General features: G+C 38.0%; 1 protein-coding gene across 1 annotated transcript; it reads right to left on the reverse strand.

Moving 5' to 3' along the window:
* Positions 1-23,501: 23,501 nt before the first annotated feature.
* On the reverse strand, positions 23,502-118,365 carry LOC127643304 (reticulon-4 receptor-like). The gene is made up of 2 exons (XM_052125986.1): positions 117,975-118,365; positions 23,502-25,590 (listed from the first exon to the last, which is right to left on the reverse strand). The coding sequence occupies exons 1-2, from the start codon at positions 117,994-117,996 to the stop codon at positions 24,173-24,175; spliced, it is 1,440 nt and encodes a 479-aa protein (XP_051981946.1). The 5' UTR covers positions 117,997-118,365; the 3' UTR covers positions 23,502-24,172.
* Positions 118,366-144,179: the final 25,814 nt, after the last annotated feature.

The raw sequence follows: 144,179 nt of genomic DNA on the forward strand, positions 1-144,179 counted from the left end.
CACTATAAAGCCACAGAGCATAACCATATAACTTAAATCACAATATGCAAAATGCATAGTGCTATGGGTTTGTGAGTATGACTTGAAGAACGAACGACTTCGAACCGAAGAGACGAACTAATCATTTCTCTTTCGGTACTGACAGCATAGTCTCTATGGGACTGACAGGAAGAACGAAAGACTCGGACCCGGCCGAAACCGAACCAGACGAACTAATCATTTCTCTTTCCGGTACTGACAGCAGCATAGTCTCTATGGGACTGACAGGAAGAACGAAGACTTCGGACCCGGCCGAACCGAAGACTTCAGCGAAAGATGAACTAATCATTTATGACTTCATGTACCTTATGCGATGTTGCGCGCATGCGCGGTCAACACAAAATGAACGAATCACTCTCTGAGACAACTCGGTAGTCCCGAGTCATATTAAAGATTCGTTCAAAATGAACGAATCGTTCATGAACGACACATCACTAGCTAACAGCTAGCGGTCATGTTATTGTTTATGGTCAGTAATGTTTGTGTCACGTTTAAGCTGATGTCACGGCAGTAGAGGTGGTGCAACTATGACGATCAGCCTATAATCCCACCGACGTTGAGGCGGCACTAAACTGCAGTGGAAAAGCAAGCTCTGAAAAGTAAAGCGAGCATAGTCGAGTCGAACCATAACGTGTAGTGGAAAAGTGCCATTAGAGATGTTTCTGTTTAGCATCTGCAAAGTCAACTAATGCAACAAAGGGTCTTTTAGTGACCATTATCTTGTAGGTTGTTGGAGCCGGGCTAGTGATTTAGTGTGAAGAAGGGGAAAAGGGGAGATTTTATAACCAGATGAGCAGATCGAGCGTCTTGATAATGTCCAAACGTTACAAGTTTTTTATTATTCTTAATAGTAATTCTCATTAGATTCTCATTACTGTAATACAGTATTTTTTACAGTAGTATATTATTAATATAATATAATTTTTTTCATAACTGGTAAAATTTTACAATAAGGTTCCATTTGTTAACATTATTTTATGCATTAGGTATCGTTAACAAAAAAATTATTTGATTAATCTTTGTCAATTTAATAAAAATACAATTGTTCATTCATCAAGGTCTCAACTGACTGGATTAAACTGAGTGAGTTGTCCGTTTTTGCTGATTCAGAACAAGTTTCCAATGGAAAGTTCATTGTTACTCATTTGAGATATGCACAATCAGGTATTATCTGGTAATATACATATATATTAGTTAGAAGTTAATTTCTAAAAAGGTAAAATTATGATCTTGCAGTATGCATTCAAAACAATGTGTACATAATCTTCTGCATGCGTTTCCAGTCTAGCAAATGCAAAACATAATGGCTTGAATGTTGCTTTTTGTGTTTCAAATATTTAAGCCATTACTAAGAATGTCTTATTATATTTACAAGAATATCTGCTGCTGTACTATTCCCTTTCATACAGAGAAAATCATCAACCTACTCTGTATATTTCTGAGAGATTCCAGTACATATGTTGCACCCCCTGCTGAACTAAAATACTATAGCTCCTTTGAACAGAGTCTCTTCCTTTCAAGTAAATATGTACCAGATTAATTTTGTACTTGACATAATTTTGAAACTCTCTGTACATGCTTTGATCACACTGTCACGTTTTCATTCCACATTCAGCATTACCCCGAGGACCAGAGGAGAAAGACAACGGTACTAATGTAGGTCTAAAGACATTATAAGTGGGAGAGATTGTAAAAATGTGCTGCTTTTTAACACATTTTTTTGTTGTCAAATGTACAAAAGACTAGAGAAATGCATGTTTCAAGGTAGGTTCAAAGATAAAAAAAAAAATGCACAATAAAATACGTTCATAGAAATAAATAATAAGTTAGTTATTATTTACTAGTAGTTACTAAATAGAAAAATAAACAGAAAATGTAATGCAAAAATGAATTAGAAGAATGTAGCTCCATCTACAGTGTTTGGACATTCCCGCTTCAATGAATGAATTGAACTGCAATGCTTAGATTTCATTGCAATTGCAGCATTGAATTTATACCATAATTAATGGCATTGCATATCTGATTACTTAAATGTGTGATTTTTATGTTTGGAAACATCTTATGATGACAACAACATTTGATAACAATTGGATAATAATAACTGTTGGTTCTTATGATGTTAAAATGAGGCAATGTAATTATAACTAATTAATTATTCTATAACAAACTCAGTGATGACTAATCAGTTTCTTTGTGACATGTTTGATTACACTTGAATGCAGATGATTACATAATTTGACACTGGTTACAGCCCAATCAGTCAAAACACATGACAGCAATAACTATATTCTCCAGATTTATTAACTGAAGTATATTAGCGCATTAAAGCAATTTATTATTGCTTTGGTACTTTGTAAAGGTTATATACAACTTTTACCACACTTTCATCACACTTAAGGGGAGTTGTTTTGCACAATGCAAAGTGGAGTAAAACAACATGATCACATGGGAAGCTGGTATGTTGTTTCCTGTAGTTCGTAGGATCAGCTACATTATGCCGACTCACTGACAAGCGGCATCTCCGATCAGACATGTTTGCATCGGCTCCAATGTTGCCCAATGTGGTGACCGACAGCATGCTCTGTCAGCAGTGTGGGAGATCTGGGTTTGGATTCTGAGGTTGCATTTTACACTTTAATATTACGTTTTTACTCCACTGATGGTTAGGTTTGGGGGTTTGGGAGTACAAGTTTATAAAACATGCAGTCACTATATTTTAGTAGCTCTACATTTTTGTAAATGTAGAGCTGAAAACAACACGATACATAACTCACTTTTGGCGCCCCTCAGTGGACATTTCGTCCTGAAAATGGAGCTCACAAGCACCCATACGCCCTACGACATTTACTGCTTTGGCCACTGTTGGCAGTGTTTTCAATTACAGTGTTAAACTCGGACAAATTATATAGTTCAGTAGTCCAATGGTCGGCTATTTGGTTTTATGAATTATTATAGGATTGATATGGTCACAAGTGTGCATATATATTAATGTGGCTTCAAACATGGCTCATTCTAAAAAAGATGTAAGCCGGAACAATCCATTTTATTAATGCACATTGATAACAAAAACAAGTAACTTCCATTGGGAAGCTTATCGATTTGATGTTTGCTCAACGGCTTGAGCTACTATAAAGGAATCCAGCTGGAATTTCAAGAGTTTTGTATGCATATAAATACATGTTTTTTGTTGAATATGAAACTAAATATGGTATATATATATATATATATATATATATATATATATATATATATATAAAAATGAAAAAGTAGCCGCACTATGCATATATTGTTTATTTTGCACAGACGCGTTTCGGCGTGTGCCTTCTTCAGTGTGTCACATATATATATATATATATAAAATTGGGCAGCATTAAAGGAATATTCTGTTATCAATACAAGCTAAGCTCAATCTGCAGCATTTATGGCATAATATTGATTAAAACAAAAATGATTTTGACTCATCTGTCCTTTTCTTTTAAAAAAAGTAAAAATCAAGGTTACAGTGCGGCACTTACAATGGAAGTGAATGGGGCCAATTTCTGTAGGGTTTAAAGGCCGAAATGTGAAGCTTTTAATTTTATAAAAGCACTTCTTACATTGATTCTTCTGTTAAAACTCTTGTATTTTTTTAGCTGTAAAATTGTTTAAATTCTCCTTTTTGCAGTTGTTTTAGGGTTTGTTGACGTAACATAGTCATGGCAATACAGTTGTCAATAACTTTGCAAATTAAAGGTTAGTAAGCAATTTTATCACACTAAAATCATGTTAACACACACATTGTTTATGTCTTATGGCTATAGTTTTGATACAGTGATTATTTTAAAGTTTACGGATTGGCCCCATTCACTTCCATTGTAAGAGCCTCACTGCAACCCAGATTTTTGCTTTTTTTAATGTTGCCATTTTGGCTAACTCTGATATCTGGATGTATCTGTCACGTTGCAGCTTGTCACACCTTACCGTTTTGGCCACTGTGGACAGTGTTTCCAATTTCAGTACACACAGATTGATTTTAGCTGATGAAAAGTCAACCTACTGTTTCTGATTTCACTATGATGTCAGTCTGTTGTGTAACATGTTATTTTGCGTTTCATTGAAGAGAAGGTCATATGGATTTGGAATAGCATGAAAGTGAGAATATGATAACAGAATTTTCATTTTGGGTGAACTATTAATTTAAAAACCCCATGCCAAAGTAATTTAATGGTAAAAATAATTTTTGTTTTTATCCTCTTGTTGTGACTTTTCAGTCAGAGGACATGTCATATAACACTTTGAATTAAATGTCACATGGCATTTGTTTTGCTGATAGCAAATTCTGCTCTGTTTGTTTGTGTCTGAGGTGGTGTATATACCTTCTCTTCTGTGTTTTGCTGAGGAAAAAGTGTGTGTACTATTTTTGTAGTGGCAAGGAGAGGACATGTCCCCACAGCAAGTGTCCCAAAATAAAAGATTTATCTTATTTAATCATGTAAGCTAGCTTATTACTTGTACCCTTTCATAATGTACAATCTAGTTAAGTGAAATCCCTCAATCCATATTGGATTCTAGCCTGGCCTAACCTACAAACCCAAAATCCTGACAACCTTAATTTCTAAGCCATAGACAAGAGCAGATATGATTTATATTATATCCTCATCTGCCCTTATTCTGTTAATTGTTGCACATTTAAACCAACCACAAATTAAACACAAAAAATGTATTCTATCATTATTTACTCATCCTCATATTTTCCAAAGTCCAGATTACTTTCTTCTGCCTGTCACGTTTCCCCCTACCTCTGTCACTGGGGAAAAACTTTGTTTTATTTAAAATGGTGCAATTGCGTATTCAAGAGTGGTTTCGCCCCTAGCATAGCCTGTTTCAGCTGACCTAATATGATATCCTAATTAAAACCACATTATCATACACACAGCTATAATACAGTACATTGCAACTGCAGATATATGTTGTTATGAATGATACCTGAAATAGTCTAAGAAATTTGCCTGGCTGATAATACAACGGGTGGAAAAAACACAACACATTGAAGGAGGGACTCAAGCCATATATGGGAAACACAAGGCAGGTTATCATAAAGAATTAGGCCAGAAATGTAATCTATGCAATTAGGCTAAAGCAGATGCGAATGTTTGGCCAACACGTTGCAAGTGTGCTGTTCCAATGTATTGTACATACTTAATTGAGCTCTTGCATTAATGTGGTAGTAACAAACCACATAAATAGAGTGGGTGATACATGTCTGCACCATTAAACTGATAATGAATTATTAGTTTATTAATTATATATTCTTAAATACAAATGATCATTTTAATTAAAATCATAAAAACAGTAATTATTTAGATAGATAGAAATAAACATTTTAATAAGATCTTTTTTCCAGTTAGAAAATTGACCGTGCAAGAACTTTCCGCAAACATGCACTATAGAGCCCTTTGTGACAACACTGAGAATTGAAATTAATTTCACCGTGAAATTAAGCTTGTTTAGATCCAATAATTTGTGTTTATGAACTTGTGTAGAGATGTTTAAGTCTTTATATTGGTGGGTTCTTTAGACTAAGCAAGCACACCCTGGCAAACAAATTAAAAATGCTTTAAAAACAACTTAGCAAACACCCAGAACACCCTCGAAACCACCAAGCAACTGCATGGCAACACATTAAAAACAACACAAGAACATATTCACAGTTGCATAGTAACACCTTAGCAAACAACCAGAACACTCTAGAAACCACCTAGCAACCGCATAGCATCACATTGAAAACCTCATGAAAACATCTGCATAGTTGAATAGTAACGCCTTAGCAAACACCCTAGAAACCACCAAGCAACACAGCATCACACTAAAACGGACTCAGAACACCTTCAATGTTTAGCAACACCTTAGCAAACACCCAGAACCTTCTAGAAACCACCTTGCAACCACATAGCAATACAATATAAAACACATTAGAACATCTTAACAGTTGCATTCCAATGCCTGAGCAAACACCCAGAACACCCAAGAAACCATGTGGCAAACACATAGCAACATACTAAAAACACTCAGAGTACTATAACAGTTGCATAGCAATTATTTAGCAAATACCCAGAACACCCTAGAAACCACCTATCACCTTAACAGTTACAACACTTTAGCAAACACCCATAACCACTAAGAAACCACCTAGTAACTTCAAAGCAGCACAAAAAAAACACTCATAACACCTTAACAGTTGCATAGCAACGCTTTAGCAAACATTCAGAACACCATAGAAACCAGGTAGCAACAACATAGCAACACTATCTATCATGTCTTTGTTTCAAAAATCTATCTATCACCTGTTCTTTGAGTTACTGACATAGCTGTCTTAAAAAAAAAAAAAAAAACAAGGAAGTAGCCTAAATCATGTTTTTTTTTTTTTTTTAGTTTACAGATGGTTTCCCTGGCTTTCTCTCTCTCTCTCTCTCTCTCTCTCTCTCTCTCTCTCTCTCTCTCAGTGAAGGTTAATGGCATTTCTTAGCATTTCTTGGCATTCATGATCCCCGAATATACATTCCTACACTAGCCGTGAGTATCTCTCTTGGTGCTTACCGCTGCCTCCCTCTCGCTCGGTTCCAGTTATGAGGTGACATTGATGAACCATCTGTTCAGGGCACATCACCCTCGGCAGTGCCTATGATGGGTGTCGGAGCGAGAAGCTTTCTGACACTCTGGAGATGCTGCACTACCGGCTCAGCTACTTTAAACCCCAAAATAATCGCCCACCAACCAGCAGCAAGCCATCAGTCTGCCCTCTGTGACTCACAGGAGGATTCGAGCTGAAGTGAAAGAGGGCATACACATGAGTCTGACATGAGTGAAGCAAAGGGGTGAATATCATGAAACCTGACAAGAACATGTTCAGGTCATATTTCACCCTAAATTCAAAAGAAAGTAACAAATAAATGTATTATTTTAAGAATTATTAAGATATTTTTATTTATTTATTTGCCTTCGGATATTAGGTTGTATTTTTGAACATTGGTTAACAACATCACTTCACATGAACTAACTATGAACAATACATTTACACCACTTTTTAATCTTGATTCATGTAATTTCAACATATACTTGTGTTACATGAAACTGTACCTGTTAACATTAGTTAATTTATTGTGTGAACTGATATGATCTAACAATGAACAATTGCATTATCATAAATTCACATTAGCAAAAAATGAATAATTGTTAGTTCACAATGAATAATAATTTACTAATGTTATAAAACCTTATTGTGTTACCTATTTATTGTACTGCTGATTTAAATATTTAAAAAATACTATTGTTGTTGTATAGATTATTATTTAACTTTTATATTATAAATATATATAAAAGATATTAGAACATAATGGGGGATTGTCTCGGGTGACATAACTGTAACCCCTGTTCCCTGAAAAAGCGGAACGAGATGCTACGCTGATTTAGGGCTTTGGGAACCTATTTGGGAGTGACCAGCTGTGAATATGAATGAAATTTATTAGAATTTATAGCCTCTGCCGGTGACATCATCAGGATGCGCCGGTACAGGGGCTATAAATAGATACGCCACAGGTGCATCGTCAGATATTTTGTCTGAAGAGCAGTCCAGGGGCAACCTCAGTGCGGCAATGAATAGCAGCATCTCATTCCGCTTTTTCAGGGAACAGGGGTTACAGTTAAGTAACCCGAGACTTTCCCTATCAAAAGCTACACTTTTGAATTTTGCGCTGATTTAGCACTTTGGGAACGAGAATACCCACGACGGCGCACTGCGGATGTCTGGACACTTTACGGTTACGTATTTGTGCTCACAAGAGCACAAGAGGTCTCCGACATGAGCTTGTGATGTTGACTCAAGGACATAAGAGCCCGGAGTGGCATGAACATCCAAACTATAAAATCTTATGAATGTGAGCGGGGAGGACCAGCCTGCCGCATTACAAACATGCTGCAGAGGGACTGCGATTCGCCACGCTCTGTTTTTGAGCCTCCCTTCTAAAAGGACAGGTGCGGGGCTGGGTGGCTGGCAGCCCCTCCCCCTGAGTGCAGCTAGGAAGGAATTGCCTGAAGGCTTCTTTGCCTCCTGGAACCTGGTGATGACCGTGTTCATAGAGTCACCGAACAAGCCAGAAGGTGAAATCGGGGCATCAAGAAGGAACACTGTCCTTGTCTCTGATGCCCGAAAGGTTCAGCCATAACTGTCTCTCCATGCTGACAAAAGCAGACATAGACCGGCCAATGGCATGAGCCATCTGTTTGGTTGCCCGGACAGACAGATCCGTGGCTGGACGAAGCTCTGAGGAAGCCTCTTCATCGACCATACTGACCACACTCAGGTCCTTCAACAGGTCAGCCTGGTACGCCTGCAACACTGCAATAGTGTGCAGCGCAGCACCAGCCTGACCTGCTGCCTGATAAGCTTTCCCCACAAGCGTAGAGGTGGTCCTGCAAGGCTTTGTGGGGAGAGTAGGTCTCTTTAGAGAAGATGCCGAGCCAGGCGAGAGATAACCCGCAAGTGTCTCTTCTTCCTGCGGCATCATGGAATACCCCGTGCCTCAGCACCCATGATAGTTGAATATGTTGACGTCGAAGGCACGAAGACACGGGAAGTATAAGGTTTCCGCCATGAACAAGAAAGCTCATTTTGGAGGTCATCAAAGAAAGGAAGGGACTGATTTAGCGTTCTCTTCCCTTGTCCACCAGACAGAAATCTGTCCTCCAGCTTGGAGCATTTGGGGGTCTCTTGTTCGTGTGGCCAGTCTAACTGTTGTCTGACCACCGCCCAAGTAACCACCTTGAGCAATTTCTCAGCTGCTTTATTATCATCCGAGGAATGCTCAGAGGTGGGTAGCTCGAAGTCCGCAGACTCAAGAGATTCAGCATCCTTCTCATGATCCGAAGAGGTGCCGGAGCACGCTTCAAGATCACGAGAAGGACCGGCTGGATCTGGGGAGAGAGCGAGCGATAGGGATGGACCCGTCTCTTGCTCCTTGGCCAGATCCATACAAGAGCCCCACGATGGAAGGGTGAACACTGTCTCTCGGAAGCGAGACAAGTGCGATGCATTTTGACTGAAAACAGATCGCAATGCTCCCACCCACCCCTCCCCAGCGCAAGAGCAGTATGCTCTTCCCCCAAACACACAAAACAAAACTGGTGTGCGTCCATTTCAGCCATAGAGTGTAAACACGGGAACACACACTGCTTGATTTGTTTTTGATCCATTTTATAACTGCCTAAAAATTCTAACTCCTAACAGAGGAAAGTAGAAAGTTTTGTCAGGGTTTAGAAGCAAAACACACACAGAATGGTCTGAAGACAAAAGACCTGACGATGCATCTGTGGCGCATCTATTTATAGCCCCTGTACCAGCGCATCCTGATGATGTCACTGACAGAGGCTATAAATTCTAGTCAATTTCATTAACGTGTTGCACACACATTCACATCTGGTCACTCCTAAAGACGTTCCCAAAGCATTAAATCAGCGCAGCATCAAAATGTAGCTTTTGATAGGGAACTTTATGACCTTTTTGGTATTCTAATGATTTTTAGCTGAAATATGGTCTTGGACATATTTTTGTGAGATTAAAAATTATTAGTGTTAGAATGATGGTTATAGCATTGATTATTATTTTTCTAATAAAGGAAGTGGGCTTAAAATGAATGTGTGAACACACATTATACAACTAAAAAGATAAATTTGAACCCTTTCAGTTTGAGAGTGGGCATGCTGTGTTTTTTTAAACACTGCTGAAGTTCAAATGCACAGCTCTCTCATCTGGCCTACACACTCCATGCTGGATGTGCTGCTATATGAATCGTTTGGCTGGTAAATAGTTCTGTAGGCGTTGTGCCATTTTTGGTTTTATTTTTGGATCAAAAGCGGAGAGAGGAAGAATCGCTTCAACCTCCACACATGAGCAAACAAAGCCATCTGAGGGTCAGAACTTGAAAAATTTAGTCAGGTGTGTTTTTTTTTTACAAACGACACTTCCACATCTTGATTTTGCACTTTGTTGCAGATAAAGCTACTTATTTAGTGGATTCCAAATTTAAAGATGTTTATTTAAGCTGCTTATGATGAACACCTTGTGTCAAATAATAGTGCAGTCGAATCAACAGGTACAGTAAGCTTAAAGCTTCATTAAATACAAGGTGTATAAACAGGCTTTCAATTGCACAGCATTTCATTTTGGAAGCAATCAAGCTAAAAGTAAAGACGTAGTGGGCATTATTTACTCATCCTCATATTTTTCAAAATCATTATTACTTTCTTCTGTCTGGCACTTTCCCCCACCTTGGAACAAAATGAATCTCTCTTGAATGGGGCTATTAGTAGGAGATTATTCTGTGATGGCTTTCCTCTTTTGTTCTTGGCTCCAGTGTTGATTAACATCTTGCTGAAAACACTTGATCAGTGGTTCCCAACCCTGTTCCTATCCCCCCAACTGCACATTTTGTATATTTACCTTATCTTACACACCCAATTCAGGTTGTGGAGTCTCTACTAACGAGCTAATGAGTTGAATCAGGTGTGTTTGATTAGGGAGATAACCAAAAGTGTTTAAGGCCTCCAGGAACAGGGTTGGGAACCACTTTGATAGACAGATTGATACAGTAAATCCAAATTGTTTGGATTTTAAATCAGGCCAATTCCACTTTTTGCCAAAGATGTTTTGCTCAATTGATTTTAATTGTAGAAACACAGAAACATAGTAATTGTCTATGTTCAGAATTGCATACTACATTCTACTTTGACTGTTTCTGCAGTAAGTAGCATGTATAATGTGCACAGAATCCGTTAATGACATGTTTTGCCAAAATGTCAACCTGGTCTTGTAGAATCTCGTAGAATTACTATATCTACATTTTGGAAAATGATTTTTACGTGACTTGCTGAAGGTTATGTGGAAGTTTCCTGGTGAAATGGCTTTGTGATACATTTAAACATTTGCTTTACATATTCAACTACATTTATCCTACAAGCTTACTTGATCAAAATTGATCATGTAGCTCGGCTCATAATATTGGTTTCCATATTGAGAAATCCTGTATGGAAATGAATGATAAAGTCTCACAATTTGCTTAATGTTGATGTGCTATGATGAGGTGGATTTTCTGGAGTTCTGCATAATGAAAAATGCACATTAAGGTGATGGAAACCGTTAATTCCATCATTGCCATCTTGATAAATCATATTGATAAATCCATTCATTAAAGAAGACATTGATGAAGAGTGAAACATCTTCAAATTTACTGTATAACAAGTACAGTTTGAAAATTATTATTATTAATTTTCAAGAGCCATTTTTGCAGAACAGCAACTTTGGACACTGTTCTTTAGTGTGTAATGAAATCTTTACAAGTTTTATACTAGGGTGCAAACTGCTTTAAAAATTGCCTTAAAGGAGATTGTTTAGTCAGATTCTGTAACTGACATGTCAACAACACCAGTTTTATTAATCGTAAACAAATTAGAGTAGAGATGGTGGGAAGTGGTAAAAACATGATCAAACGGGAAGTCTGCATGTTGCTTAAGAGAGTTCCAGACCCCTAGGATCAGACAATTTGGCATCGTTTCCAGAAAGTTTACCTTCACCTTTGGCACAACTGGAAGTGCATGTTCACACCTGAGGTCAGATCCTACATTGAAATCAGGAAGTAATTGTGTTTGCATAATCAGTGATGAGCATAATTCGAAGGTTGCATTTTTTCCTCCAACAATACATTTCACTTTTCTGATGGTTAGGTTTAGGTCTGGGTTGGGAATTAGAGTTTATAAAATATGCATTCCTCTTCACTGTATTGCAGCCACTGTATTGAAAAGCTGGGAATCCCTAGCACAGGACCGATCTGTCTGGAGAAAAAAAATCCAGGACGGTGCAATCCTCTGTGAGAGCAGGAGAAGCTCCTGTGCTATCTTGAAGAGGCAGCAGCGCAAATCTACCAAGGAAGGACATGTCGCTGTACCTCAGAGTTCTACATCCCTCCTGACCTGTCCAGTGTGTCACAGGGAATTCCGGGCTCGGATTGGTCTCTTCAGCCATCTGCGCACTCATCAAAACCCAACAAAATGACAAACGCGCCATGGTCATCATCAACTTTGATGGACGAACAAGATTGCAGCCAGTACAGCTAAAAACAACTTGTTTCGCAATTGCTTTTGACGCCCTTCCGTGGACATTTCACCTGGAAATTGGAGCTTACACATGTCCATTCGCCCATGAACACTTACCTCTTTGGCCACTGGGGGCAGTGTTTCACAATTCGGTAAGCAAAGACCGATTTCAGCAATCGTTAGTTAACCAACGGTTTCTGATTTCTAAGTGATATCAGTCTGGTGGTGAGGAAGTGTTGATTTACTAAAACGTAGGGAAGGGCATTTAACACATAAAAACAAGTAATCAATTTCTTGAAATTTTGAATTTACTTTCAACATTTGAACACATTTTTCTTATGACAAAATGAGCACTATGCATAAACCATAACATCTAGATTGAACACATTTTCAGTCGCACACAGAAGCATACACCCTAAGTCTTCTGAAGCTTTAAATAATAAACATTTTCTTTTTGGGTGAACTGTTCCTTTATAAACGTAATGCATTCACAACGCTAACAAATGCATAGAGTTGTAATGGCAAGATTTAGGTGAGAGAAGCAGCTTCACTGTTGCCCGCTGCAGGCAAAGGCACAAAATTGAATTAAATTACAACATTCAAATAGTGATTTTACTGGTTGAATATTTAAAGCTGAACAACTAATTGATTAATCGATTACTCATGCACACCCCTCCTAAAAAGAACCGGCTCATAAGAGTTATTGCTTCAGGAATTGAACTACACTGGTCGTGCTGTGTATTTTGAGAAGAAACGGATTATAAGAGTAATTTGATCTGGAATTTGACAACACTTTTTGTGCTGTAGATTCAGTAGCGTTGCTGCAGTGCCACTGAATAGCAGGTAACACTGTCCGAGCTTTTCAGTTCTGTGCTCTGTCTTGAATAAAAAATGGCTCCCCAGAGAATCAGATTATGAGTGAATAACTTAATTAGGGTCTGTTCCATACACATAAAGGATATACTGATATATGTATAGCCTAGCATGTACTAGATATGGTATAAGATATATCTCAAAAGATCAAGGAAAATTTTAATCCTTAATCAAGATTTTCAGTTATTTTTAGAATAAACCTCACTAAATTATTTATATATTTATTTTGTAATTTTCTAACAATAATTGTTTTTGTTTTTTTTAAACTCCTCAAACCCCATGACTACTGCCATATGGGTCCCCATGTTTAGAGAGATGTTCTCTGTGTTCCAGAGGGAACTGTTCACTTATTTCCTGTTTCTTGACCCCAGCTACAGTTCAGTGTCTTTCAAGTGTTCGTCTAATCCATACTTTTCCTGAAGGTTAATCGAAAACAATGGCAAGCTGCTGGGATTTGCAGCACTGCCGCATTTAATCTCCTTGTTCACTGAGAGATTACTCCGGATTTTCCACAAGATCTTCCCTTAATTTGTTCAGATTATCTACAGCGGATGATTCTCAACACCAAATTTGCAGACACAAATTGTCATCAGCAGCTTGGGCAGGAAGTAGTGGCATGACCACATTGAATATTTGAGTTGTTTTGTTTTCCATTTGAACCTAGAAATAAACATTACTGTAAAGGGATTTAGATGGGCAAGGAGGAGGCGAGAACCGGCTTTACAATATAAATAATAGTTTAAAGAAAAACTTAAAGAAAAGACACAAACACACATGATGGTCAGCTGACCGTAAACGATCTCTCTCTCTTCGCACCACCTTCTGCAGTCGGCCTTTATCCCTCTCGGAGGCTGAATTAGCCTGATTAGGGACTGGGTGTGTATAATCGTGACCCAGCCTTGCCCTCCGCCGGGTCACATTCCTCCCTCGTTCTCTCAGGCTGGGGATCCCCTGGCATAATGTACACCCCCCCCCCACTTTCCCTGGGGAGGGACGTGCCTTCTGCCCCGTCTGCCGGCAGGTCATCCCCGTCTACCTGGATGAGGGAGGGGACAAGGGGAGGGAAACAGACATTATTAAAATAGTGGGGGGTACTTCCTGTAACAGTGTAGTACCCCCCCAAAAAAACACTCTACAATTTAAAAGAGAGCGAATATGCCAACACGGTGCGGCAGTTGGAGAGAGAGAGGAGAGAGAGGAAAAAAAAAAACCACTTACTCGCCAGTTCTCCAATACGCCGTAGCTTGGTCCTCGGCCAGTCCTCCACCCTCTAATGGACGACAGCCACGCCTCCCCGGGAGGATTGGAGGCAGTCCTCCAGCCCCTGGCGGACGGAACGCCCACCGCGTTCTCAGGGAACAGAAGGGGTCTCTCCTCCGCCGCTGGCAGCTGTTATCCCGCTCCAGGTGGTCAACAGCGAGCCCCTCCCCACTCGCGGTTTGCGTCTCAGACCCCACCGCGTTTCAGTGGCTTGTAAGGGATTCTTCCGCCCCTGGCAACGGCCCTGACAGCTCCAGGCGGTCGGTTAGGAGCCCCCTCTCCCCTCGTGGTCGACGGCCATTCCTCCACTTCCAGGCGGCCGGGCTCCTCCGTCCCCCGGCAGACGGCTGCGGCTGCTCCGTTGGAGTGGATGATAGTGGCAAGAACTCTACTACGGCGTATCCCTCCTCTTTCACGGGTTTTGGCACCAGTGTAAAGGGATTTAGACGGGCAAGGAGGAGGCGAAAACCGGCATGACAATATAAATAATAGTTTAATGAAAAACTTAAACAAAAGACACAATTACACATGACCGTAAATGATCTCTCTCTCGTCGCACCACCTTCCGCAGTCGGCCTTTATCCCTCTCGGAAGCTTAATTAGCATGATAAGGGACTGGGTGTGTATAATCAGACACCGGCCCCGCCCTCCGCCCTGTCACAAGGTGTTTACGTTTTAGGATTTTGAAAAATTTTAAACAAAGAAAGGTTATGGTGCAAAATAAAATAAAAACAAATATTCCACAGCACACAAGATAATATTCTTAAAGGAATAGTTCCCCAAAAATTAAAATGATCTCATCATATATGCCATGTCAGATGTAAAATACTTTCTTTCTTCTGCAGAATGCAAACAAAGATTATTAGAAGAATATCTCAGCTCTGCAGGTCCATACAATGCAAGTGAATGGTGACCAACACTTTAAAATTCCAAAAAAGCACATAAAGACAGCATAAAATGAATCCATGCTACTCCAGTGGTTCTTCTAAAGAAGTCCAATACGTTTTGAATGAGAACAGACCAAAATATATGGTAAATCCTCTTTCAGTATAAATCTTTACATCAGCAGTCTCCTTGGCGATCATGGTATCAAGCTCATTCATACATCCTAGTGCCATCTAGCGCTCTGTGCATTCATCAAGCACTAGGAACTATAATTGATACTGAAATCATGATCATTCCTAGAGAGTGCAATGGCAAGGTGTTTATGCTTTTATAATACCTTATGTGCTTTTTGGAGCTGCACCTTTTTGGTCACCAATCTCTTGCATCGTATGGACCTACAGAGCTGAGTGATCATTTAAAAATCTTCGTTTGTGTTCTGCAGACAAAAGAAAGTCATGCACATCTTGGATTGCATGGGGTTGGGTAAATGATAAGATACTTTTTGATTTTGGGTGAACTATTCCTTTAAATCATGCTGGGATTATTATGGATCATCTGGTTTGTTCATCAACTTGTGGAGTGGTAACATAAAAAAAATGCCAAACAGAATCATTTTTCACTAGTAGTCCAAGACTTTTCGATCCCCCACACTACTAGGGTAGTTGACATGAAATACTTTTTCAAAGAGCAACATTCTCCATCATAAACTATTTTAAATTAATTTAGCTAAATATTTTATAATTATTATGCATGCAGCTTTAATGACTTCATATAAACTTAAAAGATGACATGGAACATTTGTACTTTTTCTAATTAGTTTATCACACCACAGGGCCATGTAAAATGGTGGAAGAACAGAATTGGTGACCTGTTACAGGATAGGATACACTTTCCCATTATTTATATATATATATATATATATATATATATATATATATATATATATATATATATATGTGTGTGTGTGTATATTTTTCTTTTTTTCACATATATAAACATTTTAACCAAAAATCATGATGTTAACAAATGAAACCCATATACACATTACAACAATTACACTTTAATTGTAAATTAAAAGATGAAGTAAAACATTAAATACAAAAATACAAAGAAAAAAACAACAGTGAGGGTTTATTTAAAGATGTTGATTAAAATATTAAATTACCATAATATACATTTCAATCAAATCGAAAACACATCAAAAGAACCCCGATGATTATTGAGACTCTCAACAGTCTGTTGCGTGTGTGATTTTCCCGCCGTGAATCGTGATGTGTGATATTGTTTTTTATGAAAAGTGGGTGGCGTAAATAAACTCAATTTCATCCTCTCGCGCGGCTATGGCAGATGCCTGGGGCAGATGATGTAAATACGACAGCTGCTCGGCATGCTGAAGAGCTCAGCTCGGTGCCTGTAGAGAGAGAGACTGATAATTACCAGCTCACATTATGACACCGACACTTCCCCCTCCCCACTGTCATCATTTACCGATTTCCCTTATCACTGCATGTAGACAGGCTTCATAAGCCAATATTCTAGCAGGTTAAAGGAATAGTTTGTCCAAAAATACAAATTCTGGCTATTTTTTATCATCCTGGTTGTTCCAAGCGTAGGCTATATGCTGTTATTTCTATTCCTGTGGAACACAAAAGCAGAACTTTTTGATGAATATTTAAGCAGCTCTTTACATATGACATTTCCTAGAGGCCACTTTTATCAAATTCCAAAAAGGCCACACACACACACAAAAAAAAAAAACAGTAGTCCATAAAGTAGTCCATACATAGAGTTTGCTATTTCAAGCCTTCTAAAGACATATGCTAGCTTTGTGCAAGGAACAGACCCAAATGTATTTGTAATTGACAGAAAATCTTGCTCCTGTCAATCCAGCTCCTGTCAAGTGTTACATCATTATTAAAAAAATGGCACGTCATAATGGTTTTGTACACACTCTAAGACCAACGCCATTTGAGCTTCAATTATGTTGATGTGCCATTTTTGCATCTGGACATGATGAACGCTTGCTAAACTCAGGCTTTGGCAGTGGGACAGATATTCAGTTAATAACAATTGATATTTTAATTTATAGATTCATTTCCACGGTCATGGAAAACCTAGAAATATCCAACCAGGTCACATTAATATACCTAAATTTTTGCTAAATTACTTTTCTGTGGCTTGTTGTACGTATTGTGGCAGTTTTCTGGTGAAATGAAACTAGAGGTGCTACAACAACAATGACTTTTATTTACTTTCACACAAATCACATGTAAAAAGGAAGATTATCAGACAATAAACACTTTTTGCTCTGTTCCTCAAAAAATGCTAACTGATGACTTCAAAACACTTTTACTACAAATTGTAACGTTTGTGTTACATGGACATTTACATTTACAAACTTGTTGAAGCATGATCAAATTGTACGCTAGCTCAACTGAGCGTTAAGCAAGCTAGTCAAAGTTCTCCCTCTGTTTGGGAGAACATTTAACTCTCTTTTAGCGACATTTCACCTTGGACAGCCACAAGCCACTTAATCGCCACAGTCATGTTATGCTATGCTCAAAATTTCAATTGGCTAGAAATTGATCCGTGTAAGTGCGATCAATATATATGTATACACTGGCAGCTAAAAGTTTCTAATAATGTACAAATTTTGCTGTTCAGGAAGAAAATTGGTACTTTAATTCACCAAAGTGGCATTCAACTGATCACAATGTAGGCTATTGTCAGGATGTAAAAAAACTGCACCATCACTATTTGAAAAAAGTCATATTTGATCAAATCTGAGCTAAATTTGGAACTAGAAAATCACTTGCCATTATATCAAACACAGTTGAAAGCTATTTGTTTCATTAAATGTAGCTTAACATTGTGTTTGTTTTTGAGTTGCAACAGTATGCAATAGACTGGCATGTCTTAAGGTCAATATAGAAGCTTATCAGATGTGGTCATACTAGGCATGTTCGACTTGAAGATTTGCCGGTTGCAGTCGGGGGGGATTTAAAAAGAGGTCGGTCAAACCGGATACTGTTGTGCTTCACTTCCCTTGCTGAAACGTCAGCAGCAGCAGTGTTAGCAGATCTAGTCCGCCAAGACCAATATCCTATCAATATGTCATACCTACACTAACATGTTAAATCTTTCAGAGAGTTGTCACAACCAGGGGCAGACTGGCCATCGGGGGAACCGGGACTTTTCCCTGTGGGTCGGCCACGAAACGGGGCAGAATGGGCCACGATAAGCTGAAATGGGCTGCCGCGTTATGCAAAACAGGCCAGAAAATGGCACTGCGATTTGCTGAAGGGGGCAGCAATATGCTGAAAATGACAGCCCCCCAGCAACATTTGGGCAAGTACTTGCTCTGTATCAGTGCTAGGAGATCTAGTCTGCCAAGACCAATATCCTATCAATATGTCACAACCACATTAACAAGCAAAAGTTTTCAAAGAGTTGTCGTATATGCTGTGTAAAAATATTTCAAAATTTGCTAAGTAAATAATGACAGAATTTTCATTTTTGGATTAACTACTATATTCTTTGAAATGCAAGCTTTGCAATTTACAAAGACCCAGAAACATGATAGGAATTCATGAATGCTTTGTGTGGTAGTGATGGGACCTTTTTTGATACAGGACGATTGGTGTTGACTCTGAGGTTTCTTTCAAAGCCACAAGCTCTGGAACACTTTAAATGTCAGTCGGCCAAAATGGATGACTCCAAAAACAGTGACCTTTACAGTTAAAAAGAATAGAGGAAAAACATCAAATAGAGGAAAAACACCGTCTTACGACAGCTCCCCAGACAGCACTCTCTCAACATAAGTCGATATGTTTTAAAAACATCCCACACTGTATTTCCTGCTTTAAAGTGTGGAGTTGGATCTCATGGGGATTCTTATGTTGTATAAGTGGAGGAAAAATGCTTTAGTATCCCTTGAATATCATGTGGTGGTGGCGTAGTGGGCTAAACCACATAACTGTTAATCAGAAGGTCACTGGTTCAATCCCCACAGCCACCACCATTGTGTCCTTGAGCAAGGCACTTAACTCCAGGTTGCTCCGGGGGGGATTGTCCCAGTAATAAGTGCACTGTAAGTCGCTTTGGATAAAAGCTTCGGCCAAATGCATAAATGTAAATGTAAATATCAATGCTGTAGGAAATCATTGCAAATAATTCTGTGAATGAATATAATGTATGGCTTCCTACACATTTATGTTAACAGATTTCATACTTAATTTGCATAAGTGAACCTTAAACTTTTATCTGGCATTCAAACTACATTAAAATAATGCTAAATTTAGGATGACAATAATGTCAATAATTAATTGTCCTTTATCATCCACTGTCAATAATATGTAAAATAAGAATACTTCTATCAGGAAGGCTTGAGTGAAATTGAAAATGACATTTATTTGATGAATATAAAACAGAAAGGTAATGTCTCTCTTTGGCGTAGGCCCCGTCTGGTGGTCTGAATTTGTAGTGCTCGGAACCATCATATCCTGCCAGAGATAGGAGTGTCAGGGTAGAGACCAGGAGATCGGAGGTAAGTGATTCAAATGCTGTTTATTTCAGGTAATAATCGTGGAAGGTAAGTATATGGTGAATCTTCGGGTGCAGGTGAAGATCGTTGGATGTACAGAGAACAACAGGTAAGCCAGATAACTTCCAACGTAGTAATATCACTCAGTATCAGTTCGTTAACCCCTCTTCTCTTCTAGGGGTGATTGGGGCCATTTGATCAGATCTCGGACATGGGCTCAGGAATCGGGTGGGAGATCTGGAGATGGCAGAACAACAGTGCATAGGGTTAGCATGAATCAGGTAAGGAAAATAGGATACTCAGGAATTCAGAGTTGACGGAGATTTCAGGATGCGGGAAGAAACGGTCTGTTCCTGTTGGAGGCTTGACAAAGACTGGAATCGTGGTGAGTGTTCTTATGAGCTGATTGATGATGTGATAGATGATGACCAGGTGTGTGTGTGATTAGTATTCTGGGGAGAGTGATCTTTGAGTGGTGGATTGGAACGAGCTTGACTGATTCCTGACAAGGAGGCAGGGGTCCAGGAGCCTACTCCCGTGCAGGACGGGACACAACTGGTGGTGGTGGGGTGGTGGAGGTTGCTGCGTTAGCACACTGAAAAAGCAATGTGATAGATTGTGAGCAGACTTATAAAGCAATGGCTTACTTGTTTCATGTGAAATACTTCTTATTGTGGAAGTAAAATGGTTTGCAGATAACAATTCATGTTGACTTTAAACCTCAAGTGTTTGTCCTTATATTATATTGTCTACACTTTAAGCCTGCATTGTGACGCAACTAAACTATGCTCCCATTATAACCAACAAAGCTCTAAATTGAGTACTTGCAGCGTTCTAGTTTGTAACATAGATTGTTGTGTAGACGGGGTGCAAGCGAGCTGACAGGAGTGTGTTTAGTGTGACACATTATTGCTGGTTAAACCTGTCGCTTCTTTAGTCTCTATCTTGCCAGCTCCTGTCGTGCAGAAGTAGTTGAAAGCAGCGGACAGGGACTTGAGCACTGGCCAGATTTGACAAAGCAATGGGTCATCATCCGCAAACAATCCCAGCACGCCACGCCATCTGTTTATGGGAGAGGACACAGCGTAGATTTCTACAGTGTGATAGTCTATGACCCATACTTGGGTTTTTTTAAGTGTATACAACAGATTAGAGGCTGTTCATTCTGTACATGATTCTGTCTAAATTGGGGCAAAAAAAAATTCTATTTTAGTATTTATAATATAGAATGGGTAAATTACCCTAAACTTTTGAACGGTGGTGAAAATGAAGATTTTTTAGAAGATTATATCAGTTCTGTTGGTCCTCACAATTCAAGTGAATGGTGGCCAGAAATTTGAAGGTCCAAAAACTACATAAAGTAAGCATAAAAGTAATCCATAAGATTTTTCTTAAAGCATATGAAACAGATAAATATTTAAGTTTTTTTTTTGTTTGTTTTACTGAAAATCTACACTTTCACTTTCACTTCCACATTCTGGTGTGTAAGTGACTTTAACTTTCACATTTAGCCACCTACTGTTTGGGGCTGGTCAAAGTTGGAGATTTTTATTGACACAGTAGTTGAAGATTGATCTGTATCTAAACATATCATATGGCTTCTGAAGACATGGATTTAACCACTGGAGTCATATGGATTACTTTAATGCTAACTGTATGTCCTTTCTGGACCTTATGTTTTCTGGCCAACATTCAGTTTCATTGTGAGGACCAACAGAGAGGACCAACTAAAAATAATTTTGTGTTCTGCAGAAGAAAGAAAGTGATACACGTCTGGGATGGCATGAGGGTTAGTAAATTATGAGACTTTTCGGTTTTTGGGTGAACTATCCTTTTAAGAACAGATATCAGGATTGTTCAAATCCTGATACAAAGGTTAGAATGATATAGCCTCACAGATCTTAAGTGACATTATGCTATATTCTGTCACGTTCATTACGATCACAAAATTCTGACTTGTTAATAATTCCAAGAATATCAAAATCCACAAAAGGAGGTAGATCCTTTTCATATTTGGCTCCTAAACTATGGATTTGTCTCCCTAACACTCTTTGGGATGCAGACACACTCACTCAGTTTAAAGGTGCACTCAGCAATTCCTGAGAAACACTGTTGATATCTTTTGGAAGCTCAGCCCCCCAAATTCATGCACACAAATTAATTCCTTTTGCCTCTCTAAGGTCTCTCAGCCACTGAAAATCCTTGCCGATGTTGATGCGGCTCTCTCGATTTATCATAATACTTTTTCTCTTGGTCTGTTTCTCAGCCAGTTGTTCTCCTTGGAGTTTAGAAAGTTCGCAAGAGCCAGATTTGCCATCGTTCTTCTAATGAAATTCCCTCTTGCTCTGCTCCTACCCCCCATCCTGTGCACAAGCAAGAACCACCCCCTGTTGCTCATTGGCTGGAGTTGTGTTGTGTGGATCGGTCTGAAATGTCCCATTTATTCATTTATTTTTCAGCCCACCCACAGAAAGGACATCTAGCAGACTGTGAGAAGATATTTGCAGAATTTGACAAAAAGTATATTGGATTAGAATTACTGGGTGCACCTTTAAGTCCATACTAAAGACTCATCAATTTAGCCAGGCATACACCTCATTTATCCTTAAACTCACAATTAGGCTGCTTTAGTTAGGTCTATCGGACATCCATCATGGTCTATAACTCTGCATACAATTGAATGGCATCTACGCTAATAGATTTTTTTGTATCCCGAGGTTACCAGAGCCAGCCAGATCCAGCTCCGTTCCTGCTTGTTGTTGGACTGCTATGTGAAAGATGATGACAAACAACTGCCAGCCAGATATCACTTCAGTTTTTTCACTTCAGGATTTAGGATGGATATATATATAAATATAAACTAAATATTAAAAAAAACTAAAAACATAAAAACAATGGACTTAAACGCTTACTTAATAACTAATATTGGTATTATATTCATGTTGTTTAGCCAGAGGAACTGGCCCCCACAGTGAGCCTGGTTTCTCCCAGGGTTATTTTTCTCCATTAACCAACATCTTATGGAGTTGTGTGTTCCTTACCACAGTCTCCTTCAGTTGGCTCAATGGAGTTCTAAATACAATTATTATTTAATTATTTAAATTCTATATACAGTTTACAATCACATTTAATCAAACTACACAATGATCACTCTAAGACTTTTAGATATTACAGTTTCAGTTTTTGTTAATGCATGATTTCCTGTAAAGCTGCTTTGAAATGATGTATGTTGTTAAAAGCGCTATACAGTACCAATAAAAATGTCTTGACTTGATTGAATTAAATTCAATCAATTGAAATGCATTTCACCATATAATCATGTTAGGATAGCAAAATAAGTAGGCTTAAACATTAAATGTGGGTTTGATTGCAACAAGGAAATAAATTGTTTGTGGCAACCACATTGTCTTTTGTGCTGTGAATTATTGACATTCGAGAACATGAAAGCATTGAAATTTAAGAGACATTTAGAAAACCAGTAAATTAATTATTAGTAATATTAATACATTTCAATGTTTGATTTTCAGGACATTTTTGAGGGGCTGCCCCCTTAGATTTTCCTTGTGCCCATCTCAGTTGGATGGCGAAACGACCAAGGAGTATCCCCCGGTCAGACGAAGAGAGAACTTATTGCTACCCTAAAGGTCAAAAAGCAAACCAAGCGAACCACTGTTTTATATGCAGTATCCCTATCTGTTTCATGCGCTGCTGTACTGTTATACAGTGATATAGATCATCAGAAGCCATCTGTAAAAAATGAGATATTTTATTTGTCATACACTGTATTTATGCTCGTACACCAGCAAAATAAAATGCATTTTTATGATTCCATCGCAATTTCAGTTAACAAATAGACAGCATTCCTTTATCAAATGCCACCTGAGTCATGACAAAAACAGAACATAGGAGATATTTGGGGAGAGATAACCATATGTCTTTACTGAAATACTGAAAAACATAGAAAACAGCATAGATCACAGGTATCAACTTTTAAAGAAAAAAAATTATCGGGAACAAAATCATGTCACTCCCCTTGGTTTCCCATCTGCAACATTCCTGGGTGCTTTCGTCATCCTCATTTAGTCATGTTTTCAGGATTTTTTATTTTTTTTTGTGGTTAATCTACAATAGTCACTTTCTGAACGGTTGAAGCTTTTTTTGAGGTGATGTGAATAGGGAACTCTCCGCAGTGTTTCTTAAACACAGCACATTTAAAGTACATACAGTAGAACAAACATTTGGGCACCAAGTTGTATATACATTAGATCTCATTTATTTTGTAAAGGCATCCATTTCTTTTAATGCGTCTATAGCATTGTAACTTATTCATTCTCAACCATGCGGGGCAATGTCGTAACCCCCTTTTCATTGTCTTTGCCAGTCCACATAGGCTACTGCAGGTATTCTCAGTGTCATTGTCAAGAGCAAACTGATGGATGAGTGTATGAACTAGGACAAGGCAAGGGACAACCAGAACAGGGGGAAAAACAGAAGGCCCAGTGCTTGAATGGTGGATCCGTGACCCTTTAGACATGACTGGTCTGATTTGGGCTTTTTGGAGCACTTTGTTTTCTTTCTAGAGGGCGCTGTAGAAGGTTCCAGATTGTCCAGAAGCTCTGGGTTGATTTTGTCCAGGGATTGGTCAAGGTTGTTGGACAAGGTTCCCAAAGGACCATCATTGAGACTTTGTTTATTACGGGTGTCATTTTTTACTCTATCAACCTCCCGGTACTTAGTCTTGGAAATGTTCTCCTTCTCTTTCAGGGGGTTGTTGGTGATCTGACGACTATTGTAGGATGAGGGATCAGGGAGTGACTTACTAGAGATGATGAAAGATTTGTCATTATCTGAAAGACAGCACCTAGGAATGCTTTCAATAAGAGGGTCATCCAGTGAGAGGAACTTTCCAGAATGTGCCTTGGTGTTGAAGATGCTCGTTTGAGCCTCCGAGGAAGCGTCTACACATCCCTCCAAGTCATCACTTTTAAGTCGTTTCAGGTCCTTCCCATTCAGAGTAGTTGGAAGGTGGCATTCCAGCTCTGAGCTGGACCCTTTGAATTGTTTGAACCAGTCCCACAATGGCTTGGCTCGGCAGTCACAAATCCATTGGTTTCCGTTGAGCCTTAGGAACTGGAGGGAAACCAGAGGGTTCATGGTCTCCCCCGTCAACATTGTGAGGTTGTTGTAAAAGAGAAACAACGTGGTCAGCTTGCCAAGATCATTAAAAGCACGCTGTTGCACGTGTATGATGCGGTTCTGATGTAGGAGCAGACGGTCAAGGTTGATCAGACCACGCAACATGTGGTCGGTCACCACCTTGATCTTGTTGTTGTGTAAGAAAAGGTAGGTTAGGTTAGCCAGGTCCAGGAAAGTGTCTTCGTGCAAGGCTAGAAGGTTATTATCCTGCAGGTAGAGATACTGAAGCGAGAACAGTCCTCGGAAAACTCCAACTGGGAGCTCGGACAGCCCGCACCTGTGCAGGTGAAGGGTGTGCAGCTTGGTCAGACCCCGAAACGCGGTGGGACTTATGATACGAAGGTTGCTGTTGTCACCGATATCTAATTCCTCCAGTCTTTCCAAACCATAGAATGCTCCCGCCTCAATATGGCTGATATTATTTGAGTACATCCACAGGACAGTAAGATTATGCACAGAACTAAAGCTGGTCGATCGGAGCACTGTCAGTTTGTTGCTCTGGAGGAATATTCGCTGGCTACGGACGGGAATTTCGGTGGGAATGGAGAACAGACCTTGCTGTTGACAGGCCACCGTTAGCTTTGGCTCACTGTAGCACACACACTTCGCCGGGCAGCCGTTCATCACTGGCATCAGGTTAAGCCATAACACTAAGCAGAGGAGGTGACCACCTGTTGAGGAGAAACAAAATGGCGAGGTCAGTTTGAGGGCAAAACTGCAGCTACTTAATTTTGCATGAGATGTTATTTCATGTTCACTGTTGAAGAGCAAAATAACTGAATAAAATATGCTTAATAATTGCTGATATGTTATGTATGATAAGTTATGCATTGGGATCATTTGTTTTTGGTCATGTACAGTGACAAAAAGAATTTAGGGACATAAGGCACTTAAAATACCCACATCCAGACAGCTCTGCATGTGTGCATGCCACTGGAAAGGAAAGCTATAAGCTATGATAAACCCTGGATGACCGAAAAAAATCTAAATGGCCATAAAGAAACACATTTTTTCAAAAATTTGAAAAATTTAAAAAGGCTGGGAATACTATCAGTGGCATATTAAGCAAGCAAAGAGGACATATTATACAAATAAATCAAAAGCTTGAACAACAAGAATCCAAAACAGTGGTGGAATCACATCAACAACAAGCTTGGACGATCAATAACCAAAAGAGCTGGGATAAAACTTGATCATGTGGATGACGATCACATGGCAGAAGTTTTAAATAATTTCTTTGTGGAGGCCTTGACAAGTGACAACACATACAATATTTCCTTTGCCTAAATCAATAAAAATGGATGAATAAAGCAAACTGGACAGATTAAACAAGCCCTTTTAAGACTAGAGGCAAGTAAAGCAAGCGGCCCTGATGACTATGCAGAAGATTTAGCTCCAGTCATAACTCATCTAATCAATACTTCCTATCAAGTAGGCATCATACCAACATCATAGAAAGAGGCCAAAGTGTGCCCAGTTCGTAATGTTCCCCTTGTGAGTGAAAAATTATATTAGAGACTAATTTCTTTTACTTTCTGCATTGGAAAGATTCAGGAGAAATTTGTATTAAAGAAACCAATGCCAACAGCTTTGAAAGAATGCAAAAACCAGTATGCATATCTGCCAAAACATTGTACAACAAATGCTCTGGTTAAAAACACACACACCTGGCTAAGGGAGACAGATTCACATCAGCCAACTATGATCCGAGTGCTATTGGCAGACATCTCAAAAGCATTTGATCAAGTTGAACATCCAAAGCTATTTCAGCATTTAACAACAATTAACCTCTGTCCACAGCTGTTGACTTGGTTGCACAGTTACACAACAGGAAGATGACAGTGTGGTTGCAAATGACAAATGCAGTGCATGGAAATCTGTGACATCAGGGGTGCCCCAAGGTGGAGTTGTTTCACTATATCTTTTCCTACTTCACATGTCAACTCGTGAGGTAATTTTCAATGATACACTGGAGAAGTCTATGCTGATGATATTGGGATATCTCAAGCTATTACGTTATAAGACATTTTAAGTGATAACAAATGGAAATGGAGGCACAGGCTCTGGAGACTTAATCACAAGATAATAATATGCTTCTCAATGGCAAAAAATCCACTCAGATTGGGTGATCAGGAGATACCTGTGGTATTACAGTCAAAATACTTGACAACCAATTAAATGCAAACCACCACATATATGTATGTATGAAAAAGCCTCTCAGCAGCTCCACTTCTTAACAGTGTTGGCAAAACATGGAGCCTCTGCTGATGACCAATCCGGGGTGGAACATTTGGATGGCTTCTTCAGAAGCAAAATAACTTAACTTTATTTAAAGCAAGGACCAAACATTTAGCGAATTCCACCATTCCATTTGGTATCAGACTTTTTAATAATAATAGAGCTGTCATTGAGAATTGATTATATATGTAGGGGCAGTGGTGGCTCAGTGGTTTAGGCTCAGGGTTGAGGCACCACCAAGATGCCGCTGTTGGGTCCTTGAGCAAGGCACTTAACTCCAGGTTGCTCCGGGGGGATTGTCCCTGTAATAAGTGCACTGTAAGTCGCTTTGGATAAAAGCGTCTGCCAAATGCATAAATGTAAAATATTACTTTTGAGTATTTTTAATGTGTTTGTAAATGTGCTTCATATTTGTCTTTTTAATATTTTATGTATTCTCTGCATTAATTAAATCATGGTGTTGCTAAGCAGAAAGTGAACTTAAAAAATCGGAATTGAATTCCGGTAGACATTACAAAGTATCAAACCAAGTGGCATTTGCAAATAAATGATGCGTAAGTTCTTTTTTTCCAGAATAAATTTCACATGTGTGAACCATTTTTCAATTACTTTCAACCAAATGGTTCCAAGGTGATTTATTTGTGGATGTACAATGTCAGATTTTTGCACGTTAACCAAACTAATTATGTGTTTAAATATATAGATTTGTTTTTAAATTTTCATCTAAAAAAAATATTTTTTCTCTCTCTCAAACTAACATCTAATGTAGCTTATGTTCTTTGCCACAGTTGCCTTTGGCTTGCTCACTGGGGGTTTAAAAACAAAAACATTAGGCATGATTTACAATAGCCTAGTTTCCATCCACTTTTTGTGCTATTTTGTTATTGAAAAAGTGAAAATGCATACACATTTTTTTGCCAAATTTGCCGGCTTCTACCTGTTTCCATTCAAATGGCCTTGCGATTGAAAAAATGGCTAAAAGAATACTGTCGCATAAGTTTTGGTTTATCGCAAAAGAAATCTGCCCTGAAGCCGTTTCCATTCAGAAATGTGTGTACATTGCTAATTCACCTCCCAGATGTCCCTAATTGATTCCTCTGATGTTTTGGTAAAATGGGGAGAGTGAGACAATTCATTGAAATAAGCCAGCTTACTGTCACTTTAATTTCATAAATAAAAGCAATCAGAAGATGAGTAATTGCAATTAAAAGGGAACTGTTGCCCTTTTGATAGGACTGTAATATTGGTCCTGATGTTGCGCATATCACAGACTGCCACCGGTTCTGACCCAAAAGCAAATCGTCATGGCCCTGTTCAAGCTGCCAAACTGCACCAGTAGCGGGGGAAACTTTCGGTCTTAGAATAAGGAACATCCATCCATGTGTATATGATGTGTGTACAACTATTAAAGAAAAATTGATGCAGTGTAATTTCAGGGTTTACATACTGTATAATACATTCCTTATGTTCAATAGGCTATTTTGAACAATCATCTAATCTAAAGCATTGCCAACACAACTGCATCATGTCCCACATATTTGTCCATCAACTTTTAACGACCAACTGAACTTGATTGTCATTTAAAATTAATTTTAGTGTCATAATGCAATTAACATTTTCTGAAGAAGCTCAGCAGATGTAAATCTGATGTAAAGAGGGATAGATTTAAAATATTTATCCATTTTTAAATTTTCAAAAGCTCCTTTTCTGAAAGTGAACTTAGCATTGGACAACTAGTTCTAATATTCTTGAAAAACGTCATTCAGCCGACTTTTTTGGTCTACAGAACAGGGTAAGAATCATTTAAATTTGTGTAAAGAAAAGGAATATATTGGTCTAAAAATATATATTTTTTCGTTTGGTAATAATTTTTTTTTAGTTTAATGCTTTTTTTTTTAACTTGGTAATTTGTTTAAATTAATACAGGGACTTTTGCTGGCATTTTTTCAAAAGTAAGCTAAACAATAATTTAATAGAATTGGGTTATATGTTATTGTTCCAAAAAAGCACACTGAAGCTTTTCTCCTAGTATTGTATATTTATTTTTCATTTAAAACATTGTTGTGCATAGAAATGATATATTTTGTATTGTGGGCTAATTCTGTGACTGCCATCTATTATTTTGAATGGTGAATAAAAGCAACTTTAATAAATAAAAAGATGTCTTGCGTGATTAAATTAATCGCAAAGAGTGGCCATTCATTTGTTCTCTGTGCACTTGCCGATGTGCATGATATGAGCTATTTGTGTTGGCACTCCTGGAAGTTTCATGTTTGTAGCATCGGATCTATATGTCGTTAAGATCAATCTATAATCACGTACAATAAATTGTGAGCCACCAAATGGGCTCTATACATATAACAACCCTAAAATGGCTGCCTGCCTGTGAGCACACTACCTATCTGTGCTTGTGCCAGCTTGTTTAAATGCTATCGGCAAACATTTGTGAGATGGGACCCATTCCCATCCTTCAGCCAACGCAAGCAAAAAACACCAGCCAATTTAGAGGACTGATATATGAAAAATGGGAGGGAGCGTTGCACAGAATTAGCTATTGCTAATAGCAACGATGGAGCTAATCACATCCCAGCATGCTTGACATTTAGTCTGTCCAGGTGAAGATAAGTGTGGTGTGGGTGTTTAATGCATGGAGGAGATGGGGCCAGAGAAAGGACTTCTGGATGTTAGATTCAAGTCTCCTGGGAGTGTTGCAAGTGTGAACATGCTTGAAGTGTTTTTGGAGTGTTACAGAAAGATAAGACGCCATCTTCTAATGTTTGATCTGAAGCCCAAAGGTCTCTCTGTGTGTGGATGTGTCACTGATTTCTGTGTGTGGGATTATCGATGGGAGGCTTAGAGATAATTAAGGGATTTTTGAGCCAGACATTTTTTAGGAGACCAGGTGAAAAAAACACATCCATTAATGATGTCTTTATAAAACGTCACTGAAAGCTAAATTCAGGAAAAACATTAACAACTTAGCCTCTGTTTTATATTAACTGACATAAAACCATGTTCATTACTGAAAAAATAAATACAAAATAAAATAAATAAGTGTAGTTTGTCAAGACAACCTTTTAATTTGGCTTGACAAAGTCTTGTCTGAAAGCTTGAGTCAAGTTAGCTAGCTAGCTAACTAGTGTGAGTAGTATGTAAACACTTAAAATGGTAAAAAGAAGTGTACCACGACTATCCAGATGATATACTTCTTCAACCATCAAAACGGAGTGTGGAATGTTGGACACTTTGTGCACTCAGCGCTTATGGTTTGCCATATGAAGCGGAAGGGTCGGATACCTGGCTGCGATGCTGGTTTGACAAAACAATTGAAAGTAATGGAGGATGTTGCAACTAGCAAAACTTCAGTGAAGGCAGCACCTTTTGTAAGTTGACTGCTTTGCCATCACCACATGCTTTGTGAAAATGTTCATTAATTGAGATATTTTTAATAGATTTAAGTGTTGAAATGAGTTTGGCTAACACGCTAAAGCTAACGGCAACAAATCATGTGCATTTGAAATGTCACTTCCGTCAGCTGTTAAATGACAAATGCTTTCATGTGGTAAAAAAATCTATCTATCTATCTATCTATCTATCTATCTATCTATCTATCTATCTATCTATCTATCTATCTATCTATCTATCTATCTATCTATCTATCTATCTAAATTACTCATCCTTTGTAAATGTATTTTAATGGCTAGCTATATTCATATTTATCATAAAACCTATCTTACCTCAGTTTGTCTCAAATTAATCTCAAATGTCTCAAATCTTTATTCAACAGTAACATTTACATAATCATATCCACATGATATATTTTCACCTGCAATATAGAGCATGCAGAAGAGCCATACCACAAACATGCAATGTCTTGTAGATCCATCCACCTGGTTCTCTAAATTCCTCCCTGTCCCTCTATCTTGCAGATTGTTAAATGGAGCTTGCTTGAGGCTTGACAGCATCCCTGTGTTACACTTTCCCTCAAATATCCTTCCTCTCCCTCTCTCGCCTGTCATCTTTCACCACTGAGCTGTCAGGCCTCCTCTCACTCTTTCTGCTTCACGGCGTTTCTCTCTCACCCTCTCTGCCGATAAAATTATTCTATTGCCGCGCTTTGAAATGTTAGGCTTAACGAATCCACCAGACCGCCTTTTTTATCCTCTAGTCATTAGCAGGCTATCCCCACCCACACAATGCAAGTCAGAGATTCGTTTTTAAAGTGCACTTTTTTTATCCGTAGCTGACCGCACTAACCTTGGCTTCTCAGCATCTTTCATCTTTTTAGTGCTGAGTAAAGCTGCTCAAAATGTCATACACTGTCTTCCAATTATTTCAGTGCATCGTCTTGTAGCCTGGACAGTCACATAGCCGTGTCCTTTATTGCTGGTCGCCCTTTTTTGTAAAGGCCATTTGGCAGAGACATGGACAACATACAAGCTCTCCATGTTTTTCGACCACATCTCCATCAGTATGCCAGTCAAACCTCCACTTGCTTTGTTTTTTTATTTCTGTTTTCTGTCGGGGGGATGCCAAACCTTACAGACAAGATTAAGATTGCTGGTCATGAGCATATGTTATCTTTTGGGTGCTAGTCACCAGTATGGGATGCTTGTTTGCTGGTGACCCTGCCAGCTTTTTAACTAGCCTACCATCCAGAATTTCTTGGTCAAGCAGCTTTAAAGAATAGTTCACCCAGAGATAAAAATGCTCTCAGTAGAAGAATATCTCAGCTCTGTATGTCAATAAAATGCAAGTGACTGGTAGCCAGTACTTTTAAGCTCCAAAAATCACCAGATCCATATGGATCCAGTGCTTAAACCCATGCCTTCAGAAGTGGAATGATAGGTGTGGGTGAGAAACAGATCAATATTTAAGTCCTTTTTTACTATAATTCTCCACCTTTGACCAGCCCATACCAGTAGGTGGCAATATGCATGAAGAATGTAATCGCCAAAAAAACAAAAGAAGAAAGTGGAAGTGAAAGTAAAAGCAGAGATTATATAATATTGACCTGTATCTCACACATGCCTATTATATAGCTGGGATAGTCTGAGGGTGAGTAATTCTCCTCCCTGCTCAGTCAATCTCCATTTCAGTTTCATGTTCCCATTCTTCTTCTTCTGTTTTTTGGTGATTCACTGTCTTAATGCATATCGCCGCCTACTTGGCAGAGAGAAGAATTTATGATAAAAATTACTTAAATATTGATATGTTTCTCACCCACACCTATTATATTGTGTCTGAACACATGGGTTTAACCACTGGAGTCAAATTGATTACTTTTATGCTCCCTTTATGTGTATTTTGGTGCTTCAAATGTTTGGCACTCAATCACTTCCATTGTGAGGACATAGAGGTGAAATACAGTCTCAATTTTATTGGGATGTCTGGTCACTCGCATGCCACCAAAACAACTTCTTCACAATCCGATTTCAAAAAAGTTATTGCATTGTATTACTCCAACTGCATCACACAATATTCCCTCGTCTTAGCCACATTGTCAAATTGTTTACCATCCTATTCGTTTTGCATTGCCTTTGGTATTTGTAAGCCAGAGTGGCATCGTGGAAGCCAACTGCTTACTCATATTGCAGAGAAGCCAAATAGCGTTCTCGAATGACGAGCTTATTAAGAAGCGCTATTCATGCTGAGGACCGCACTCTTTCATTACTGTCAAGCAGAACGGTGTATTCAGCTTTGCATAAAATGCACTGATTGCCGCTCACTCTCTCCACTTCTTTGAATAGCTCTCATCCCAATATAAAAGACACCACGGGAGAGCAAGTAAGCCATTGATAAACAAGGAGGGAAAATCAAGAACACTTCTCCACTGTCTAATTGAATTGTTTGTATGGAAAACAAAAAGGATACAGAATACAGAGCAAGGACTTGAGATAATTGTGTGTAGAGAGAGAGAGAGAGAACAAAACAGACAGAGTGACTCTGAACACATTTTCATATGTCACTGACATATTGAGTGCATGGAAGGACAAAATATTTTTATTTCATCCTCACTAGTGTGTATGAAAGATGCCATTGTTTTGAGACCACCTACAGTGAGTTGAGAATTATGTGGATGGTAAAAAAAATTGTTTTCTTTTTGATTATTATCTTTGGCATTATAGAAATCTGAACCAATGCGACATTGTGCATTTCAATGTTGTGACAGGATGGAAGAAAATTAGCCATGATATGGTAAGTTTTGCTTTGATTTGTCAATTACCGAAATTTACATGTTGTTGACTTCATGTTTAAGGTCTATGCCCTCATGAGTTACCCAACATTTCTTTACCCATCAGCATCATTTTCTGCATTCCATAGATTTACAGGATTACTGTGGGGCTTGAACCAGCATGCTTCTGATTACCAGATTACCAGTTATGGTGCTTAGACCACTACACCACCACCACTCATTTCCTGATAGTTGACATAACTACTGTGCCAACATCTTAATCATGCAATGAAATAAAAAATGAATTTGCCACATTTCAAGCCTCTTTAGTCCACAATGTTTCAGCTTCATTGTGAGCTTTCTGAAGACCAATTAACCATGGAACTGAAGTACCAATTACGATCGAGTCCCAAATTTAGAGGTAGAAAGGATGAAAAAGAAAACAGTAATCATGGCATCACAAATCTTTTAATGTAAGATGACTTCTGCTACTAGACACCACATTGAAATGAAATTACACATTTCAAAGACTGGAGTGAATAAATTAAGCATTTTACTCCTAAAAAAAACCGTAGCTAATTTTTTTTCTAATTTTTAAATGATCACAGCATAACAATTTTCAATTGTCTCTAGAGGAAACAAATAAAAGTGAATATATTTTGCACTATTGCATAGTAAATGGTCTGCACTTATATAGCACCTTTTTAAGCCTTAACAGCATTCAAAGCACTTTACACTGTTACTCATTCACCCATTCACACACACACACACACACATTCATATACCAATGGCAGTAGAGCTGCTATGTAAGGTGCTAGCCTGCCATTGGGAGCAACTTGGGGTTCAGTGTCTTGCCCAAGGACACTTCGGCATGTGGAGTCGTGTGGGCCAGGATTCAAACCACCAATCCTGCGATTAGTGGCCAACCCGCTCTACCAACTGAGCCACTTCCGAGCCATATACACCACCTACAGTGTCCAGTAATGTGAATAAATGACAATGACAGGGCACAGGATAAAATTATTATAATTTGTGGTTGTTTTATTCCAGTCTGCACTTGGAAATTTGGAACTCAGGCAGGAAAAACTATCTTATATTGTGTGACAGGGCGGAGCTGGGTTGTGATTCTACACACCGGGTCACTTATCAGGCTAATCAAGCCTCAGAGAGGGATAAAGGCCGACTGCGGAAGGTGGTGCAGGAGAGAGAGAGAGATCATTTACGGCAGCTGACCGCATGTGTCTGTTTGTGTCTTTTGTTTAAGTTTGTCATTAAAACTATTATTTATATTGTCAAGCCAGTTCTCGCTTCCTCCATTCCATTATATCCCTTTACACTGGTGCTGAAGACACGGGAAGGAGGAGGGATACGCCGTAGTAGAGTTCTCGCCATCACCATCCACCCCAACGGAGCAGCCATGGCCATCTGCCGGGGGATGGAAGAATGGCCGCTGACCGCGAGGGGAGAAGGGGCTCCTAACAGACCGTCTGGAGTGTTCAGGGCTGCTGCCAGGGGTGGAGGAGTCCCCTACCAGCCGCTGAAATGCAGCGGGGTCTGAGACCGCCAACACTTTACATTTTTCCTATTCTAATTAATAAGACAACCTTTAAGATTATCAGAGAATAACAACCAAAATGTTTGTATTCTTTTTTTTTTAAACAAAGTTTCTATTGTATATGGCTTCAGACTTTTAATTTAGCTCACTAATAATAAGGACGGCTTTAATGTTATTTGTATGGTCTTTTTGAAGCTTTGCAGTGCAAATCACCATTCACTTTTGCAGTATGGCAAATAGAAGCTCATTCATTCATCCTAAGATAACCTGTAGGTGAATACATTTTTTGAGAGAACTGTTGCTTTTACATGTAGACGTGTTCATCTAATTTTTTACATTGACATTTTATGCATTTGGCTTTTATCCAAAGCAACTTTCAGTGCACTTATTACAGGGACAATCCCCCCGGAACAACCTGGAGTTAAGTGCCTTTCTCAAGGACACAATGGTGGTGGCTGTGGGGATCGAACCAGCGACCTTCTGATTAACAGCTATGTGCTTTAGCCCAATCAATATTTTTATGTGAGGATCGATATTCTTGATACCACATCAGTATCGAAAGTATAGATATTTTAGTATTGATCTGCCCATCCCTAGTACCAGGCTTATTAGACCACCTCCTCTGTCACAAGTTCCTCTTACTTTTTGGACCACTTCCCTCCAACCACCATAGAGGTCATACAATAGAGAGAACAATTTTCTTTTCCAATCAATTCCTGATTGATAAGATCCTGTTTCCTTCAAAGATGTGTCACATTACAGAAGTAAAATGGGTTGTGAATGCATTTTATGTTACCTTTAAATAATTATGGGTTGTCTGTTAATAAGTTGTGAACTTTTCAAAATAACTTAAAGGAATGTGCCGGGTAAATTCAAGTTAAGCTCAACCGACAGCATTTATTTAATTCCATAACATAATATTCATTCCATTAAAATTCTCTCTGTTAACAAAAACAATTAAAATAAATAAATAATAAAATTGGGCCAATCCATATACATTAAAATACACATAGCCACAATACATGTGGATTTACCAGCGTAATGGCATTTCACTCAGTATTTATTACAGGGTTTACCAACGTTATACTGCCATGACAAGCTGAATTATTGGATCAGATAAGGTTTGTAATCAATTCTATCACACTAAAATCATGTTAGCATGTACAGTATTCTGTTGACGTCTTGTAGCTATACTTTTGAAACAGTGTGTTAGAGCTTAATATCTGGCCCCATTCACTTCCACTGTAAGTATCTCACTTACCTTACTATAACTGTAAACTAAACGAGTGATGAGTCAATATTATCATTTGTGGTGCCACAAATATTGTCGAGTAAGCATAACTTGTATTGAACCCTGAACATTCCTTTAATAATGAGACTGCAGGAGTGGTGGCCTCTGATTGGTTCCAGAACTCTTCACCTAATTAGTTTACTATTTAAAAAAATATTAATATTTCCAGCATTTCTAGTCTCTTTCTTAATAGTTTCCCTCCTCCTACTTCTGTGCTCCTCTTCTCTTTCTAGCAACTATAATGTCCAAACCCATTTCTCAAAAGACTATGTTCTCTTCATGGATTATAAACCAACATAAACGAAACCACACACAAAATTGTGTAACATTCTTAACTGATCACAAAACCCCATCCAAAGCAGCACATTCATAAACAAGGAGTTTTAGCACTCCATGCTAACATAACATTAAAATATTTGTTTGTGAGGCATCTAAGGTGTTTTTGATTTTAGGATTCAATATAGCCAAGTCAAGCTACATTAATACATACACAAACTAAAACCACACCTGGATGGCTTAGCATTCCTTTTAGGATGCGCAAATGCAGCATATTTACCTCACTACAAAGACACTTTTAGTTTCAGATACAGCAAGCCCATGTGGACAGATCTGTCAAAATAAAAACACTTCTCTCCGCTTCCATTCCCATGAAATCTAAATTCAACGTTGTGCCAAATGTGATGCTTTCATCATATTGTAAACTATTTATTTTCTATGAGTGAAAGCACAAGTTGGAAATCCTCCAACTTCACCAAGACTGACAGTGCCATCTTTTAGGTGCCCAACTTAATGAGATCCTGGACTGGCGGATAAACATGCTAATTCAGTTTTGGGTGGCAAAGTGATTCGAAATGCAGTTGAAACAGCTGCAAGTCAAAATAGTTGCACGTTGGGAGCAAATTGGTAATTGGCTCAGTGCACAAAATGTACTGTCACTCATTCAGGCTTTTCTCACCCTATGTATAAATAAACATGCACATGTTCATGCCAGAAGTGTTCCCACATATCTTATTGCAATGGAAACATATTTTGATCTACAATCCAGGAAAGCAGCATCTTTTCCCTAAGCATTTAATCATAATTACAAATAATTGAGAATGGGCTGTCAGCTAAAGAGAGTCATCAACTGATCATTATCATGAGCACACAGATAACACTTTTATCCAAACAAACTTTTCTAGCTGAAACCAAAGTGTAGTATGGACAAATGAAGATGAATTGTTTGCTTGTTGGTCCTAATTTGAATAAATTGTGTGTGCATTTTATTTCTTAGTGCATTATAAAGGAATTAGTAACCATTCTGGACAGTTTACCAAATAATTCCTGTCCCTGTGTTTCATTTATGCCTTGGCTGAGTTTTCTTTGTTAATATAATTATATATAAAAAAAAAAAAAGACAGCTTAACTCCGTGTTTCCCAACCTATTTTCTGCCATGGCATACTTTTTACAATTCATCTAATCCCATGGCACACCTCTATCCCACTGTCCCACATAACCATCGTTGATAGTTTTCCTTTTCAAGAACTTCCATGTTTTCTGTTCATTTTAGTTGCGTGTTTACACATAATGTTTGAAATTCGGCTATGCAATAAATGCAAGTCATGTAGGTTACGGTATAATGAGATCACAGGTGGCAAGAGTGCTAATTGGGTAATGAATAAAACAACACATTTGCATCTTTTCTTATTTTTAGATTTGTTCTTGCAAAATTACTTCTTGCAATGCCACAGCAAATAATTTTTTATTTATCTATTTATTTATATGGCTCCTGACTAACATTTAAGAGTGGTAGCACTGGTGTTATATTCTACAAATGGTCGCAGCGGCACTTGAGTTGGCCGCACCGGTCTTTCTTTTTATCAGGATCTTGATGATTAAAATACAGTCATCTGAAGACAAACAAAGCCTTTTTCTACAATCATTAGAAACGTTTTTAAACAGAAGGAAAGTTCCATTGTATCCATTGTTTTAACTGTGGTATTTGCAATAAGATCATAGTAACCAAAATTAAAAGTAAAACCATAATTACCAGTAACCATAAAACTAATTATGGATTTTTTCGTAAGAAAAACACATCCAGAAATTTGTATTCTCTCAATATTATATTGATATAAGTTCATGGTATATATAATTATAATTTGTAATATTTGTTATTTGTGGATTGAAACCTTGCAATTTCTGTCTGTTCATTGTGCAGATTTTCTCTTTATTACTTTTCAATGCTGTTTAGAATGTTGGGACCGTTTAATGCAAATTTAAACTGGTTTAATCATGGACACATTATAGTCTTTCATAGAGGTATAGAGGAAATAATCAATGCCAAATTCATGACCCAGACCTTGCTTCTCTCTGCTCTGTTTATGATGATCTGCGTGGCTGAGTGCTCGAGACCGGTCCACGTGTCAATGCACGTCTCTGCGCAGATCTGTCCATTGAGCAGCGCTGACTGTTCCGGGTAAAGCTGTTTCTATTTAACGTTTTGAACATTTGCCATTTGATTATTCTCATACGGAACAAAAAACAACAGAGCACAATCAGAGAGTCAGCCAACTTTGTATTCGCACCAGTGCGACCTCATGCAAAATTTAATCGCACTGTTAGGAAAAATGGTCTCTGGAATCTGATAAATTGGAATCTGATAATTTTCACACTAGGGTACCACGGTGCCACAGTGGTTGGGAAACACTGGCTTGGAAACACTGGCTTAACTCTTTGCTCTTAACCAAAAGTGAATATAGTAAAGCACTTTGAGACAGAATTGTTAAACCTCTGAGAAAGGCCATATTCTATACTTCTGTAGATTTTTATTTCCCCCTGAAATCCATTTATAATGGTAGTCAAAGTATTGCACCATTAACTGTTGTAATTTAGTTTTACACGACTAACCCATCAAATTAAACGGGTTGTTGCTTCTGTACCTTTAAGACTTTTAAATGTGAATTTAATCTCTTATGCTTGGCTACATTTACATTTATGTATTTGACAAACATTTTTATTCAAATGACTTTCAGTGCATTCAAGGCATGATAACCCCCCTTTAAAACTTTTCAAACCAATATATTTACTTTACTAGTATAGAGTACAACAGTGCCCGCCCACTTTTTTCAGCTGTTTTGGTTCCGGAAGTACTGTCCCCACCCCCAATAGTGATTTAATAAAATCCTTCATAGAAGAGTAAATTTGTGAACCAAACCAACCAGCTTTTGAGGTAAACCACAACATTGCAAACTTAGATTTGAAATAAAGAAGCATTTGAAAATCAGACAAAAAGACAAAAGATACAAGAGGATTTAATTAACGTCTTTAATGAAGGTGTAATGTTGGTGTCTAGGAGTGGAAGAGACGCCGGAGTAGCATGTTTAAATCCTTTAATTATAATGCTGGAGTGGAACAAACACTGCAGTAGAACAAACAATGACTCTAAATTCACAAGATAACAAAACAAGTACACACTTTAGCAATACACTGCATTTACTCAACACCTCAAGGACTGACAAATCACTGAACAAAACTAGAGGGTATTTATACACAGAACACTAATGATGGAATGGAAGGAATGGTGAAGATGACAATGAGCAGATGGAAGTGATAAGGCAGTGAATTCTGGGAAAAGTTGCAGGTGAAAACTTCAAAATAAGAGTCCTTGAAGAACGCAGACAGTGACAGAGGGCATGAACTGCATTTCGAAAGGCATAATCAAATTCAAAACAATAATGGATATACAAATATTGTTGAAATATTAATGCTATCCAGACTGTTGTGCTTTATTATACTTAATCACAAAACATTGTGAACATTTTTCCATTTAAAACCTTCTATTCAAGTGGTACTGGAGTATTAATTTGCCATAGCACTGAGACTTCAGTCTCTGTTTTCACCTTTAGCAACCAAGCTAACACAAGAAGATATGATATTCTGAAGATATCAAAATTTGATGAACTTGTTGTAAAAAAAAAAAAAATTGCTTAAAGGACCAGTGGAGCTGTCAACTCTCAATATTGAGCTCTTGTGATGAGTGTGATTGGCCAGGAGTGGTCGTGCTGGTTCTCTTTGTGGTCAACAGCAGGTTAGATGATATGACACAACTTCACAGCCTCAACACTGTATAAAGTGAGATTTCTTTTTGATTTAGATTTGATAGTTTCCCAAAAAGCAACTGTTATGCAACTCTACTATGCTTGGCTCCAGAAAAAAAAAAAAAAAACTTGAAACATCCCAGCCTGGTAAAGCTTGTTTTCAAATGATTTTTGTGCCCCAAACTGACCAGGCTGGGAGACCAGCTAAAACTAGCATACCAGCTTAGGCTCGATAACATTTTTTATAAAGAAAAATTCAGCTGGGATGCACATATTTGGATGCAGCATTTTAGTGTTTGTGTACATTCTCTAGTTATCATGGTGGCAGTAACTCATCAAATGATAATCAAATAATGTAAAAGAGCATGCACATTATGCACAGGTATACAGTATACAGTGTTTGGGCCTTTTCCCAATTTAATCTGGCAGCCTAAAGTTTGGAATAATGTACAGATTTTGCTTTTATGGAAAGAAATTGGTACTTTTATTAACCAAAATGGCATTCAACTGATCACAATATATAGTCAGGACATTAAAAACATGTAAAATTACTAATACAATTTGAAAAAAAAAAAATCAGAACTTCATCCACGTGCAGCAATGACAGCTTTGCAGATCCTTGGCTTTCTAGCTGTCAGTTTGTCCAGATACTCAGGTGACATTTCACCCCACACTTCCTGTAGCACTTCCCATAGATGTGTCTGTCTTTTCGGGCACTTCTCACACACCTTACAGTCTGGCAGCTGATCCCACAAAAGCTCAATGGGGTTACGATCCATAACACTCTTTTCCAATTATCTGTTATTCAATGTATGTATTTCTTTGCCCACTCTAACCTTTTCTTTTTGATTTTCTGTTTCAAAAGTGGCTTTTTCTTTGCAGTTCGTCCCATAAGTCCTGCACCCCTGAGTCTTCTCTTTACTGTTGTACATGAAACTGGTGTTGAGCGGGTAGAATTCAATGAAGCTGTCAGCAGAGGACATGTGAGACGTCTATTTCACACACTAGAGACTCTGATGTACTTATCCTCTTGTTTAGTTGTACATCTGGTCTTCCACATCTCTTTCTGTCCTTGTTAGAGTCAGTTGTCCTTTGTCTTTCAAGCATTGTATAGCCTTCATTCTTCAAAACAATGATTGACAGATGAGTTTCTAGATAAATAGATGAATATTTTTTATTTTTTTAACCTAATATTGACCTTAAGACATGTCAGTCTATTGCATACTATGGCAACTCAAAAACAAACACAAAGACAATGTTTAGCTTCATTTAACGAGCCAAATAGCTTTCATCAGTTTTTGATATGATGGCAATTGATTTTCTAGTACCAAATTAGCAATTTAGCATGATTACTCAAGGATAAGGTGTTGGAGTAGACCCCGAAGCCGCCGCCAGGCGCCGCCATTTGCGACATTTAGAATTTCAGCCGCCGCCAGCCAATAATTTCGTAAGCCAAATTGAGCCGCCATCTGATAAAGTTTGGCTGAGCCGGCTAGAATTATTTGCATCAAATAATAATTCTATCACATAGAGACATACACACACGAAATATATAAACAATACACGAGATCTATTTTCCCACTGGATTCATAACAGCACAGTCTTGTGCTCGTTGCTACGATACACAGACTCACAGTGAATTAATGACCAATTAAAATTGCTCGTTTTCCGTACAGAAGAAGCGATGCATTTTTTTCTCGCACTGAGGTGAAATGGCGGAAAGAAGCAAGCAACGTAATTTTGATCTCACTTCTCACATACTTTCCTAATTCCTACTTCCTTTTTTTTTAACTTAGGCCTACCCAGACTTTTGTTAAATCTTCAGGGCACGGTTGCACAAACACCTGAATCAAAGATTGATGTTATGAACCAAATATTCTGGAACGGAGAGATTTATAGCACTGAACGTGATATTACTGCAGTAACAAACCACCGTTTCCACATTGCTAATTCACGACGCATGCTTCAGTGTACACTGAAGTGAAATGTGCAAAACTTTGTCCAAAATAATACTGATAACAGTGTGTGTTTATATTAAGGCGAGACACGGCAGGCAAAAACATCGTTTTTTTTTTACTGGTCAATTTTGAGATTTTTGGATATTTGTCTTCAATAACATGTCTTCTTTCAGACTTGTGGTGAAAAAAAGTCCGAAATACACATTTAGGTCTTTATTTTACTACTCTTCATCTGTTTGCGTCTGTAGATTTCTCATAAAATTCAACAAAAGTTTGCGTTCTTAATCAAGGTGTAATATGATAATCTTCATCCATGATAATGCCAAGTTATTGTATACAATTTAGCCTACATACATTTAGCCTAAACACAACACATTGTAGGCTATTTGAAAATGTTTAGTAGCATACAGACTACAAAATAAATATGTACATACGTTGTGAAAGTAAAATCTGATGTTTTCTTTATTACATTGTATTGCATTTTGTAGAAATATAGTGTAAGCCATGCATTGCTTGGAAATGCATGCATTGCTAGATACAGATCTAGTAAATCTGTATAACAGACATCTGTAGACATGAAGTGGCAGCTTCAGCCATTTGCAGCTATGAAAAGTTTGGCGGCTGCAGCAGCCATTTAGGTTTTGGCTGACCCGGCTAGCCAGCCAATAAATTCATCAGCCAGCCATTATTCTCAAAACAAATGGCTTTGGGCGTGAAGTGATGTTGGAGTGATGGCTGTTTGAAATGGGGCCTGTCTAGATTTGATCAAAAATGACTTTTTTCAAACAGTGATGGTGCTGTTTTTTACATCAGTAATGTTCTGACTATACTTTGTGATCAGCTGAATGCCATTTGGTGAATTAAAGTACAAATATCCTTCTGAAACAAGCAATAATGTTTGACATGTTTGCTAATAAATTAAACTGTCACAGGACACAATTCATCTCTACTAACTCCCTGTTAGTTTCTTTTCTGTTGTTCTACATGCTCAAAAACCACACTGTGTAAATATGTGACCAAAGCACTTCTGCAATGCTCTGCCATTTTAAAAATAGCATGCATAAGAGTTGACCAAAAATTGACTATGTACACAACAAAGCCATTTCTTTACAGGATGCAGGCTTTGTATCATTCTGTCAGTTTTTAACATATTGAATATATTATACAGCTCATGCAAACAGATAATCCATATTCTGACTGAAGAGTCCCAGTTTCCCAGTTTGTATGGTCAATGATCAATGAGGAGGTAAAGTGTATGACTTCTGCATGACTTTGCTTGGAATGTCATGTTTGCTGGCTCATGTCATGTGACACAGTTCAGATAACCTTGCATTTTGGGAGACAGGGGTCCCACTGCTTTCGAATAATGCATTTTCATAACTTGTCCATTAATAAGTGACTGCTAATGATTGGATCGTTTCATAGATATTGCTGGGATGGTTTTTCCTTTGTGTGTCAGGTAGCAGTACTTGGAATTGATGAATTTAGTTATTATAGTTATTGGTGAAAAAATGTCTCCAATAAAGATTAAAAAAAAAAAGATCCAAAAAGATATTTAGCCAAATAAATATTTTAGAGTAAACCAAAACTAAAAAAGTTTATATTCCCTCTATAGAAATTTCACTTTGACATTTCCATGAATTTTAAGATTTTATTGGTAACACCAATGAATAACACTACAATAAGGTCCTATTTGTTTGAATGGGCCTATTGCAGGTTTAATACAATTTACTCATGAAGTAGTGGTGGTGTAGTGGGCTAAAGCGCATAACTGTTAATCAGAAGGTTGCTGGTTCAATCCCCACAGCCATCACCATTGTGTCCTTGAGCAAGGCACTTAACTCCAGGTTGCTCCGGGGGGGATTGTCCCTGTAATAAGTGCACTGTAAGTCACTTTGGATAAAAGCTTCTGCCAAATGCATAAATGTTAAATGTTAAACTTAGATGACAGCATTTTGTGGCATAATGTTGATTAACACAAAAATTTATTTAGACTCTTCCCTCTTCGAAGATACAGTAAGGCATTTACAATGGAAGTGAATGTGGCCACATTTTTGAGGTTCAAAAGCAGAAATGTAAAGGTTATTATTTTATAAAAGTACTTAAATTAATTCTTATGTTAAAACTCATGTATTATTTGAGCTGTAAAGTTGTTTAAATTGTTGTTACTGGGATAAAAGGGTTTATAACAATGCCATCATAGCAACGAAGTTGTAAATTGTAATATAACACATAAAAGGTTGGTAAGCGAATTTATCAATCTAAAATCATGTATATGGATATACTATATCATGCATATTGTTTACATCTTTTGGCTATACTTTTGAAACAGGGCATTTGAACATTTACAGATTGACCACTTTCACTTCCATTGTATGTGCCTCAATTGTAACCCAGATTTTTGCTTTTTTTCAATATTATGCTTTGGACTGAGCTTAATTTATATTGAACCTGAAATATTTCTTTAAGAGTAGTAAATGCATTAGGTATCAGGAACTAAAAGTGAACAATATTTTTTTCCATTTCCATGACCATGTAAGCTTTTCTGCTCTTATATATTTTAAATGAAAATCTTGACATAAATACACAGAAATAGCATGAAAATATCACAAGATTCTTGAAATTTAAGAGAAGTATCATTGATTCAAAGTAAATGCAGGGAAACCAAATTGACTACTAGCTGATAGTTATCTTGTATGATTAGGGATGTTGGAATCCAGAAAGGTAGGAATTATTTTTGGAATCGATTCCCATCCCTAGGATTGATAGAAATATATAGAGAAAATATACATCCATTATACTGTACATCTGAAACTTTCAGATCTCCACAAAATCACCTTTCTTACCAAATTAAGGTTTATTAGAGTCAAAAGGGGCTTAAGGTTATGTAATTGTTCTGAATGTTAAAATAATTTTGTCTATCTCAGCTTAATATAGAACAACAACTGTAAGCAGAGATTAATATACAACAAAGTATAATGATTCCCCTGAAAGATTGAAATACTGTGGCTCTGTGGTGCTATCAAACACTGATGTGTTTCTTTGAGCATCCTGACCAGCCAAACATAGTCATTACTTTTTACAATTCTGTGCAGTGCTGCTAGAGGCACAGAAAATATACACTTCACCTATAAGTTGTGGATGTGGATTGTATAATAGGTCTTCATTTCATATTAATCTATTTACTGACACCCTTAACTATTCAATAAGCATTCAATAAATCTACTCTGTCATTCACATAAAATATGTGGAAATGTCTTAAAGAAGCAGAAGCATGTATTCATTGCATGCCTCACAAAAAGTGTGTTTGGATGGCTTTAGGCCTGTGGTTGCACACAACTGCTAAATATTTCATCGTCAGACATGGACTTGTCAGGTAGTGTCTCATCATTTTAAAATTTAGCTCCCATGTGTTGGCACGCTCAGAGGATTTGCAGTTGCTTCTAACTCTATATTGGACAGCATTAAGAGATTTTCATTTAACATTTAAAGTGCTTTTATAGTATAATTCAGTTTCTGGAATACTTAAATGAGTGTGTGTGTGTGTGTGTGTGTGTGTGTGTGTGTGTGTGTGTGTGTGTGTGTGGGAGGGGGGTTGATGGGTAAAGATGCTGACTACCACCCCTGGAGTCACAAGCTTGAATCCAGGACGTGCAGAGGTCTCCAAAGCAACCAAATTGGCCCGGATGCTAGGGAGGGTAGAGTCACATAGGGTAACTTCCTTGTGGTCGCTATAATGTGGTTTGTGTGGCGAGTTGTGCATGGATGCCATGGAGAATAGCGTGAAGCTTCCAAATGCCTTCACGGCTCAAGCCACGTGATATGATACGGGCTGACTGTGTCAGATTCTGAGGTAACTGAGATTCGTCCTCCACCAACCAAATTGAGTCACTATGGCACCACAAGGATTAGATCGTATTGGGAATCCCAAATAGCCCTGTACAGCTCTATTCTTTTGAGAAAAGGCCAATGAGAATTGGCGAGTGGAATTTGCATGCCACTCCCCCGGAAATACGGGTATAAAAGGAGAAGGAACGCCCACTCTCATTCAGATTTATTCTTCAGAGCCGAGTGGTTGTACTAGCAGCGAGCTGAATACTACTGCTGTTTCATTCACCTCTTAAGAAGCGTATGCTGTTGGATATACGGCGCATTTCCAGTGGCTTTCTCTCGTTCTGCACGACGAGAGCAGATTTCGCCACTGGGTGCTTCGACAGCGCTAAAAGACTGTATATTCCTGCTAAAGAATATATTTCATCTATTAGAGCACACACATTGACGTTGAACGTCTTTTTAAAGACGTGTCTTTATAAAGATGCCTTTCCGTCTTTGTGTGATTCCTGGACGTGGTCGTTATCTCTCCGCCGCCAACGGCCTCACCACAGATGCCTCCAAGTTGGGCTGGGGCACCATATGCAATGGGCACACAGCTGCTGGTTCCTGGACAGGACCGCGACTGGGTTGACACATCAACTGCCTAGAGTTGCTGGCTGTACTGCTCGCCCTGCAGAGGCTATTGCTGTTGATCCGGACCAACACATGCTTGCCCCGGATCAACAGCAATAGCCTCTGCTGGGCGAGTTTATGTGGCAACCCTGTCAGACAACACAGCGACAGTAGTAGTGTACATAAATTACCAAGGCAGCGTACTCTCTCCTCACATGTCGCAACATGTCCGGCATCTCCTCCTTTGGAGTCAGCGGTGGCTGAGGTCGCTACACCAGACATGATGTCGTGGTAGGTGATGCTCAGTGGAGAGTGGAGACTCCACCCCCAGGTGGTCCAGCTGATTAGGAGTTGATTCGGCAAAGCACAGGTCGACCTGTTTGCTTCTCGGATTTGGTTCTCGGACCGCGTGCTCCTCGCGACACCACCTCCCTAGCAGATTCCCCTAATGAAGGACCTTCTTTCTCAGAGATGGGGTTACCATCTGGCACCCATGCCCAGACCTCTGGAACCTCCACGTCTGGCCCTTGGATGTGATGTGGAAGACCTGCAGTGGTAGACATGATCACTCAGACCAGAGCTCCCTCTATGAGGCAGATTTATGCCCTGAAGTTGCACTTGTTCGCAAATTGGTGTTCTTTCCGAGCCGAAGACCCCCAGAGAAGTGCAGTCGGGTCAGTGCTTTCCTTCCTGCAGAAGAGGCTGGATGGGCGGCTGGCTGGGCTATGTGCCCAAGGTTTCCAAGACCCCCTTCAGGGATCAGGTGGTGAGCCTGCAAGCCCTGACCTGGGAGGAGGCAGACCCAAACCTGTCATTGCTGTATCCAGTATGTGCTTTGTGCACTTACTTGGATCGCATGTAGAGGTTTTGACGCTCTGAGCAGCTCTTTGTCTGCTTTGGCGGACAGCGGAAAGGGAAAACTGTCTCCAAAAAGAGGCTTGCCCACTGGATCGTGGATGCCATCACTCTGGCATACCAGGCCCAGGCCGTGCCCACCCCTTTAGGAATATGAGCACAATCTAATAGGAGTGTGGCGTCCTCGTGGGCACTGGCCTATGACACCTCTCAAGCAAACATCTGCAGAGCAGCAGGCAGGGCTACCCCCAATACTTTGTGAGATTTAACAATCTCCAGGTATAGCCGGTTTCGTCCCGTGTTTTGTCAGGTACGAACAGGTAGAGTTTGGTAATACGGAATAACTGACCGGGTGTATTCAAATTTTAAATTAAAACCATATTAGAATATGTGAAAATGTACATTAACCAAGATAAATGCTGTAGAATTTTTGTTCCGTATTTTTTTTATTTTAGTTCAAAATGTATTAAGCAATGTTAATACATTCAACGTTCAAAAGGTTATTAAATTCTGTAAAATAATTGTTCATTGGTTGTTCATGTTAACTACTTCATTAACAAATGTTAACATCCTATGCAATCTTATTCTACAGTTTAACCAAATATTTCAAAGATATTACCAAATTAACAAAGTCTTACTAAGCTAATTTAAAACCAGATATGTAGCAAGATACATTTGGTCTAAATTTAGAGTAGCTTACCCCCATACGGTTACTATTTCTGCAGTACAAATACATGCAAATTTTCTGTATGCAAATGCAATACCCAGATGACCTACTGCATTTCTCAAAATATGCAGCAGGCTATACAACAGAGCAAACTGGGCATACCTCAAAATGCAATGTGAGCAACATGACATTCTTTTAGATGTCCATTTTTTTATAGATTAAAACAGAAAATAAACATATTAATTTCCAAAATGATAACTGGACACCACTTGTGAAATTAGACATTCAACAATGAAGTCATGTGACAACAGTGTGACATACTACTGTTTAAAATGCATTCTGTTTCTCTGTTACAACATACTAAACATACTAAAGTAGTATGCAATACCCATCATAAACTGCTCAGCATTTATTAATTAAGCTAGTTTTCTATTCCGAACACAGACTTGTTCTGCCAGTAGTTTCCTCTTCAATCACGGGAATTACGGGACTACCTTTATGTCCCTCTTAGCCCCTCCCCATTATCTATACAGTACATAGGGCCCTTTCTTTGTATATTCAGTCTGATAGGAGCTTCTCTGCGAGATCCGCCCTTAATTATACGGCAAATGAGCCATCACGCTGCCATTAAAATGATGTTCGTTTTTTCTCTTGCATTGACTAACTGTCTCCCCCCTTTTTTCCCAGAGCTTTTATTAGCAATAAAACTCAATTTTGTGTTTGCAAGGTTGCCATGCAATGCATTACCCCAGTCGGGGAAGTGGGAGCTAACGATGCAGCTGCATATAAGGAGCTTTCCATCATCTCTGTGGAATTATTGGCCTGATGCTACAGTATAGTCCTGTCTGTGGAAACCCTTGTGTGTGTATCTTTGAAAAGAGAGCACAGATGAATGACACAGGAGATAGAGATCTTTGCCACTATGTACAGTAGATCAAAACCATGCTGAAAAAAACAACATCATGCTGCCTGACCAGATAAAAAATTAATAAAAGTAAGTGCTCTAAAACCAGGCTACTGATCAGGCTGGGTGAGCTTAGACCAGCCAACTGAACAAGTTCTTGCATTACAAAATACAGCGCATTTAAATATTAAGTTATTTTAAACTTGACAGTTTTTGTCTACAAGTGGCAGTAAAACTGCTAGACAAAGGCACCAACAGACAGCAATTAAAATTCAGAGCAGGCAGATGAAAATTCTGTGCAAACGGCCTCTTCACTAAACTTTGTTAGTTGTGTTAACAGGATCTATTTTTGAAATGGCAAAACATCTCTAGAAAATGTTTTGCTATTTTCCAACACATTACGGCCCAAATACAGCCTGAACTCATGAAAGTTACATTACCGTGGCAATATTTTTGAAAAACTAAATTAAGTAGCCTACTTCTTACACATTTTGCTGCAGTTTCCAAGTGAAATTGATTTCTTGTTTCCACTTATTTCCTTTAATACCACTTAAAATAATAGATAAAATGAATATCAGTTTTGGTTTCATCACAGTGATTTGGTCACAGTGAATGTCGGAGAGTGCAGAGAGGGGTTTGATGAGGTTAATGTATTGTGTCTGTGGGACTCTAAATAAATACAATAAACACACTGTAGTGATGTCCATTCTGTTTGTTAGTATTTAAATAAGGGTGCAATTAGTATCTACCATTATTTGCAGCAGGGCTGTGGTGCAAATACAATCTGACAGTGTTGGGGAAGCTACTTTGTAACTGTAGTTTGACAAGCTACAAGCTGCTCATAATTTTAAGTGGTTAAGCTACAGTCAAGCTACTCTTTTGAAAAAGTATTTAGCAACACTACAAGCTACTATGAAAAAGTAGGTAGCTACATTGAAGCTACTTAATGAGGCAATATATTTTTTTTAATGTTACTATCAAAGAAATAATATTAATAAATAAATTACACTAATGACATTTATTATTTAATGTATAAATTAAATCAATTGTATGTGTTTAATTAAATATATTAAATGTATTTAATACATTTAATAAATAGTAACACCAATACTGTTAATAATGGCCATCAATTAAAATACAACAGTATAGAATAAAAACAAAAATGATCAGATACCATTAAAATCATTTTTATACTATACTTCACACTTTTCAGTCCTGCTGTGGCCAGGTGTAGCCTACTTCCCTAAAGATCAAATTTTTATGGCAAACTCTTTGGGCTGGCATTTTTTGTTCTTGTCTCATAATATTTAGTGTGGATAATATGTGAATAAAGACTCTGGGCTTGTTTCACCCCTCACCTGGTTTCATGCTCTGACATTTTTGCCATTGACATGCATTTTCCATTGTTCAGGTTAGGGATGTGCAATAATTATTCGAATAGTAAAAATACTATTAGAATTTCGCAAAGCTTTACTTTGCTGGCCATATATACAGTGAGATGCATGTAAAATCCTGAACACACAAACTAAAAATGGCAGTTATAACAGAATGCACTAGGTGGTGCTGTTGAGTGTGGACACAAGTTGATCACATTTGTTGAGCAAACGGTTCTGTCAGTACATTCAGATGGAAACCAAAAAAGCGGGCTATTGTGAGAATGTGGCTTACTATGAGAAAGCTGGGTTCCTGTTTAAATGTACAGGATAAGTGGTGTACACTTTACTCTCGTATATGGGCAGCTCGTCAGAAAGCAGCGTCCCTGTAGCAACGTAATCCCTGCAATGCTTCTGTAAACAACAAATATGGCATCCGAGAAAGACTTTGCTAGCTGAGGTAAGGGAGGTAATCATTTAAACTGGTGTGTATAAATGAGTAAAGTTTACTGAGCATGTGGATATGCTTGTTTTTCTCAACAAAAACATGAGATACAATATAAACATGATGACTATTATATTCCGAGTGTTTATATTCATCCTGTATGTTAACTACGTAAGTCTACTTCATTAACGATTTCTTTTTCTTCGCTTTGCATGTGCTTAAATGCTTTCATTCTATAGTTTTTTGTTGTCTTCACGCATTGCATATTTAACAAAAAAACAAAAACAAAAAACAGGACATGATATAAGCTTGTTTTGAATAGAATTAGAAGCTTGTTATTTTTAACGGTGGAGTAAATTATCATGGTTGGTTGTAAATAGTGAATTTCTACAAGGGCATCTGTAACTGAAAACTGCTGATTTTGAATGATGCTGCATCCACACCACTAGGTGTCACTGTTAGTCAAAGATTATATGAACAAAGAGTTATAGCTAGCTTTAATTCACCTTTTTCAATTAAAGTTCATTAGAACTAAACATATTTACAAAGGAGAAAAAATCATAACTTCATTCTTAATTCATGAGTGTCCAGACTTTAAAGCTTTTTTGCTAAATTTTGCTTTGTATTTGCCTTTATGACAATTCGCCATTGTTCGTGCATAGTATCCAGAGTTTAACTGTGATATTAGGAAGATCATGTTAATCACAGGAGTAGCTTACGTATTTTTTACGTCCAGACCTCGGTGACCTCATAGCTGGCTACGGCCATGATACAATTATTTGCACCATGGTGCAAATTGCATCTGCCTAAAATGTATAGATTTTTAAATGATCCATTAAATTAAAAGTGTTTATGTCATAACATAGCACTGTGTGAGTAATAGAGAAAAATAATTGTGTATAAAGCCAAAATCAGCCATTGTACTTGTGATTTGTGTGAAAATGCACTGTTGTTGTAGCACCTTTAGTATTAATTTCACCTGGAAACTGCAGCAAAATGTAGAACGCAGCAAATAAAAAAGTTTGCAAACATGTAGTTATAGTATGTTCATTCTATGAGACTAGTTTGCCCAAATAATACATTTATATGCTTTCTTTAAATTATTGCTTTTATCTTTAACTTTAAAGCTTGTAGAACTTGCAAAATAACTAGGGATGCACCAATCGATCGGCCGATATATATCTTAAATCTGTGAATGTCGAATTTCACATTGTGCTTTGTTTCAGGGCCAATCTTTTTTTTCATTACAGCATGCACAAAATCACACGTACACTGCAACTCTAATGAATATGCACTTGCTCAGCTCTCGAAGCATGATATCGCAGCCACTGGAATTATTAGCAATTCCAAGCATTCCTTAATTTACACTTTCAGACAGGGCTGGACTGGTAATCTGGCATACTGGGCATTTTCAATTCAAATAAATGTTTGCATTTCACTATTAATGTAAATTGAATGCAATTTTACAGAGTGGGCATAAACATATAACTGTGGCACATAACTTGTAAATATAAGGCAAGGGGCAATTTAAAAATGTAATGTTGATGATCGGAACGGTATCAGACAAACACAGTGTTAAATTAATCAGTGAATGGTATTGGCCTCAAATTTCTGGAAGTGTTCGTCACTAAAAGCAACATTGAAAAGATCAGCTGCATTCTCAAATTTGATTTTACTTTTATATAAAGTGACTTGATGCCAGATTTTCAGCCTGATCTCACAATGAAATCAGAAAGAGTTGGTCAATTTTTCTTAGCAAAAATCAGTATATGTTTACAGAAATGTAAAACAATGCCCTCAGTGGCCAAAGTGTTAAGTGTTGTATGGCATTGTGGCAGCGGGGGCGTGGTCAAGCGCCCGTCCGGGAGAGAAAAGCGGTAAGGGCGCTCACACCTGAGCTAAAATGATGACTAACACCTGTCTCTAATTTCAGTAACATGAGGGGAGCGGCATAAAAGGGCAGCAGTGACGGAGCATGGGAGCGACAACCCGTCCAAGAAAAAAAACCCAGAACCAGAGAGTGTTATAGAAAAATAAAAGCTTACCCCTTAAGCAGAGACTTGTTTCCGTCCCTTCCTTTGGGCGCGTGTCACAGGCATATAGGCACGTGTGCGCTCAATTTATGTCCTGGAAAGGTTGACAAAAGCTAGTTGAGAAGTGAGTTCCTTTCAGTCGTACAGGATGTAATTCAGTGAAGAGGAATTCATATTTTATGGACTCTACCAACCAACCCAAACCTAAACCTAAACCTAACAATTTTTGGTGTAAAATGTAAATGTTAGGGGGATAAGTGCAACCTCTGAATCACACTCGTCCTTGTATGCGATTACTTCCTGGTTCAATGTGGACACGAACTTGAGTCTCTCACACTGCTGATGCAATGCACTGCCGGTCGAGCCACATGGGAAGGTAAATGCACTGAAACCGATGCAGAAATGTCGCATGTCAGTGATTCAGCAAACTGTTGATAACCCTAGGGTACCAGCACTTTCAGATAAAGCATGCCGACTTCCTGTGTGATCATGTTGAGAGTTTTTATCCAAAGTCACATGACCTCAGTATTTGGAGGGACCCCTTTTTCATTATTTTCTATGAAATAATTGCAGACTCACTCATTTCTTTTCTCCCCAGCCCCTCAAATATTTGTATCCTCCAGAATTTTTTGCATTTGTGGTGCTAAATAGCTCTGGATATATGTGTGTGTGTGTGTGTGTATAAACAAAGCTGTTACTTTAATGGGTAAGGACACTCTCAACGTTATAACTCACAAAATTCTGCAGGAGCTGATGTAATTACTCCACTCTGCTTGCTTGAAGGACTTTGTGACGTGGGTATTGAAAATATATTGTCTTGATTTAACAAACAAACCTAAAACAAAATTTGGCAATGTGCCCTGGCATTTTTTAGCTAGTGATAGCTTGTAGAACTGGTTGTAATCTACAAAAAAACAAGGTAATTTCTGGCCAATAACATTGCAGAGCCAAATCAATATTAAATCAAGATATGTCCACTTATAACAATCTAATCAATCCTCAATGGATCAAATCAATACCCCACTTCTTTTTTGGGTTGAATATAATTTTGGAAATAAGTCACATTATGAAAGTAAAATGGGTTGCGAATGGCATTTCATGTTGATCCTAATGACATTTAGGTGTGCCATGTCAATGGTAGCGATATATATAAAAACACAAAAAGCCGTTGCTTATGTCAGTAAAAGATGTAGTAAAAGTGGAAAATGCAGCAATTTTGTGCAATTAAACAGGTTTCATGAGGAAACGTAACTCCCATTTACAGACATATTGCAAATCCATATGTAGTATGTACACATACAAGGTTAAACCATCATTAATATATTGTATTGCACTGACGCTGGAAAAAGCTATATACATCTACACTCCTGCATAACGTGTAGAATAATGCTGATAAAGCAAACAAGCAGCAAATGTGTGTCATCAACTAACAATTCAAGCTAAGATATGTTTGCCCGTATATTCTAAAAACATGACTATAGAGACACAATGTGTATTTCTGTAAGGAAGTTTGATCTAATTAATGAAGCAGAGGGAGTGTGTGACTGTGTGTGTGTGAAGAGATGGAGGGATACAGAAAGGAAAGTGTGTGGGTGTGTGTGTGTGTGTGTGTGTGTCAGCATGCCATGTCAAGTTAATTTTGCCAGAATGTTTACTCAACCCTTGTTTCCAAGTCTGATCATAGGGGGTGCAACAGAGGATATACATTGCATGTATGCTTTCAGAAAACTCTCTCCACATCGTTAATTTCATTAATAACCTCTGTTGATATATACACATCACATCAATATGTTTGGACTATGAGATAGAGGACCAGAACCAGAGGTCTCAAATCTCACTCAAGTTTTTTCTTATATTAGAAAGACACACCTTGACATTGTCGCCTGTTGTGTGCCTCGCAATGTACGCTCAGGTTTCGTTTAATGTGAGAATACATGGCATCGTTTGACATTATAATATAGGCGTATATTGCCTTATTGTCTTTGCAGTGTGTGCTTATACCATTCGGGTGTTTTATTGTCTAGTGACAGCACGTGGCTTTGTTTTGTTTCTGTATCGCCGCACGTCTCTCTGTATTACGTCATACCCCACCTCCTTGTTTGCCTATTATTTCTTAATTTGCCTCACCTCTCTCCTGTTATCATGTTTGATTTCTCTCCCTATTTTAGTCTCCTTGTGTGTTCTGTCCAGTGCCAGTTCGTCTTGTGATCTAGTTGGTTCTGTATATGTTTTCGGTCATTCCTTATCGGTCCTGTTCCCTTACCTTGTTCCTGTTCATTCCGGTCAGTCCTGTCCCCCATTTAACTTCTTCCCCAGCCTGGGTTACTTCCTTTTTTGGTTTTATCCCTATGGGATTGTTTATGTTTGTTTTTCCCCCTTGTGGGAGTTTCAGTTTGATTTTTGCCCTTTTTGTAGTGTATTAATACATTTATTTATTTTAGCTCTGCATTTGGGTCCTGAGCTTCTGTATTCACACATCTTTATTCTCTCTCTTTGGGCAGGATCCATTGTACTAATAAAATTAAATAAAGTGTCCATGCAATTTGAAATTAGATTGCTCAAACTAATAAAAGATCTGGAATAGGACAGCCTGCGCACACACACACTAGCTTTGTTAAAAATATTTGTGACCTTCCTCACTGCCTAGACACTACACAGACAGCTGCCTTCTTAGGCATCATCCTTATACTAAAACCTGATAAGGGACAGATTTGGACCGTTCTACATAGGCAGCATCTCTGTACGGCACAAAATTTGCACACCACACAGCAGACTCAACTTACAATTGATCTTAATAGAGTTTGATGTTAGCATATTGCTAAGCTAACAGTGTAATGTTTTAATAAACCTACTGTAAAAGTATGCAGAACACCCATATATTGGGTAAACTATTTAGTATTACACTTAACTATCTCTATTACACTTTTTGTTATTGAATAAAATACTTAAATTAACATTTCTTCCACTTTCTCCACCATCTTGAATTTATGTTTTCACTGAGCTTGTTACAACGCATTTTCCTTCGATAGACTGCAATCTCCACATAGGATACATGTTATGCTGTTTTATAATTTGACACTAAATATGGAATACGAAAGGATATGTTAGGGTTTAAGTTAGCCTTAGTGCCCATTCACTTTAAATTTTAATGAAAAAAGATGCAGTGAAAGTGAATGGTGACTAAAGCTAACATTCTGCCTAACATCTCCAGCTGTGTTCTACAGATGAAACATATTTTGGAATAGCGCAGCATATGGAGCTGACTCATATACCTTTGAGCAGAGGACGTGTTAGAAGTGTCCTCCATTAACACATCTGGTAAGAGAAACCCATTTAGCCTAATCTAGAAAAAGATGCATCCTCCCAAATCGTACACTTAATCATGATCTGAGGATACATGAGCTGTGACAGAACAGTGTGAAAACACAGCCTCTAACAACACCTTGAGATGGTGTCAGCCTTCCTATGAATAGAGCTGGAGGATCTTAATTATCATCCAGGGAATTAAATTATGGTTAGTGTTTCATATTCATAACGATCTGAGGACCTTTCAAAATACCAGGACACTGATCTTACAGGTGCACTCAGTAATTTTTCCCCCATAAAAAATGTTGTACTAAATAAATTAATTGTAATTTTGAAAAATATGTATAAAATCATGACCACTCACACGAGATGAGGACTCTAGTCATATCAGTAACCTTATAAAAGCTATTTTATTCCACATGGGGCAGGGCCTCATGGTGGCTGCAATTTTAGGATCACATGACCATCGGAATACTTAGCTTAATCTCAGTAACCATATTGTTATTGGACACTTTCACTATTGGATTTGATTAATCATAGCTGACTGTGAATAGTGAATTTCTACAATGGCATCTGTAACTGAAAACTATTGATTTTGAATTATGCTGCGCATCCACACCACAAGGTGTCACTGTAAGTCCAAGATGACATGAGCAAAACGGTACTGAGTGCACCTTTAAATGTTCACCCGAAAATTACAATTCTGTTATCTACAGTATATTCTATATAGAGTAAATATATTCTATATAGAGTAGAGTAAATATACAGTATCCAGGATATTGTATATATTCTGTTACTCAACCTGGTTGTTCCAAAGCAGGATTACTTTTTTATGTGGAACATAAACAGAGATGTTAGGCCCTATTATAAGCCTCATTCACTAATCACTTTCATTTCAATTGAATGGTGACTGAAACTAATGGGGCACTCAAGTCATGTTGGAATGATCGCATTTACAAGTTGAGCGCACATGTACGCCACCACAAAGTCGTAATTACAAATAGGAAACTGGGTCCTGAATTTCCGAGATGAGGGCATGTCAATTTAAGAATCAGTGTGGAAGTAAATGATTATTGGTAATACTTTCATTTTACTTGAGGATCTTGACTGTGCCGTTTAGTTTGTATGCATTTTTTAAGTGTTACGAAGAATAACGATGGAAATAAGCGTTTGCAATAAAACTACCATTTCCCATCATTAAATAACAATAATAATAATAATTCCTTACATTTATATAGCACTTTTCTAGGCACTCAAAGCACTTTACATAGCATATGGATGATGCGATGGCAGCCATAGTGCACCAGAACGCCCACCACACACCAGCTATTGGTGGGGAGGAGAGAGTAGAGTGATGTAGCAAATTCAGGGATGGAGATTAATACAAGGCCATGATAGATAGGTGCCAATGGGGGGATTGTTAATGGGATTGTTAATGACCACAGAGAGTCAGGACCTCGGTTTAACATCTCATCCGAAGGACGGCGCCTTTTTACAGTATAGTGTCCCCATCACTATAAGGACCCACACAGACCGTAGGGTGAGCACCCCCTGCTGGCCTCCCTTTAGTGGGCAACCAGTTAAGAGCTGCAGGGTGATATGGCTGCCAATTTGTGGCCACTCTACTGTATTAAAATAGATAAAGTATAAATTACTCATCTAATTCATGGCTTTGCTCTTCATTTGGTTGCATTGGTGCAAGCTTCCTGTCTTTGCTAGTAAGTGAAAGAGAAATAAATTCCAACGAAAATCACTTATTTACAACTTCCGACCTCGTAAGATATGAACTTCCCAGGAGGATTAGAACGCACCACAACACATCTTTTGTGTTCCACGGAGGAATAAGTCATATTTTGAACAACACAGAGGTAAGTAAATTATCTTGAACTATCCCTTTAAGTTGTATCAACAGCATCTGTGACGTGATGATTACCAAGATTTTTACATTTTGTAAACCAAATGTAAATGGCATTGTGGATGGTTGCTATGTGTTTATGTAATGGCCTGTGTCAAAAGATTCCACCCCAAATATCTATGATATTCCAGTCGCTATACATGACACAGCCACCACCTTGAATGTCATTTAATTTTTTTTTTTTTTTTTGCAGTTTTGTTGTCTGCCAGGTGAATCTTAAAAAAGTAAGTTTCAAGATTTTAAGCAATACTGAAATCATAATGCTGCCATAAAATAACAAAATTACAGCCAATTAGAACATATAACTGTTTTTTATTCAGCTATATGGAACTTGATGTTTGGACCAATTAGAATTCACTGTGGGCAGGACTACCCAGTGCAACAAGACAGAAATAAACAAGCAAGTGACCTGTAAATGTGCTGTTATGTCTAATTAGGACAACAAACTCTGACATGGAAGAGATTTATTGCTTGTCATGTTATCTAACCACATCTGGTTAGGACTCTTGAAATTGCTCAATAATGCAGGTAATGGCAAGACTTCGCATAAACAAACAAACAAACAAACAAAAATGCTAAGAACGGGAAACAAATGAACACAACTATTCACAGGCAACAGGTATGCCTCATTAAAGGTCATGGAGAAAAATGGCAGTAGTCAAGTGACATTGACACCTTTGTTGAGCAATAAGGACGATCTGTGACACAGATGAGCAGATAACCCAAATACTGTTATCATCCCTGATGTGTAGCTCAGCCCTCACTGATCTCTTTCATTTTACCAGGCGTAAACACCCCAGAGGCAAATTGACCTGAAAAAAGCAAACTCCTTTCATCTCTTCTCAGCTATCTGTACAGGCTGCAGAGTCCAGGCCACATTTTTTCACACTATTTTGCCGCAGTTGTGATAAAAAGTGGTGATGCCCTGAGTTTTAACTTAAAGAAAAGAAACATGCCTCCCCAGAAAGAAAGGAAGAAATGCTGCAATTGGAGGCTGTGTAGCTATGTTACATTTCAAATGAATTTGTCCACACAGTAGTTTTAAAGTGATAGTTCACCCAAACATGAAAATTCTCTCATCATTTACTCGCCTTCATGCCATCCAAGATGTGTTTGACTTTCTTTCTTCAGCAGAACACAAACAAAAGATTTTTAGAAAAATATCTCAGCTCTGTCGTTTCAGGTTTCAACCTATTTGATGCTCCAAAAAGTACATATAGCAATCATAAAAATAATCCATATGATTCCAATGGTCTAATTAATGTCTTCTGAAGTGATATGATATGATCAATATTAAAGACATTTTTTATTATAAATTATGTTCAGTGCTCAGTCATTCTACACTACACTTTCCCATTCTTCTTCTGTTTTTGTTGATCCACATTTTTAGTGCATATCGCCCCCTACTGGGCACGGAGACTATATGATATAAATGATTTTAAAATGTATCTGTTTCTCACCCACACCTCTGAAGAATCACTCTCTGAGAATACTCATTCTCCAGAGTCACAAAAAAAGATTAGTTCAAAATTAACGTTTATGAATGACCCATCAATACAGCTCATTCTGTTTATGTTGTTCAGTCAGTCAAAATCAGTCAACAGGAAAACATCAGCATGTAGTTATTAGCAAGCTGGTGCAAATTTACCTACAGTACATCTGTATGTTCACTTATAGACATTATCCAAGACCATGTCATGTGATTCTTTTGTTTTGTTTTATTAGTCTACTAAAGGAATCAAATCTTCTCAAATACTTTCAAGTGCCCATTCACGCATGTACCATCTGCAGCAAAAACCTTTCACACATCTGTCTGAAGTAAGATATACCTCTATCATCATTCTTTTGTTTTATTCTGCACATTAACACTTTTATTCAATCATATTAGCAGTAGTATCGGTGTCATCATAAATCACTCTTACTCTACCAATATCTAGGGGATTAGAATATCTAAGGCTCTATTCAGACAGGCAGCAAAAATCGAATTTTTGGGAATATCGAATCTCTGAATAAAATTGGTTCAGTTATATAAACTCTCAACAACAATAAAAGCACATGAAATCCGATTTTCACAAACCAGATGCAATGCGTTTCAGTCTGAACCATCAGATTAAATTTCAGAAAGTTCTTTTCATAATTTAGGTTGTGAAGCAAATATGTAAAGTCATACAAATTGTCAAATAATTGCATGAAATTCTGCATGAAAACATTCACTATAGTGACTAGTGAATGAGTGAACGAGTCAGTGGTTTTGAAAACAGAACATACATGCCATGATAAACAAGAGCACAGACCAAATTTCCAGTTCCCTTACGACTCAGTACACTTGATATTGCGTGCTAACGCATATGGGGAATGTCCTTCAGAGTCTGTAACAGGTGAGTAGTCAGTGGATGAGTAGTCCCCCAGCGAGGGTGAGGAGCATGTACACACTACTGACAAAGGAGGTGCTTACGGTTGAAGACCTCAATATCGAGTGGTCTCCTCCAGAGGAACCTACACAATCTCGCCTTGATGAATGGTTGCTGAAGTCCGGATGCCGTCAAGCGACCATGTCTCATAGATCTACCCCGTTTTTTTCCTGAATTTCATAATGAACTTTCAAAATCCTGGTGCGTGTCCTATTCAGCTCGCCCTTGCAGTGATTATACCCTCTCTAATGTGGATCATGGGGAGGAAAAAGGTTGTGCCCATCTACCCACTGTGGAGTAGGCGGTAGCAACACATTTCTGCCCAGCAAGTAGCAGGGCATGGAAATCACACCCCATTCATCCTTTCAAGCCCTGTCGACTGACATCCGCACTGGTTGGAAGAGCATATTCAGCAGCAGGCCAAGCTGGTTCAGTACTCTGAAACAGAGTAATGTATCACAGCCGGTTTGCTCCCGCTCTATTTCAAGCTAGCGTCTGGCCAAAAGCCCCATGCTGCTGCCGAGCCAACAGTGAGGCCACGTAAGCCGTGGCCCAAACGGAAGCAGCCACATCAGTGCACACACACACAGCAAAAGCGCTTCTGATGGGCACATCCCTTTGAAGTGGAATGCAGAGCTCGCTGTTCCTTCCGGGTCTGCTCCAAAGAAGGCTCAATTGTAGACGATCCCCATCTTCCCACTCTTTTTTGTTTGGAAATAAATATTGCTGTTCACAGTATTGTTCAAAATGTTGTTTCTGTGTCTCACATTTGTATGAATGCAATAAAAAATGCAATAAACGAAAAAAGAATACAGCACTCATTGCACATGCACGAGACGCTCACATATGTTGAGCGCACCCGCCAGTTTAGACTGTCTAATCAGATCTTGAGTGCTATGCAGGAAGTATAAAAGGAATGTCCATCTCCAATCAAAGACTTTCTCACTGAATCGTTGATGTGATTGCCCTAGATTACAACACCCTAGCATCATGTCAACTAGGTAATCTAGGTTGTTCCCGTCTGTTTTTGGCTGCGTTTTTCCTTCAGAACACTTTATTATGTTGTTTTTTTTTATGTTTATCTACATCCGTCATCTCCAGAGCTTTTCCAGTTCTGCAGGGGAAGCAACTTAAGTTTGGAAGCAAGGTGGGAGTTATTTGTTGAATGACTCACACTGCGACCAATGCTAGGAAAGAAAATCGGTTATGGCTGAGTGGAAAGAGAGCAGCAAGGGCGGAAATAAGAGTACAACAAGGGGGAGAAAACGGAAGCCATATGATGGAAAGTGAGCCAGTAAGAGAGAGCGAGAGAAACAGTGAGAGGAAGAGAGAGACAAATGGCCATGTGAAAATACCCTCATTTCTCTGCTGGAATATGGCACAGAGGCAGCAGGCAGGCTTAGAGTCCCAACACTTGAATTCAATCTGCTTGCATGCTGAATTCTGTCCAGAGAGGAATGTGAGAGGCAGAACCATCTGTCTCTGTTCTGATGTTGCTGCCGTCCATGCTGTAAGCCAGCAATTACAAGGTAAAGCGGCGAGCTGGCCTGGGTCGAAATAGAAACATGGATGAGCCGCACCAACCCCTCCTTTACTTTCTGGAGTATGGGGGATTTCAGAGCTCTCCCCGCTTGCCAAGCCACCATGGCCTGTTAAATGCACAGGGCAAATTCTAGGCTATCACACTGCACATATTTTAAGGGTGTTTTCAGACCAGAGGTTTTAGGCAGTTTTCACACAGTCATCATGATGCTGAAGTGGGATGTGTTCCAAGATCAACTTCTTTTGTTGGTCCTTGAACAGCATTCCTGTCAAACACAACCCTAATCCTTATCCCAACCCTAACCCTAAAATAGCCTTGAAATCAGAGGAAAGTGGCAGGTTGAGAATAGTGTACATCTTTTAGCAATAGTTCACCCAAAATGAAAATGATGTCATAATTTTCTTACCCGTTGTATCGTTCTAAACCTGTATGACGTTCTTAAATGGAACACAAAAGGAGATGTTTTAATGAATCTCACAGATCATATTTTCAATACAATGGCAGTCCACAGGGTTAGGTTAGGGTTAGTCCATCCAACTCCTACTCATATTCCAAGCCTTCTGAAGATATATGATAGGTTTAGGTGAGAAAAAAACAGCAATGTAAGTCAATTTGCAGTGAAAATCTTGACGTCCATTACACGTTCGTGAACGCCATGAGAGAAGATTGCTCACAGTGGCCTGCGAGATCATGCAATAACTTGTTTTATTTAGCAGTAAAAACAAGTTCTTGAAGTGAACATGCATGCCACTGCGATCAAGCTTCTCTCAGAGCGCTCTTGACACTAAACCTACCCCAAAAATCTCATTAGTTGCTAGGAATGTCTTCGCAAAATCCCAGTCGCTGTTTTCCCATTTGATTTGATTGCAACCCCCTCTCCCTGCAGGTATATTTAAAATTGTTTCCAAAAATTTCTAGTACGTTTGCATCATCAATGTGAGTACTAGCATTAGTATTTGTGACTAGTACTTTATCTAGGCAACAGCTTGGAAGAAAAGCAATGAATCCACAACAGCCAAACGCAAGTGTGCGTGAAAGGTTTTGGTGATAAATCCAAAAGAACAAAAACTTTCAAAGCAGCTGCAGCTAGTACATTGATGACACCAATGTACAGCGGTTTGTATCCAAAAGTATGAATGTGGAAAAGAGTCCTGCAGTGTAGTGGGAAGGGGTGGAATAAAATTTGGGTTTGGACCAAACAATTGAACCAAGAGTGAAAAAAAAACCTGTACTGTCAAATTTTAAACCAGATTCCAACTGAACTCGAAATATGTTTATTATTTCTTTTCCAAGCAAGTGAATCTGTTATTTTTTTAGATGTTTTAAAAAAAAAATTGTGTGGCGTTCCTACGTGAGATGTTGTAAAAACAGCGAAACGTAACGCAGTGGTAAAAGACGTACATCCAGTGTGTGTTTACATAGAAAAACATTTACAAACAGTGCAGGCACACACAAAACCACATTCATGTGAACAGACTCTAACTCATATGTTGTAATATTTTCTTTATTACAAATCAGAACTGAACCCAAAATATATATTGAAAACCAAAGGTTTCTCAGGTCCTGTCTTGCTGGGGTCGGTCAGGTAGAAGACCCCATGTTAAAGACCGCTGACCTAAAATACAGCAACTTCAGAAGCTAAGCCCCTTTTTTTCATCTTGTTGTCAACACAGCACTACACCCTCTCGGGATCATTTTCGTCTTTGAGATGGGGACTGCTTTTCTCTAAAACCGCAAGAAAACAAGGACAGAAATGCCCAGTGTTTTAATAAGGACACATCAGGTCTGCAGTGTAGAGGCTAAGCGTGTGAACTAAAGAACTAAAGAAAAGCATATGCATTATTTACAAACTGTCTGTGTTTTCTCTACTCTTCACAAACCTCCAGGCCCTGCTGCAGAGAAATGACTGTGATGAGAAAGAGATCAACGGGCCTCTTCTGAGACCCTGCATCTTTCCAGTCATTTTTAATGCAAGTCAGTCCACTTGGCAGCCATCTTGGTAATGCCCTGGGCAGCGATTTCAAGTCATGCAAGTACAATTCCAGTCAACTTGAGTGGTTATAGATCGTAATCTCCAAAAGTGCTTGCCAAGCTGACTTGTCAATATCAATGTCAATTCACCAATAAAATGTGACAAAAATGACATAATAAATGTAGATAATTTAGCTCAATTCAGGCTAAAAAACATTTTTAGGATGGTCCAGCAAATGCATATGCTTTCATTCTAGATTAATCCGAAGTTAAGAAGTGACAACCATTAGAATGCGGTTGTCGCCCCTGTAATAACCAAACTCTGTGTGCATAGAACAGGATTACGCAGTGACCACATTTTGATGTAGTGTGTACATTGCCAAAGACCAGGTGACACCTGGCTCCTTCCATTGAAAGGCTTGACTTTTGTTATCCAATCACCTCGTTAAATGTGGACTCATTAATGTTTTGAAGTATGTCAAAGTGGTTTACACTGACACCTAGTGGCCTGGATGCTGCATCATTCAATTTAATTTCTTTAGAAGTATAACTTTTTAAATTAGGAAAATAATTGCTGAGTGCACCTTGAACCTGCTCCAGACTGATCTCACAAACATTTGTGACAAAACATATTTTCTTACTGATATTTGTTCTTGTTGTCCCGTAAAGAAAATATAAAATTCTTAAAACACGATACATTTACATGAGAATCAGAATCCTAATGGGGTTGAGAGAAAACAAGCAAAATGTGGAGTGGTGGTGGTGGTGTAGTGGGCCAGAGCGTATAACTGTTAATCAGAAGGTTGCTGGTTCGATCCCCACAGCCACCACCATTGTGTCCTTGAGCAAGGCACTTAACTTCAGGTTGCTCAGGGGGGATTGTCCCTGTAATAAGTGCATTGTATGTCGCTTTGGATAAAAGCATCTGCCAAATGCGTAAATGTAAATGTTGTTATGTTTATGCTATTGATTTTAGGGGCATAAACATTCACCACATAGTGGTGGTTATCCGGAATTTGGCACATTATGAGTGACAAAAAGCACAGATTTTCTGTATGATCATTTGTCTGCTCTCCCTCCCAGATCTCCAGCTATTCTGTTAGCAATATCTGCTTCAGTCATGCATACTGTTCTCACAAGCATATTTCCTCCTCTTCTCTGTTTTTATGTTTTTTTTGTAGTTTTTTTGCTGATGAAGTGTTCGTCCTCCATCAGTCCTCTCAATGGATCACTCACCCTTTTCTCTTAAAGGTCATATGTGCGGTGCAGAGAGCTGATAAGCTGTGTGTTTATCTCTGCTGTGACAGTGAAACAGAGGTGGAGGCAGATGTGGGCTCTGATAGGGCAGTGCGGTGAGGGTTGAGGATGCTCCAGAGAGACCGTGTTTAAGGGGTGGCCATCAGATAAGAGAAACGATGTGCCGGCAAGACAGATCAGCTAGGGAGATGCTGTTTAGGGATGATACCAGGATTGCATGCCTATCTGCACTCTCTTTGTGGCATTTTGGTAGTAAGATGTGCTCCAGAGAAGTTTTTAAACTCTAGAGGAGTCAAAAACTTTACAATGATGTAATCCAAGCTGTGGTGCAGTGGTTAACTTGTGTGACCGCATGGTGCTAGCAACACCAAAGTCATGGGTTTGATTCTCAGGGAATGCACATCTGGAGAAAAGTGTCTGCCAAATACATAAATGTTAATATGCTCCAAGCTAAATAAGATGTGGTGCTGCAAGTTTGAGTCTGGCTTGCAAACATGTCCCAATCCCATTTTCTGTCACTATCAAACCAATATAGTGCCTCAGATGGTAGCCACAGTGTTTTACAACATGAATGCTGATCAGATTGCATAGTTTGTTAAAGAACAATGACGAAGGGTAATTCTTTCAGGTGAGATCTCATGTAAACAATGGGGAATATATCAATATTTCACAGATTTATCACTTTTATGGAAAAAGTGCTATTGGATGTTTGAACCAACATCAATGTTGAACCCTTAGACCTTTGAAAAGATGTATAATTTGTTAACATGAAATACTTTTATAGATGGTAAATTATATATTAAATGTAAGCAGAGTGATGTCACTACCGCGTACAGGGGGATTGCGTATAAACAGGTTAAGCAGACAATGGTATGAAAAGTTTAAAATGCAACAAGGAATGTTTTTTTTTTATTGACTGGTTAAGTGCTCATGGAAAAGATGTGTTTTTAGCTGTATTTTGAAGACAGAAAGTGAGTCAGCTTCACGGATGGAGTTGGGAAGGTCATTCCACCAATATTGTACGATGAAGCCGAAAGTCCGGGAAAGTGTTTTGGTGCATCTTTGTGTTGGCAGCCACATGGTGCTGCAAGTTTCAGGTTCAATAGAAGTTAAACTCAATCGCCAGCATTTGTGGCATCAATCGCCAGCATTTGTGCCATTACTACAAAAAAATATTTCAACTCGTTCTTAATTTCTTAAAAGTCACTGAGATCAGTGAACCCACATCATAATAAATAGATTTGTGAAGTTCAATATTTATTAAATATTCACTTATGGTGCATTAGAGACTGTCTGAAAAGTCCACACATTGTGCTAAAACTTCACTGGTGTCCAAGTGTTCAATGCAACTGCCTTGCATGTTCTATCTTAAACACTTTTATGAAAAAATAAATAAATAAATAAATTACACATTCTAAATATTGTAAATTGTATGTATAACTTACAATTTAACTGAATGAATGAATGAATGAATGAACGAATACTTCGACACCTATGTCGTTTTAATGCTGTGGGTGTACATTGCAGATGGTCCCTTACCAGCACTAGTCAATGAAAGCCTATAGGATAATTTTTAGACTTACTTCTCCAGCTACAACAAGCATTGACTGTTTGAGTTTAATGTTTCATGCTTGTATGGTAGTTATATATTCTTTAACCTAATTGTGCTAATTATATTTTTGTGAAATTGTCGGCTTCAGAGAGTGCGGGTAGGAGAAACCAAATGACAAACGAATAACAAGCCAACAACTAACATCTGGAGATAAGGTATAAGTTTCAGCTTTAGTTTCGCATCTTGTGCCAGCTCCAGTGCCATTTCTACTTAATGTGGATTATACGTGCTGGTGTAAATGTAAGAATAAGTTAAGTTACTTTTATATTGCTATTTCCCATTTTATCATCATGGAACCGACCTGGATCTGATATTCTACCTTATTGAATGCACCTGAGCCCAAAGCGTTAGAGTTCGATCTTATTCAGCAAGCATTTTTTATGAAATATCTTTTGAATATGTACATCTGTCTTGTTTTTATTTCTGGAACAATATACAGTACACACTTATGCAATTTATATTGAGGGATTTTTTCACAATTCATAAACCAGATAAATGTAGTGCAACAAATTTGTCAAAACAAACGAGTGACAACGATGAAACAGTATGGAACTTATGTGAAGAAAAAGGTATGAAGAACCAGCAGCTAGCGTTATACAAGGCCACACCGCACCTGCAATGGCAAATGTATTATGAATACACTAAAAAACATAAAGTTTTATAAACCAGAACCCTTTATAAACCACCACACTAAAGCCCAAATAAAAGCTTTACCTTCAGTGAAAAAAGGCTCTTACCATACATATAGCTCACCACATCAACGCACTTCAACTTAATAATATAGATTAATATTGGGTACAGGCACAAGAAAAAATAAAACACTGGCCATTTGTTGAACGCTCTCGGAAGGCTATTTCCAATCACGCTAATGCAGCTCCTATATACTTCAATGGCGGGACACCGAAATCTAAAAAATGGTTAAGTCAAGATTACCATCAAAGAACATATTTCAAATCTGCAATAAAATGCGCTAATATTGTAATCATAAATTGTGCTAATTTACCTCATATTATGCTAAAACACAACATTTACAAGGCTTATATAGCTAATGCTACTGGAATAAGAGGGCAACCCTGCCAGGTGCCACTATCCAGAGGAAAATTATCTGAAATTAATCCATTTGTTTGTACCACTACAGGGTGTCTATAAAGTAATTTATCCATCCAATAAACATACTCCAAAACCCATACATTTCCACAATCTTAAAAAGATAATCCCATTCTACCATATCAAATGCAAATGGCAGTGACCGGAGTCTGAACAATGTAAGTGAATGTACTCCATTTTTTGACGGTCGAAAATTCATATTTAGGATGCATAAAAATAATCCATACGACTCCAGTCAACAAATAAAGTTCTTCTGAACCCAAATGATTGATTATTTTTAGAAACAAAACAATACTTATATACTTTTTAACTACAAATGTTCGCTTCCATACATCTCCGTGACACACGCTCATGGGAGGGATGAGATAAGCATGTTGGTAATGCCACACGTCACGTGTAGGAGGCAGGAAGTGTGTCATTGTTTACAAGAGAAACTTGCACAGAACAAGTGCCATTCACAAACCAAAACAGTCCAAAACAATTTCAAAACAATGTATAAAAAAAACTATAATCATTTCCAAATAATAATACAAAAAAACATTTTTTTGCAGTAAATAACCATCCTTTATTTCGGAGCAATGCCGTTGAATTATCTACTTGTCCTTTATCTTTAGCAGAAAGAAGAGTGTTTACTGAGATTTACAAGGTTAACACATTGAGACAGTGAAGTGGCATGAAGGTGAGTTATTTATGCAGGCAGTGATGCGCGAGTGAATTGAGTGCAGGTGCGGTGAATAAGAAATCGGGTGATGAGGAGCTGAGGGAGGTGCAGAGCCAGAGGGAGGCATGACAATGACAAAGTTTTCACACATACCTGAGTTCACTGGAAAAACAGGACAGTTTTTGGACAGTCAAACAATGGAGTAGATTCACTTGCATTGTTTAAAGGAGGCCTGAAATGAAATCCTTAAAATCTTAAATTCTGTTTTGATGAAGGATTAATTTATCTTTAATCTGCTTGAGACAATTGAATTGTTGATGTTTATTTATCAATGTAATGACTCCCCTGCTTTTACTTGAGCCAGAACTAAAGAAAATATGCCCACCCCATATCTTCCAAAAACGTTCAGCGTCCTGCAAGGAAAGATGCATTTCTTGAAGAAACACTATATCATATTTCTTACGCTTAAGAAAATAAATAACCTTCCTTCTTTTTATGGGGTGCCCCAGCTCATTCACATTCCACGTTGAGAAAGACAGTACACTCATATTAACATTTGACATTTGTACATATTAGAAAAAATAGATTGTGTGTCAAAAACAAGATTATAAAGACCACATTCCCCATTAGTGCAACAATCAAACCCCAAACTTCCCCCAGAACCAAACAAACAGAAAAAAGAAAAACATGCGCATTAACCCTGTGCACTAAAGTGTCAACCGGAGTCCATCCCTCTAAACTCAAACAGTACATGTACGCCTATGAGAGTCCCCATGACAAATTTCTGGTGTTTCTATAGAAATTTTGTGAGGCATAATTACATAACAAAAAATACTCTGTAAATCAAACTCCAGCCAGTATACAGAATAAACACAAAGTATGTGTAGACTCATTCACAAAACTGTCTCGAAGGTGTGTTCCTCCAAAACAAAGTTTCCTCGGACAGTCAAACAAATGTTCAGATATCCAGCTGCTTATGAGTGCAGCAGATGACCTAATCATTCTAATGTCCTGCAAAAAATACTCCACAAAACAAACTACCACCAATAGGAGGCATAAACACAAGGAGCATGCAGATTCATCCACAACTGTCCCAAAGGAGTGTTATTCCACAAAACAAACTCCAGCCACTAGGCGGAACAACACAAACAATGTGCTCAGCCTCCTCAGACACTCAAGTATACAGGTGAAACTCGAAAAATTAGAATATCGTGCAAAAGTTCATTAATTTCAGTAATTCAACTTAAAAGGTGAAACTAATATATTATACAGACTCATTACAAGCAAAGTAAGATATTTCAAGCCTTTATTTGATATAATTTTGATGATTATGGCTTACAGCTTATGAAAACCCCAAATTCAGAATCTCAGAAAATTAGAATATTACATGAAATCAATAAAAAAAGGATTTTAAATACAGAAATGTCGGCCCTCTGAAAAGTATAATCATGCATATGTACTCAGTACTTGGTTTGGGCCCCTTTTGCATTAATTACTGCCTCAATGCGGCGTGGCATGGATGCTATCAGCCTGTGGCACTGCTGAGGTGTTATGGAAGACCAAGATGCTTCAATAGCGGCCTTCAGCTCTTCTGCATTGTTTGGTCTCATGTCTCTCATCTTTCTCTTGGCAATGCCCCATAGATTCTCTATGGGGTTCAGGTCAGGCGAGATTGCTGGCCAATCAAGCACAGTAATACCATGGTCATTGAACCAGGTTTTGGTACTTTTGGCAGTGTGGGCAGGTGCCAAGTCCTGCTGGAAAATGAAGTCAGCATCTCCATAAAGCTTGTCTGCTGAAGGAAGCATGAAGTGCTCTAAAATGTCCCGGTAGACGGCTGCGTTGACTCTGGACTTAATAAAGCACAGTGGACCAACACCAGCCGATGACATGGCTCCCCAAGCCAACACAGACTGTGGAAACTTCACACTGGACTTCAAGCATCTTAGATTGTGTGCCTCTCCATTCTTCCTCCAGACTCTGGGACCTTGGTTTCCAAATGAGATGCAAAATTTGTTCTCATCAGAAAAGAGGACTTTGGACCACTGAGCAACAGACCAGTTCTTTTTTTCTTTAGCCCAGGTAAGACGTTTGACATTTGAAGCCCATGTCCAGGACCCGTCTGTGTGTTGTAGCTCTTGATGCAGTAACTCCAGCCTCAGTCCACTCCTTGTGAAGCTCCCCCACACATTTGAATGGCCTTTTCCTGACAATCCTCTCCAGGCTACGGTCATCCCTGCTGCTTGTGCACCTTTTTCTTCCACACTTTTCCCTTCCACTTAACTTTCTATTAATGTGCTTTGATACAGCACTTTGAGAACATCCAACTTCTTTTGCAATTACCTTTTGAGGCTTTCCCTCCTTGTGGAGGGTGTCAATGATGGTTTTCTGCACAACTGTCAGGTCAGCAGTCTTCCCCATGACTGTGAATTCAACTGAACCAGACTGAGAGACCATTTAAAGGCTCAAGAACCCTTTGCACGTGTTTTGGATTAATTAGCTGATTAGAGTGTGACACTTTGAGCCTACAATACTGAACCTTTTCACAATATTCTAATTTTCTGAGATTCTGAATTTGGGGTTTTCATAAGCTGTAAGCCATAATCATCAAAATTATATCAAATAAAGGCTTGAAATATCTTACTTTGCTTGTAATGAGTCTATATAATATATTAGTTTCACCTTTTAAGTTGAATTACTGAAATTAATGAACTTTTGCAAGATATTCTAATTTTTCGAGTTTCACCTGTATGTACAGTGAGACGAGCGTGACTCTTGATGTAGCCTATAATTAACTTAAGCCAATAATTTTACTTCATTAGTCATTCTAAAGAACAGCATGGCAACATGGCTTAAAGTTTGTGCGTAAAACCAGAATGTTAAGGTGTATTGACTTATTGATACATTTGTCATGAGCCTGTTTGTTTATATATTTTCAGAATGTTCACTCAAATTTGGTGAATCTTTGGTTGTCTTTAAAAAACTGCATGTCCACAAATATTAAAACAGCTAATTATGTTTTATATGTGTTCAATGACCATTTAAGGTATAAAACAGTTGCCCTTTTGCTCAGTGTGCAGCTAAGCATGTGCAATAACTCTGTGCTCTCAGCTAATCTCACTTTCCAAATGTGTTTCTAACTCAGGCAGGAGTGGCAATTTTCAGTTCATCAGAGAGCACTGAACATGTCAATATCTTCTTAATATGCAATGCTAACTGAGTTTATTCAACACAGTGAAGTAAACTAGCTTGCAAGCATTCCTCCAGCTATCATTTTCACATCTAATATATGGACAAATGGACAATTAGAGCAAATTTTCCATTAAAACAATAATTCACATGCAATATTAAGGTAAAACTTCTACAGAACAACATTACCAAAAACATTGGAATTCTCATTATCCCACCCTTTTTGACCAATGCATTGCAATTACTTTTCCATGACCTCTCTGGAGTCAGCGACAGATTTTTTTTTTATATAATATTGATTCCGACTGATTTGCAAATGAATCATTTAGACCAATTTGTGAACTGTTTAGACTAACTCAGAACAAATAACTGAATCAAGAGAACGATTAGCTGACAAATCAGACATCACTATGGTTTGTGAGTTGGTTGTACTGAACAAACTAGCAAAATCTAACTCATGAAACATTTTAGTGTAGAGAAAATCTAGAAAAGTATATATTTAATATGTATTTTTCCATGAATTTTGTGATTTGATTAATTGCATTGACTTTTCCAGGCCTGGAAAACACAAATGTAATATTCCCTGATATTTCCAGGTTTTCCCATGACCTTGGGAACCCTGGAAATACGACCCAGTCCATTTTGTTGTACATTGTAGTAGTAACCAATAAGTAACCATAAACGATGTTTAGAACTATAGAAATCAGGTTAACATGTTTTTTTTACCAGCATGGCAATCAGAATACTTGAAGCTACCATTTCAGCCATTTATCCTGTCAGGATATCCTGTCGCCTTGTCATCTTTCCATGTGTTAATGCAGTACCTGTTTTTGTAATGACCCACATGACTGTGGTTTTCTGCTCTAATGTCTTGCTAATGAGTGGCTCAGCCCATTAGAACAATTGACTGCCATGCTGTATCCAGCATCCATATGTTGTTTGCTCTCTTGAGAAAGGTATCTGCACTCTAAGGTGTAGCGCTGTACATTTATAGTTGTTCTCACCATGTAGCTAATGCTAATGAGCCCACCAAATCATAGAATTAAACAGAAATGTAAATCAGCTCTAAAAGCAAAGTCCTTGCCTGCTTTTGCAGCTTACATTAGCATTTCTGCTCCATAGAGTGCTGTTAGGTGTAGTATAGCTACTACTAAATCAACACCAAATCTGATTTACACAAAACAATTTACACATCTTGTTACACAACACAAGACATATGAGATGTTGTGTTGACATTCAGCTGTCAGTTGATAGTCAGTTGCCAGTGTGTTATTACAGAGAAGTATAAAATTTGAGAAGAAGCTGTCATGAAGTCGGCTGGTACGGGTCCTGATGCTGCGATACTGCCTGTCTGATGGTAGCAGTAAGAGCAGCCCATGACTCGGGTGCCTGGAGACTCTGATGATCCTGCGAGCTTTTTTCACACACTGCCTGTTATATATGTCTTGGAGGGAGGTAAGTTCACCTCCAATGATGGGTGGTGCAAACTGCCAGACACTTTGCAGGTCTTTGCGGTTGAGGGCTGTGCTGTTGCCATACCAGGCAGTGATGAATCCAGTCAAGATGGTCTCTACAGTGCTGGTGTAGAACCGTGTGAGGATGTGGTGGTTCATTCCAAACTTCCTCAGCCGTCTCAGGAAGAAGAGAAGCTGTTGAGCCTTCTTCAGAAAGGCCTCAGTGTGGATGGACCATGTGAGTTCCTCAATGATGTGGACACCGAGGAACTTGAAGCTGCTGACTCTCTCCACCGGTGCTTCATTGATGGTGATGGGGCTGTGTTCTCTGTCTTTTCTCCTGAAGTCCACCACAAGCTCCTTGGTCTTACTGACGTTGAGGGAGAGATTGTGCTCCTGACATCAGAGTGTGCACCTCCTGTCTGTAGGCTTTTTCATCATTGTCAGTGATCAGACCTACCACTGTCATATCATCAGCAAACTTAATGATGGCATTGGCGCTATGTGTTGCCACACAGTCATGTGTATACAGAGAAAACAGTAGTGGGCTGAGAACACAGCCCTGCGGGGCTCCAGTGTTGAGGGTCAGCGATGAGATGTTGCTGCCCATTGTAACCACCTGGAATCTGCTTTATTTTATTCATGCTTGCTACTACTGAAGCTTGCATAAAGACTGTCAAAAAAAAAAAAAAAAGCCACAGGAGAATTTTTAAAAAGTGATGTAAGCAATTGTAAATGTTTTTCTAGCTTCTGCTAGACTTAGCCACTGAATTAGACCACCCACTCCCTTTAACAACATGCCCACAAAGGGAGGCCCAGATATATTTCTGTGATATTTTAGTTGTTTTACACTGGTCTTGTCTCCTGGCCTGGCCATCTTTGTCTTTAACAGGCCTAACTGGTTTCACAATTTGGCTATACTGGTTTGCCTGTCTGACTAGATAACAAGTGCCCAGAACTTCTTTAAAATCATCAAACTAGACCAGATTCCCTACAGATTTTCCTACAGCAAGGTTAGCATATTCCTTTTGTTCCTAGACAAAGACAAAGACAACTAAGGAGTTTTTTCGTTTTAATTCAGTAATGTTACTTATAGGTAATATATATTCATAGATTAGTGGGGGGTTAATTTATGTAATGTGGTTGTGGGAGCAGTTCTCAAAATCTTTTGAGTCATTAAAATATAGCCGAGCTTCCCTTATGCCTCTAATATGTGTGACTCCTGCAACTTTTTTTTAATGATGCTGTGTTCTATGCTGCCAAATACTCTAGGGTGTTTTAATTGGGTGTATTTGCTTTAAAGTGAAATTTTATATCCACTTTTAACAGTGTAATCATACCCAGCCAGGGCAGGCTAACCATCTTGGCTAAAATACCCTTGTCACAACACGTTTAATTATTCTGTTAGCAATTTCCAACAGTAAGCATAATCTAATTTGCATTTGTTTCTAGAAGTGAACTTTCATGAACATACAGTATGTATTGTGCATTGAATTCCCAGGGCCTCAATACAGCCATACGTTGTTGACAAGTAAAGCAATCCACCACTAAATGCTAAAGATTGTTTTATTGTGCCCACTGATAATATAATTTATCGTAATAATCATCTCTTTGAAATGCCTAATGTGCACTTGACTGCAAGGTGCATCTGGACATTTGCCTGGCTAAAATGTTCTTCACAATTTGATCATCATTTGTTGAATTACTGCTGCCATGAATCACTAGTAAATAGTGGATTCTTTCAGCCGATACCGATCTTCTTGTCACCTGAGTGGCTGATACCAATCATTTCACCTTTCTGTCATAACTGGCTAAATGTATGCTTTCTGCACACTGTTACTAATAATTGATTTTATTAGTATTTATTAGTATTTATGACAGTATGCAAAATGTTAATAAAAAGTGATTTGTTAATTATATTCACCCTCTGCTATATTGAAAACACTACAACTACACATTATAAGACCATTTTCCTTCTGATTTTCATTGTTTTTTGAAAATGTACAGTCATTTCAAAACACACTCCAAAAAAGTTGAAACGGGTAATTTAAGACTAATAACAATTTGACGAGTTAAAATAACAAGGTTATGTGAAACAGGAGATGTTAAACAGGTGAGGCAATCGGGTTATAGTATATAATGTACCCCCAACAACATCCTAGTCCTTCAAGAGCATGGATCATTCGAGACTTGTCAGTTTGCCAACAGATGCTTCAGCATGTAATCCAGCAATATGAGAACAATGTTTACCATAAACAAATAGAAAGGATTTTTGCCGGCTGTGGCTCAGTTGGTAGAGCAGGTCGGCTGCCAATCGCAGGGTTGGCGGTTCAATTCCCGGCCCAGACGACTCCACATGCTGAAGTGTCCTTGGGCAAGACACTGAATCCCAAGTTGCTCCCAATGGCAGGCTAGCGCCTTGCACGGCATCTCTGCCGTCATTGGTGTATTAGTGCGAGTGTAAATGTGTGTGTGAATGGGTGAATGGGACACAGTGTAAGCGCTTTGGAAACCTCTAAAGTTAAAAAAAGTGCTATATAAGTGCAGACCATTTACCCTCTAAAATGCATAATATAGTTAAAAGATTCAAGGATCTGGTCAAATCTCAGTTCGTAAAGGACAAGACAAAAACCATTTATGAATGCGCATGATATCTGATCCCTCAGACGTCACTGTCTTAGAAAATCGGCATTCATCTGTAATGGATATCATGAACATGGGCTTGGGATTAGTTAAGTAAACCTTTGTTAGTCAACACAATTCATCGCTGCATCTACAGAAGCAAGATAAGACTTTCCTATGCTAAGCAGAAGCCTAACATCAACATTGTGCAGAAGCGTTGCCGACTTCCCTGGGCTCGGTCTCTTCTTAGATGGAAGGTAGGACAGAGGAACTGAGTCCACATTTCAGGAAGTTTTTGAAAAACAATGCCGTTGTGTTATCTGGCCAAAGAGGAAAAGGGCATTTCAAGCTGTTATAACCGTAAGGTCCAAAAGCCAGTATCAATATGGTCCTGGGTTATGTCAGTGCCCATAGCATGGGTAACTTGTACATCTGTGAGAACACCATGAATGCAGACAGATATGTACAAATTGTGGAGCAACATATACTGCCATCCAGCACTTTTCTAGGGATGTCCCCACATTTTCCAGCAGGACAACTTCAAATCACATACTGCCCGGATTTGAAGTGCACGGCTGTGTAAGCAGAGCGTGCGGGTGCTAGATTGGCCTGCCTAGTGTCCTAACCTGTCTCCAACTGACAATGTGTGGCGTATTATGAAGCACATCATACAGCGATGATTACACTTCCACTTTCACACTTTCTAAACTTAACAAACTTGTGTCTTCAGTGCCCAAATGCTTAATAAGTGTTATTCTTCCACGACAAAAGTGAACCATAATAAGTCCTTTATAACATTCTCGAGTAAGAACGTGATTTACCTACTCCAATGTCCATGTCTATTTATATATGTTGGAAAAACATCGATACCTTTGAAGATTTCAGTGAGTGAACACAAATCAGCCATTCGCAGACATGATGTCATCTCTCCGAATGCAAGACACTTTACTGATTCTAATCAAAGTATCGAACAACTTAAATGTAAAGGCATTGAGAAAGTAATGAATTCTCACCATGGTGGAGATATCGATAAAAAAACGTTTTGGATGTTTCATTTACAGACTATGTCTCCTTTGGGTTTAAATTAAGATTTTGTTCTTGCATTTTTTATGTATTTTTTTTCTGGGCACGATGTTTATGAATGGCATTATTGCCTGATGTGTTATTGTTCCCATCATTATTTTCAGTTATTATTTGATGTTTAGGGCGGCTGTGGCTCAGTTGGTAGAGCGGGTCGGCCACTAATCACAGTGTTGTTGGTTTGAATCCTGGCCCACATGCCAAAGTGTCCTTGGGCAAGACACTGAACCCCCAAGTTAAATTAGGCTGTCTCAATTACTTCTGTCTCTTTGTGTAATCCCAGACTGACCCGATGTTCAGTGGGGGGGCTCTGTGAGGGCCATGCCATCTGATGCAGGGCTCCCTGTTCTTCTATTCTATTCTATTTGCAAAAGGAATGTGTGGGAGAATAAAATGTATATTTCCTATTGACACACGAAAGTAACAGATATAAATAACCATCTTAAGACAAATGTTTTGTGAAACATCTTATGTGTCTAAGACTTTGCACAGTACTGTGTATGTACAGTTTATACTATATATACTATATCATTTAATATATACTTTTGAATTAAACTATTACTTTACATAATTTCAGAAATTAAGGCATTTTTTTCTCAATATCCATGCTTGTTGGCTGTCTAGTCGCAGAATGACCAACGCATAACTATAAATTAAAATCAACGCATACAGGCTATGCCACACGTAAATATTGGCCTTTTGCAGATAAAGCATAATGGCTGGTTACAACTAGATGGCAAGTGGTTAGTAGATAAGACACAGGTCTGCATTGAAATACCTGTTTATCAAATTTACCCCATATTGTTCACCTTCAAAGTGTTTTCGTTCTCCATCTTCTTATCCCAAGAATTACAGCCGTGGCATAATAAAACTTTAGTGATCCCAATACAAAGTATCATTAGATATAATTGAGCGGCACAGGTACAAGAGGGGTTAAATAGAGGTAAAAAAAATAGACAAGGTCTGTCAGGGTTTTGATCAGAGAGCCCTGAGCTGACAGGGCACATCCAAGATGGATGCAAATCAAATCAGGCACTGCAAAGGCAGAGCTCTCACTTATGCTTCAACCGTGATGCATTTATAATGTAACAGGCAGGAAATCCATGTGACTCTTTCAGAGATGCCATCAGGTTATTATTATAAATATAAATCTGATGCAGATAAGATCACAAATTAAAAGGATAGTTCAGCCAAAAATGAAAATCCTGTCAATTTAGGGCTGAGAGCAAGTAAGATGGTATGATAGAGATGTTTTGGAAGTTACTTCTCCAAGTAAGTCCAAGCTCGAGTTTGCCCCCTAGTGTTCATGCTATTCCCCAGAGAACTCCAGTTAAAAAATATATTAGCCCCTTCCCCCGCAATGCAATATCCTGCTGATATCTTTCCCTCCACTCAACACGGCTGATCAAATAATTTTGTGCCAATGAATTATGTAATACCTTTGAGTTGGAGAGTTAGTGGTTTAATATGCAGTCACTCTATCCCTTTACATCAGCCTTTACAGAATCAAAGCCACCTAAAGCAAAACGTTGCTTGAGGATATCTTGCGTTTACATGTCCCATATCACATGGCCAAGTTTTGCATTAATCTGCTAAAAATTTAAAATTCAAACCAGTTCAGCTTATGTATGCTTCTTATAATGTTTGACTTAATGCCTCTTCCTGCTTTAAGTACACTGCATTTCACACCTAAACCATGCTTTGTTTCCCAAGCTTTTTGATCCATATAGTAGGTTTTAATATTGGCATATCAAAATTGACCCCATTTGTTCTCTTAAAACACATTCCTGGTCTTAATGTGCTTGATATATTAGTGCATGCTAAAATGCTTGTCTTTGCAATAACATTTTTACTTGCCCAATTTCTGGCTTTCATTTTGGCTGATGTCACCCAGGCCAGAAATAATGTAAACCAATAGAGTGCAACAGCGCCTGCCCACTTTTTCAGCCATGTTGGTTGCACAAGTGTTTTTCCCATTCATTTTTTTTTACCCCATAGGGATTTCATACAATCCTTCATAAAAGAGTTGAACAAAGCCAACCACTAAGAAGTGAATCATGTCATTCGAATTTTTTATTTGAAGCCAAAAAATCTGACAAAAAAGACAAAGGTATAGGACTGTGCAATCACGTTCTTACAAAATGAAGGAAAAATGTGAAACTATTGATTTACCTTGAAGTTGTTTTAATATATGTATAGAAAACAATATATTTTCAATTAATTGCTAAATATTTAGATTTATACAACTATACAATAGAAGTTGTTTGAGAGTGTCAGGAAGACCATGATTATGTGATTTACAGAGCATCATGGTAGTGGGCTGTCATTGAAGTGCTCTTTTGGCACACTTTATTTGCTGTGACTTTCTGATTGGTGGATTGCCCCACTCAGGATCATGGGTAGTGTAGTTCTTCACCAGGAATTCTGCTATTAAATTAAAAATAAAAATAAAGTTGAAATAACAGTAACTGATGGTGTGGTGGTGGCGTAGTGGCTAAAGCACAGGGCTGTTAATCAGAAGGTCACAGGTTCTAACCCCACGGCTACCACCATTGTGTCCTTGAGCAAGGCACTTAACTCCAGGTTGCTCCGGGGGGATTGTCCCTGTAATAATTGCACTGTAAGTCGCTTTGGATAAAAGCGTCTGCCAAATGCATAAATGTAAATGATGGTTTTAACAGAAGCATATATGAACAATTAACAACATCTGAGGTAGGTCTGTCTTTAAATGTTCATTAGTTATTGTTAAATATCAATTCGCCTATGGAGAAAATTAATGGGTTTTTTACTTTTGGAACTTTTGACTGTTGCGATCTTTAGACGAATAGACATTAAGGCATTGTTTTAGGCATTTGTTTTAGGTAATGCAACCTGTCAAAAATGTTGCCAATTAATTAACAGTAATTTAATTCATGTTATATTTCACATATTGGTCATGGCAATAATAGCAAATAACGACAGATTTGGAAAAACAATGATCTTTTTCATGATTCAATCAATTCACAATGTATAAAACCTTATGGTTTAGACACAAAGAATCTCTGCACATGTGCACATTGAAGGTCTGTCTGTCTGTATCTGTCTCTCTCTCTCTCTTTCTTGCCTCTCTGCATCAACTTCAGCAGATTTCTTAAATTATATTAAAGCACAAAACTGACAGCAAATCCCCCCTGCAGACTTTATGACACACATGTAAGGATGCTCTGTTATTTCTCTTGATGCAGTTAGATGCAGTGTGAAAATGACACCCATCACAGTTCTGTCACATTCTTCAATTTGACTTGAAGAGAGCATATGGATTTTAACTCCACTTCCTCTGTTTCGCTGCTGGCAAGATCGTGTCAAGAGACGCAAAATGGCCCGTGGTGAGTTATCGACCCATTTTTAACTCACCTATCATGTCTATTAGTGACCATTTTAAGCCAGAGTTTTTTCACTGGCCATCTAATGCATATTTAGCACAAAAAGGCCAAGAGCTAGCAGGAAATTGTCAGTTTATTTTTTGATTGTCTGGCACTAAACTAATTCTGGTTGTCAGGGGGTGTAGTAGTCTGCCTGGAAACAAAGTCATGCAATGAGCATACAGTATTTGATGAACTAGTCACTGAGTTTGCCAGTTTAGTGGCATTACATTTTTGAAAGATACCCAACAGTTCAAGTTTAAGACACATACTTTAAGTAAACTAGATATCCATTGGCAGAAATGGACAGAAATTGTACAGAACAATGATTTCCACCAACATTTTTCAGTGTTATCTGTATAGTAGGTTGTGGAGCGACACTTTTGTGAATTTATTTGTAATCAATGTTATTCATGCCTGTCTTTTACTGTTGTATTAATGAAGGATGTGCTTAAGTTATCGACTAATTGAGTACTCATTCTGCACCAGACGTCAACTATGAAAAACACTACGCGAATATCAAATATGTATCTTCCTTTGCGCATTTTCCTGCTGTACGCATCTCTGCAAATCTCACCAAATGTTGCAGTTACAATTGAGTCCACTGGGGGCGCTGTGGATATACGTCGTCAATGCGTTGCTTGGGAGAAGGAACTAGGATGCCGTCTTTAGTGTGTGTGTGTGTCAAGTGAGGCTATACTTGGCATATTTTGATTTCTATTGAACTCTATTTAATTGGTATTCAGTCCTTGTTAGGGTCATACATACCAGCAGACAAGGATCTGTTTTTATTGTGGAAAGAAAATGGGAAGTGGTAAGAGAAACTCAGACGCTTATCAGACCAGCGTGTGAGTATGAGCGTTAATAATCTGAACACTGGCACAGTGCATTTTATAAAAAGCTCACCAAGTTCCGAATCAAATGCTCCAAAAGAGCCAGGTGTGAAAACGGCCTCCGATAAACCCACCACTGAACAGCACATAAAAATAAAATTCTAATTGGAAGATAGCCTCTTCCTATATAAGTGGTTGTGTCTTGGTCAGATTAAGTGCAAAATGGACCAGACTTTATGTCCATAGTCAATAGTCTGGCTATGCGTGACTAAACTCAGGGTTAGTCATCATAGGACTATCACAGCAATGCTTTTGAAAGCTGCTGTCTCATTCCTGCTATGGTAATTACAAAGATGAATTTTTTATCCATCACAGAGGTTTAACCGAGTCATGCCCCAAGCTACGATTAACAAAAACAAAAGCATTCTCCTCTCATACTCCTCTAAAGTCCACTAATGCCTGTCTCAGATCCTTTAGGACCAGTCCCTCAGCTGTAGGCATCTAACTAATGATTGGTTTAAAAAAACAAGGCAATCAGTTATCACACACAGGACATTTATATTACTCAACCTATGAAGAGGAGACTTCATGGCATTCTCCCCACACTGTAAAAAAAATCCTATTGTTTTTGCAAAATAAAAAAATAAAAAACTGGCACATGAAGTTCATTAATAGTGTCTCTTCCAGGCACGATGAACAATAAACACATAGAGACAGTGCTCCGTACCACTCACACAAACACTAAACACCATCAGGGCAACACATGTGAGATTTAAATAATGCAGTAACTTTAACTAAACTACATCAAATTTAACAAAGAACACCCCAGTGTAGGTAACTGATATTAAAAATAAGATGAAACATAACTATTTCCATAAAATATAGTGAAATGTAATGGATCATGCAGGGAATTCTGGGAATGCCTGATTAAGTTTTATTTTACTGTAATTTTAACAATAATGTACTGTAAAACGTACATGCGCTCTCTTGTTAAAAATAATGCACAATTTTAACATTAATTATAAAGGATAATCATACTTTTTACATATAAAAATTTTGATTTTTACAACATTGTAAAAACTACTGTATTGTCTTTTAAAATATATTAAAACATTTCACTGTGTATTTTACAGTTAATATTCATTCATTTACATTTATGCATTTGGCAGACGCTTTTATACAAAGTGACTTACAGAGCACTTATTACAGGGACAATTCCCCCGGAACAACCTGGAGTTATGTGCCTTGCTCAAGGACACAATGGTGGTGGCTGTGGGGATCGAACCCACAACCTTAACAGTTTAGTGCTTTAGCCCACTACGCCACCACCGTAGCATTTTTACAGTCTTATATATATATATATATTGCTGATAGTTTTTTTTGTCACTTCAAAATAAGAGTCCCGGTCTGTTTCGTGCTTGCTTACACTTAAAAGTCTGCGTTATGCACCAAATCTTCATCTTTTCTGGTAATTTTGGGGCTTTTGGTTGAACAAACTGCATCTGGGATTTTATTAATTTGAGACTCTTTGTCTGTGCCTGTCATAGTAAAGAAATAATATATTTTTATATATATATTTTCTATAAATAATTTAAAAACTATTAGCCGTTTAATTGGTTATTGGCCTTTCCCACCACCTTAGTAATCAGTACAGGTAAAATCCACTACTGATCAACCACAAAGCAGTCTGACGTCAAACTTGTACTGCATTACATTGTTGAGATCTCTTCAGGAACTCAAGGGGAGACACTGTTATCTTTGAAAAACATCTGCAAAGCAGGAGAATTGAGCAAAAGACATTACAGAGCTCTAATTTGTGATTTTTCTTTCTTACAGGCATTTTTTCTACAATCTTTTGCGAACATCAACAAAATAGATTCCCTTTTTTTCAACAGAAATATGCCATAAATGCTGTACCTTATATAAAGTTTCATAAGCCTAAATTAAGCAATAACTGTTTTTAGCTTGCTGAATTCCCCCAGAACTTTCAAAAAGAGATTCCCCAGGCAATTTCACTGTGGCTGATTCTTCAAGCCGGCAAAAATCTATGTAATAAGGAGATGGATGCAGCTAGTTGTTAATTTCCTTGGTGGAGACGCATATCCTAATATAATAAAGGCAGCAAAAAGACATTCCTCAAACGCAAAGAAAATGAGCTCTATTATAAACTATAATACATTTCTGAAGAGATACTGAGGTATGAGCACTTTTCTTCAATAATGTGCTTCAGAGCCTCTTCGCTTCAGTGAAGTAGATATTACCTAGGAAATGTTCTCAGTCCATAATTCATAATTTTTTTGTGAATCAGTCTTCAAAAGCCCAATTCCGTACTATGAATATGAAATGTCCCCAAAAAATTCTGTATGTAGTTGTGCTTTGAACAGTGAGCTGCTTATTTTATTTATTTATTTTAAACAGACATCTTCATCTGTTCCACTTTTTTTTTTTTCAATTTGGAAAAACAGATCTACCAAATCTTCAGAAAGACACTCAGAACCATTGACGTGCATAGAATGGGGGCAGCAGGGGCGCGAGCCCATGCCCCTTTCATTTACAAATCAAAACGTGCCTTTCTGGTCGTCCAGAAAAAAAAGGGATAAATTGTAATTAAATTAAAATTAAACTAAATTAAAATCTCATAATATTATCACAATAACGGTAATAATGTGTAATTATGAGATTAATTTGTAAATTGCGGGCGTATTAAAGAAAATTAAGCGGAGGTGCCTTTAACAGTGCACGCTACATCAGATAGGGGGCATATTCCAATTGCAAGTGATCCTCCCTATGCCCTACTCACTCTGAGGTGCATAGACCTTCAAGTAGGTACTCAGAAGGGAACACCACATGACTGTATGAATGTACCCCTTGTGGAAGGGCCCATTCATTTTCTCACTTTCGTTTGGAAACTCCCGCAGCAGTGCCCTTTAAGAGAGAACATTTTAGTTTTTTTTTATTCTGTTTGCGTTTCATGAATTTACAAGCGAAATGTGCCGAAAGACATACAGGATGTCAAACATAAGATCAAAGAGGCAACATGAATAATAAATAATATGAAATCAATTTCACATTCACATACGTTGAACTAATTTTTTATGCTACGGATTATCGCAGACCGTGTCTGAAAAAAGAAGTGTAAAATATGATGCTTTTTGTTAGGAATTGTGGAGCGGAGGGGGCTGGGGCCGGGCTAGAATGTTGCACGCCCGGTCCCCAATCGGCCTGATGGGGTGTGCGAGGGATAAAGGCGGCCGATGACGACGGTTAGAGAGAGAGAGAATTACGGGCATGTCCGTCATGTGTGTGTTTATGTTTGTGCTTTTGTTTTGAGTTTAATTAAATTATTATTTATATTGACAAGCCGGTTCTCGCCTCCTCTTTGCCTATCTTAACCCCCTTACAGGAATATAACAGAATTGGCCATTATTTGTCATAAAGGAAATCATGAAAAAAGTATGTTTATAATATAAAAAAATGCTTAAATACTCAAAAAGCAAAGAATTAGTTAAGTATATGTAAGTCCTACTCTTAAAAAAAAAAAAAGAAGAAATGCCCTTTTTATCGTTTCACCCATGTCCCTGCTGAGGTCTGTGCACGTCACTGCTCAAAATTACCCGAACAGGGGAATTTAAACTCATTACACTAAACCGTTTATCTCTAGAGTAATTTTTGAAGAACATATATTGCATATTATTACTATAAACAGCAAAAAGACTTAGGAGAGTGACCCACCCTTTTAAGCCAATCAGAAACATTATCTATCTTTTATAAGTTTAGATTTCCTGACATCGGATTGAAAGTCATACACCAGAGTGGTGGTGGTGTAGTGGGCTAAAGCGCATAACTGTTAATCAGAAGGTCAATGGTTCAATCCCCACAGCCATCACCATTGTGTCCTTGAGCAAGGCACTTAACTCCAGGTTGCTGCGGGGGGATTGTCCCTGTAATAAGTGCTCTGTAAGTCGCTTTGGATAAAAGCGTCTGCCAAATGCATAAATGTAAATGTAAAGACATGTCTTTGGAGGGTGGGGTTTTGAAGAGAGGGCAAGTGGTTTAACGGAAGGGGAAGGTCCAATTCAGTGGCTAAATTTAGCGGAAGTTAGCACATTGATCTCATGGAAAAATTTGACAGTGGCAAAATTTTGCTAAATGATATTTACATTGCTCATTGCATGTATTGCAGTAGTTCTGAGGTGAAATGTCAACTGTGTGGTGCAAAGAGTCAGCTCAATATAACTCCAAGCTGGAGATCTCCAAATGGGGGTGGAATCTCCAAAAGAGGGTGGGGTTACTCCAGAAGGGGTGAGGTTTCTCCAAAAGGGGGCTGGGCCAACTCCAAAAGGCAGTGACACCACAAGAAGTTAGGTGTAAGCGAACGGGTTAGGTTAGGGGCTCTCATTACTTTTGCTGGTGGTTTGGAGCTTGCGCCACATTTTGAGCTCTGCCTGCTGCTATATCATTCTCAACAGATGAGGTTTTAAGGTTGATACTCTATACAGTTTTAAATTTACATTTATGCATTTGGCAGACGCTTTTATCCAAAGAGACTTACAGTGCACTTATTACAGGGACAATCCCCCTGGAACAACCTGGAGTTAAGTGAAGTAACATAAATCCAGGTAGAAGACTACATTGGTCAACAAATATCACCAAAAAGATCTTGCTGGTCCACCATCAAGACCAGCACTAAATCATATGTATCCAGCCTGAACCAGAAAGGAAATGCATGCTGGTATTTTTAGCAGCATTGTGTTCATTCTCTTTATCCACATCATTCCTTTGAAAGAGGGGCCACCTATTCACAAATACTGTCTGGCCACAATGTAAGGAATAATTAAAAATTCTGAGGTCTTTTGGGGTAACAGTTTCAATCTAGGCTAGGATTAATGGTTAGGTTTAGGTTTGTAATTAGGTATCATGGGGGATATTTGCCAAAACTGCCTGTTTTTGATTCTCCTCTGTAACGACATGAGTGATTTTTGATCAGCAGTAATTAATGGGAGCTCAGCCATCTTTCTCCTCTAGTCCTCTGTCCTCTTCTCATTCTCATTCAATAAAGCATGGCAAACAAAGGCTGAGATTCCCTCCATGATTCCTAAGCCTATTATCTCAGTATCTATGTCATGACAAATTGGTTCAGCTGAAAAAGGAAGGGTAAATAATCCAGAAAAAAATATAGTGTATGAATGAGCAAATTGCATGAATTTCGCAAAGCAGGATTTGGTCAATAAGACGGGCTTTAAAGGAAGCTTGGTTTAAAATTATGTATTTGTAAGGTTTTAAAACTAAGCAAGATCATACAAATCACTAATCAATCACATCTGATGAAGTTAAAAGGGAAAATCAGAGAATATTCAAAAGAACACTACAGTCAGGTTCTTTCTTTTTCATTTTCTTGCAAGCTTCTGTAATTGGATGCTGCACTACTGCAGAGCACTGGCATTGATTTGAAAAAGCCTTAACAGAGTCCATCCGGAGAGAAGCTCTTTTAATTAGTCCTGTATAGATGGTTGAAGGCGCCATCACACAAGACTTGCCGTCTGTTTGAACAGGAAACTAGTCAAACAACAGTCTGTGCGTCACCCCACCACAACCAAAACCAAATCTACACCTCTTTTTAAATCTACTCTTGCATTAAACATCCTAGGCTTTTCAGCAATATTTAGAAAGTAAAACAATTTTGAAGCATAAAACAATTCATGAAACAACAAACCTGGAAAAGGTACATGCAAAAACATAAAACCTTATAGTAACTGAAAATGTGCCCTTGTGAAAACTTCCCTGTGTGACAATGTGCTGCTGTCTTCCATACATTATGAAAAACATTATGTGATCACCTGTCATTTTTTCAGATCCCATTTAAGGTCAAGTTATGATCCACATCTGACCACAACTAATCTGTGCATTACGTAACTATTGACTATTACATGAATGACAGAAAGCATTGGATGAGCTGAGTTTAACCTTATGCAAATGAGCAATTATGTGATTCAGCAGCTACCAATGGGATAGTAGCCATATTGACCACCACGCAAATGTGTATGGCCCCAGACGGTGAAACTTTCAAGGGGAACTGCTTGTAGTGAAAACCCTATAAGAAATAAATGGCTTTCTCTGCTTTTATCCACCTATACTAACGGTGACCCAAATCACCAATTCTCTTATTTGTTTCTCTTTCTCTTTACTCCCTGAAAGCTCTGACATATCCACATCTCCATCTAATCAGCGGATGGTTGAACCTGACAACACACTTGTTCTATAGCGGACAGACAACAGTAGACTCTATGTCCTTGAAAGACTCCGGTCACTTAATGTGCAGAAGCCTCTTAGAGATGTTCTACCAGTTGGTAATGGATAGAGCACTTTTCTCATGTGTATTGTGCTGAAAGAGTAACACTAGTTCAATTGATTCTAAGAATCTGAACAAAGTGGTGAAGGCCAGCTCTGTTATCATACTACATCTGGGCTCTCTGGAAACAGCAGCACTGAAGATAATACTGGTAAAATTGCAGTTCATCCTGAAAACTTCTACCCACAATGCTCAATCCTGGAGGACCTTTAGACATTGGCTTGTTCAAAAACAGTGTTATAAAAAAGCACTACTGGGGATCTTGTTTGCCTGGTGCCATCAGACAGTACAATGTTTACTTATCCTTGGGTTGTGCATGCCCTGACATTACATTGGGCGATGAGTTTTGGGCTGTTTTGCACTGCAAAAAATGGAAGCGTACATGATGTTGACTTAAGGGGCTACTTGATCTAACTTTTGTTTGTGTAACTTAATGTATTGAGGTTTTATATATATATATATATATATATATATATATATGGTGGCCAAAAGTTTGAAATAATGTACAGATTTTGCTATTTCGGAAGGAAATTTTTACTTTAATTCACAATAGTGGCATTCAGCTGATAACAAAAAGTTATATTCAGGACATTACTGATGTAAAAAACAGCACCATCACTATCTGAAAAAAGTAATTTTTTTTCATATTGTACTAGTATTTTTTCATATTATTATTATCCTGACTATACATTGTGATCAGTTGAATGCCACTTTGGTGAAATAAAAGTACCAATTACATTACTCCAAATTTTTTGAAGTCAGAAATTTACATACACCTTAGCCAAATACATTTAAACTAACCTGACATTTAATCGTAGAATATGTTCCCTTTCTTATGTCAGTTAGGATCACAAATGTATTTTAAGAATGTGAAATGGCATCTAATAAATTATAGAAGTTTACATACATTTGGTAGCATTGCCTTTAAATGGTTTAACTTGGGTAAAACATTTTGGGTAGCCTTCCACAAGCTTCTCACAAGAAGTTGCTGGAATTTTGGCTCATTCCTCCAAATAGAACTGGTGTAACCGAGTCAGGTTTGTAGGCCTCCTAGCTCACACATGCTTTTTCAATTCTGCCCACAAATTGTATATCATATTGAGGTTAGGGCTTTGTAATGGCCACTCCAGTACCTTGAATTTGTAGTCCTTAAGCCATTTTGCCACAACTTTGGAGGTATGCTTGGGGTCATTATCCATTTGGAGGACCCATTTGCCACCGAGCTTTAACTTCCTGGCTGATGTAATGAGATGTGCTTCAATATATCCACATCATTTTCCTTCCTCATTATGCCATCTATTTTGTGAAGTGCACCAGTCCCTCCCAAAACATGATGCTGTCACCAACATGCTTCACGGTTTGGATGGTTTTCTTCGGCTTGCAAGCCTCACCCTTTTTCCTCCAAACATAAAGATGGTCATTATGGCTATACAGTAACATTTTTGTTTCATTAGACCAGAGGACATTTCTTCAAAAAGTAAGATCTTTGTCCCCATGCGCACTTCCCCATGTGTCTTTTTTCTTGCTGAGCAGCCTTTCAGGTTATGTCGGACTTGTTTTACTGTGGATATAGATACTTGTCTACATGTTTCCTCCAGCATCTCCACAAGGTCCTTTGCTGTTGTTCTGGGATTGATTTGCACTTTTCTCACAAAACTACGTACATCTCTAGGAGACAGAATGTGTCTCTTTCCTGAGCAGTATGATGGGAGCTTTTTTTTCCAGATTATTGAACATATGGCTATCATTGGCCTACAGTCCACAGTAATCCATTTTGCAGTTTTGCAATCTGTCTGAAATAGATTTATAAAAAAGGCTTTTCTTAGGATGCACCAATGTACACAGGCATCAGAGAAACACTTTGTCTCACTTTGGTTGTGTTAAATATAGTTTGAAACTTAGAAAAACATGTCTCGAGATCCCTGCATTCAGAATTGCACTTCGTCAGCTGTGTGCATCGTCATCTTGTGCTGTCTCCTGGGGTCGAGCAAGCCTGAATGTGGTTTGTTCTCTGTACAGCTGCACGTTATCTATACAGCTAGAGTTTCACTTTCTGCTTAATTGATTTGGTGTGAAAAAGATAAATATTTAAGTACGTTCTTAGTCTAAATCATGCTTCCGTTCTGTAGCGTAAGCATGTGATGTAAACACATTGGCATTTGAAACAAACGAGAACTGAGGCATGCGAGTCACAGCCAGAAGGCCAGCGCTATTTACAAGTGAGATGGAGGAACACTGTACAGTAGCTTGTTTAGTTTTGGTTTAGATCTGTTTCTTTACTCACAATGGTGCATTTGCATGCTTATCCTAGATGTCTCAACCGAAAGGAGAACATGAGATTGCATCACTTGAGAGACCGATGGAACTCCACCCTCTCATGAACCTTACCGAAGCAATGATTTAGAGTTAATAAGTACTTAAATATTGATAATCGGGCAACTTTAGAAGACATTACATTGCACAGTTATAATCCCATATTAATGAGCCTAAAATAGTCACATCTGTCAGAAAGCTAAATTAAGTACATAAATAAAACAAGAAAGAGACCCATCCAAGATGCTCAAAGCTACAAAGACGCACATGAAATAAGAAAAACAACATTCACACTAAAGCAATGCACCAAAGATAGGTCAGTCCACAACATCTGGTAGTCACAACTCAATTTATATCACTCAGAATTCAATCCAGTGATTTTATGTAATTTGTTCAGCACAGTGGAAAAGATTTACCCATTACAATGGCGTCAGTAAAGTGGTTCAGCCCAAACAGAGGGAAATGCACAGTCTTGGCTTATAGTGAACATCCTGTGTCTTCCTGCATCTTTGGAAACAGCCAGAGTCCTGACACTAATGTACTGGGATATTTTATTGTGCTAAACTAGAAAGCAAAAGTGGTGAATTGTTTCCCCTTCTACAAAGATCATGTTTTCGTCTTCAAAGACCTCATAAAATGGCTTAAAGAACACAGTTTTCTTTTCTGTGTTGACATATGGCCTCTTTAAAAAAGGAGGTTGGAGAGGGACATCAAATGACTCATCCGTCATCCCTTTTTGGTCTATATTGTAGATGACATCAAAGCTAACATACATGGACTAACAGCCACAAAACTCTAATTTTGGTTACATGGGGTCTTTAACAGCTCTGCTTGTTGAGGGATAAACAATGGTTTTGTGTATGTGCCATCTCAACATTCATTATTTAGAGAAGCTCTCAAGGAATTAAGAATTAAGCCTGAGCTGTATTAGAGCTTTAAATGGTATTGTTACTTCGAGAAACAACAAATAAACTTTTAGAGCCCTGATGAAGCACTTGACTACATGTAAATGTGTGCTTGTGTGCCTTTGACAAATTTATACCACTTTCTTTCATTTTCCATGCATTTAACAGCCCCCTTCCATACAGATGTTGTTACAGGCTAAATAGATCAGTAATTAGACTAAGAGTGGCCTTTTCTATATGAGCAACACAGCAGGGCATGGTGAATGCGGGCTGTAATGGTAGTTTAGACTGCATGGCATGAATAGATGAATAAGACTTTTAAAGGTGCTGTACAGTGCCTTAGTGAGACAGAGATAAAAGGTGGGTGTTGCATGAAGGAGTGGAACATCGATATTCTTCACTCTGGAGAATCCTCCTTTGAAAGTTTCTCCTCTAAACCTGTACAGACATGTGTGACACACACACCTGCTCGTTCTCTCTCTTTTTCATCTTTTTCATTTCAATGCTCTCTTCGACTTTGCATCAATCATCCACTAGTTTGTGGAGTTTTCACATACAAAAAAGTATTATTCTTTTCTTTTTTCCTCTCTTTTTTTGACATGGAATCATGGTAATACCATGTTGTTGTTGTTTTTCACAATGATTAGCAATTGTATTATTGGAACTACCTTAAAGTACAATGTTGTTGTTGTTTTTTTTTAACATTTACCATGGTAATACCATGGTACTGTTTGGAGTACTGTTTCTTATTCTAATTTATTATGGCAACACCTTGGAGTACCATGTTTTTGGGGTATTTACCAATGTTATTTCATGTTATTATTTGAAGCACCGTGGGAAAAAAATTGTTTTTTTAGATGTTTACCAAGATTATACGATGGACTATATCGTGTACTATAGGCATTTTATAGGCAGCTGGTACGGAGTCATGACAGAGTCTCATTTGCTCTCTGTACTTCTAATGATCATAATCCTACCGCTCTCTGTGGCCGTGTGTCCAGTTTGAACCGTGATCCCACTAATGCCGAGCTCCACCTGCTGTTTCCACTCCGACTGTGGCAGGGTCGTAATAAAGCAGACATCATTAAACAGCACACTTGCTGTCCTCGACCTGTGTTCCTTCGGTATATTTTATCTTGTTTCACTCTTGCTGTATTTTAATTTCAGCTGGTATCCTTGAAATGAGAGGAAAGATAAAAGGGATCCAGCACTATGTTAATATCTTTTTGAAGATGAGTCTTAGGAAGAATCTGAAGAATCTTAGGGTTTTCTCCTCCTGAGCAGAATACGAATGAGCCAATCCTGCCTTGTCAGCTCCGTCAAGATGTACACCAGAAAAACCAACTTGGTAATAGTCAGTCTTTCTTTGCTCTATATAGCAAGTGCACAGAAGTGTCAGGCATATACAAATGTTTTAAAAGAGCTAATCAGAACTTCCAACAAAATCAGTTGTGTTTTTGATAATTAAGTTAAGCACAATTGTTGTAGGTTAGAAAAAAAGTAACCTTTACTTTTACTGATGCCTCTTCACTGGATTTGTCCCTGTTTGTACTTTTGCCTACACTGCTTTTATTTAATAAAGCAGTTTTTCCCCGACATTGTGACTGTTTCAACTTGTGTTCGCCACAAAACGTCATCCATACCAGCGGGTCCAGTAGGTAAATTAAGTTATTCGAAAGGGATATAATCGCTATTTTTTACAAATTTTTTGATGGTCACATTAAACTTGATCTTAGAAACTTGTAGCAGACCCAGACATTTAATATTAAACAAGGAAAAGACATTTAAAAAACTTCAAGTAATTAGTATATATTTTAAAATATTTTTATTGGCTGTCATTTCCAATAATGTTATAATTTTGCCAAATTATACAAAAAGTGTGAAAATGTTATTTAATTGTGTCTGTTAAGAATACATCAAATGTTAGCTAAAACAAGCAACATTGTGCTGAATTACCTCTATTTTTACTACAAAGATCTCTCTCTCTCTCTCTCTCTCTCTCTCTCTCTCTCTCTCTCTCGCTCTCTCTCTCTACCTGCCTACATCAATTTGTCCATTGAGGCTATGATTCATAATGGTTGTCAGTTGAGGGCGCTACTGTGCCACTGTTGAATTTGACAGCCACAGGCACAAACAATGCTGCTCTTTTGCTTGGTTTTGGTCTCAAAATTAACTTTGGAGGGCGGGGTTTTGGAATGAGAGGGCGTAGCTAATTCAACGGCTCAGTCACGTAAATGCACGTAAAATCACTAACAGATTTGATCAACTTCCTGACATCGGGTTATTCTGCACCCATCTCTCTCCATTTTATCTATTATTTCCATCTCTGTCTCAAACACACAATGGCTCGTTCCTGCTCCGTATCTCCTTGTATAGGGCGGTGCCAATACAATAAAATTCCAACATTTTGAGATGCATATAAAAATAGATCATTTTATCTATCGGTGTATTCATATCATGATCAACAGTTCAATAAAGAAGAATCAGGTCACCTAAATAAGCACAAACTCAGACTAGCGTTTCTCAATGCAGTCAAAGGCGATTCAATGAGGCGCACAGTTTCACTTACATTTAAAAAAAATAGCAAGCAATATACAGAATCAGAATCAGCTTTATTGCCAAGTATGCTTACGCATTCAACTAATTTGTCTTGGTGACAAGAGCTTCCAGTGCACAACAATACAAAACAGCATCAAGACATTAATCATTTTTGTAATAGTTTTGTGGCCCGTTCTGCATAACGCGGCCACCCATTTCAGCTTATCACGGCCCATTCGGCCCCGTTTCGCAGCCAGCCCAACTGGAAAAGTCCCAGTTCTCCCGATGGCCAGTCCGCCCCTGCCGTTTACATTCATAATTCTGTCTTATCAGATCTCTTTACTGATTCCTGTGCCTCTATCGCTCCCTCCTGATTGAACAGCTTGACACAAGGAGACTAGGATCGCCAAAAGAAATCTTTAACATGAAAGATGGCATGTCTATCTCTCGGTTCCTCAACATTTAAAGGAATAACCCCCCCCCCCCCATACAAATGCATGGGTGACATCAACATTATCTGTCTATTTTAAAGGCACATTTTTTTATGCGCTGGTATGCATGACCAATAAAGTTAAAATTGCAATTATTCAAATTTATTTCAAACTTTACTTCAATGAGCTATTTCTACCTGATTTCAACAGGGAATTCGAATATACCTGGAGAGAGCTAACCATTAGCATCCCCAATCATTTCTATGTCAGTACTTGGCTGGCACAGGACAAGGAAATATTTATCTGAAGACTGACATCTTTGCTAATGGGTGCTCCGTTCCGGCACCAGCTGTCACCATATGGTGTAGTTCCTGCATCTACCAGCATGTAATGGGGACATGCTAACCACCTTGTTCCTGACCTTCTTTATATCATCCTTAAAAATGACTTCCATTAGTGTAACAAAAAGTAGTCAGGTTGAAGGAATTTTAAGCGATTTCAGCCATTTTGCTAACTTCAATGAAATTATTTTGTCATTGTATTACGATAGTAAATAATTTATTTCAACTTTAATAAAACCAGTTCATTTTGATTTAACGCATGAATATGGTTACCACCCATCCTGTAATATGTGATCATCCCGTATTTAAAGATGAAATGATATGTCCCATATCTAATCATTGTCCCGTATTTCAGATCGTTCAAGATCCTTAAGTTAACATTGATATAAGTTGAAATTTTGCCTAGAGTGGGTAAGGGACCGTCTCCAACCTCGCTAGAGGAAAATCCCGTCCTGTTTTATGACAAATTCCAAGGTCGTGTGGTAACAGCTCTGCCGGTAATGGACAGTTGTGATAGTTGGAGGATTGTGCAACAGAATTTTTTTAAATAATTCACAGTAATAAAATTACATCACCGCTCCACCAAAGTAGAAGGGAAAGAAAAATGAGAGCCAGATCACATAAACTTTTGAAATGGTCGATTATTATGGCAGCAATGTAATTAAATTTTAATATATCTCATTTTAATGTAGAAACATTTACTAAATATATTTATACCTAGGAATTGCATGACTACTCGTTTATACGGGTCGAGAAGTCCCACAAAAGTTGCCTGGTTATTAATAACTCAATGCATTTATTGCTTAAACGGTGGAGGATATGGTAAGGGACCCCCCGTTTTTGAGTATCCCTTATTTAACAACATAGGCAACAGGTTTAAAATGTATTTTAACTAATGTTGGCTACATATGGGCACCACATGTATTTTTTTTATAATGTGTTTCATTGATAAAATAATAAGCATTTTAAAATGCTCACCAGTGTGCTGATAATTACAAGAAAACTGTTTGTGTGATATATGATCATCATCCTTTTTAAATAATCAGATTATTCTGCTTTTGATGTCAAAACATAAACAGTCATTTACATGAAACTTGCACACATTTGATAAGCTGGTGCAGAGCAAAATCGTTGTAATGGGCAAAAATCTACCAGTGTCGATATATTTATATAGCGTTTGACACCTTACCCCAATAATGGAAGACCATTTAAGGCATTTTCATGATGTTGTCAGTTTATAAAGCATAATCTGTATGAGGCCATGCTTAATGAGACAACTGTGAGAGAAATTAAAAAGGCCATAATTTTGCACACACACATGCATACTGTATGCACAAATACACGCTGCAGCACAAACCCATCTCACCAGAGGCAAGCATGAACACACACACTTCCTACTCATTTCTTCAGAAGTGCACTAGGCTGAGGGTGTAATCGTCAGTTAATTACTGCGCTCTTGACCTGTGAGCAAAATGAGTCGCTTTGGTGCTGCTATCTGTATAAAATGCATTAGTTCAAGCTTTCTCTAATTACTTTAATTAGTTAGGAAGGAAGGCCTGATCTGCTGCTAATTGATAACGATTTAAATAAAACGGTAAATGATCGGATAATAATGAGATATCCAGATGAATTTGGTGAAATGCTGCAAATTAGTTGGATAAGCACACATTGTGTAACTTTCATATGACATTGATTTGTTTTCTAACGAATTATGTAATGCCTATAATCATGTTATAATATGCAAAAGCATGGCAAAAGTTGATATTACAGATTGTTGTCCTTTTCTGACTCTTTACTCATCCAGGGAACATCTATTATAAAAAAATAATTAAAAAAAACATGAAATTCTCAGTAACACTCTCTAAAATATTATTACAGTTGTATGCTAAACTTCTGTTGACCTTGACCTGATTTGTCAAATGAACATCCATTGACATTGGATTTATCACACTACTGTATTGTCTCACAGAGAGAGATTTATGTGTTTAGTGATGGTTTTAAGATCTATCTATCTGTCTATCTGTCCGTCCGTCCACCCGCCTATTTATCTGTCTCTTTTCTTTCTTTCTGTCAGCCAGTGTGTCTGTCTGTCTGTCTGTATTTCTGTTAGTCCATTTATCTGTCGGTCTGTCTGTCTGTTTGTCTGTCTGTCTATCCATCTGTCCGTTCATTCTGTCTGTCTGTCTGTATGTCCATGTATCTGCTTATCCATCTTTCCGTTCATTCATTCTTCATCTGTCTCTTGTCTGTCTGTCTGTCCATGTATCTGTCTATCCATCTGTCCGTTCATTCATTCTTCATTTGTCTCTTGTCTGTCTGTCTGTCCATGTATCAGTCTATCCATCTGTCCATTCATTCATTCATCATCTGTCTCTTGTCTGTCTGTCTGTCCATGTATCTGTCTATCCATCTGTCAATTCATTCATTCTTCATCTGTCTCTTGTCTGTCTGTCTGTCTGTCCATGTATCTGTCTATCCATCTGTCCATCCGTTCTTCATCAATCAGTGTATCTGTCTGTCTGTCTGTCTCTCTGTCTATCTGTACAATTATCTGTCTGTCTGTATGTCTATTTTTCTGCCCGTCCATGTTTGTATCTGTCTATCCATCTATACATCTGTTCTCTATCTGTTTATCTGTCTGTCTGTCTGTATGTCTGTTTGTAAATGTATCTGTTTGTGTGTATGACTAGTTTTCTGCCATCCATGTATCTGTCTGTCTGTCTGTCTGTCTATCCATCTGTCCGTCCGTTCTTCGTCTCTATCTATCTGTCTATCTATCTATCTATCTATCTATCTATCTATCTATCTATCTATCTATCTATCTATCTATCTGTCTGTCTGTCTGTCTGTCTGTAAATGTATCTGTTTGTGTGTATGACTAGTTTTCTGCCGTCCATGTATCTGTCTGTCTGTCTGTCTGTCTATCCATCTGTCCGTCCGTTCTTCGTCTCTATCTATCTGTCTATCTATCTATCTGTCTATCTATCTATCTATCTATCTATCTATCTATCTGTCTGTCTGTCTGTCTGTCTGTCTATCTGTAAATGTATCTGTTTGTGTGTATGACTAGTTTTCTGCCGTCCATGTATCTGTCTGTCTGTCTGTCTGTCTATCCATCTGTCCGTCCGTTCTTCGTCTCTATCTATCTGTCTGTCTATCTATCTATCTATCTATCTATCTATCTATCTGTCTGTCTGTCTGTCTGTCTGTCTGTCTGTCAATGTATCTGTTTGTGTGTATGACTATTTTTCTTCCCGTCCATGTATCTGTCTGTCTGTCTGTCTGTATAACAGCTATCCTTTAGATTTGCTATATAAGGGCCAAGAAAAGGGTCACCAATAAGAAGAGAATATGTAGGGGCATGGGTAGCTCCGACTACCACCCCTGTAGTCGAGAGTTTGAATCCAGGCCATGCTGAGTGACTCTAGCCAGGTCTCCAAAACTACCAAATTGGCCCGGTTGCTAAGGAGGGTAAAGTCACACGGGGTAACCTCCTCGTGTCCATACGGACCTCGATTAATGGTTCTCGCTCTCAATGGGGCGTGTGGTAAGTTGTGTGTGGTTCGCAGAGAGTAGAATGAGCCTCCACATGCTATGAGTCTCCTCGGTGTCATGGATTGACTGTCTCAGAAGTGGAGGCAACCGAGACTTGTCCTCCACCACCCGGATTGAGGTGAGTAACTACGCCACCACGAGGACCTACTAAGTAGTGTGAATTGGGCATTCCAAATTGGGGAGAAAAGGGGATATAAAATAAAGAGAAGAGAATATGTTATTGATTATTCCACAGTCCTTGTGAAGATGAACAACCAGGAAAATAAAATGCAAGGAACAAGAGATCCTGGAAAAGAATGGAATTGTGTGATGACTCAGAACATCTGAGCTTCACAGTCGTAGGTGTTCTTGTTTGCATACAATCTCTCTCACCTCTTTTCTCCCTCCCATCTCTAGCCCTGTTTCTCTTAAACAAGGTCTCCAGGGAGAAGGAGGGGAGTGTGTGTGTGGGGGGGAGGGGGTTTGGGTGGTTTATGAGGACAGTTTTTTGGGTTACAAACTGGTAATTACAAGGGTATTATGCTATAAATGTGGTTTATGAGGACTTTTCTAGTGTTCCCATAATTCAAACCACTTAAAAACATATTAAACTATGTTTTCTTTTAATGTAAAAAGGCAGAAAGTATTTTTTTTTTCATGAGGGTTATGTTTAGGGTTATGCTTAGGGAATATAATCTATAGCAGCACCATTGTGTGTGTGTGTGTGTGTGTGTGTGTGTGTGTGTGTGACTGCAAGTGTATGTTATCCAGGCTTGTGTTTCCATGACCCTTAGTCAGTCTTTTAAAAACATTGCGGGATACAGCTCTATGCATGTGCTGTATGAATTCAAGATGCAGAAATTTCACCCAAAAATTGAAATTCGGCCATCATTTACGCACCTTCATGTTGTTACAAACTAATATGATATACTTTCTTCTGTGGAACACCAAAGGAAATGTTAAGCAGAATTTTTAGTCTCAGCCACCATTTACTTTTATTATATATAAGAAAAAAAAAAAGTGAATGGTGACTGGCTAGTATTCTGTCTAACATATCTTTTTGTGTTCCTCAAAACAAAGAAAGTCATACAAGTGAGTAAATGAGGGCAGAATTTTCATTTTGGGTGAACTATTCCATTTAAACCACTTCATAGAGCAGCCACATCAAGGAAAAATAACAACAACTTGTGCGTTAACTATGCCATTGCTACACTAAAATATAAATGTGTATTGATGCAACCCATTTGATACCATGTTTCCAAGGGAACAATGACAACACATTATTTAAATGTATATGTCACTCAAACATTTAAATATTCTCATCATTTACTCACCCTCGTGCCATCTGGAGTTTTATGGATTACTTCTATATTTCTTTTTCTTTTTTGTGATTTTTGGAGCTACAAAGGCCTGACCACCATTAAATTGCATTGTATAGACCAACATATCTGAGACATTTTTCTAAAAATCTTTGTGTTCTGCTGAAGAAAGAGTCTTACACATCTGGTATGGTATGAGTGTGAGTAAATGATGAGAGAATTTTCATTTTTGGGTGAACATTTAAACTTAGATTGAGATGTTTCTATGTTGCCTTGGATTACAAAAAACACTTGAAAATCACACCCCCAAGCATTTTTTTTTTTACCACTTTTATGAAACAGACAGTTGACAAACCACAGACAATTATTATGAAATGCCTGAAGCAGAAATGCCTGAAGCCAAACTAAAACTAATTTTGCCCACAAGAGTTTTACACGATTATTACACTGTAAAAAGTGAATACAGTTGTTCCTTTAAGGAGACTGTTACCAAACCTAACACTGAAAAATAACTTTTGCTGGTGTGAAGTTGATTCAAATACTATTCATGTACTGCTCATTTTGACAAAAGGTAGTATGTCATCCAGGAATTATTATTTTTTTTTTTTACAGTTTACATTCCTTAAATATGCTTTAAGAAATCAGTGCTTTACAGGCTGAATTAGATGTAAAGTCTAGGTTTAGATTCCTAAGATGTATTAATAAGCACTTATCACAACAAGAAACATTCAAATGATTGATTCATCTTCCTCTGGGATGGAATTAGCTATCCATTGACCCAGGTGGAAGTTATTAAAAAATAATAACTTCTTGAGGCATGATGTTGGCCATTTTTTTAAGATTCTGTCACACAATGCTGTTTAGAGATGATGAGAATGAAATAGATTCATTTGAATAATTCTAGTTTGAATAACAATGGCAGCTTGTTCACACACTGCAAATTAGGTGTTGGCAGTGGGCATGCCTCCTGTTCTCTCAAGTTGATTATTGAAATAATTGTGTTTCCTGGAGAAGTGAATAGACAATTAAACTGAAATCGGAACTACGACACTGCATCCATTTTTTGTCATAGTCCATTTGGAGAAGTCGTCAATGGATACATATTTATAAAATAAAATAAATAAACAAACATTATAAAACCTGCTCGAAATTGGATGAGCTGCATTCAAATCCATTGTAAAATAGCAGTTGTGCACACAAATGTGAATTCACATAAGTTCTACATGTGGGAACATAAAGAGCCTACAGTTACAATAATATATTACTTTTCAGAATAATTGTTTATATCAATACATTTTAACTATTAATTGAACATTGGTGACTTTTATCATATTGCTGTTACCGTTGTATTATAAAAGCAATAAGTCAAGAGGATGTGTTTAGCTTTGTGCTACCCCTTATCAAATCACTGTAATGCATGGCCTTTACTATTTCCATTCAAATATAGACAGAGGTGGGTAGAGTACCCAAAACCTTTACTCAATTAAACGCAAAATTACTTTGCCTATATATGCAAGGTATGCAGTGCATAGTGGCGCCATGTAAAGTGGGAGCGCCAGCGGCTCACTAAAGGTGGTGCAATTGGCCTCTTCGACCCATCCAATCAACCTCAAAATGACACTTATACAGACAAGCCCACATTATCACAATCGCCAAAACGTACTGTGCTGCAATTTTAATCTTGAAATATCTGCTTGTCTTGGTGTATAATGAAGGCACTTCATGACGAAACTACTCTTTTTCATGGAGCGAAGAATGTGCTTGTTTGTTTGCTATACATTTTTGCTGTCGTAAAAGTCCCATTCAAAATTCTCTCAATAAATGACGCATTTATTTACATTTATTACATTAAAACCAGTGATGTAATGACAGGAATGTTGCACATTGTAATGGAGTAAAAGTTAAAAAAAAAAAATTGTACGAGTGAAAAGTACTAATATTAAACTTACTCTTAAAAGTAAGTTTTCTCCAAAAAAGTTACTCAAGTAAATGTAACAGAGTAAATGTAGTGCATTACTACCCACCTCTGAATATAGACAATAACTGCTCATATTTTGTCTAAAATGTTAGCCCTATTTCGCACAATCATACTTTTTCACTGAATATCAGCAGCTGTGATTATCTGTGCCACTTATTCAGTACAAAATCACTCTTTTGTTTGAAATTGCTTGAATATTATAATCAACTGCCAGGGATTTGGGTATTGGCCTGTTAATGGACAAACTTTGTTTTGTGACATGTGGACAAACAATGTCATCAACTGTTGGAAAATCCATAACACTTCACTAATGCCAAGTTTTCAGAGACAGATTCATATCCTGTCCTACCTCCACCCCTTCGCCTGCCCTCATGAGATGTGAGCGATTGGAGATAACATTATGTAGACATTTCCCAAGGGAGACTGTGGTCACATTTAATTTATCTATACAAGGATAATCTACACGCACCACCACTCCAGCCCTGTCAATTACTTATTGTTACAATTACTCATCTCCAATATGGTCACACACACCTGAGACCCACAGAAAACTGCCTATCAGCTCTAAATTATAATAAGACTAGCACTCTCTACTCAAAAAACAGCACCTCGTTTCTACATCTTTCTCCTCTCTACGTCTTTGCTCATTAAGTCAACACTAAAAGGCATTCGTAACATGATTTGCTTCCATAATGTGAGAATTTTCAAGGGAAACGATATTCAGTGAGACAACTTGAAAACGAGTCCCTTCCTGAAACACCACGACACCCGTTTTTGAGGATTATTGACAAGGACGTGGAGGCTAATCATACATATCTGGATTGGCTTAAAGGTAAGTAAATCATTAAAAATTTAGATTTTTGGATGAACTAACCCTTTATTAGCTAATGTTAATATAAGTAAAGCATGTATAAACATTAAACGTACTGTAAAAACAAAAGCAACAAAATTGAGGCACTTACAATGGAAGTGAATGTGGCCAATTTTTAGAGGGTTTTAAGACAGAAATGTGAAGCACAGAAACTGAGATATAAAGATGTTTAAAACACAGTTTTTAGGATTACATCATCATGGCAACGAAGTTGTACAATTTTAATTAACTTTTCACAGAAATGGTTAGTAAGCTATTTTATCACACTAAAATCATGTTAATACATATTGTTTACGTCTTGTTGCTATACTTTTGAAACAGTGTGTAATTTAAAGTTTACAGGTTTGCCCCATTCATTGTAGTCTCACTGTAGCCCAGATCTTTGCTTTTTGGTAAGAACAGTCAAAAAGTCAAAAAGAAATGTTTGTGGTAATCACCGTCACGAATGCTGTCAGTTGAGCTTAACATGTATTGAACCCAGAATATTCCTTTCATTTTATAGCTTTACTCTAGCTTTATGTCAACAATTGTCTCATTTGTGTCTATTTTTATATCTCTGAAGAAGATTTAAAAGAAACATCTGAGACAAGGCAGATATCTAAATGAAAATGAGAAACTCCATTAAGTCTGTGATCTATGAAAGAGCAATCTGTCAGGAATTACATTTTCATATAATGTACTGTTTGTACATACAAACCCTGAAACAACATGTTCTTAATTTGTGCATGGTTAGGACATGAGGTCGATCTGTCTAGTAAGAGCACAGTCTGTCCAGGAATGTCTGTTTCTTCCTGTCTCCGAGGCAAGGCCAAGTCTGTACACAGTGAAGGCTTTTTTTGCTTCAAGGTTAGTCACAGCAGTCTGGTTTTCCACAGCGAGTTCTTTATTTAGTGACAGATTGCATTCCAATTTGTTCTGTTGTATAACACTTTCCATCAACTCTCTTGAGTATTTGATTGGGTCTAAAGGAGTTCTCTAAGTTCTAACCAGATTCACATTGGGATCTCGATTTCAGAGCTTTATTTGAGTGTTTTGTCTTTGTGTCTTGTCTCCTAGGATGTTTAAAGCCTTGTTGATCCGAGGTGAAATGTTCACTAAGAGAGTTAACTTTTCTCCAAAAGTGTGTGACCATGCAACCTCTTGCGCAAACGTGTGTTTTGTCCTCACTATGCATGATTTAATTTTATTTAAACCAACTGATCTTAGTTCAGAACACTCTGGGATATCTGTAGTCTCATTAAGTTTTTACATTGAAACCTGCTTGAGTTAGAGTCTCTAGTCTTAGCCAATATGCCACTTTTTAGATTTGAGAGATTTATCGCAAAACGGCACCCTGTTAAGCACAATGACTATTTACGAGGACCATAGGCCTTTTTTCCATTAGAAATCCTATATTCAGACTGTGCACACTATGCATTATCAACACTGAGAATCAATGGGTTTATCCATGAAAAATGTTGCTTTCAGAGGCTTGAAATGGAATTAGGATGAAAATAAGGTGCATTTTGAACGTTTCTGAGACCAGGGCAGACAGACAGCACACTGGAAGTAATTTACTAAATAGGGAGCAAGGGAGAATCCTATAGCTTTCCAATGCAGACAAATGCATTCACTCCTAGCATCAAAGGTTTTGTTTCAGGTTGCAGATGATGTTTGTACAACTCAACATGGTTGACATGGTACATGGGACACATGTAATCAGTACATAGATTCAGATTTGTATTTTACCATGGTTGGCAATAATTGGACGATGCTGGCCATCTACTGTTCATTTCACTAGTAAAGAGATTTGCTGTGATGCATAAAAAGAAGCCACCTAGCAACCACCCAGAACACCCAAGCAACCAGCAACTACCCAGCTATACACTAGCAACCATCCTAAACACACTTGCATTGTGGTGGCAAGTATTTCATGAGCAAGCACATCACTTCAGAATATACATTATGATAATCTAGTTAAACTTTCCAGTTCACTCTGCCTCTGCTGGATTTCAATTTTAAAGTTTGATTTTCTCTCTGCTCTGTGTCTGGACTGATAAAGCTAGAATGCCCCAGAAATCTCCATTACCATGCACCATAATGCACTGCATTGAGTTCACCTAGTTCACTCTTTGTAAGCAACACTCACAATGTGCCTATCGAATGAAAAATCACCCATAACATTCATGCCATTTGGTCTTGTAATCATGTGTTTGATGCTGTGTAGATACGGTCAAACATTCACAATGTCACAAACTGTCAGATATAGCACAATTTAGTCTTCAAGCAGACAAATTACAATATACCGTTAAACTGTAGTACAACATTCTACTACACAAAAGGGCCGTTTTTACTACATATATTGCAGTAATACTCCAATCAGACTACAGTTTAACATATTGTGACAAACTGTAGTGCACTTACAATGCCTTTTAACTGCAGTACTGATATTATGCACTACAGCACAATTGCTGGTCAGTGTAGTAGCACTACAGTTCAGTGAAGTATACCTGCATTCCACTCTGGTATAACTGCAGTAAATTGCAAAACAATAGCAGTTCAGTGAAGTACAATTTCAAATCAATGCAGTACAGCTGTAGTTTGTGTATTCACCTGCAGATCAGTGCAGTTAAACAGTGCAGTTGTAGCTGGCAATGGCAATGCCGAAGAGAGGATGACGATGATTTGACGAGAACCCAAGTGCAGTTTATTTATATAAGTGAAATCCACAACCCTAACTATAAACGTGAAACATAAACATGAGCATGACTATAAACTACGACTAGACATAAACTTAACTTGGCTTGATTATGAAGTAGAACACGAACATGAACTAGACTTGGCTATAAACTTAACACGGAACAAAGTACAACAATAATGATACATTAACAATACTCGACCCTAGACAATGGCAACATGAGGGCTTAAACACATGGACAAGGGGGAACATAAACCAATGATCAAACAGAAATCTAAACAAGATAACAGGACTAATAACCATAAACCAATGACAAACTAGAACTATTAACAAAGTAATCAAACAATGAACCAATGAAAACAAGACACATGAACATGGAGGGAAACAGGATGATCACATGACAAGGAAACAGGTGCAAAATGTGGCATGGAACATGAACAAACATTTCAAAATAAAGGACATAAACAAAAACACATCTAGATATTACACATAATTACCAATTTGACATTGGATTGACATTCCTATTCTATTCTGTGTGAGATCTATCTAAACAGTAGTTGCAATAGGGCAGAACCTTTGCGATGTAACCAGGGGGACCTTACACAGAGATGCACACACCACTAATAAACACATCATCAAAGTGATTTTAATTTTTTTTGGTTTGTTTTTTTTGTACAAAACAAATACAGATGCAGGAAACTAAAGACTCATTCACATGACTCGGTGGAGTGAAGTAGCCAGCGTTTCTTGGCGCCTCATTGCGCTTCTGTCTTGCTGGACTATTCGGATGAAACATAATTATGAGGGCAGTATTAGCACTAAAAGCAAAGCAAAGCCCTATTTGCATGGTCATTGTTTCTCAGAGTGATGTGTGAAACAAAATTTGCATGGCTCCTCTGTGATAAAACTCACGCGTTTGGATAACAATTCATTCATGGTGGAAAAGTGAGTTTGGTCATCCCACAAACCCGAAAATTTGCTTCACTCGTGGTCAGTCGCATTTAATATTGTAATATTTGTATTCGAGGGTGTACAGTTTAGTTGACTTGTTGGTTAGTTCTCCCAATAGTCATCGCGTTGGGATGGTCAGGGATCACGTTAATTCAGTTGAGCTTGTTCCAAATGGTTATAACAAGAGGAACATTCCTTAGCCCACAAACGGCATTCTGTGTATTTTGTGAAATATACAGTATTTTGTGAACACATTTTCAAATATAGGCTATGCAAATATATTTGGAATAACTCTATTGTGTAAATAGAGTGAACACGGAGCACTTTGCTCAAGCATTCGTTTCACTTGCGCTAAGATGAGAGCGCATCATCAGTTGTGCGCATGCTCTCTCTTTCTAACGCACAATCAAACACACACATTCTCTCTAGGGCGAGAGAGAGAAAAGCCCCACATATACCACATACAGTAGAGAAAATTAGGAAAATATAGGGAAAAGTTAGATTAGCGCAACCTCTGCACGTTAGTATACATCTTGACAAATAAGACGTGTATATATAGAGAGACAGAGAAAGTCATATTTCAGCATATTTAAAAGCTGTGATTTAACTATAAAATTCATGCAATTAAATATTTTAAACAACATTGCCAGTGATGGGTGTTCTTTACAGTACAGTACTGTAGTATAGAGCTCATGTACTGTACTGTGCACGGCATGCACATTTTCATGTTTATTTTATACTTTTATATTTGCTAGGGAATGTTTAAAAGCTTTTAAACCTTCTTAAACATTTGAATGTCAATACAGTTACAGAAGTATAGCAAATGTATTTAGTTGAGTGAGTTCTAGAGAACAACAGTAGAACTGCAGTACAAATGTGGTTATTTGGACACCGGATTCCTGCAGTTTTCAGTACTGCAGTAATACTGTGTCTAATTTGTCACACTTGTACTACAGTTAAAAAACTGCAGTTATTTTTTTGTAAGGGTAGATCATTTTCCGTGCAGGCTTGACTCCATAATGCAGATACATTGCTTGTTTTCAACTAGGCTTATGATGAAACTTAAGATTTTTTCGTCCATGTTTCTCACTTACAAGCTTTGCTGTTTCATTTTATTATAGGGTGTTTTGTGCCTCCTGTGGATATATCAACCATTCACTTTGTGCCTTTGTTTCTCTGTCTAGCTATTTGTCTGTCTCTCTCTCTCTCTCTCTGTCTATCTGTCTGTGGTTCTTTTTTCTATCCTTTACCCATTGATTTTTCTTTTCTCAGAGGAGAAAGCCGTCTAAGAGTGCTTGCACTTCTGAAATTTTAATAAGAAGCAGCGTAAATGGAATCAGTATTTTATTTTTGCTCCACAATGATTCTGTTTACAAGATCTTTTTCACTCAAGAACCTTTGGAGAACTTTCTGTCCTCCACCAAAACAAGAGATTTACTAAACTAAGTTGAACATTTTAGATGAAGATTTTTCAATTTATCGCAGATATGTTCAATTTAGTTTGGGTATTTGTTTAGAATTGGAAAAATATACTTGTCTCAGATCCCAGCAAGAGCCAGTTCTATAGCACTTACAATATATTCTTATGTAAAATGATATTGTGTTTGGCTGTGCCTTATCTCCATAGGTCCCTTGAGGTCCAGATTAATAGTTTCTTTATACTGTATCCAGTAATTCAACATTAAAACCCAGAGGAAAAGTCTATTGCTCTAAGGATGCTTGTTCAAAACATTCAGGACAGATCATGGAGCTCGGAGTTATGTTTCATTTAAGTACCAACTTGCGTGCTCCCCGGAAGAACATTTTAAAGTTAAATGCATCAGTCTGGTGCACTTTGAGAGCAAATTTAAGAGGCTAGATCTACGAAGAACTTTGTGTTCTTGTAAACAATGTTGTGCTCTACTAGTAATTTAATCATAAACACATTGGTTGTATGGATATGAATGGTGATGACACGGCAAAAAAATCACACCCACAAAGCAAGGTAAACGAGAAAGAGTTTAACGCAGTTTAAAAACTGAACTGAACTGAAACTACTCTGACCTACTGCCCCTTTCTCTGCTGTCAAAATCACCTGTTGTCCCTCTCTCAGGGGAGGTGGTCTCCCCTGCTGCCCCTATGGGAAGTACCTTCTCTGCTGCCCCTCTCTGAATGTCTGTCCCTCTATGAGAGTTGGCTGAGGCTGTCTCTCCTGCTGCCCCTGCTGTCTCTTCTGCTACCTGGAGAAGCTGTCTCTTCTGCTACAAAGAAACAAAAAACATTAACATTCCACTGTTACTCCAGTTTATTTCTTGACAAATGCCTATGAATAATCTGTTTGGCTATTGACTTGTCATCTAACTATGCTAGCTATCCTAGCTAGCTACCTCTGTAGCTGTTTCTTCCTCATCTGGTGGTGGATTTCGCAATATTTATATTTGAAATATAAAAATGCTCATGATCTGAAAATCAAGGGTACAAACATCAAGCTTAAAACAGCAGCATTACTTCAACTTGATTAGTTAACATAACATTACAATAGCCTAACATAACAAGTTGGAGTGGTGGTGGCGTAGTGGGCTAAGCGCATAACTTGTAATCAGAAGGTTGCTGGTTCGATCCCCACAGCCACCACCATTGTGTCCTTGAGCAAGGCACTTAACTCCAGGTTGCTCCGGGGGTTGTCCCTGTAATAAGGGCTCTGTAAGTCGCTTTGGATAAAAGCGTCTGCCAAATGCATAAATATAAATATAAATGTAACATGATGAGCCAACTTGCTCCTCACATACTGAAAATAGTTGCATAGTCAGAGCCACTGGAAATAACATTAACTTTAGATAATTAGCAAGATATAACGTTGCATACATGAAACACAGTTTTTCAAGACAAGCAGCTGGATATGTCAGTCGATATAAGCGAGGAGACTAACAGCTAACGTTAGCATTACCTAAATTAGCTAACGTTTGATTAGCATTAATTAGCAATGATAACTTCTGCAATAAAGTTATCTGTTTGCTGTCGTACATTGATAATGGATAAAATTGTGTTTGGACAAGTGATAACAGCAGTGGGTACTGTAACGTTAGTTAACATTACTTACCTCAAACGATGTTGTGTCCTCAAAATGCCTTGGTGTCTCAGATGAGCCAGGTGGTTCTAGAGCGTGTGTGTCTGTCAGCATGCGCTTGTCTGACTGACTGGGAGTGAGAGATACTTTGCCGAAGCAACGGTGCAAAACACAACGTTAGAGATCTTTTTATGTTATTATGAGTAGTGTAAAAATATTTTCGGTTCATTATGAAATTGTGGCGGGCACACTAGACTGTGGCGGGCCGCCACACTGTAGATAATTAATGGGAAACATTGTGGAGTGTGGGAAAGGAAATGTAAATAGCAGACAACAAAAGTTAAGCAAAAATGTCAATTTGTTCACCATTTAATCTCATTGCTTTCTTGAAGAAACTAGTGATATATTAAGAGATTTCTAGATAAAATTAAGAGATTTGTTTATTTTTTAAAGAGATTAAGAGATATTGTGTGTATTTATCTTCCTTATGGGAACAACACATGGTTGTAAAATCTCACTGGAACCAAAATGTCCAATATACCCATTATCCAGTGTGTTATTCCCCAAGAAAATTTAGTTTTGACCTAAATAACAGAATGTACAATAAACTGTGACCCTCTAATCCTATTTGATTTAACAGAAGAAGAAATCTATATCGAATAGAACTTCTGTCAGCGCATGATGCAAAGCTTTCTAGCTCTTACAGTTGAATAGTGCTGATTTCTACAGTAAGAGATGATGCAAAATATAGCTGCTAATGGATCTGTGGTGTTAAAGGTCTACAAATTCATGGTTGCTGGAGTGAAACAGTGAGAAAAAGTGACAGAAACAGAGAGTAAAGGTGAGTGTAGATGATCAAACACAGATACTAAGAGAAAAACAATGAGGCGAGAGAGTGACTTATAGTCCAGACAATGGCTCCAGTCATGCACCTAATTTAAGGTCATCCTGTATTCGGTCTGATTAACTATTTACCAGCCCATCCATCATGAACACTTTTCAGCTACTCACAGATACTTCTCATATCCAGATTAAGGAATGAATGTTTCATTACTATGGCCGTGTTTGGCTATAAATGGTTGCTAGCTGTAGTGTTCATATTCAGGTACTATAATGAGGAACAAAGAGGTTGAATAACCATTAATTAATCTTTGCCAAAGAACAGAGCCGGGCTACGGCAGCTTGAAAGAGGAGAGCAAGTGCATTTTTCGTTTAAAGCTTTACATGTTTGCTTTAAATGGGAGAAAGTGGTGGTTGTCTGGAGCTAATCCTCAGAGGGACGCTTTATTGTATGTCCACTTCTTGTCAATTATGGTGTGAGTTCCAAGGCGCTGTTTTTGGTCCAATTAGATACTCTTACCAGGCAGTATCTGAAATGCATTTACATACAAACATTTTTGCAGAATTTAATGCAGGAAAGTGTATGATTAGATGCTAGATGAGTGGGCCCTAATTAACAGTAGCATTTGCCCTAGCATCTAGATATGGAAGCGCAGCGTAGTTCTAGCGGGAAGACTAGCAGCTGTACATCATCACATCATTAGCCGGGTAACTCCTAGCCAATCGCATGTAAGCCATTGCTTTATAAGTCTGCTCACAATCTATCACATTGCTGTTTCAGTGTGCTAACACGGCAACCTCCACCAACCCACAACCACCAGTTGAGCCTCGTCCCGCACGGGGGTAGGCTCCTCTCCCCTGCCTCCTATCTCCTACGTCAACATGATACTGTATTTGTTTACAGTGATAAAATTACTATTACTATTACTAACCTTATTTGTGTACATTTATATCTAATATTATAATTTTGTTGTCATGATAACAATTCCGGATAACGCTGTGATACTGTTAAGTGATTAAATCTCACTAAAATCGTGTAGAAGAAATATTTTTGGATCATGTTAACATGAATAATAATGAATAGTGGTGGTGGTGTAGTGGGCTAAAGCACATAACTGTAAATCAGAAGGTCGCTGGTTCGATCCCCACAGCCACAACCATTGTGTCCTTGAGCATGACACTTAACTCCAGGTTGTTCCGGGGGGATTGTCCCTGTAATAAGGGCTCTGTAAGTCGCTTTGGATAAAAGCGTCTGCCAAATGCATAAATGTAAATGAATGTTTACGTCTTGTGGCTATATTTTTGAAACAGAGTGTATTTTTAAGTTTATGGACTGGCCTAATTCACTTCCAATGTAAATGCCTTACTGTAACTGTGGGTTACAGTACTACTGTAAGCAAAAGCATTTGAGGATAAGGAACAAATGTATTGTATAGTGTATCTAGTACAAAAACAACAGTAGGCTATTTTCAACTATTATGAAAATAGTGCCATCAAGAAAAATGAACAAAGATATTGAAAATGTATCTTAGCTGTGCTGTAATTAATTTTGGGAGAAACATATAAACCAAAGTCCATTCATAATCCATAGTCCATTCTCTGTAATAGTTTGAGCAATACAATTTTCCTGTGCATTTGTTCGTGACACATTATGTAATTGTATGGATTACTGGATGGAAGAAACACTCTGTAAGATTACAATGTTGCAAGTGCTACACATCACCATTATGGCACATCACAAAGATATACTTTTTCACAGATTTAAGTATTGAAATAAATGTTAGTTTCACTGCTAGATCGAAAAGCATTTTAGTAGTCAAAAGCTGCCACATGTAGTTTAAGCACTTGTAGCTGCCAGTAACAGCATTTCATATCTCCTTGAGGCATGACTGCTAGGCTTATTTTGCTGAGCAGATTTCATCATGTAGTCATCCACAAGACAAACAACCCATGTTGCCTACTGATTGCAAACTTGCTGAAGTGCATCTTTAAAAGGTCACTCAATTGATGCAGTCTGGTTACTCAGTTGAGAACACGGCATGTATAATGCATGTCAGATTACTGCGTTGGATTAAATTCACATAAAGAGAGTATTTGATAAAGTTTACTTGAGTCTGGCTATTCAAGCATCTCTAAACATTTCCTTGTCTCTCAACATGCCGTCTGCTCTACTTTTAACACTAGATGCAATAGCATTTATTATTTTTAAGGGCACAATTGAATACACCAATGTTGCATAACATAGCATCAGCTGCATACAGCTTTGGGAACCCATGAGATACAGAAACCTTGTATGTTTAGTATTCTTAAATGTTTCCCCCAACCTAAGTTCCATACAATTGCATAATTTGTCAAGAAAATGTTATTGCTGAAAGGTTTCACTATGTACTGGGTACAGACTATAGATTGAGTATGGACTTTGTTTTAGGTATTTATCAATTAATATCAGTGGTGTGGTGTAGTGGCTAAAGCACAGGGCTGCTAATCAGAAGGTTGCTGGTTTGAACCCCACGGCCACCACTATTGTGCCCTTGAGCAAGGCACTTAACTCCAGGTTGTTCTGGGGGGATTGTTCCTGCAATAATTGCACTGTAAGTTGCTTTGGATAAAAGCGTCTGCCAAATGCATAAATGTAAATATCAATGAATGAAAACAGCACATGTAAGATACATGTTTCAATATCTTTGTTTTATGTTTCTTGATAGCACTATATTTAATTCATGCATATAGCTGTTGTTGTTCCAAATGAATAGATACAATCCATTTGTTCCATATCGTCAAAATAACTGGTTCTCAAATGTTTTGCTTCAAGACCAAGATTTTGCATTGGACATCAAATGGCAAAACCAACAATTTTATAGTCCAAAAAGAAACAAAATGTCTTAAAAATCAAACATGTATTCATTTATTTACTACCATCAACTGGATAGGCCCAACAATATGGAATTTGTTTTTAACATGACATAGGCTGAATTGGAGTTTTCAGTTTTTTCTTTTACGTAATGAAATTTTTTTTTATTGTTTTCTACAATGAGGGCATGTCATGCAAAATTTCCATTTTGGCATCTGCCTAATTTGGCAAAGTGGCATGAATTTGCATCAAAATAGCAGATTGTTTTATTGGTCAAACTGCCTTTGACATCAACATCAAAAGATTTGGGAGGCCCTCTAAAAGTTAATAAGCCTTTTAATTTAGCTATTATTTACATTCAGCATTGGTTTTTTTATCCTGCTCTCCGTGACTATTATAACCTGTGATCCACCAGATGAGAACCACTGATCTATATCCGCAATGAGTCATTAATTGCTTCCTGACTATAAAGTGGGGTTTCCGGTCTCTCCTTGATTTTTGGAACAGTTGACAGTGCTGCCATCTCACCGACTGACATCATTGAGCAAACCCAGTTTAGACGTACAAGAGCAATAATTAGAACTGATCTATGTGATAATGGCTTGCTTTGTATTGTTTTCAACAAGAGAGCTCAAGAGGCTGCTTTGTTTTTTGTATACATTGTATATTGAATAATGGCAAGATTCAAGTGCAAGAATCTTGAACATAAAGATTCAGCATGCTTTTGTTTCTAGACAATAAAATGCAACATTTAGCAGCCGGTTAGATGTTAGCTGTCAATCTAAAGACTATCTGGCAGAAAAAGAGAAAGATCTTTGACCTTGATATTTTTCTCACTCCAAAATACTCTAGAGAAGCTTCCAGCTGCTTTCTGTGTAGGAGCCATTTTGTAATGCCTTGCAAACTGCTTTGAAATCAACTGTTTCCTGGTAATTTCTCAAACATTTCTGCAAGCATTACTCTTAAAGGTGGCGTGTGCCATTTTATGATGTTCAAATGCATTCTCATATCCCAGCTAAATATGCAGAGACATTATATATTAATATAAGTAATCCATCCTTAGGTAGATTTATCCTGCCAAAATAATTGTTTGTATTTGTGGTGTTATCAAAACATTGCTCTTTTTTTGTTTGAGGGTCCAACCAGCCCGGTTTTTGCAGAAAGTGGCATTCTGGGACATCTTGTAAACGAGAAAGCCGTTTTCCTTATGCCGTGTAAGGGATAAAGAGAAAACGGTTTAAAACACCCAGCTTTTTCCCAGAGAAAGCGGCTTATGTGGTCATGTAAATGCATAAGCGCTGTTCTTTCAGATTTTTGGAGATTGTGCATGTACGTAAACAGACCAGATAACAGTGTCATCGGATGGAGCCCAACAAGTCAACACATCAGAAAGAGTTCAATATTTCTGGAAGTACGGTGGGAAAAGCACATACACTATAAACTATACCCATTTATACACACCAGTGTAAAATACTGACTGTCCCTCACATTCCTGGGACTATCTGTTTGCTCAACCAATGAAGGACTTGGGGAGTGTTCAGGAAACCGTTTTGAAAACTCAAGCTTGCCTAATTCACTCTACGTGAACCCAAGTGAATTTATTTCAGCTGATACTGTATTTTGCACCCACATGTAGCAGATTAATTCCTGTAACAGAGATTTTTCTCAGCAGAATGATCCTTCAATCTCTAACAGATCTCTCTCTGTGAGTCGGTACTCTCTGCAATGTATTCTGATTATCCTCATCATTTGATTGGTAATATGAGACTTGAGTGAAAATTTGTAAATAACTGATGCTTCTTGAGAGGATTGTGTAGCGTGAACAAGATATACTTCATCAATGTATGAATTACAGTACATGGCATGTTTTCAGCATGTTAAACATGTTTTAGGGACTGACTGAGAGGGAAATGAAATGTTTACAATGGCAAAATCTCTCTGAGAAAATGTTCTTCAGACAATGACTCCAAAACAGAAGGCAAATTGCAGACTCGATGGCTACAAGCTTAAAACAACATTTGTTCAATATATATATATATATATATATATATATATATATATATATATATATATATATGTGTATATATTAGGGTTGTCGTAAAAAAAATATTTTTTTTTGTATTTAACGCGTAAATTCAGTGCGACTAATTTGACCAAAAATAACGCGTAAAATAAATTAACGCAATTAATCACACCATAATAAGGAAGATTCCAGAGAAATGCAAGCTTGTAATACCACCTGTTTACTCCAGAGGGCAGTAAGTGAAATTTCAGCTCTATGAGCAACGCTCAGTTTATACAGTGAAGAAAACAACCCACAGCAAAGACATGCGTTACGTTTTGCGTTCAAAACACTTGAAGGAGGGCAAATGCGACCTAAGGGATCTCAAGATGTGTTTAAAGATTGAGTATTAAACTATATTTAACTTGAAACAGCGAACTAAACATTTTATGTTATGATGCAACGCACCCGAGACGCTAAACAAGCATGTCTTACGCTTGTTGAAATAGACGGGTCCTTAAACAAGCCCTCATAATAAATCTCCAACTGATTGACAAATTCACTTGTGAAATGGATTGCTGTGAACTGTGTGCCAATGATTGATTTATGATCAATAATATGGTCATAAAAAATACATTGTATTCTAAAGCCGCTTTTTGTATTGTCTTATCAATGATTAACTCTTCTGCTACAACAATGTAATGTATTTTAATTATCTGAATATTTAAATATATATAATTTTTTAATATTTAAAGATAACTATGAATAATTATATATTTATATAAATATGTATAATCATTATATACTGAGTTATTGTTATATGAGGGGCTTTCTCAGCAAATATTTGTATATGCGATTAATCACGATTAATTAATCGGGACACCATGTAATTAATTTGATTATACATTTTTATCGATTGACAGCCCTACTTTACATATATATATATATATATATATATATATATATATATATATATATATATATATATATGAAAAACTATTAATTCCCAGAGCTAACTATGCCTACTAACTAAACTGACATCTAAAATTAGATTTGCATTTCCTGAAGGAAATACCAGCAAAAAGAATAATGTTTAAGTTTTAGTCTATTCTATCTATTATTTTGACCCCTCAAAATGACAACTGGGTCAAAAAAAATAACCACAGAAAGGTGGAAGCATCATTAGTTTTACACTTCATATTTCATATTTTATTTTTGAACAGAAAAAGAGAAAACCGGTTGATTTCAGCTTCCCTTGTTGGATTATATTGAAATGTTAAATTTAAAAAAAAAAAAAAAAAACAATTTGTGTTGATTTTTCCAAAGTTGTAGTTCCTATAACTCCAAAAGTATTAAAGTTATTCTATTATCCTATTAGATACTGGTTCAGAAAAAAATATATACATATATCTTCATTTTTAAGGCCTTTTATGGTTAAATTCCATAGCTATGGATAAAATGTTTACACATTTTCAATGGGGGGGGCTGTGACTCAGGTGGTAGAGCAGGTCGGCTGCCAATCGCATCGTTGGCGGTTCAATTCCTAGCCCACACGACTCCACATGCCGAAGTGTTCTTGGGCAAGACTCTGAACCACAAGTTGCTCCCAATGACAGCCACCATTGGTGTGTGAGTGTGTGTGAATGTGTGTGTGAATGGGTGATTGGGATATGTATCTAGTTTTAATATGAATGATATATAATTATTCACACAAAAACAATATTGTCAAAATCTATCATTTTCGAGAGTCCATAAATATATGTGGCTCTTCTAGCTTTTGGATTAAAGAAATTGCAAACCTCTGGAATGCATTGTTACCAAAGGTGCTAAAATCCCACTGTATGTGTATTTATTTTCATATTGTTCTTTTTCTGTCCTAAAAGTCTCTGGGTGATCGAGACTGACAATAGTATAGAGAAACTTGGTGGGATTGTCTTGACATAGTATGTTGCCTATGCATGTGTCAATGACATAATGACGATTATTATCTACTTGCCAAGTCCTTGAAAGGAGCAAAAATGAGACGCTTTTCCAGTAGCTGTCAACAATCAGCATCGTTTCATTCTAGCTGTAATTACAGGATCCACAGTAACAACAAAACCAACATACATCATTTATCATCAAATATCAATACCTTCACAGAACACATTAAGGAAATTAAAATGCTTTAATCATTATTTCTTTCCCATTTGCTCTCTCTACCCCAGCAAATCCATCTACACAACTAAACTACCCCTCTATCTCATCCTTTACACTGCCAGTTTCTCTATGATGGAATATTTAATGCATTTTCAGCTCAATCAGGTTAGCTCAGTGAGGCGGGAGGGGCCGCAGAGACCCAGTGGGTCTAAACACAGTGAGAAGAATCGGTCCATATGGCACCCTAAACAACATCACAACTCCGTATCCATTTACCTAAGAAAGCAAATCATGAGGAAATATACTGGATGGCCATGGCATTGCATTGCCGTATTTACATTCAATTATGCAATACCCTAATTTTACAAAGAATCTAGTATGCATTGCGTTTGTTGGTCGAGTGTTGTGCAGTGAGCTGCTTCTGTCCTTAGGGGAAGCCTCACGGATTCAGACACTGCTGTATTGGGGTGGAGCACTGCTGCTTTCTACCACCCCTCAAAGCTTCTTGATATCTTGTGATGTGAGCTTTAGCTAGATTGGTTCACCAGTTCACAGGTGCAAGTAACAAACATTGCTGAGTCCACTATTATAGACAAGGGATGCAGCACTGATGTTATACTTCTAAGGTGTCCTAAAAAGATTTGGGTTGAAAACAGCAAAGCAGGAAGCTCAGGTCTCAGTATCTTTTTCCTCAGTCTATTCAGGACCATGGACAGCACATCTATCTAAATCAACGCCATAAGTAGAACGAAATCCAAACGTCAGACCTTGGCTACACTCTGTCTGATTAAACTTAATAGAAAAAGGCCAGTTAGTAAGTGTGCACGGACCTCCAAAAGCTATGAATTATGGAAGAGGGGACAAGGGGGACTTCTAATGACTTTCATCTCCTGTCGGATAGCCTCCTACCAACCAACACCCTGGATCATCCATTGCAGATCCCCAAAGTCTTCTTCGTTAAGGCTGAAGAGCGCCCAATGTCGCGCATCCCTTCATGAGCTCGCACTAAAGAGTTGGGAAACATAAAACCGGACAGGATAGAGCAGAATTCCTCTCGCGTCGAGCCAAGTCAAAGCAAAAACTGATGATTCCTCGCCCAAATATCAAAACAATATGAGTGGAACGTTGAGTCACTCATTTACACCGCTTGCGACGCGACAAACCAAAACTCATGGGGGAAAAAAGCGGGAAAAAACGAAGCGTAGTGTTCAGACATCGGGTGCTTGCAATTGGAGAGTAGGGACCTTTCAGACGCACCGCAGTGAATAGAACAGACAGGTGTCCTGAGACACGCGTTTTTAACCGTTGAAGTACTTTATAACTTGCCACGGCTTGTTTACATAGAATAAATACTAATACTGAAAACAGACGGACTGAAAAACGTGTCTGGTGTGAACGGCCCCTGAAACATTACAAATGTGTAACCTATAAGTTACCAGCTCCAGCCATTATTTTCTTATCTGGCATTCCAGCGAAGAACTCGCCTCAGCGTAGCGATATATGCGCCAACAACTACACAAACCGGTTGTTTTATGAGATAAACATCAATCAATTTAATACATATAACTTTTAAATGATTTCCGAGACTTACCCTCAACAATAAAACTCTTCATGTTTTACGAATAAATCCAGTAAACAAGTAATTCCAGAAAGAGGTCCTCGTTGGATTGAAGAAGACGTGTTTTCCTCGTCGACGTAAATTAATGAACAATTTTGCGACCCTCAAGGAAGGTGAACCATCATTCCGGTCGTTCAAACTTTACCCGACGGTCGCCGTATAAGAGGCGCGGGACGGAGAACAAAGTCTCCCGTTGATTCCTCCCTCAGTCATTTGGGAATGTGTGGAGCAATACAAAAATCGCTGTTACATCCAAACTCACAGATCAGATTCAGATTGTCGAGACAGACCAATGCCACATCCAGTAGTTACCGGTTAAAGCACAAATATTCCAACGATCGGAGTGCCCGTGCTGCCGCGCTGGGGAGACGGAAAGAGGCAGTGGCGCCGCGCGCGTGCAGTCGGATAGATAGAGAGAGAGAGGGAGAGAGAGAGAGAGAGAGAGGGAGAGAGAGGAGGGAGGGTGCTGGGGAGGTAAATAGAGGTGAGAATGTGTTCTTAGTTTTTTATCCAATCATTATTTAGGTGTTTTGTTTATCTTTGTGAATTTTTAATTATGTATTAATCTACTATTCTTTTCGTTATTGTCGTTATTGTTATTAGCCTATTTTTTTATTTAAAGGCATTCTTTATATAAACTGTAACGAGAGAGACAGAGGTGGGGGGTTGGTGGGGTGGCTTAGTGATAGAGTAAAATTGAGAGACAGAGATTAATGTTTTATAGCGCAGGAGCAGGAATAGAGCGCTAATGAATCTTTTATAGATTCCAGACGCTTTGACGTGCTGAGAATCCATTTGTAAAGTACTAACGCATGCTTGCACATATGTACACAGAATTATGAACACAATGGCTTGAGAACATGTGCACTTTTTAAAGTTTCCCTTTTCCCTGCAAAGGCAATTATCTTGACCTAAAAATCTTTGTCCTACCGGTCTTGCATGGCATAATAGTTTAATCGTTGAAGAAGAAAAAGTCAATTTATGGACATTGTATGAAATCCTACAGGAACTTTCCTCTATAGGATGACCTGATGGCCCCTCATATAAAACAGTTAGTTCCAGTCCTCAAATCTGATTGGGTGAGAGACGTTCCATGAGTACTGATGGTCTCACACCATCAGCACTCAGACGCTTCACTGTGTGTATCATTCCGCTTGTGTTTGTGCCGTTCTAAACTAAAGTGAAAGAGTAGTGCTAATGTGTTAAGAGCTATCTGTCTCTTTACAATTAATATTGTGACATTGCATATTTTAGCCAGCAGGTGGAGGCAAAAGACAATTTTTGTGTAATATAAGCCAGTTGGTGATGTGAAGTGAGTCAGCGTCACTCAGTGTTTACATTCAACAGCACACTGTGATCATTCGTACGACTACACTACTAAAGCTAAGAAATAGATTTAAATGGCTTTAAACTAACAGCTCCGTCATTAAGGTTCATGACAGCTGAGAGACACAACATACTGATTAATTACACAAACTCAAGCCTCTTACCTCTTACCAGAGTTTCCACATTGGAGAGAAAATACTGTTCAAAATGGCGGAGGAGATTGCGGTTTCTGTAGTGAAAAACTCTTGCGCAACGGCAGATTCTGATCCGTGGCGTAAGAAAGTAGTTCCATGCATAAATGCCTTTTTTATGTGCATTTTTTGACCACACTCTTACTGTTGTATTTAAGAAATATCACACTCGCAATTGTGCTATATGTCCCTACATCAGCACTGCTGTGATAATCTACGGCCTTGCGGCCGAATCACAGCAGTGCTGATTTAGGGCAATATAGCATGATTGCTTGTGTGATATTGCTTATATACAACAGTTCAAGGAACAAGTATATTTTTAAAAATTAGGAAAAACTGAGTACGGTCATAAAAAACACATTTGTGCATGGAACTACTTTCTTACGCGACTGATCAGAATCTGCCATTGCTTGTTCAAAACAAACGATGCGTCCAAGCCTCCGTTAGTAATTCAAAATGTCAATTCAGAAATAGTATCACAGCTTGTGCTGTTTTGAACAAGTTATTGGATAAACAAGGATGGATTGATGTGTGTGTGTGTGTGTGTGTGTGTGTGTGTGTGTGAGAGAGAGAGAGAGAGAGAGAGAGAGGGAGATAGACGGAGCATGAGCCATCATCTGTTGCCACATCCAAGCAGAGATGCTGTCAACTTTCTGAAGTTCAGCTTTCTCGGTGGAAAAATAGCTGTCCAAGCGGGGGTAATTCTCCCTTTTTCGCGGTAGACGGTGAAAGAGATTTTCACTATAGAAATTGCAATGTCCTCCACCATTTAGACCAGTACTTTTTCTCCTATGTGGAAACTCCAGTAAGAGGTAAGTAATGAGTTGTATAATTAATCTGTCTGTTGTGTCTCTCAGCTGTGATGAGCCTTAATGCTGAAGTTGTTCGTTTAAAGCCATTTAAAGCTATTTCTTAGCTCTAGTTGTGTAGTAGTAGTAAAACGAGCGATCATAGAGCGTTATTGTATGTAAACAATAACTGACGGATTCACTTAACGTCACCAACTGCTAATATTACACACAAAATTATCTATTGCCACCACCTGCTGGCTAACATATGTAAAGTAAAAAAAAAATGCCAATCAGATTTGAGTTCCCTCAATTGAGGGAACAAGCTCCTTGAACTTATTTTTTCTTAAAAATTCATAGAAATGTTTTTAGTTTTTTTATACACAGACATAGGTTTTAAGTTTTATTAACTATTGAGTGCAAAATTTAGGCTATTGTGAATACCCACAATGAATTATTTAATTATTTTACACTGGTCAAAGGGCATTTAAATAGTTGTTATCACAAATTCATAGAGGTTTTGGCTCTTTTGTGAATAATTTATGTTTTTTTGTTGCAAATAGTTGTTTAGTGTAATTTCATCATTCATGTGATCTGTGTCCCCTTTTGTCACTATCTCAGTTTTCCTTGTGCATGTGCAACTTAAGTACAGACATATTTACATTTACATTTATGCATTTGGCAGATGCTTTTATCGAAAGCGACTTACAGTGCACTTATTACAGGGACAATCCCCCCGCAGCAACCTGGAGTTAAGTGCCTTACTCAAGGACACAATGGTGGTGGCTGTGGGGATCGAACCAGCGACCTTCTGATTAACAGTTATGTGGTTTAGCCCACTATGCCACCACCACCATCATCATACATATTTATGTTTCTGTGAAGAAATACTTTTATTTAACTAGATTCAGTTATAATCTTCATTATTATTCATTATTATAATCTTCTAGTTACCTTCACTCAAATAGATAATTATATGTAAACACCAAGTAAAGTTAACTTAATTACACAAGTAGATGCCATTACTCAATTCAATTGCGGGAACAGGTTCTAATGATACCAATTATTTAACACAGAATTTATTTCAATTGACTGGTGTTTAAAAATGAATGCAGTTAATTATTTACGCTTTCCTTAATTTGCCGGCCCACCATACAACTTATTTTGTTTATGTAATATAAAATACTCAATACATGGGAATTTGTATTTATTTAATTTTTCTTTTTAAGAGAGGACACAGTGACCACAGCAGATGGGAAGGAGTTCTTGATGCATATTTTCTCTCACTGTGTGTTATGTCATACAGTATATAGCAGTTAGGTTTGTATAGCTGTCAAGTCAAGTCAATTGTATTTGTATAGCGCCTTTCACAACACACATCGTTTCAAAGCAGCTTTACAGAAGATCAGCATTAACAGACGATAAAACTGTAATGTCTATAATGTTGATGAATTAGCATTGTGTAATTAGATAAAATATAATTGTGAATCATGTTTAAAAATAAGTAATTAAATAATAATTGTATTTGTAACCCCAGTGAGCAAGCTGAAGGTGACTCTGGCAAGGAACACAAAACTCCATAAGATGTTGGTTAATGGGAGAAACCAAACTCACTGTGAGGGCCAGTTCCCCTCGGGCTAACAACATGAATATAATGGCAATATTACTTCTGTATAGTGCAAGTCATGGCTTAAAATGATTAAACTAAGTAAGTGTTAAGGGTCAGTGTTTAAACAAAGATTTTGTATGAACTGTAAGATTAATGACTAATGTCTTTGAAGTCCATCCTGGATTAACTGCAGAAGTTCACATAGATGCAATTGTCCTTGTTAATTGGCCGATGAAGGCTTTTGTTGGCAATTTATATTCTATGTATTCCATTTCAAGAGTTTAGTCCATCAATAGACCGAGGTGATGCAGAGATCAGTGAGGTGCATCGCAGTTCAACCTGGCCGGTAATTTTGTTGAGGTTTGATGTGGTCCATCCTAAATCCAAGGTTCAGACAATGGCATATGAAGTATCCCATGTCTTATTGTTGGAGTTGGCATCATTTCATCCTCTGAAGTCCATCATAATAGACTGGAGTGGTGTTTGACTGGCATTAAGTCATCATCACACAGCGACACGTAGCAGTGAATTAAAACACAAAGCAGTAATGGTGCTGGATCCAGCCGGTTCTGGTGACCTCAGGATTGGAGTCCCGAGCTTGAGACAGGGACACAAATAAAATAATATAAGCATAGATGCCATTCAATTTATTGCAGAGTTATAGATCATGATCAATATTTATGGTTTCTGGTTCCGGTAGACTGAATTAAAGCAGCCTAATTGTGGGTTGAAGTATAAATTAGGTGTATGCCTGGCTAAATAGATGAGTCTTTAGTCTAGACTTACACTGAGGGAGTGTGTCTGCATCTCGCACAGTGTTAGGGAGACTATTCCATAGTTTAGGAGCCAAATATGAAAATAATCTGTACCTCCTTTTGTGTATTTTGATATTCTAGGAACTATTAATAGGCCAGAATTTTGCGCTCATACTGAACGTGATGGAATATAGCGTGGTAGAAGGTCACTTAAGTATTGTGGAGCTAGACCATTCAAAGCTTTGTATGTAGGTAACAGAATTTTTAAATCGATACGAAATTTAACAGGTAGCCAATATAACGAAGATAAAATGGGGCTAATATGATCATATTTCTTGGTTTTTGTGAACCAATTGAAGTTTATGTATTGATCTTGTGGGACATCCTCCTAGTAATGCATTATAATAATCTAGTCTTGAGGTCATGAACGCATGATTTAGATTTTCACCATAAGCAACAGAGAGCATGTGCTGTAATTTAGCAATATTTCTTAGGTGGAAGAATGCTGTTCTACAAACATTGGAAATTTGATTATATATCAAATATAACACCTAAGTTCTTTGCTGTTGAAGATGATGTAACAGCATATCCATCGAGAATAAAATTATATTTTAGCAGCTAGTTTTTAAAGTTTCTTGGTCCAATAATTAGTACCTCTGTTTTGTCAGAATTGAGTAGAAGGAAATTTCTTGCAATCCAATCTTTTATTTCATTGATACACTCTGCGAATATGGAGAATTGTGAAATCTCATCAGGTTTTGAAGAAATATAAAGTTGGGTATCATCGTTGGGAAGCATATACAAGAAGAAAAGCAGAGGCCCTAAACTGATCCCTGAGGCACTCCGTACTTTTTTTTTATTTGGATTGAAAATCCCTCATTTACATAGACAAAGTGGTAGTGGTCTGCTAAATATGACCTAAACCATGCTAATGCAACTCCACAAATGCCAGCATAATTCTCTAGCCTATTCAAGAGAATGTTGTCATCTATCATGTTGAATGCAGCACTAAGATCTAAAAGCACTAGAAGTGAAATGCAGCCGCGATCAGATGAAAAGAGCAAGTAATTTGTAACTCTGATAAGTACAGTTCAGTCAATCCTGACTGAAATTTGTTGTATAAACTATTTCTCTGTATAAATGAACATATTTGGGAGGATACTACCTATTCTAGTATCTTCGACATAAACGGGAGATATGAAATTGGTCTATAATCAGCCAGTTCTCCAGGATCAAGTTGTGGCTTCATAATAAGTGGTTTGATAACTGCATTTTAAAGTTTCTTGGGATGTCCTAAGGAAAGTGAAGAGTTAATAATATTGAGAAGAGGTTCTGAAATTACAGGAGATTCCTCTTTTAAGAGCTTAGTTGGTATTGGATCTAACAAACATGTTGTGGCTTTTGATGCTTCAGTAATTTTGTTAGCTTTTCATGACCTATGACAGCGAAGGACTGAATTTGCACATGAGGAAAATTATTAGACACTGTTTTCTGAGGTGCTATGACAGATGATTGCATAATTCCAATTTGATTTCTAATTATTTTAATTTTATCTGTTTAGCTGTGACATGTTGTGAAACTGAAATTAGTCCATATTGGAACTTAATGTTTATTGACACTGTAACAAACTAGTTCGCTCCGCTTCCTCGAGCTCACACGCTCACTCCCAATCACCCCCCTCTGGCTCTCACGCTCGCTCCCAATCACCAGAGTATTAGTTTCACCCGCACTCGTCCCAATCACTCGATTATTAGTTTCACCTGCAATGTTCGTTTTCCCCTATTTATACACTGCCCTTTCGTCTCACTCGGGTTGGTTATTGTTTAGTTTACCCCTTCGCTTTGCCAGCTCTAGTGATCCCCTAGCTCCCCTGTCTATTCAACTCGATTGTCTTACTTGTTATACTGATTCTGATTTCCCGGCTTCGACCTTACGCTTTCCTCGACCACTCTTTTGTAGATTTGCCCGTTGCCATATCCTGATTCCCGGCTTCGACCTTACGCTCCCTCGACCACTCTCTTCTGGATTTGCCCTATTTGTACTTTTGCTTTGCCTGCAATAAACGCAGTTTGACTATACATTGTGACTGTCTCTTCTTGTGCGGGTTACAGACACTGATTTGAGAACAATTCCTTTTAAAAAAAATTCTATAATAATAATAATAATAATTGTCTAAGGAAAATAAATAAATAAATAAGCCATCTTGAAAGACATATACAGTATGTATTTAAATGTATTATTTTGAAATAATTGGTTTTTCAGCAATAATTCAAGAGTGAAGCAAGTGTGAAAAAAAAAGAAATTTATTTGACTAAAATCTAAACAAAAAACCCCAATATCAATATGACAATCGCCCCAACCTGACATGAAAAATACCCCTGTTCTGACAACACAGTTCAACCTTTAAGTTAAAAGCTACCTTCATTACATATATGGTCCTTGCCTACATGTATGCCAGTGGGTTGTTTTATTTTGTTCATTAGTCTCAGAGCTATAAAAATAAATAAATAAATAAATAAAACAGGCAAATCCGGAAATTTAGTTTGAAGGATAAATGCTCAAAATTGCCCAAATGCATGACATCAGAGCTGTGTTTGAAACCATTGTACAGAATTGCTGGTAAAAAAAAGCATTTATGCAATTGGAATTCTGACTTAAAATAAGGTTTATATATTTGAAGCATAAATGCACAAAGTTGTTGAGAGAAAACTATTTAATTCTCACACTGATTGAAATGACTTCGAAAAGAGCATCAAATATGCATTGTGTGCTGAATGACTTGAGATTCTTAAAGATTAAAAACGTAAACATAAATTATTTACAATGGCCACAATTTCAAACTAATCTCTTCTCAAGTCTTAAAGAGTTGACGTGATGGAGCAGTATTATGAGGACACACAGAGCTTTCATGCCGGGATCTGTTTTAACCATTTCTGTCTCCCACATTCAGAGCTTTCTGCAGGCTATTAGTCTGATGTCAAATCATGTATCAACATGTATTAGTTAAGACTCAGCCTGGATGCTGACATGTGGAAGAATCAGGGTGGATCCACATGTGCTCTGTGAATCATGCATTTATTGTAAACGGCAAATTCTTCAGAAGGGCTTATTTTATCCAAACACACAGCTTTTCAAGTATTTTTCCAATTCTGATGGTTTCTTTCATATGGCTTATCAGTTCAACTGGACTAGTATTAAATATTACAAATACAGGAATAAATAACACAATATAAGCCCAACAATGACAGTCAAGAAACATCCTTGAATGTTTTATTTGAACAATGTGTTATACCCACTTTCTCAGTTTCTCAAGAAATTGTCAAATCCTATGGATGGACAGACAGATTCTCAGGAAGCTGTCAATAGTTTCTCCTTTCCTGACATGCTGACCCTGATATATTTTAGATCTTTTAAAAAACTCTAACAATAATACATGCCCATGCAACAGGAAATGATAGATCAGTTGCAAGCATTTTTGCAATAATTACAGGCTGTATCTCTGCTGAAATCCTGTTCATTTAACAAGCATTTACAAGCAATCAGATGAGACGATACCTTCCCCCATCATTTATCTACATGTCACAGATCTGCCGAACAAAGCTTGTCACAGCTTACAGTGGGCTGTGACCTCGGCACATAGTCCATACCAAGATATACATCCTCTTATATGGTGACAGTGTTAACGTTAAAAGCCTGTGACAGCTAATTTTCCTTAGTGGCCTAGAAAGACAATATCCATGATGGAACTGCCCCATGTCGCTGTCCAAAACTCATTAACACATTGGAATAAAGACAATGTAGACTTGTTCACATTAGGTTGAAATGAGTCCACCTCTGTCTTTCTCTCTCTCTTTCGCATCCTTTTAATTGGTTCTTTTTAATTAGATTTTGTATTGCTGCAGTATAAATTAGCTTACCTTGAGAAGAATGGCCTGTCGCTGTAAACTGCATGTCTCAAATAGTCCTTTTATAGTGAACTAGTATCAAATAGATTGGACATTTTGTATTCTATGTGTACTCTTCAGATGTTGAGGGATGAAAGCTTGGGAAACAATATGTGCATAAAAATGTGCATATGTTTAGTTACAAAAATTGTCTGACCTAATAGGATGAATGCAAAATGATTCTTGCGTGCCTCATTGTAAATATCGGGCAGAGTCCTGGTGAAATGAACACTAGAGGAGGTAAAACAACAATTACTTTTATTCCCTCTCATTCAAATCACGAGTAAAATGGGAAATCATCAGTTCAAAAACACGTACATTTTGCCATTCCTCGCAAGATGTTATCTTATGTCATCTAAACACTTTTACTTTTATGCATGATTTGTTTGGCGATACATTTTAACGTCTGAATTACATAACCAACTACATTTACAAACTTTAACAAAAAAAGGACTGGGGTACAAGTCCTGAAGGGCACACAAATTGACACGTGAGTCGTAAGTGTCATGGCTTTTATCAAATCATTTGCTTTTTATGACACTAATGGTAAGGTTTAGGTTTAACATTTAGGGTCGGGTGGTAGGTTTTGTTGAATTAAAACTCAATAGAGTATTTACCCCCAAAAAAATAACTTGTGTGGCAGAACTCGCTTTTAGTACCACACAGTGGACGTTTCCCCTCAAAACTGCCACAATACATGTAATAATCCATGTAATATAATTTTGCTAAAATGTTACCACAGTTTAGTATTTTACATAAGAACAGGATGGATGGATGATAAAAGGGTTTTTCTTTTTTCAATTCAAACAGTAAACTCTTGTTCTTTTCCATGTTACAAAAGTATTAAACTGGTATCAATATTTTCTTTGGTACAATCAAATATTTCATGGTCCGATTTTACTGGAAGCATGTAACATTTTAAATATATATATATATATATATATATATATATATATATATATATATATATATATATATATATATATATATATATATATTATTATTATTATTATTATTATTTTTTTTTTTCAGCAACAAACAAAATACGAAGAATAATATCAGTCATCAAGTCGGTTATTGGCCAAATCTTTTTGCACCCACAAAATGAGCCCTCCCTGCACCCTCATTTCTTTTTTTATAAATGTCATTTTCTGGCTGTGTTTAGAATGGAATACTAACTTAATGTGCTACTTACTGAAAAATGAGCTATGCACTGCTTCAATGCTTTAAAAATACTAAGTAAAACAATATTGATAAACGTTTCTTATAATAGAATTACATTCATTTGAATCAATATTTACTGTTCTGCTACCTGTGTATTATGTAAATGGAAAGCTGATTCACTCAAAATGAAAAATGTGGAGATGGTGATGTGGAGGCAAATAGTTTCTCATCAAACCTTTTTCATCTCTGAAACACTTTGCAATCATAGCAGATGGAAAATTATAGCACTTTCAATCACAAAAAAACACAGAACAACAAAATTATGGATTTCAAACAAATGTTCAATACAAACAAACTTTACTTTGCGGACTGAAACAAGGATAATGAAAGATAAGATAGACGAGATAACCATGGTATTCAGTACTATTTGGTCTATGATCAAACACACACACACAAAAACATCAATTATGACCGAAGTCTTTTCACTTTTTGGGAAACTCAACCTATAAAGTGCTTATTTGTAGTTGTGTCTGCACATTAAAATGAGAGATGAGAAAGTATTTTAACACTGAATAAATATTGTATTTCCTGTGGAAGGAGGTCCTTGGAGTTGTCATTGGTATAAAGGACAAGATAAATGAAACTGTGTTAATTCAAAGCTGTACACACACATTGTACACACGGTTTCCGTTGCCGTGATTAATGTCTTTTGATTCCAGGCGCAATTTACTATTTCACAATGTACTTTCTTTTGTGATTACCACAACATGGTTTCCAGTTAGTCAATGTAGTTTCATTCTTTAGCAAAATAAATGTAATAAGTTGAGTTTACGCAACATTTGTTCCCACTCATTTTTATTAAAAATGATTTTAATAAAATAATAATCTCTTTAATATCTCAATTGTTCCTCCTGGACAGCAGTGATATTAAATGTAGAGCAAATGAAGACTTAGCAGTCATTTTAAAAGTGTATGTGTGTGTGTGTGTGTGTGTGTGTGTGTGTGTGTGTGTGGTTGGGGAGGGAGGGAGGGAGGAGGGGTGGTCAGCTGTCAGTAGGTGGCTTGTACAGACCCAAAACTTACAGTGCGTTATTAATATATTACAGTATACATTAATATATAAGTATGATATACGTTTTATATGAATATATTATATAGTATAATATACATGTAATAGTATTATATAAAGTATTATATACTTATAGTATATTAAAGATTTGAGTATTGCAAATTAAATGCTAAATTTTGCTAAATTACCGGCAAAAATAAAGGGCATCTTGTGGAGCACTTGATTCTGTTTCACACATGACAATTAAAGACTGAGCACAAGCTGGTCCTTAAATAAATTATTTAATCAATGTCAATAATGACAATGCATAATTATTTTTTCCTCTGTTTTTAACCAAGTGGCTTGAGTGTTTTGACTAGGTTCACCACAATTCGTTCAGATCCATTTAATGATTAAGTGACCACTTCTAGTGATTCCACCGGTTGATGATGTCTTGTGTGAAATGAGTAGATCACTTAATCAATGAACAAAAGACAATTTTAAACCTTTAAAATTTGAATGTCTACAGACTTACAAAGAGTAGAGGCTTTTAGCATTATAAGAACAAAGCAAATCTATCATTTCCCTACAGTTTGTGAGTTGCTGAGCATGACTAGTCAACAATAATAGTCTTATAATAATTATAATGAGTTTCCATAACATCTGTACATTTTCATGTATAAAAAAGCATCTACATATCTACTGAATTCAGTAAAAGTTCACTTCTAAGAACACAGCAGATCTATCTTTTTTCCTAAAGTTTGTCAAATGCACACCAACATAGAGTTATAAAACAGGAGCTGATATTGAAAATATTTTTACATATTTAATCTAGTAACCTGTTTAAATTGGCAAAAAGAACTGATTAAACTATTACCTCACAAACATAATGTAATAAGTATAACTTAATGAAGACTCATGCGCTGACATAAACTCCACTTATAATGTACGCTTAAAAGAAGGATTGTCCTTTGTTTTTTTTTTCTGCAGTGCAATAACTTTCATTTGTGTCTTCCTCATCTCTACATTATTAATTTAGATCAATATCAATGCCGATAAAAAACATGGATAAATGAGCATTGTTAAAAGCCACTTTGTAGAAATGACTGTTTGACTGACGGCCTATTATGAAAGGGGTGTCTCAGCTCATGAAACTCACCTGTGATTGGCTGAACGTTCACTGAATAAGCCCAAAGTAATGAAATGCAAAGAATTCTGAAATATACTGTATGCAAATCCACCATTTGGACTAGCTTGAAACAGTGCGGGGGGCCAATTCACCTATTTAAAGAGTGCGGGGGATGTGTCCCCCAAGTCCCTCGTGGCTGCTATGCCCTGGGTGCAATTAGATCTGTTATTTTCATATATCTTCAAAGTATTTTTAATGGGATTTACTCATTACTGGCCCCAACAGAGCAGTCTAACCACGTCTTGATCCACTGCTTTTGTCTTTGATGTCATTGTCCTGTTGGGCGACCCATGACTATGCTAATGCTTTAAATCGCCCTTGTGTTTGTCTGATTTCACGATGCCATGCACACATTCACGTCATCCAGAGCCAGAGGCAACAAAACAATCCGAAGACATCAGTGAACTTTCCTCCTTCCTGACAGCAGGGGAAGTGGTACTCCTACCATTCTTTTGGTTACAATCTTGTGCTTTACCTCCTCGGATAATTCTGTTGTTCATCCATTTGTCCATGCTTGTTGCTGTACACACAGTGAAACATGATATGAAAATGAGCTCCACCTCACTTTGGACAGGTTGAGTGACTGAACATTACAGCCAAGGCAGATGAGCCCAGTTGAACATTTCTGCACATTTCTGTCTGCCTCAAATGGAGCCAATAATGTTGTCCTGTTAGCACAGTTCTGTTAGCTAACTGTACAGAGAAATCTGGACCGAAAATGGTTTGTAATCTTGCCGTGCCAAAAAATGCTTAAGTGGAAATGCTACTGGAACCGTTCCTCACCATGCTCAAAACTGTTAGGACAGATACTGGAAAAGCAGCTGGAGTTCCAAGACGTTCCAAAAAACTTTTCAGTCCTTTTTTTTTTTTTTTTAAGCTACAAGACGTGTTAACATGATTTTTGTGTGATAAAATCGCTTACTTACCTTTTTCTGTGTAAAGTTATATCCAACTTCATTTACAACTTGATCAAATGACTAAAGGCTTCATGCCCATTCAGACTGAGGGTGCAAGTGCCCCCTTAGATTTCCGAGCCAAGGGGATTTTTAATGGATTTTTTGATATTCCAAAGCTGTATGTGTACATTAAATTAAATGGTTATTGCATGTAAGGAGTCTTTGGGAGAAATCAGGCAGCATCATGTGGCTGCTTTGGAGATCGCACTCATGGGGAAGGTTGAGCACCATGGGGTTCATATTGGTGCACCCTCAAACAAATAAAATTAAATCTAGGTGTATCCTCCTGGATATCAACTTTGTTAAACCCTTAAAATTTGATTTAAACAACTTTATAGTTTCAGTAATGTATGTGTTATAACATAATTATAAGCTTCACATTTCTACCTTTAGACCTTCTAAAAATGTGCCCAATTCACTTCAATTGTAAGTACCTCACTCTAAGAGTTGAAATGATTTTTTTGCGGCAATCAAAATGATGCCACAAATGCTGTCGATTGAACTTAACTTGTATTGAACCCAGAACATTGCTTTAATAAGGGAGGAACAATAAACCATGGTTTTACCACAGTAACCATATATTAACCATGGTATTTATTGTAAAACCATAGTAACCACAAAATTAGCAATGGTAACTACAGTCATGGTTACCACAATATAACTATAGTAAAACAATTGTTAGTATACGGTAACCTTTTGTACTCCAAACAAAAAAAAAACATGGTTTCTGCCAAAAATAAATAAATAAACATGGTTACTGCAGTCACGGATACTAATATTACTATAGTAAAACCATGGTTAATTTGGGAGTGGTGGTGGCATAGTGGGCTAATGCACTAAACTGTTAAGCAGAAGGTTGTCGGTTTGATCCCCACAGCCACCACCATTGTGTCCTTGTGCAAGGCACTTAACTCCAGGTTGCTCCGGGGGGGATTGTCCCTGTAATAAGTGCACTGTAAGTCACTTTGGATAAAAGTGTCTGTCAAATGCGTTAATGTAAATGTACATTTCCATAAGAGTTAAACAAATAAGGTGACATCATTAAATTGAACAAATGCATCCTTAATCTCAGGATAAGAATTAACAAACATTTATGCTTGTAGCCTATCGAGTGCTATTAGTATTAAAATCTAGATAGTAATTTCATTGTTCTCCCACTGTAAGTGTTTAATAGGATAATACTAAAAGGTCACCTAGCCAGGCTATGTGCCTGTAGAATTAATATTTTCCTCTATGACATGTCAGCAAAAAGCCAACCACTGTTCCTCAAAATCATCCTCATTTGTCAAAAGAGTATCAAGTAAAATCACCGACAATTTTCTTTTTTTTATAAATCTTTTTTTTAACTCTATATCTGCAATTTAACAATACAAATCATGACAATCCTATTTCCCAGTAAATCATCTTTGCACAAGAGGCATTGCTTATCTTAACCAGTACACACACCAGGGATTGCTTAAGGATTTTATGATTACAACTAAGAACAACAGCCGGAAGAATCGAAGAACACAGCATTTGTGTTTACACTGAGACAGTTCAATCTGTACTAAGCATCTTAGAGCAGGCAAATGGCAGAGTGAAAATGTGAGTGTAATACCAAGTGTCAAATCTAAATAACATCTGGATATCCATTTCTGTAGCTGCTCAACAATGCAGATTCATTAATGTTTAATGTAAGAGATGTACAAGTTGTAACTGTAACAAGAGTAATTGAAATCTTGACTTCAATATTCTCATCTTGTGATACAGTCATATAAAGAAGACTGAGAGTGCTACATAAAAAACTCATTAATACTCTTAAAAATAATTGTATAAATGTGACTATATACTGATTAAATATGACATTAATTTAATTTTGTACATTTAAACCATACTGTACAGTTTTGTTTCATATTACTATGACTTTTTGAGCTATACATAGCAATATTACAGGACGAAAAAAATACATTTGCAGTATAAAATGTAAGACAAACTTGAGCAAACCCTTCCTGAAAGCACATATTTAATATGTGTGGTGTTGTTTTAGATTAGTTTATTGAGGAAAATACAGTAAATAAATAAAGAATGCCAGATGGAGGGCTGAATTATTCAAAATTAATACATTGCATAAATATTTAAATTCAATTATTAAATGCAAGATAAAATTATAAACCATAAAATCATTAAAAATATCAATAAATGTCTGTAGTATTTTAGCACTAGTTTGCATACATTTTCATTTAAGCATTATCATTGGGTTGATATTCCATTTAAGCAGAAGCTTCCTGTCTTCATTTCCCAGGTTACAGTTTTTGGCAGGTCACTCAATGACACCTTTCTAAATTGATTTCTTTGTATTTGGAGTTTCTGGTCAGTCAGTTTAGGCACACAACTTTCAACCAGAATCAGCTTGTGCCATGCAAAGTTTCATGCAGGGTTGTAGGAACCATTATATCTGGGGGGAACATGACAATATGCAATCTACTTGAGATAAGACATGAGCAAAAAGTGAAGTCATCTTTCACTATTGTAAGCTAATGTTGTTAAACAGATGACATTTTTTTAATATCTGACGTCTTTTGTGTTAGTCTTTTTCACAGAAATTCTGAATGACCAATAATGTCTATAAGGAATATTTTATATGCTTTGATTCTTGGGTTCAGGCTGACTGGACCAGTTTTCATATTGTTCCAACACCCCTAGCTTCATGCCTGAACTTTAGTCATTGATTAAATTATTAATTAAATGATTTTATAGTTTTTAAAAGATTCATTATGTACTTATATGGAAATATGGTGCTTATTAGGCTACTTCTAATTAAAACAAAACAAAAATCATGCATACATACATGCTCTAGTATTGAGTCACTAAAATAATTATTAATATTACTGGCATGATAGTGAAGTGGAGTGTTATATACTCGTGTACAGGGTTGGGAGGGTTACTTTTGAAATTTATTCGATTACAGAATACATGCTGTAACATGTAATTTGTAACATATTCTGTTAGATTTCTCAAGGTCAGTAACGTATTGTAAATACTTTGGATTACTTCTTCAGCACTGATAGATATGTTTTACTTGTTTTGACTATAAAAACTCTGCCAGTACAGTAATACAAAATAGGCATGTTAATAATACATTCTCTGAAAAATATCTTATGCAGTGTTGTTTCTTAAATTGATCTTGTTTACAGGATTTTTAGATATTTTTAGAGGAAAACAATACAAAAATGATTATCAAGAATACGATTTTTGCTCTTACAGTATATCAAAGAAATCATGATCCAACATAAATTTTCGTGAACATTATTAACGTGAAAACTTACTTTTACAATTTGAATTTTTTTTTCATAACTTATTCAACTATTTCAAAGTGTTCCCATCAAAAAATCATCCATGTGCAGCAATGACAGCTTTGCAGATCCTTGGCATTCTAGCTGTAAGTTTGTCCAGACACTTTTACATAAAATGTTTACATTTATGCATTTGGCAGATGCTTTTATCCAAAGCGACTTACAGTGCCCTCGGAGCAACCTGGAGTTAAGTGCCTTGCTCAAGGACACAATGGTGGTGGCTGTGGGGATCGAACCGACAACCTACTGCTTACCAGTTCACTGCTTTGAGTCCCCATACAGCAGGTGTCCCAACGCGTTCTGGTCACAACAGATGCCTCCAAACAGGGTTGGCAAAGCATAGATAGACATGGCCGCTCCTCAAGAGACCTCCCACTGCCCGCTCTGGTACTCCCTAGCGGAGGCTTCCCTCGGGACATACGTGCTGGCACACAGCTGGATCTAGGGTCCGCGCAAGTACGCATTTCCCCCAGTGAGCCTACTTGAACGAGTGCTGTGCAAGGTCAGGGAGGACAAGGAACAAGTCACTCTGATGGCCCCCTACTGGAACACACGGCCATCAGATCTCACGCTCCTTGTGACAGCCCCTACCTGGCTTATTACCCTGAGGAAGGACCTTCTTTCTCAGAGACGGGGCACCCTCTGGCATCCGCGCCCAGACATCTGGAACCTACACGTCTGGCCTCTGGATGGGATGCGGAAGATCTAAGTGGCCTACCTCCTGCTGTCGTAGACACGATCAAATAAGCCAGAGTTCCCTCTACCAGGCAACTTTACGCCCTAAAGTGGCGCTTGTTTGCCAGTTGGTGTTCTTCCCGATCCAAAGACCCGCAGAGATGCACATTCGGGTCAGTACTCTCGGTTCTGCAAGAGAGGCTTGAGGGGAGGCTGTCCCCCTCCACCTTGAAGGTATATGTAGCCTCCATATTGGCTCACCACGACGCAGTGGACGGTAAGTCCATAGGGAAGCACGATCTGATTATCAGGTTCCTTAGAGGCACCCGGAGGCTGAACTTTCCCAGGCCATGCCTGTTCCCCTCATGGTATCTCTCCATGGTACGTTCAGGCCTTCAGAGACCCCCTTTGAGCTGCTAGAATCAGTCAAGCTCAAAGACCTATCCTTGAAGACGGCCCTCCTGATCGTGCTTGCTTCCATCAAGAGGGTTGGGGACCTGCAATCTGTCTCTGTCAGCGACCCCTGCCTGAAGTTCGGTCTGGCAGAAACCCATGTCATCCTAAGACCACTACCGGGCTATTTGCCAAGGTTCCTACGACTCCCTTCAGGGACCAGGTAGTGAAAAAGCGCTGCCCCGGGAGGAGGCAGACCCAGTCTTGTTGTTGCTGTGTCCAGTGTGTACTTTGCGTACCTATGTGGACCGCACGCAGAGCTTTAGATGTTCTGAGCAGCTCTTTGTCTGCTTTGGTGGACAGCGGAAAAGGGAACGCTGTCTCCAAGTAGAGGCTTTCCCACTGGGTTGTTGATGCCATGTATTGGCCTATTACACCCAGGCCGTGCCCGTCCCCTTGCAGGTTCGAGCACACTCAACAAGAAGTGTGGCATCCTCGTGGACACTGGCCAATGGTACCTCCCTAGCAGACATCTGCAGAGCAGCAGGCTGGGCAACACCCAATACCTTTACGAGATTTTTACAATCTCAGGGTTGAGTCGGTCTCATCCTTTGTTCTCTCAGGTCCGAGCATGTAGAACTCGGGAATGTAGAATGTCTGACCGGGTGTTCTGCTTGCACATAGCACCTTTCCCCTCCACTGAAGTGATATTGTGTGCTCTTTCCCCCAGGAGAGTCCACTAGATTCACACTCTCTGAATGTTCTTTCTCCCTAGCCCTCTAGTCTGCAAATTTAGTGGAGGAATTCCCTGACCAGACCCACTATGTGTAATAAAATTACTCTGTACTTGAATAGGTGCTCCACAGGATGGGCCCTTGTTGATTAATCCCCCTGTGTTTATTTTCCATGGTATGGTCCCCCTACGGGTAGGCCCACATCTCCCTTGGGCAGTCCCCGCCCCAGGCCGCCGTGTTTGTAGCTACTCCTCCCTCGCAGCAGGTAGGATCTACCACCGCGCCATTCCTACATGTGGCCTGAAAACCCATGTGACGTATTTCGCCACTCTCTACCTCCCCTCAGCCTGGGCAGGTTGTGGTCTCCGCAGGGATTTTCCCTCTGAAAAAATAGGAGTTGCAAAAGAATGCCTTCCCCGATGCGTGTGATAGTGTTAAGATGGCCCAAGCCGCTTTAACTCTATGTGAGAAACTGGCAGGTCCTGCTCCCATGCTTGGCACGTCGCTTTGTTCCCCTTTTCGGTGTGCCGGGAACCTAAGAAGTCTGACGCAATCTGTTGCTTTGGCACTCAACTGCCTGCTCTTACCTGCATCAACAGCGCACGCACACGGTTCAGTGCATGGCGTGATTGAATAGGGACCCCTAGTGTCGCTTCACTCGACACAATATCGAAGTGACAGATGGGGAATGTCTAGGTTACTGTTGTAACCTCCTTTCCTGATGGAGGGAATGAGACGTTCTGTTCTGTGGCAACTCAAAAACAAACACAAAGGCAATGTTAAGCTTCATTTAACAAACCAAATAGCTTTCAGCAGTGTTTGATAGAATGGTATGTGATATACCAAATTAGCAATTTAGCATGATTACTCAAGAACAAGGTTTTGGAGTGATTGCTGCTGGAAATAAGGCATGTCAAAATTTGATAAAAAAATAATTTTTTTAAATAGCGATGGTGCTGTTTTTTTTACATAAATAATGTCCTGACTATACTTTGTGATCAGTTGAATGCCACTTTTGTGAATTAAAGTACCAATTTCATGCCAAAACAGCAAAATCTGTACATTATTCCAAACAGTGTATGTATACAGTATGGCAATAAAGTTGTGGGAGTTTTACATAGCCTTACCCTGCGGTTCATTTACCCTTCGCCTTCGAAAGCCCTGCCTTTGGTTAAAAGAGTCAAAACCGTTTTAGGCATCACCTGTTTTTTTTTTGCACATTTACTTGGACCAGCCTGATTCAATTGGATATCTTCTAGGTTAATCTGAATTTTGTCCCAATCATACATGAACTTGAATTTATACCAGGAAGAAGAAAATATATTCTTTATTCTTCCTTTCCTTTCTCGTTTTTGTTTATCCTATAGGGCAAAAAGTGGTTAGCTGTGTCCAAAAATCAATTTAAGCCAGGAGTTTCAGGATCTGTGAGCTACCTATACCAAAATGATTTAAACTGTTTGACTGCAGCATTGTACCCCCATGCTCCTCTAATCTAAACCACACTGATAAGAAAACTCTAAAACCAAAGATAAATGACACTGAAAGCTAGCATTAAGGCTCAGAGAGATTTTTCTGTGTCTAGCTCACAACAGAAGAAGATGGACCTGCCATTGGATAACCTCTTTAAAGTGTCCATTAAGATGCCTCCATTTATCTCTAAGCAGCCAGTGATGAACAGAGCACAGGTGTGACAGTGGTGCCCTTCACTCTGCCTACTGTCATATATTTCACTTCAGCCAAATGCAGGAAAACAGACCAGCATAACAGGCAAATACTCTATGTAGCCACTTTCTGTGCTGGATACATACAAGGACTTAAATGCAAAAGCCATAACACCTCAAACAAGACTGTATTTTCTAATGGCAATTATGTCATATTTAAAGGGGACATACAATTGAAATCAGGATTTATTTTTATTTTGGGGTGCCCTCCTTAAATAAAAGATTTTGAGCACCATGTATTTCATGCAGTGCTGAATCTGCAATAGACTGAATCAAACATAGGAGTCATCACACTTGATCATGGACTGAATCAGATAACTAACTTCCTCAATGAATCAAAATTAGCTGAGAACCGTTACTGTGTTATGTGTACATTTTCACGGCTCCAGAACAAAAAAATAAACAACTGAAAAATGTAGGAGCCAAATGATTATTTTAATATCCAAATTATAGAACTGAAGATATAAAGCCAAAGAAAAGAAAGAAGGTTGATAACTGATTAATCAGCAAATAGCTTTCACTGTATATGTAGAGAGTGAGTATTTGCACTAGGTGTAAATAGCACCTGCCACACAGTGTGGCTATTTGTACTCAAATAGTCTTGTGGAAACACAGAGATGAAAGACCATCTGCACTCCACGTGTTGCTTCAGTGGTGTGGTGTGTACAGACACTGGGGATGTTTTTTTTTTCTTCATTCAGACAACCTGGATTCAATTCAGTTAAAAAAAAGTAATCCATACAGCTCCAGGGGGTTAATAAAGGCCTTCTGGAGCGAAGAGATGCATTTTTGTAAGAAAAATATCCTTATTTCTAACTTTATAAACTATAATCACTGACTTCCGGCAACGGCTGTCCACATGTTCACTAGAGAGTCGATTTCCGGCGTACTTTTTTGATGGATGGATGCACTTTGTGGGCTTCAAAATCTAAGGCACCATTCACTCCTATTATAAAGCTTGGAAGAGCCAGGATATCTTTTCATATAACTCCAATTGTGTTTGGCTCAATGAAGAAAGTCATATACACCTAGGATGGTGTGGCAGGGTTGAGGGCGGGGCCGGGTCACTATCCTCTGAAGTCGACCTTTATCCCTCTCGGGAGGCTTGATTAACTTAATACGGGACCGGTGTGTATGATCACGACCCGGCCCCACCCTCCGCCTTGCCACAGGTGGCTTGGGGGTGAGTAAATTATGGGATAATTTTTGGGTGAACTAACTCGTTCAATATTTCTTTAATGCCACTTATAATAATGAACAAAACCAATTATATAAAGGTTGATTGCCTTTATATAATGGTCGGGGAGTTGAAAGGTTTAAGATTGGTTTTTATTAACCATGCATTGATATAGTAATATTGTAGCCACCAAGTTTTTTTGGTGGAAGCTTAGTTTTAATGCAATTAACCATGGTGTTACTACAGGAATATGGTGTTAAGGTAGTAACCATGCTTAATTTTGTTGATACTATTATTTTATTACAAAATTAAAAAATATGGTGATTTTCTGTCCATTTCTGCATATCGCGGCGCCGTTTTCTGGTCCATTCTGCATAACGGGGAGGCTCATTGTTGCTTATCGTGGCCCATTTGGCACATTTCCTGGCTGAACCTCCGGCCCGCTTGGTGCTCCCAATGGACATTCCACCCCTGATCGGCCCAAAAGTGCATCAGCCCACCGGGAAAATGCCCGGTATGCCAGATTACCAGTCCAGCCCTGCTGTATACTAGAAGACACAGGGGCTAAAAGAGTTCAAATTGAATGAAATCCCATAGATGCAGTTTACTGTGCTACTAAAGCACCAACAATAATTAGAAATAAGTTTGGTAAATAATGCAGGGCCTTTACATATAAAGAAGCCTGAAATACACGTACACACTTAATACACTGCTAATCTGAGCTCTTAAATTTCAACCTGTTTCGTGAATCTGTTTTGCTGAAAACCTGGTTCAAAAGAGTAATTTGTTCATGAAATGAACACGGCTGTGTTTGTTGTTGTGTGCAGCGAGCACATGACAACAGAAAGGATCATAAACGGCGTAAGACACTGGCTTGCTCTCCAAAGATGTAATTCAATAACTCACAAAGAGGATATCTGTCGAAACAGCATATGAACACATACAAAGTGATCCCAATTGTCGGCAAGATATGATGGTAGCAACTTTTTAAATTTGTTCGCCATTTGTGACTAAGTCGCTGTCTGGAGCCCTGTTTTTCAAAGTTTTGTTGTAATATTTCTGGAATATTAGTTAAAATACAAAATTACAAAATCCTGCAGGAAACACTGATGAATACTGTACTGTTATGTTCACAATGCAAAGCTCCCTCACCAGTCCACCCAGATAATTTATTAAAAATATGCTTAAAAATACTGCTCTGTCAGTGAGAAGTGCACCACATGAAGGTCAAATGCAAAGAGGCCAATCATATCCAATCATAACAGAGGTAATATGGCCCCTTTAATTGTGGGTGAGTGGATGACAGAATAAATAAACTGACAATTGGATGGATAGAGAATTAAACGATACTGAAGGTTAACTGGTAGAAGCATACATAGTCAACTTATTCATGGCTTTAATAGAGCAGCCCATTTATGAGTGAAATATTGAATGAGCTTACTGACCAACAGCGTAGAGTCTTTCAGGACCCCTCACAGACTCTTCTGTCAAACCCTATCTACGATTATAGCCTGGGGTGTGTATCTCATTAGGCTCCACGGGGCTGATCCATACAGATTCCTGCAAAGGTCAATCTGAGCCCCACAGACACGTAAGAGAAGTCCAATTAATACTAGCTCAGTGGAGCTACATTATTTATTTAGCACTGGAGAGGAGGAAGAGGAGGAGAGAACCAAAGAGAAGACGATCAATGAAGGTTTGGAACTTAATTACCACTTTCACTCGACAGGCATCTCTCAAAGTGGCATAATCCCTCTCCTGTGCGTGGTGGGTCTGAACACGGTTTAAACCACAATGAGAAAGAGTAATAGAGATTACTGTTAAAATGTGTTTGGCGTATTAAATGAACATGCACAATACTTTGTGGAAACATATTTATAAATAATAGGAACTCTTTCTATAAAGGCTGTAGGCCTAAATATAATGGATTGTAATGGTATACATTACAACTTTTAATGTACAATGTAGTGTACTCAAAAAGTATTTGGACATTTAAAGTCACAGTTCAACATGTGTGAATGCCGATGCATTAGCTGCAACATATCAAACCATGAGGAATTTATTATAAAGACCACACAAGCACACTTTCCAAGCAAAACATTTCGCAATAGAAATTTGCTAGGTTTTAAATTATAAAACAATAGATATACTGTTCAGAATGAACACAAACATTATTTGGGCACATTCTGGTTGTCAAGCATTGGTGTAAAATGTCTAAAGATAATGATGAACTAAACCTCTTAGGACAGCTGTGTGTACTTGAGTGGAATTGACTTAAATGCATACACTAAAAATGATCTTGAACCAATTGGTTAACTGAGGTTAGTTCTGAGACTTTGAAAACCCCTGCAATATGACATATGCAATGCAACGTAATGCGATATCATTAGGTAGGGCTGGGCGATTTGGCCCCAAAAAATGATCACAATATGTTTTCATATTGTTCAATATCTATATTTATCACGATAAATAATGTATACTTCACATCATTAATGAGGGCAGAACTACATTCTAAACTTTTATAAGACCTAAATAATGAATTAAACATAACTTTTTTGTTTACAAGTAAATTCCATAGGGTAAGATATCTTTAATGTACACTCAATTTAGGATTTAATCCTACATAATCGTTTCATCACCCAGCCATATCGTTAGGTATCTGTAACACAGTTAAAGATGGGCAAGGAGGACGCGAGAACAGGCTTGTCAATATAAATGATAATTTATTTAAACTCAAACCAAAAGCACAAACATAAACACACATATGACGGACATGTCCGTAATTCTCTCTCTCGAACCATCGTCACCGGCCGTGTTTATCCCTCGCGCGCCTCATCAGGCCGATTGGGGACCGGGCGCGCGATATTCCGACCCGACCCCGCCCCCCTCCGCTCCACACTCCTCCAGGCGTTATCTCAGGCCAGGGTGCCACTGGCATGACGTACATTCCCCCCCATCCCTGGGGCGGGGTGTATCTTGCATCCCGTGTGGTCATCCCCGCCTTCCTCGCCCTGGGAGGAGACAGGAGGGGAAGACAACAACAACAAAAAAAAACAAAATAGTCGAGGGAAAAGGCCAACACGGTGTGAAAGAGAGAGAGAGGAGAGAGAGAAAAAGCTCACTCACTGGTTCTCTGATGTACCGTCGCGTGGTCCTCGAACACTCCTCCACACCCAGGCGGACGACACCCACTCCAACCCCGGGTGAACCGGATCTCAAAAAGATGAATAATCAACACTCCTGGAAACATAATAAACTATTTTATGAAAAAAATCTGACTTTCTAGCTTGATATAACTTAAAATTGCACAACTTTGTCCCACTGTCCTCATATTTTCTCTAGAAATGTTTATTGTATTTTATATGTTATTATTACAACACCAATTCCGAAAAAGTTGGCACAGTATGAAAAATGCTAAAATTAAATTACAGTAACCCATTGCTATATAGAACGCACATTTAATTAGGGTTTTACTTGTTAATTTCATTGTTTTTTGAAAATGTACAGTAATTTCAAATCAGATGATTACAACATGCTCAAAAAAATTGGGAGAATTGAGTGTTTACCACTGTAAAACATTACCATTTCTTTTAATAACACTTATTAAGCATTCGAGCACTAAAGACACAAGTTTCCATTATGTAGGTCTTTAGCTGCACAAATGTAAGGCGTCTTAATTGCCGCATGAAGTGCTTCATAATGCTCCACACATTCTCAATTGGAGACAGCAAAATGTGTTTTGAAGTTGTCCTGCTGGAAAATGCGGGGATGTCCCTGGAAAAAATGATGTACTGGAGCAGTATATGTTGCTCCAAAATGTTTACATATCTGTATGTATTCATGGTGTTCTCACAGATGTGCGAGTTGCCCATGTCATGTGCACTGACACACCACTGGCCCATTCAGAAACTGGCTTTTGGACCTGATGCTGATAATAGCTTGGATGTCCCTTTTCCTCTTTGGCCCGGATAACACAACGGCTTTGTTTTTCAAAAACGTTTTGATATATGGAATCTTCAGACCAAAAAACTATTTTTGGTAGAACCAGGTTTTAAATAATCCTTTGGGTTTTCTTTGTTGCTGCTTTTTTCACCTCAGGAGTTCTGTTTGCTTTGCCATTTTTCTTTTTTGTTATTTTTTTATTTAGGACATTGAATGAATGAACGTGAGGAACCGTGCCAACAATTAATCTCACAATAAAAAAAAACATTACTGTGGCACTACTGAATTAAAATACAAAGGCAATTGAAAAGCAACTCTTGCTTTTCTCCCTCCACTGGTAGGTTTTGAACAGTGTAAAACAATTACAGTAAAATATCATAGCAATGAACAGAAATTTTGTTTCAAGGCTAGCAAGGTAGTGAGCTCTGAGGATGAGGAAATCAGCATAATTTTAAAGTAATGGGATCATACACTCCTGGGCTCTCTGTAACATTACGTGTCAAAGTAATGCTGCATGTTATTGGATGCATTGGTGAATCACCACTCTGAGGCCGGACAACAACAGTCCTGAAAATCGTTTCGACTCAGTACATAGTCACAGTGGTGGCTGTATTGAAATATTTACAAGTTAAACATTATATTTGTGACACAGCAACACAGACCCATTCTTTATTAATTATTTTTAAAGCCTTTCTTGTTTAATGTCAACATAATATTAAAAAAATTATAATTTGCAATTTCTTCATTATAGAATTGAATTGTCTTTGCTTCTTAAATATAAAATATCACCTTAAAATCTATGATGGACTGCTGTGAGATGGGTATTTTAAAAAAAAAATTATCTAAAAAAAATTATAAATATATATGTATAGAGAGACTTCTGGAATTCAAATTATTATGTCAAATGCCCCCCGGGCCACGAAGGTCAGAAGCACCGGCACTCGAACGGGCGATGGCCACCCTTGTGGTCCAGAAATGTAATCTATGGACTGGACCTGGTCGAAATACGGGAGGTAGACAAAGCACGCTTTCTCAAACACCCCCGTCCGTCCATTCGGCGGCACCATTGACGACACCGCCCAGTAGTCCTCAGCGGTGAAGAAGCAGACGGAGGCCATTTCACACATCCTGCCCCGCTGCAAACCTGCCGCCATGGGCCATGCCCCGTCTGCTCGCCGAGGGCGTCCTCTTGCGGCTTAAAAAAAAAAAACGTGCTGCTCCGCCTCAACCTAGA

Source organism: Xyrauchen texanus, chromosome 4, assembly GCF_025860055.1.
Source record: "Xyrauchen texanus isolate HMW12.3.18 chromosome 4, RBS_HiC_50CHRs, whole genome shotgun sequence".
In the NCBI taxonomy this organism is placed as follows: Eukaryota; Metazoa; Chordata; class Actinopteri; order Cypriniformes; family Catostomidae; genus Xyrauchen; species Xyrauchen texanus.

Bases quoted from the DNA above. Each gene is read 5' to 3' on its own strand.
- LOC127643304 (XM_052125986.1), bottom strand. From the start codon at position 117,996: ATGAAGAGTTTTATTGTTGAGG. The intron at 25,591-117,974 runs GTAAGTCTCGGA...TCTCCTCAACAG, and splicing joins GAAGAGTTTTATTGTTGAGG to GTGGTCACCTCCTCTGCTTA.